This window comes from Platichthys flesus, chromosome 1 (genome assembly GCF_949316205.1).
Source record: "Platichthys flesus chromosome 1, fPlaFle2.1, whole genome shotgun sequence".
Classification (NCBI taxonomy): Eukaryota; Metazoa; Chordata; class Actinopteri; order Pleuronectiformes; family Pleuronectidae; genus Platichthys; species Platichthys flesus.
This window is the reverse complement of record NC_084945.1, coordinates 20,282,837-20,404,732: the sequence shown is the minus strand read 5'-3', so window position 1 is coordinate 20,404,732 and position 121,896 is coordinate 20,282,837. Positions and strand designations below refer to the sequence as shown.

The 121,896-nt window shown below is 41.9% G+C and overlaps 2 protein-coding genes across 5 annotated transcripts; one reads left to right on the top strand and one right to left on the bottom strand.

Moving 5' to 3' along the window:
- Nucleotides 1-1,902: 1,902 nt before the first annotated feature.
- Nucleotides 1,903-6,560, bottom strand: ubl7b (ubiquitin-like 7b (bone marrow stromal cell-derived)). The gene is made up of 11 exons (XM_062388581.1): nt 6,479-6,560; nt 5,944-6,120; nt 5,711-5,830; nt 5,398-5,483; nt 3,859-3,943; nt 3,724-3,781; nt 3,501-3,634; nt 3,203-3,252; nt 2,923-3,099; nt 2,459-2,572; nt 1,903-2,261 (listed from the first exon to the last, which is right to left on the bottom strand). The coding sequence occupies exons 2-11, from the start codon at nt 6,116-6,118 to the stop codon at nt 2,121-2,123; spliced, it is 1,140 nt and encodes a 379-aa protein (XP_062244565.1). The 5' UTR covers nt 6,119-6,120; nt 6,479-6,560; the 3' UTR covers nt 1,903-2,120.
- Nucleotides 6,561-8,020: 1,460 nt separating this feature from the next.
- cd276 (CD276 molecule) lies at nt 8,021-85,114 on the top strand. 4 transcript variants are annotated; one of them, XM_062388526.1, is made up of 8 exons: nt 8,021-8,288; nt 16,212-16,311; nt 27,062-27,409; nt 29,334-29,630; nt 60,987-61,124; nt 65,037-65,106; nt 71,038-71,076; nt 84,242-85,114. In XM_062388526.1, the coding sequence occupies exons 2-7, from the start codon at nt 16,266-16,268 to the stop codon at nt 71,072-71,074; spliced, it is 936 nt and encodes a 311-aa protein (XP_062244510.1). In that variant the 5' UTR covers nt 8,021-8,288; nt 16,212-16,265; the 3' UTR covers nt 71,075-71,076; nt 84,242-85,114. The 4 variants fall into 4 exon arrangements, with proteins under 4 accessions (XP_062244510.1, XP_062244503.1, XP_062244526.1 ...); XM_062388519.1 differs by having other exon boundaries at nt 84,239-85,114; XM_062388542.1 differs by having other exon boundaries at nt 8,022-8,288; nt 65,037-65,078.
- Nucleotides 85,115-121,896: the final 36,782 nt, after the last annotated feature.

The following is a 121,896-nucleotide window of genomic DNA, read 5'->3' as shown; positions in this document are numbered from 1 at the left end:
GCTGGGCTTCATGTGGAAGCAACTTTTCCAGCTGCTGAGGCGTCTTCCTTCTCAGGGTTAGTGTGTGAAGAGGGACCAGTGATCACAACGATAAGGTTAAACAGTATAAGGAAAACATTACTACTGCTGCCAATGAATGACTTATACAAATAACTGTTGAATGACCCAACTGTCCCCTCACGAAACCAGATTTAAATTCACTGGAGTCAGATTTTTGGGGATCTGCACCAAATAACACACACTCGTAAATATCAGTCCTCTAAACACGTCTGATGTATCTTTTCCATCGACATCCATGAATCATTAGAAAAGCACCAGAATGTAATGGGTTCTTTTCTGGGTCACGCCCCACTTCTCCACAAAAGTTCATGGAAATCGGTCGAGTGGTTTTTGAACCTTTTTTATTCCTCTAGTTTTAAAGAGATGAATATACAATTTAAATACGGCTGGAATCACCACCTTAAATATTTAATACATCTTAAGGTGATGAAAGTGTTGACGGCTGTGAACCAAGCTTATCCGTTCACAAACTGTTCTGTCATCTCACTTCTCTCTGGCCACAAAGGATCGATATCAGTCCGGGTCCTGGGAGGTCACACACGGTCCATTCTCCTGTGGAGGTGGCTCAGGGCTCACAACATGAAGGGGCCTAAACGTGATGTGTAATAACGTCTCCTCTATTCTGCCTGTGACGCAGTGTCCTACACTGTCACCATGACAACTTCCCATGGTGATTCTCCACAGTGAATTGTTAAGAGTAGCCTGAAAGCTGCCGTTAAGAAGGATGAGGTCATGTGTGCACGGAAAATATGAAATATTAATTTACTATATAAATATGAAAACTATTTACCATACGGCAACATGTGATTTCAACGAGGGGAAAACAAATTCAGCTACTCTCTCACCACAGTCTCAACAGTCTCCTTCTTGTCAGACGAGCCAGAGAGACGATGAGGCCTCTTATTCACCTTGACTCTTGCTGCAGCCACGATGCAGATAAATCAGCGGGGTGCCAATCCCTTTATAGTTTAAAAACACCCTTGGAGGCCGTTGGGAGGTGGGGACAGGCTGCAGGTGTGTGTGCAAAGAAACCAGGGACGGGGACAGACGGACACAAAGCGCCGTGCTTTGTGAAAGGGCCAATCGTCTGATTGAGCTGTCACAGTCACAGATGCAGTCATAAAACTAAGCAGGGCAATTACTGTAGATGGAGAAGGGAAGCAGGGCAGGAGGAGGGGGGGGGGGAGCAATATGTCCTTCCACCCCCCCCCTCCCCCCAAGAAACACACAGTGAAGGGAGACAATGAGACAAAGCAAGTGTTTCTGTCTGTGATAAGGCTGAGGGGACACAAAGGGGAGGAGGGGGGCTCAGCTAATGGAAGCGATGTCCTGACAAGCCCATCAACGTCTCCGGGGATGATGCTGAAGCCATCACCTTATCTGAGCAACTTCCATTTCTCTGTTACAGCCTGTCTGAGCTCATTGTCCTGTCTGACATATGAAATCACACAGCTACGGATAAAAGAACCATTTATTAGACGCTGATCCACAGAGGGCAGATCAACAGCGGTCATTTACATTCAGGGAACGAGGGAAAAAGGGAAAAAAGCAAATAAGCGGTTGTTAAACACGAACTGCATTGCCATCTAGTGTACAAAGATGGGGACTACATCAGCTGCAGGAAGATGACGTAGCTGCAGTAGATGATTAGTAGAAAGGGTATTTTCTCTAAAGTTTCATTCCTTAGTCACATACTGAGAGAATCTTTGACTAATTTGCTCCTGGTTTTCATACACGTCCTGAAACACAAATCCAAGTGTTGCATTCTTAACTACATTAAGTTTGATGGATAGATAAACTGGTGTAGTGTATTTCCAACCAATAACAGGAAGACTTCTTGAGTTGTTGAGGTAAACATGTTTTATTTTATTATAAGTCAAATCAATACAAACACTGTGTCATGACCTGTGGTATGTGGAGCTGAGCTGAAATGGTTCATGTGTGTTTATTTAAAGGTGTATGTCTCTTTTCTGTCATTTCTGAGCAGCAGCATTATAGGCCTCCTCACGCTCTGTCCTCTGTCCTCTGTCCTCTGTCCTCTGTCCATGGTGTGTGTGAGCTCAGAGTCCTGGGCCTCCAGCGAAGATGAGCTCCAGGGCGGCCTGGATGTCCCCCTCTGTGGCCTGCAGCGCCCTCAGCATCAGCTCCTCGTCCTGGATCCCCATGTCCCTGAGCTGCTGCATCTGGGACTGCCAGCGTCCCTGGTCAAACCCCAAAACATTATGATTAGTCAAAAGATCCTCCTGGGGTAGCAGTTCTGCAGGCTTAGAACATACCTTCAACTGATACCACTAAAATACTTCATTAATACATCATTTTAAATGTTACAACATTTCCTGAGCACATTTCCCCTCCATGAAGTGAATATGGGGATGATTCGGCCGGCTCCCAGTCTCACCTGCAGAGCGGACATGTTGGTGGCTTGCAGAGCTTGTTGTAGAGCCTGGCTGAACAGATCGTTACTGACTGGGGTCCCTGCTGGCATCGGGGCGACGCCACTGGAGGGGTCCGACTACATTAAATACAGAAATACAGTTAAGGAAAGAAAAGCTAAATAGAAGTATTATCTGCAGGAGTGAAGCCAAGGTTTGATTCTGTCCAACCAGATAAATTCTAACTCAAACCAACGCAGAGTTCTATTTAACACCATTAAGCCTGATACAGACCACAGTAACCACCTTATTCATCATTTGATGTCATCAGGTCTAATACGTGTGTGTGAAGTGTGAATCGTTGCTGCACAGTTTTATCCTGGTTGAGGTTGAAATGCTCTGGAAAACCAGTTGATGTCCATCAGTTCAGTGGTTTAAACAGAACACATGCAATGGTTTGTACATATTTTTTAAATGTAATAACTCTCACCTGGCTTGCAGTCGTGGGAGTGACCGCGCTGCTGTCCGGCGTGCTGGCCAGGGCCAAAGCGGTCGCCAGCTCACTCTGCGTGATTGGTCGAGGGCCTGCGGCTCCGCTGTGGCTCAGAGACACTGGGCGTAATCCTGCTGAGCCCCCCGCTCGGCTGGAGGGTCCGGCTGGGCTTCCCTGTCACACACATTTAGAAACATAGGTATGACCTCATGACCTCAGGATTATCACTTCTCCTGAACATGTGTGATGATGACGAGCAGGAACTGAAGGGACTCACCGATTGGAAATCGTCATCGTCGTCAGACATGCCGTCAAACATGAAGCCTCCTGGGAAACACAAATAATGAGCCACATGTGTTTAGTGGAAACAACAAAAAGTGATTGTAGGTGAATCAGAAGAACTGTTTTAATCTCAAACATAAGTGATCTATTTTCAAAGACCAGACACTATACTGCTATCAAAAAGATTTAACCATTACAATGTGAATTCAGTTGTTTTAATATTTGGAGCTTTTCAACAGAAAACGTATCGTTATTAGTATAACTATTATTAGTTTGACTGTTGGTGAACTCACCAGGCATATCCCCGTAGGAACTGGCAGACACGTTGCGAGAGGAGCTGGCGCTGGACTGCGTGGGCATACTGCCCGCCACAGAGTGCAGCACCAAGATGATGGCGTTGACAAGCGCTGGGTGTGAACTGATTAATCTGACGAGAGACAAAGTAGAGATGTGACATTTAATAGGCTTACGAATGTGTGCGTGTGTGCCAGAGACAAAATAACGAGCAGCACTCACATATCCAACATGCTCGGGTCTGTGAACTGCACGAAGAGGTCTTTGTCTTGGAGAACACCTGAACAGATCCACGGGGGAAATGTTACTATTTACATATTTACAAGGTGTAATCAAATACAACCAAGCAGGCCTCACCTAAAGCGATTGGGTCTGATCGGAGTCCCGGAGTGGCCACGATGATCTGATCCAATGACTCTTTATTTGTTAGCATTTTATAAACCTATGTGTGGGAGACAGACAGAAAGTGCCATTTTAGCAATATTTTAAAAGAGATGCATCAGTCACTGTGGTAACTAAAAGAGGAATGTGTAAATGTCTACATACATTTGTAAATCATTTATTTCAGACTTGTATGTAGTTTTAACTGTAGATAATAACGTTTTTTTAAGTAAAGTGGAGGAGATAAACCAGCGAGTCGACAGCATGTCAGACAGAAATGAGCAGCAACAAATGGAACCACTGCCCAAACATTTTAAATCATAATACAGCGCTGAATATATGAATCCTCAACAACACAGTGAATCTCTGCTGTACTCCCACGATTGTTGCTGCTGTCAGAGTTTAGCAACATTACTTGATTTTTCACAAAAAGAAAACCGTGCTGTGAGAGGAATCCTCTCCAGAAGCTGAGTTATGTCGATGGTTGAAACTTTCTTCAGTGCTCTGTTGTTTGTGAGATGACCCCGTCTGATGCTAACCAGAATCTCCATCAACACATCGGTTATCTGTGCCTGAAGCATTATCGATGAGAGAGCTGCCAAATCCAGTGTGGAGAAGAGTTATATGCCCTTTCCTATCTGACCTCTCTCTTTTTCACTCAGACTATTTGTGTCTGGTAGGTTTACGGTGTGTCAGGAAGGTGCCAGACTTCAACAGCCGAACCTGTTTCTGTGACAGATCATATTTGACCAGCTCTGAGGCGTCCGGGTTCTGTTCCCACTAAAATCTAGTCTCAAGTCAAAAAGATTGAAGGTCAAAAACTAGTAAAACATAAACACCCAATTGCATTCCTGCATTTTACAGTGAAGGACGACATCATTAATGTTTTACTATGTGTGAGGCAAGAGAAAGTTCCCAAACTCTGCTGGATGCAGTTTATTGAATGGATCAAATCCCACAGACAGGGTTTGGATTGAGGATGAACTCCATGTCCTCACCAACCACTGTCTAATTGAATGACAAGTGTGCAAAATTTTCAAAAAGATCAGAGAGGTAGAATATGATCATTAGGATTGCATCAGGTCTGTGTGGGTTGTCTCTGGGTTTCCTCTCACACTCCAAAGACATGCAGCCTATTCTAATTGGAGACTCAAACTGTCTGTATAGGTTTGAATGTGAGCATGATTGGTTTTGTGTTTTTTTTTTTTTTCTCCACATGACAAGCCACCAATACACAGGTGACATGTCGAGGGTGGACCATGCCTTTTGTCCAATGTCAGGTGGGATTGGCTCCAGCCACCCTGCAGCAGGCGATAATACATATTCGTATATTAACAGGCCAGTAAATCTAAACAAGATCTAAACCAAAGACTGAGATTTTACCCAAATAATGGGCACATATTTGGGGATAGAGTATCAGTATCATTTACACCCTCTGGAGCTTTGTAGGGAGAATATTTCCCAGGGCAGTTCACTGTGGGCTCTTACTGGCTGGACACTCTGTTTCCTACTCACCGAGTCTCTGTAGGAAGAGTTGAGAGAGTGAAGAGCAGCATGAAACACTCTGAACTCTCTGGCTGCAGTCGCTCTGTTCACAGGCTCTGGATCAGAAACACACACACACACAATTAGATTACGATTTTCTGTTTCACGGACAGTACTCCAACACAAATATCTCACACACACACACACACACACACACACACACACACACACACACACACACACACACACACACACACACACACACACACACACACACACACACACACACACACACACACACACACACACACACACACACACACACACACACACACACACACACCTGGATTGTTCTCTGGCTCTGGCCAAGTCTTTTTGAGGATGTGCAAGGTGGATCCTGGTTGAATCCCACTGGCATCCAGTGTGAGATCATCTTTAAGTTTCCGCCCACAGTGGACCAGCTCTGATCAGCAACATGAACACACAATGAGAAGATCACATGTGTGTTGTGTTGCCAGTGGCTCACACAAACACAAACACAAACACAGCCACATTTCATCCACAGCTGTAACAGACCTATGAGCTCAGGGTCCGGGATGGAGTCTGCGAGCTGAGCTGCCACAAGTTGCTTCAAGGTGGCGACTCTGTATCCTCCAGGGGACACATCTCCGGGCATCATGTCCGGGAAGTGGAAGGTGGATTTGGGCCGATCCGCCAGCTTCAGAGATAACTGCCATTCTGAAGACATCATGTCTGACAGACACAAGAGACACGAGAGACAGTCTTGACATGGGAGCAGCATTCAGTAAGCTAGCTGCTGAAATGACTGCGAGGACATTCACTGTCAATGTGTTCGCTGAAAGTCAAATATCGTCATGCATATTTGTGTTTTGTTAACTCTTAACATTAATAGGTAAGCGTTTCTTTATGGGGAGGAAAAGCTGTGTTAGCAACGACGGTTAGCTACTTAGCCTTTGCTACATAACTGCTTCGGTTTGCTGAGTTAGCCGCGAGCTGTAAGTGTGGTACCGTTGGTTCAAACAACGCGTCGATAGCATTGAAATAAATGTCGAACAGAAACAACAACTCTATAAAAGAACTGCACACTCACCGCTTATTTGTTGACAGTCGATTCACTTCCTGGCTTAAGTCAGGTGGTCCCAGGAACGTTCACGTCCCCTGTGAAAAGTGAGGAGATTTTACCACTCTGTGTTCCCCAACGTATCTATGTCTATTAATCACTGGAAAACTGTAATACATGCACACACGCACGCACACACACACACACACACACACACACACACACACACACACACACACTCACACACACACACACACACACGTGCATACTGGTCCTCTTGCTTCTTTCTTCTCCTCCACCATGCTCCAAATTGATTTTCCTGTTGCATATTCAGTATTTTCCAAAGCCGTGTAATGTTTTGGAAAAAGTGACTCCAGACAGTAAGTTGTGCTGTCTGTGTTTAAACGATCACCAGTCTAACTATAAATGTATTTGTCAGAAGAATCTCTGCTCATAAAGCATAGAGCTTTACATTCACAAATCCATGTTAATGAAAACACAAAGTGGAAAGTGGTCATTTAAATACAACTCTCTTTATGTAATTATTGCAATAGTAGCAAGATAACAAAAGTTCAATGTACTGTATATTTTTGATTCAACGGTTATGCATTGTGTAAGCAAGGTGAGGAAGTATAACACAAAAATGATCTACCTCTGATTTGATAAATGTTTTCCTGTTTATCAAGTGTTTGTCAAAAGTTTAAAACTACAATCTCACTCAATGTTCAAACAAAATTATTGTTTGAACTAATATATTTATTTATGGCTATAATATATTTATTGTGTTATTTATCAATGTTGAATTATGTGAAATATGTTTTCTTCTTTACACTTTATGCCGTATCCCCAAAATATCGTGCCTATAATGATAATAATCTAGACTGATACGAATTGCTTATTTTGATATGCTTCTTCTTCTTCTTCTTCTTCTTCTTCTTCTTCTTCTTCTTCTTCTTCTTCTTCTTCTTCTTATTTTTATTATTATTATTATTAACAACACTATTTCTATATTAATATCATTAACAAACAGCCATTACATAGAGCTTCACAAAGAAGACAAATAAATATAAGAATACAAAACACAAATTGCAAATCAATGCAAACTATTTCAAAATCAAAGATTGAATTCTGTTAAATCTAAAATCAGAGACAGCAGATCAAATCAAACAGCATCATTTAAAGATCGCTGATAAGGCAAAAGCAAAACAAAGTGATATCGCAATCATATCAGCCATATTTTAAGACAGATATGTGGATGAAATAGTTCTAAACATTATACAGCACAAAAACGTGTTTACAAAGTGCTTAGACATAAAAACAGAAAACAAAACATCACCCAGCTGTATCAGCTTTAGTGGTGCGTTCATGGACCGTATGATAAATCAAAGTCACACCATACTGGTATAGATAATAAGTGATGTCGGGTGTCCACATACAGAGTCTCTTCACACACACGCACACACTCACACACTTTGATTATATGATCCACTGCAGCAGAGTGGAGGTGCGTTCACGGCCGGTGCGTTCAAACAGTTAACTCCGGGGGTCTGCGCTGAGCAGCCTGGTTTCCCCCCGGCATGACGTCACTGCTGGACAAAGCAGCAAGGAGTGGTTTCAGTGAAGAGAAGCGTTTCCCAGATCAGTGGAGCAGACCCAGAGAGTGTGAAGATACAAACTGCATCCTGTACTTCTGTTCAGCGACACACACCCCGATAAGAACAGGACTGTTGTTGTTTCCCCCACAGAGGAATGAACCACTGAGGGGAACACGTCGACAGGAGAAGAGTACCCGCCGCCGGACTGCTGGAGCTCTTTCTAAGTTTGGTTTTCTACTCACATGGTAAGACTGGAGAACCCGAGCAGCTTTTTATATGTAGATCAACTTAAAGTGCAAGAGTAAAGTTCAGTTATGTGTGAAGACGAGCAACAGCTGGACAGCCCAGGGCTCATGAGGTCAGAGCAGCTGGTTGTTCAGCTCTCCTCTCTGCCCCATCCTCTATCTGCTCTCATGGCTGTCTATATAAATATATAAACTATAAATACTCACTGCAGATACGTGCTAAGCTGTGTTATATTGTTCCTCAGATGCTGCAAGTAACAGTCATGACTGAAAAGTACTGCGCCTCCTCTCGACAAGAAGGGAACACTGCATCAGTGCATTTCATCAGTGCAACTATCATAATTCAAAATGGGGCCATGAAGGTGCTTTTTCATTTACTGGCACCAGACGTGGCGAGGTTTCCAAAAATAAACCCGCAACCAGGGGATGACCTAGATAATAAACAAGGGCCAATTTATATTTTTGTATGTTCTGTAAATGTATATCAGATATTGTATAATTTATATTATTGTCATTGCAGAGAGAACAAAAACACATAAGACAAAAACAGCTGACAGCAGCTAAAAAGTAAAGTAAGAAATGAAATGATACAAACAAATAGAGCTGGGCGATTGAAAGAGATTACAATAATTATCCCAGTATAATTTTCATATCTAGCAATATAACAAAATCTTCCAGTTGCTATACTTCTTATCTGTTCATGCATGATAAACAGGTATGATACATAAGTGTTTTTATTGTTGAGTTTAAACCCCTAATTTTCACTTACTTTCAATAACATGCTGATAATAATCGATAACGACTGAACGACATTTTGATCTTATTTCTGGCCATATTGCCCTGTAAACAAAGATACATAAAATATATTAAAACACACTAAAATAGTATGTACAAGCATGTACAGGTGTAACATATAAAATCAGTGAGAGGGTTTACTATTAAAGATTACTTATCTGTTTTAAGACCACCGGAAAAAAATGTAAGGTACAGTTGGATGCCCACATGGAGATTCATATACAGTATATCTGTCTTCATACAGGGTGTAGTTGGATTAAGACCTGTGTAGGTTTGATATGTACGTATCAGGATAGACTGAGTTATTCCCAACCTGCTGTGTGACAACTAACAAGTGCTCACAAGACCAAACTGATCAATAAGAGTATATTCAAAATGGGGGAAAATCTGCTACACTAATTTATGCTTATTTTTCAGACTTTAATGTGATCATTGCTATTTTTACTACCAAATAAAGGTTGTGGAACCACTGGGACAGAGATGCTGTGCTATAGGTTGCAGTGAGGATGTATCCTGTCCTCACGCTGCTCTTATCACATGATAGTGCAGCTCTGCTCTGCTGGCAGGTACAGCTTCCCGTGGGATGTAAGAGGATGTAGTGTTTACCACTCTGACAACTTGTATGGGAAACGATCGCTGATACAGCGGAGAGATAATAATATTATCTGACATTGTACAGGATACTCCGCTGGAAGTTTTGCCCGGGATGTGATTTCTGGTTCATACCCTTATTTCTTATGCTTATTATTTCACAGATAGCGCTGGAACAGATTGTCAAGCTGTCATCACATAAAAGTTACACTAAAGTGGCTGCTGGTGCTTCACATGAGTAAGGATGTTGCAGAATGTGTCACATTAGATACAGGTCCTATGCATTTTGCTGCTCTTGAGAAGATGCAGTTGCTTTACAGTTGACGGCGCCTCACCTAATTATCTTTCAGATAAAACTGTGCAGACTGGTGCTGCCTTCTCGCACCTTGTTTTGAATCGCTGTGTGAGGCTGATGCTCGGCCTCGTTTGAACTGTAAATTACAGTTTTCATAGTTTGAATGGAAGTTGGCAAGAAAAAACTTTCATAAAACTTCTTGGCCATAAAGCTTTCTTGAGGTTTATGGAGCTCTTCTCCTCTCAGATTGTCAAACTAATGTACTGTTTGACTAAGTGATATATAAATTGGTATGCAGGTACATTTCCCACACATGAATAAGGGCTTGGTCAATTTTATCCACTGCTGCCATATGGATTTGAAAGGTTTGCTTTCATTCTGTGACGCAGTTTCCCCTTCGGTGGGACTGGTGCCACAAAGGTTGGAAATGTGCCCATCATCAAGGGTTGAATGGTTCCCAATGGTCCAAGAAGGTTGGCAACGATGGCAGCCATATGTTAATGAGACGTCTGAGCCCAGGAGGTCGGTCAGGTCCATTACATTAATGGTGTTTAAGAATGGCCTTGTCGAGCAGGAGAGGAGACGAGTCGAGCTGTTTGAAAACCACTGTCAAAGATTTCTCAAAGAAAAGAAATGTTTCAGTTGCCTAAGTCAATGTTAATTAATGTTCTGTGATATTTGAAGAATCATTTTACCTCAATTAGAAGCTTAATAACACGTAGCACAGCCTCAAAATGAAATATACCGGTTATAATGGCTTGAAGCCTTAAGAAAAGTCACTACACTACACTGCTGCGACAGTGGTGGGTCTAGGATTTAGCTAAATCAGTGCCATATAGGGGCCACAATTTGTAAAGAGGGGCCAATTATATGTCCAACGTCTGTGTACAATTCCTGATTTAATCAGGTGCACATTGAAGTCCTTCCTTTGTGTACTGTTAACTTTTTAGCTTTGAGAAATGCCTCATATATTTTTAAAATTGTTCAGGCACATTCTGTTCTTCAACAGAGCTTTCAATTGTCATCTTTATTGTTTGAATTGTTTGTAAGTGACACCTTTTTTTTAGACTACTGACAGGACAGGGGCACTTCAGGGGCCAATCAGATATCATCTGCATCTTTTGTCTGTCTCTAGTTAGGTTTTTGTTTTAAACTGTCTGCTTCCTAGTTTGTGAATGTAGCTAAATGTAAATGACTTGGTTATTTAAAACAAAACCTGAAAGTGCGTATGTATCACAGAGCGCTGTGTCAAAGTCTTGGGGACTTGGGTCAAAAGGTGGGGTCTAATGGACCTAAAGCTGTTTACTTGGAAGATGTATATTTTCATTTTTGGTCTGTGTTTTCATTGCAAGTTTGATCTTAAAATGTATTTCAAGTCTACTCATACTCATTTACTCATATCTGAAGACACCCTGCAAGACATTCAGCTAGTGCCCATCATCAGTGAGCTCATTAAACTAATCAAACAGCTGAACATACTTGATGTAACATAGTGATGGATATCTTTACTTTTTAAGAGAGCATCATCTTTTAAAGAGAGTTTATGTGTCATTATATTCTTCAGGTTGTGACCTGGTTCGCTTGGTTTGATCTCTGCCACTGAAGTGAATCGTTAAAGCTGAACCGTTAAAGAACAGAAGAGCAGGAGCGTGTACATGCTGGCATGGGGCGTCGCTAAAGTACTTGAGTCATCCAGTAAAAAAGCCTTTGATGGCTTCTTGGTGTCTGGACAACACAGACAGGGTCAGACTGTGGTTTGGTGTGTTGGCATACAGCAGTGAATGCTTTCCTTATGCACATTTGGAGATTTATTTAAAGATGTGAATTTTTGAATAACTGTGCAAATTCTCTGAGGGTAAATATCCAGGAGGATTCAGAAGTTTCCAGCATTGTGAGCTGAGCTGGTCTGTAGCAAACCTCATGCCTCCTCCTGAAAGTCCAGAGATCAACTGGTGCTGCTGTTGTGGACTTTTTGTGATGAAGCTGCACTCCTGCCCACATCCTCTCTGCTGAAGCCATAAATGGAGCCTCATGGAAAAAGTTCTGGTTGAGTCATGAGGTGGAGCTCTGCAGCTTACAGCAATATCAAAATGATTCAGTGGCCATCCACCAAACCACCACAGCTGATGTGCTTCCTCTGCATTTCTTTCGATATGACTGAAACGTATAATAACGCTGAACTTGCAGTTGTGGATTAGAGCAGACACTCATCTGCTCAGTATTGAGGTTTCATGACATGAGTGGTGAGAGTAACCCACTGTTCACCCACACACTGATGTTCAAAGCTGTGAAACATCACAGTGGTTACTATAAACAGTATGCAAACTGAAAATACCCTTTTCTCTAAATTAAAAATAGTTTCAAAATAATCGTACTCACTTCTTTTCAAACACATCATATTCTCTGGATTAGTGTTCCCAGTCCGGTGTTGTTATCGATATTCCTCCTTCTTTATGGAGAAAAAACTGATTTAAAAACGGAGTTGAGTGTTATGATGCATAAACAACCAGATTAACCAGGAGCACCATAACAGTCTAACCTCTCAGCTCCACTCTGTAACTAATGATTAATGACGCATTTTTCCTGTTGGTTAATGGCCAAGCTATGGAAAAATATTAGGGTCAAGAATTTGTAAAAATGTGTGAGGAGGAAGATCTTTAAAAATATTGTGTATTTTGAGAACAAAGTCAAATTAAATCAAATGAAGCTCAACTCTAGTTCATCAAATCCAGAAACAGGAGCAACTGACAGGTATGTGATTTCTGAAAACCCTGTAGTTTGGATAAAAAACAATACGAGTCTGTTTACAGTCTGTTTCCTGTACTTGGTAATTGTCCTTTTCCTTGATTGTGACTCTACTTAGTGTTGGCTCCTGACTTCATTATTTGAAATCGTCTGTCTCTGGTGACTCCCAGTGCTAGTATACACACACACACACACGCACGCACACGCACACACACTAGCATGCATGCACACACACACACACACAACCACACACCCCTAGTCAGACCTAACAACAGCTTGTGTCGAATAATTTGAAATATTCACATAACAATTATGCATAGCAGTTATTTTCAGCCATACTTTACTGTTCCATTGAGACGTTTATGTTGGTCAATAGTAATGCAAACATTACTATTGTTACCATTGTAATGCAAACATCTACAATGGTAACATGTTGTGGTTCATTTACTTAATAGAGACAGTATGTGAGACAGTATGTGAGAGCGTGGTCTAGGGGATAGAGTGGGTGCTCTGCAACAAGAAGGTCGCCGGTTCGAATCCCACTCTATCCCATCTGCATGCCTAAGTGTCCTTGGCAAGATACTGAACCCCTAGATGGCCCCTCATAAAATGATGAGTGTTCTAAAAATGTAAGTCGCTTTGGATAAAAGCGTCAGCTAAATGACATGTAATGTAATATGTCCTCTACATTACTGCAACAATTGAGTCATAAATATGAAACATCGTAAGGAGGATATACACAAGAAATATTGCATATTTCTTGTGTATATCCTCACACAAGAAATATTGCATAAATATTGCATATTTCTTGTGTACTTATAATATTGCACTTATATAAATAATAAAGAAGAGGGAAGACATAAAAGCATAGAGAATCATTAAACCATAAAACCATGAGATGATAAGAAATCCTCAAACTGTGAAAAGTCAAACCTGACAAATCACACAACCATAAGATTATAATGGGATGTAGTCAAGAATTAGTGTGTGGTTTTGTTTTTTAATGGATGTTGGGAGAAAGCGATAGGGGTTATCTTTACACTTGCCAAACTAAAATAATATTAAGAAAATAAAACGTGTATGTGGTCCATCAGGTTTTTGTCTGCATATCATAAGACACTTCTATCGTTGTAATGAAGGGATGGACATTCTTTATTTACTACTAACCTCATTATTAATGCCCCTTTTAACTACGTTATCCATCCTCACTTTTAAATGGACTGATAATGTGCCACACTGATGATGCGCTCTAGTAGAGAAGACACGTTGTGAAGATTTATATCACGATTATAAAACCAAAGTGATCATTGTTATCAGTTTTTATGGCGGTATTGTTCAATTGTGCTAAAAATGTTCAAACAGCACTGACACACACGGTCAAATTATATATTCTCTATCAATTCAAATGATGATAATATTTTTTATATTTGTCATACAGGAGGAGAGAAGTTTGACAACTTATGTTAAAAGCAGATGTTGAGGAAGGACAAAATATCAGTGTCTGATCTGGCAACAGTTGATGCAAGCATGATCTAACTTTGCCCAGAGCACTAGCAGCTCTCTGGTGCCACAGCCATTGTCTGCCTGTGGCTCCTTAAAGGAATTGTTGTTTCCTTTACCCTAGAATGGGCCCTTTATATTTACATCTGGAGCCGGTCCTCTCTATGGAGTTTCATCCCTACATTTTGGTTCAGCTTTTTAAATGTTAACAAGAACTCAGTACCAACACCAAACTGTCTGATTCCCCTTCTCTGAGCAGTCTACATGTATAGTCAACATGTCAACATATAACTAACATACTTTTTATCAATTGCTTCATCACTGGTGACAACAGCTTCACTATTTCTCCCCTCTGTGTGTCCAAATATGATTTCCCTTGTTTTATTAACAGTCAAAAATATGTTATAGCTGTTCTTAAAAGTGTCACTCAGTATACATGTGCTACAGACACCAGACTTAATAGGAAAAGAGGGACAGAGAGTCCACAGGCTGACAGGAGGACGTGGCAACTCACCATTAGGAAATGATGTCATGCTAACTCAGTTACTGAAGTATAAAAGCTGCTAGATTGTTGCTCACATCCTTTTCTGCTAAAGGCTATGTCTCTTAGCAAAACCTACAATATACATTGTTCTAAGACAATGATTATATCCTGCAGAGATATCCAGTGACTTCAATGACTGTAGAATCTTTCTAGATACATTTACACACAGTGGAATATTTACTGTATATTCTTGCTTTATATTATTAATCAGTGTGGTAATACAGTTGGCTACATTGTTGGGGTTTAGAAGAAGCTTTGCTTTGTCATCATAGTGCATTTTAAAATATCTTACATAAAAAGTGATGCTTTTCAGCTGCTATTGGTTCTTATATTGTTGATATAATAAATTATTTACAATCAGTGTTCGTAGAAAAATTGCTTTATATCATTGGAACAAAGCCTTCAGGATTATCTTCAAAACACGTTCTAGTTTTTGTCTCAGCAAATACAGATACAAATAGTGACCTCCACCAATCTCTGTGAGATAAACATCTCATAAATATTTCATGCACGTCGGTGGAGTGGCAGTAGACGAGGAGAGGAAAGTTGTGTCTGTCTCATACTCGCTGTTAAAGTGGTGTTTTCCCCTCTGGTAGGCAGATAGAAGGATTTGGCTCCTGCCTCTTAACTGTGGAAGTCCCCATTTGTCATCATGGGTCCAGTCTGTCTGAAAGAGAAAACGCTTTAGAGGCAGAGAGAAAAGACTGAAGCGACTTTCAGACTTTAAGATTAGTCCCAAGAAATAAATGTAGAACAGTCTTTTGTAACCTTCACAAAGGAGGCAGGCCCGTGCACAGATAGGCCCCTAGTGGTGCTCAAACACTGGCCCGTTTGCCCTGGATGAAAAAAGTGCCCAATTTTTGCTTCATTCTTCAATATTTAAGAAAAAAAATTACTCTCTCTGTCGTCAATTCCCCCCAAATGTGTTTTGATATCTGACGGGGCATTTATTTCAGTTCCTGTGAGAATTTCGCCCCAACTGCACCGATTTCCATGACATTTTATGAAGGGGTGGGGTATCCCAAAAGGAAGAACCCATAACATTTTGGTGCAGATCCAAGAGAAGATTTTTTCATTCTTTTAATCACTGGGAGTTTGGGCATTTTAAAAATGTCCCTTGATTTCAAACATCATACATGTGTAGGGGACTGATATAAATGTATGCAATTTAGTGCAGATCCATATCCAAAATTTGATTATGGTTATGTGGTTTCATAAGGAGACTGTTGGACGAAGGGCGGAGCTCATTATACATGTTGGAGAGCTTCGTTGTCTCCAACTACACCCACCAAAGATTCCAACCAAACTAAAACAAAGACATAAAACACGCCCCCGGCTTTTACTGTCTCATTCTAATCACCCTTCTATCCAAACATCTTATTTTGCTGCACCGTTTTCCTCTGTGTTATTACAATGCTCCTTATACATCTGTGCTTGTTTCCCCCCCATGCAGCGCTGTGTCTGAAGAAGTTGACCTGCGGTTTGAATCCCCCCCCCCGGGTAGACCATGCTGTCCCTCCTGCTGCCTGTAATGCTAGCCGTCCAAGCTACTGGTGAGTGTCGCTGCTGCTCACCGAGCCCCACCATTAGATCAAAGCCACCACAGTGGGAGGTGCCACTGCCTGTCAAACAATACACCCTGCAGGGCCTATTAGTCATCATCCTTGAAAATCTTCGCTGTGCAAAACAGAAGTTTAAGTGAGGCTGGCTGAAAAATAATGTGCTAGTCGTATTGAAGTAACAAACCTCTGAACCTCTCATCAGTCCAGACGAGTTGACAAAGAGCATAGTCTTATTAATGCTCTGTCTTAGATCCTGTCTGAGGGCCTACAAATATTTGTTTCAAAATACTTCCCTTAACTTTTGTTTTTATAGTGTTACAACCGAATGTGGTGAGTGTGTATTTTTTTCCCCTCATAACTGAGCATATAAAACTGAATAGGTTTGACCCTTTCCAGACAGGTGAGGAGTAGAGGGCTCGGGGGCGAGGGTGAGGACCTCGGTGGAAAGTGCTGAAAGTGCAGTTTCCCTGCTCTGACTCAGGGAGTGTGTTGAACAAGTCATCCTATTACATTTATAACACTGGGAAGCAGTGTGGCTGTGGTTGATGTTGCAATCGGTGATTCATTACTCACACGCTCAAAAGTTTACTTCAGTAAAAATGGTGCTCCGAGAAAAAGAAACGTGTGTCATCATAAAAAAGAAAAAAAATTGTCTGGGCCAGCTTGATAACATCTCACGAGGAAGTAAATAACAGAAGGGAATTGGAGCATGTCAAAGAAGGGATCAGCAGTGCGTATATTTTAATACCACCCTTTTCCCAGTCGATTTAGGGCTGACATGGTACGTAAATTAAAATCTCATAGTGGCTGATATATCTTTATATAAATGTATCGCCTGAAGCGGAGGTAGAAAGGCTTTATCTCAGTGCCTGAAGCAAAATAGTTAAACATACTTTGGCAAACCCACAAAGTTCTCAAAAAACTTTCATCATCCAAAAGACCATCATTTAAAAAGAGGGCAATCTTTCGCCTGTTCTGCTCTCTGGTTGAGCTGACACAACTTCTATTGGCCATCAGTGGCACATTTCAGTCTTGTCTCAGTGGACCTGAGTGTCTTCAGTGGTTCATTAGGGACCTATTCTCTCCCAGCACAAATGGGCCCGCAGCCTGCTCATTACTGGCTGTGTGGCATCCACCGCCTAAATCGCCCTTCTCACCGGGAGGGAGGAGGAGGAGGTGTCAGGGGCTGATGGAGCTCTTTAACTCGTGGGTAATGGCCTATTGTAGCTCAGACAGTGGTTCAGATTCTCTCTGCTAACTTGAGCTATATGTGGTTTCGCTGGAGTCTGTATGTCCACATGTAGCAGCATGATACAAAAACACTGCATGACACACATTTTCATATTATTAGGTGCAGCTCTATATGCACTTGATGCCTTTTGTTGGCTGTCAAATTAAAGTTGGTTAGTTGTTTCTGAAACAGTCTCTGTTGCCCCTTTTTCCACTAATAAAAATCCTTAACCGACAGACAATAAGGTGAGAGAGCGCCTCAGATTTCGGTGCATTTGTGATGTCAAACATGGCACACAGGTGTCTGTGGCACTCCCAGGACTTTGAAAATGATTTCATTTGGACCAAATGTATATTGTATATCTTTTTATCATCAGATCATTTGTAATAAGTAATTATTTGGGTAACTAACCAATGAAAGAAAGATCAGGTTGATTGCCTTTCTTGCCATTTTCTTCATTAGCCATACAGAGAGCCTATCGATGTAGTTTCCATGTCAGTATAGACAAAACAAAACACTTTATGGTGTCAGTCTTTGTGGTGTCAGTCAGTCAGACGTCTCCCTGTGAGAACAGTATTTATGTAAAGAAAAACAGGAGGACAGCACATGACAACACTGTCACTCCATCACATTATCATTGTCTCTGCAGCTCCCAGCTGTAAACTGACCCAGGAGTCTGATGATGGATCATTCCCAGTGAAACCTCTTCCTGATGTCACACATGAGCACTGCACAGCTGTGCAGTCGCTCCAGCCATGAAGATGCTTTTCAATGAGGGGTTGTTGTGTGTGGTTAGATTTGCTATTGAGGTGGCGGGAATGTGGAAAGCTACAACCCCAACCAACTGTGGCTTCGACTTTTGACCCATTACTGTTTGATTACAACAGCTTAACTATAACTCATAATAACCTTTGTTGGAATATGCAGTTGTTAAAAGAATAGAAGGCATTTTCCCAGTTTTTATTGACATTTAACCAAGTGGTGAATAACCTTGAATGGTACAAAGGCTAAGTGGTAAACTGACCAACATTGAAAAAAGTCCCCAAAAACTGAAACATCCTATTAATAAAATAGAAAACGATTTTCTCTGCTGTGCTAATGGAAGAAAGTGAAGCATTAAAAGCTTAAACAGAAAGTACAACAGTTTTGCTTGAGCACAATCCCTCTCTCTGTGCAATGCGATTTTGAACAAATTGTGTTACTGAACCTCCAGATGCATTTTTAGGACAACACTGTACAGAAGGAAGTAGAACCAATGAACACATCATTGAGATGTTTTGAATTGAACAGGACAGAGGGCGGAAAGCAAAGCAAACTAAAAGTGCAACACAATGTAGTTCGACCTTCAGTGTTGGCACAAACTTTCTGAACATTATTTGATCTACATTGTCGAAAGAAGAATATTTATCGAAGACGTAACTTAGTTGGATACAATACGTTTTGATGAAAGATAGTTAATTTATCCCTAAAGGTGAAAGCTGACACAGAACCAGGACCAGTTGCCCACGTACACGTGAATGTCACCTAAACACTTAGCAGAGGCAGCAGGCAAGAGATAATCATACATGTCTCACGGCAAAACATGTGGGAAGTGGAAAGTGGAACGCACCGCAGCCCATTTTCCATCAAAGTGACATCAACATATTCATAAATAGTTCAACAATAACTTCCCATGATTGTTCCCATGAGGGTATAAAATCTCCAATTGTTCAGTTTTTATGCTTAAATTTCATTTCAACACCGAGACATTGAATATGTATGCTGAAATAACAGCTGGTCAAATGGAGGTGTTCCAAAAGCATTTGACCGGTAGTGCGTATGTAGAGTCACAACTGAGCCCCAACAGTAGCTGAGCGCAGCAACATCCTTGGCTCGCAGCATACAGCTGTGTCAGCCAGTGGCTAACAGGAGGCCGTCTGGCTAATTGCTTGTTGTTGTCATGCTCTGTGTTCGGCTAGTGCAGCCGCTCGGCAGCCAGAGCGCACCGTGTGCATCTCTTAGCTCCAAAACACTGAAAAAGAAGAGTATTCATGCAAATGCAGGCGTGGAAAACTGACCTGATTTCTCTGTCAATGATGGGAGCTGTTAGGTAATTCAAATTCATTTGCATAATTGCAAAGATTGCATCTAGTGTGGTAGTCGGCAGGCGAACATTCTGGCAGAGCCCTGGAGCGTGAAACTAGCCGGCTCATGGCTGCATCTCTGGTGTACTTTTTAAAGGTCTACTAACTGTGAACGTCCTTCCTGTCCTCCTTTTCTTTTCACAGCAATTGATTCTGCAGTGAGGGGACACTTTAGCCTGTGCAGAAATTCAATTTAGGGTTATTACCGCGTATCAGTGATGTTCTTGCTAATTTGATTGCGTCCAGTGAAGTATCCTTTTAAAAACAATCGAGGACGGGCTCAACAAAGATTGGTTTCGCCACAATGCTTACATAATGACTGGTCTCTGTTGGCTCGCCTCCGTCTCACCGTTTCCCCGCTCATCTTTTCTCACAGGCCGCTCATTGAAACAGAGTGCTTTACCCAACAAGCACCTCATGATTATTTCAACAATCCCTCAAAAGCCTGCCCTGTGGGATTGTTAAAAAATTGATATGGGTAATATGCAGAGATAGCGATTCCTGCAGGGGCAGAGGGTTCTGGAGCCATGTGTTGGTCTGCTGTGTGTCTAGTGGGCTGTGATGAATGGGTTGAGCGGATGCTGATCTGTGCTTGGAAAGCATCGCAGCGACTGTTTGTTGCTGAGGAAGCACCTCGGCAGCTGACACAGGGAGACACCCACCTCCAGGAGGTTGCCTCTGTGAAGTGGCTGCGGGGATGTCAGGCACCATGGCTCTGACATCCAGACGACAAACAGCTGGTGACAAACTGACCCGGGGCGTAACCTCGCATCGTCCTGGGGTCTGAAACTATGAATCAGCAAAAGATATGAACCTGTTTAAGAGCTGAAACTCTGTCTCATCCGCGGGATCTGGAAAATCCCTCCGTGCAACTCCGTCTTCCTCATCGTCTCTTTATGGCTCCTCTGTAATGACGGCCTTACATACATCTCAATGTAGCCTGTCTTTACTGGAAATTAGCTGCACTCACATCAGAGCTAATCCTGTGACCCTCCTGCTACATTGAGCTACCCCCTCCTCCGCCTTCCAAGCTCCTCTCCATCCATCCTCAGCCTCCCGCTCATCACACGCTCTCTGTCTCTCAGGCTCGTAAGCCAGAGGCGCGCCCTTATCTGCTCGCTGTTCTTCAGCCAGCACTATTATCTGAGTGCAGGAGCCCATTAACAGGTTATTGACGGGATATGAGATGGCATACATCTCTGAAGGAAGCAAGACAGAGAGGGGAGACAAAATACAGACAAAATGGGGGGGGGGGGGGGAGTTTCACCTTGGTATATGACACTTCTGGAAATAAGCAAGTCCTTGTCTTGCCTATCTGCCATCACCTGCATCTCTCACCGGGCGAGGGTACACTGCGATGACTTCCTGGAGCAAAGATGGGAAAGGAAGAGATTATGTTTAGAGCTTAATGTTGAAAGTGACCCCTCTACACTGCAGAAGGCTTTAAGTCGCTCTTAATCTCATCCATATTATGCCTCTTTCACCGAGAGGCCATTTGAAAACCACTGCCCAAGAAAAAGACCTTTCAGATGTGTAATTTTCCACCAATTCATGTGCACACACACACACACACACACACACACACACACACACACACACACACACACAGAGCAATCGCTTCTTTCTTATTTTTCAGATGCAGATTTTTTTTCTCTCTGGAATGGCAGCATTATGGACATTTGCATCTGCTCCTGACAGCATGAAATCAGAAGCTAGCTCTCCCTCCATACGCTCTATCATGAGAATAATCGGTATGAAAAGACTCACACTTGCTTTGAGCAGAAGACTTTGATGTTCAGGTGCAAAATAGTCCACGATAAAAAAAATATCTTGTGCTGCAGTCACATTTTGCGACAGAGGGGGGCAGTGTTGTAAAAGTAGATTTCTCCAGCTTGTCTCCTTGCCCGACCGAAACCTGCTGTCATTGCGGTCTGTTGGTATTGCACCTGTTTACCTTGCTGTGTCAATATTGCTCTTGCAATTTGCCCTCCAGTGCAGCTGTTAGATTTTTCTTATGTATGAAATCATATATATTAACGTTTCTTCCCACCTGCCATATGTATATGCAGCAGGTCCTCAGACACACCCATGAAACAGTGAAGTAACTGTGCTGAACGGATGGCTCCGCTGGTGGAGTGGTGTGAATAGCTGGGCTCAGTTATTGAACTGTCGCCATTATCACCTTTATGAAGAAAGACTGTGAGAAAGCCATCTTTGTGTGGCTGGCTGGTATCGTACCAAGTCAAGTATAAGGAAAGTTGTGTTGTTCAATTAGCAGGAAGATACTGGAGTGTGTATGCGTTTGTGCATGTGTTTGGGTATACTATTGGCCTTTGACTGACAGATAGACTTAATCTGAGGTCGGTGAGTCGTGGAAAAAATACACATAGTTACAGAAATTATAACATTTTACCATGAGGTGTGCTTGTCATTTGTGTGTGTATGTGTGTGTGTCTTCACTGGTGATGCTGATGTGAACCTCTCTGCTCCATGGCAGCTTTGTAACAGCGTCTCCATTGTAGTGTCAGCACCTCGTGTCCAGGTCTCCGACAGAGTGTTGCTGTGGAGCTGTCAGCAGTCGCAGGTGTGGAATATCAATGTGTTGTCTGGCCTTTCCCTATGAAATTGCGTGGGTGTTGATTGGTGTGTGTGTGTGCGTGTGTGTGTGTATATGTTTGTGTAAGACTTTGATACCAATTCCATTGAAACTGCTTACTGATGACGACAAGACTTTGATACTTATTTCTACATATCAACCCATCACCTGTTTCTACACAAAGATCTCATGCAAAACCATTCATCTCTTCTTATTAAGTCAATAAATGTTGGGAGCTTGATAAAATAACATTGATGTAATCACACAGAACTGATCATGTCAGGCATTAACATGAATAGTTGTTTTTTTCCTAAGAGTTTTTTTTCCCTCAGAAGGGAAAGGCTGATACAATTTTGCAAGGATCATCTGTTTGATACCTCTGGAGCGGGTCGTGGCTCAGGTTGGGCTTATTTCGACGGATATAAATTAGTGATGATCAAAGAGTGATTCCAGCCTCTGAGAAAGTGCTATTTCTCAATTCTCCCTCAAGTTCCCACCAATAAATTGCTTTAATTCGAGTATCATCCCCCTCACTCTTTTACGATGCAAAATGTGTCTGTAGAAAGTTTGATTTCCCTTCGTAGAAAAATAACAAGCGATAACACAAAACTCTTGCAGCATTATCTACTCTGTCTGCTGCGGATCAGTATTCTCAGTATGTTCCAAAGAGTCTTACTTTTGCCGAAACTCTGCCAAACGCACAATTTTCATTTCAGTTCCGTAAACTGTTGGCCCAAACAATAGTTGGAGTTTGGAAAAGTTAAACTAATTCTTAACAGGAGAATTGTTGGCCACCTCCATAAGTATTTATAAGTTCTCAAAATTATAAGTTATAATAGCGTTTTTACTTTTTACCAGTGAATAGACGGATCAAAATATGTGATGTATGTATAAACACCTGTGACAATAGTATTGTTTAAGTGAACTCTCATCTTTTTGAGTTGTCGTGGACACGCTCGTGATTAACAGCATAATTTATGTTGATAAGTCTATGGCACGAGTGCTGGTAGTTATTCCAAATTTGACTCTGCACTTTCATGTGCTCCTCATATAGACAGATTGAATGAGATTTCTGGAATTAGTAGTTGTATTCTCTCCTTTGTGACCACCAGTGGTTGTAGGAAATATAGAGGCACCTGTGAAAGTATTCTTTTCTCACATTTTAGTTTATGTAGTTGTAAATCTAACACAGACATGATTCATTTCATTTAGTTTCATGTGCACATCACAATCAGATGTGACTGACTGGTGAATGATAATAGCTGCAACCCATTTACCTGATTCCGTTCTGTGAGTACAGGTGGATGTGTGCATGTGCGCTCATTTATTGTATCTGTGTGTGCCAGGGGGGGATGTGAAATATCACTGGATTTTATTTAACAACTTTGTCAGGCATCAACTTGCATGCCCCCTCTCTAATATGGCGGCGATCCTCCTCTTTGCTGTCTGTTTACATTCCACGCTGTCTCTCAGTGTCACACTCACACGCCTCATGTGCCCAGCTAGCCTCAGTTCACCATTCTGAAAAACGCCGGGTCTCCAGCAGCGCCACTGCCTTGCGCACCAGGGGGAGCACAAGGCACGAGGACGAAATAGAGTGGAGAGCGCTACGAACTTCCCTTGCAACCTTTCCTATAGCCCGCACTGTGCCTTGCTGCCGAGCAGGGGCCCGTAGCCAGCGCTCGCAAAGGCTGTAATGAGTTTATTTCATGTCAGCTGTGAAAGTGCCCGTCTCTGTCTCGCAAGCACTCAAACAGAGCTGAGGCCCATAAACACAAAGTGCAGTGTGTAAATCCCCACAGCCTGACGTCTCCCAGCCTGCCCTCTACGGCTCCTGAGCACCTCTTTATCGAGAGAGGGAAGGGAGAGGCGAGATCCCCACTTACCCCCTGAGAGGACACCACAGGGCATGGGCTACGAGGCACGGCCCAGGTCTCCCACCAAAGACCTCTTACTCTATAATCTCTAACCTCCACTACTTAGACACTCGCCTCCTTGGGGAAAATGTTTTTTTTTCCAGGTCGAGAGCAGACCCGGGGGTAGACGGTGCAGCGGGCAGCTATTGTGCAGAACATGCTGTTTGTTGTAAGCAGCATCAGATCAAAAACAGCCAAGTGCGCAGTGATTCACTTTGGCTCGTGGAGTGTCACCTCTGACGAATAGGACATCAGATGTGCCTTTTTCCATGACGTCAGCCAGCCTCCTGTCCAGTGCTCTCCCCTCCATGTGATGCAAAACGCTCCCCTTGTGTTCCCTCTCCAACAGCGGCCGGTGTGTCTCCACATACATGTGTTGAGCTGCGTCCTCACAGGGCCCGGGAGCGGCGCGGGGTCACTGGTTAAAGGGGCAATGAGTTAAAGATGTAGAATGAACGTAGGACAGAAAAGGGAGTTTCTATCGCGATTTCCTCTCTGACACGTGTTGAGGTATTAGTGTGCGATGCTCCACCGCAGCCTCTTCCTTGGTCTGTCTCCAGATATTATCTTTAGGTGTGCGCTCGACGCCGGCCCGTCTTCTTCCCTCCTCCGTTTCCCTCTCTCTCCCATCCCCCATCCTGTATGAACTCACTGGTGTGAGTCATCCTAGGCTGCTCGGGGAGTGATTTAATTGCTCTCTCTCTCCTCCTTCTTCAAAAATGCACATCTCAGAGAGAGGGCTGCCACTGACCCTCCACTCCTGCAAAAAAAAGCAGACCTATTCCTTACCACGAAGGCTGGGCCACCTCAAAAGACAGGCAAAATACACACTCCAGATATTTGCTCTATTATCCCCACTGAGGGCGGCACAATACCGCCTGCCTTTGCCATGCTTTGGCCTGGTATCCTCCTCTGTATTGTTTGCCATGCTGTCACGCTACTTGCTGAATGTTGGCAGAATATGGGGGTGGTAGAAAACCCCAACAGCAGCAGCAGCACAGCTTTTGTAATCACAGTAAAAGAAGAAAAAATAAAACAATCTCTGCCATTTTCACCACGGGGGTCAGAGAATTGTAGTGTTTGGCAGTTTAGAGACTTTGATTTGTTCCAGGTCAGGAAGTGTAATGCCAACCCATGAACCCATGACACATAATATATATATATATATATATATATATATATATATATATATATATATATATAAAAAGTCACTGATATATTGATATGTCTTCATTTCTGAATTTCCCACTGGATTAATAAAGTATCCATCTATCTATCTATCTATTTATTATATTTCTTATTATATTACATTTTATTATTTCAAGTATGTAATTATTTTGATTAAAAAAATTGGGTGAAAAACACATTTGTTTTTAATAACCAATCCAGATCCCAACACCAAGAACCTAAGATCCTCACAGTGAATGGTGCATTCCCCCTGTCCAATTGCCATGCAGTTCTGAGTTTATGCAGTAGGTGGCACTCTTCCTACAGAAGATCTGTGTGTGTGTGTGTGTGTGTGTGTGTTTGTGTGTGTGTGTGTGTGTGTGTGTGTGTGTGTGTGTGTGTGTGTGTGTGTGTGCGTGTGCGTGTGCGTGCGATGGTGGAGGCTACCTTGCTGGTATTGGCTGAATATGATTGGAAATAGGTCTGCCCCGACTTACCAATGCCCATCCATACATGCGCCCTCGCAGATGAAAGACGTGTTTGTTGTTAATGGGGGAAGTCATTTTTGCCCCTCTGCTGCTCAGTCACATCTCCTGCATGGCAAAGTGAATCCACATTGATGCTGGACCGTGTGATAGACAGAGCTCAGAAGGGGTGAGGAGGCTAAAATGCCGCTGTGATTATAACAATTAGAGGGGCTGAGCGTAAAGTGGAGTGTGTTGCTCCAGGGCTCCGAGTGGCTCTTTTTTATTTTCCTTCCCTGTGATGCCGATGAGTGTCTCCGACTTGTATGGCAGCAGACAGGGATCAATGGATAATGCTGACTTTCGAGATGACTATAGATGTACTCTGGACTGCCTGAGATGGCTACTAATCCAGGATGACTATGCCGGGGAATCTTTGTTCTTGGCCTAGTCTAGACAAACAATACACACACATTCACTCACATATTTATATGTCTTACAGGTGCGATGAAAAGTCAGCAGCTTCTGAGTAGAATTGTCACTTTTCATCCCCACAAAAACACACACACACACATACCCTCCGGAGTCTTGCTGCAGTTATTCCCGCCCCACCAGCTTTTTTAATTTTTTTTGTTGATTTAACTAACAATTGAGCCAAAGCTGTACAGATGTTGTTGCTTCCATCTCTGAGTTTAAGCACGCTGAGCCATCGCCGGGAGGCAAAGCCTATAGGAACACAAACTAAGTCCTTGTGCTTACCTCCAGATCCCTCCTCTTCTTCTACCCTCTCGCCTTCATCCCGTCTCACTTCTGCTGCCATGCTGCACAAACAAAGTGGAAGTTTCCGAAGCACTAGCTGCATACATTTGTAAATGCTGCATTGATTTCTCTTTCAATGACATTCGAGTAGGTGTCAGTTACATTACCCACAAATTATCGCTGTTATTCAGTGAATCCTATTTGTTTTCATGAAACCTGGGACATATTTTGTGACTTACCTCTGTGACAAAAAAGGGGATATGTTTGGCAAGGAAGATGGACAAAGCAAGTCCTTTGAGTTTATATGTTTGCAGGGAAGATGTTGCAATTTTTTTCTTTGTTGACAGCTTACCTGACATCCTCCAGCATAAAGGGAAACATCACTCTAAGTAGAGAAAAAACAATAAATCATATTTTTTCCTTTCAGTTCAAGGATTTTGACTATTTTCTGATATCACTCATGTGCAACACTTCCTGTCTTGTAGCTGTGATGGAAGTACAAGTCCCAGAGCAGCCAGTGGTGGCGCTGCACGGCAGGGACGCCGTACTCAACTGCTCCTTCACCCACGCCAGCCCCTACAACCTTTCCGATCTGAGCATCTTCTGGCAGCTGACGGACACCAAACGCAACGTGCACGGCTACACGGGACAGGACCAGCTGGTGGACCAGGCCGAGCGCTTCGCCAACCGCACCAGCCTGTTCCCCTCCCAGCTGGGCCTGGGCAACGCTTCGCTCCTGCTGAGCAGGGTGGTGGTGGCGGATGAAGGCAGCTACACCTGCTTCGTCAGGGTGCAGGACTACGGCAGTGCTTCTCTGCTGCTGCAGGTGGCCGGTGAGTCAAGAGCTGTATCCCATGCAGGCACGTGCACAAACATTTTGGGGGGCAGGTGCTCAAACCCCCAAAAAAGGGCACCCATCGGCAAAATTATTTATGAAAATAAAAATAATAATAATAATAAATAAATAAAAAACACAGTAGGATATTTTTAACTTATATATTTACTTTTGTTAACAAACTATCAAATTATCAATTTGAATAAATATATGAAAAACTGGCAAAAACAAACAAAACAAGGCCATATTGAATAACCAAATAATATGTTAGGGTTAGTGATGGGCTCCTCTGGACCAGGTAGGGTTACTGATTCTCCCTCATCTGTTTCACAAGTTGATGGCCTGATCCAAGATAAAAGAGAGCTGCTACCCTGAGCTGCTTGCTGCAGTTCCCTGTCCTTCTGCTCTGGAGTCTCTCTTTTTTTGTGAGTGCCACGGAGCATGTTGGGGCGAAATTCTCACAAGAACTGAAATAAATGCCCCGTCAGAAATCAAAACACATTTGGGGGGAATTCACGAAAGAGAGAGTCATTTTTATTCTTAAATATTGATGAATGAAGCAAAAATTGGGCTCCAGCAGAAGGGCACTTTTCTCATCCAGGGCAAAAGGGCCAGTGCTTATCTTAATAGTTTCCCTCAACACTTTGAAATTGATCGTGTTATAAGATATTTGACCCCAGTGCTTATCCACACATGTACACTTATAGTACACAGTAAAATATGTTGTACGTTGGCTAATGTAGACTGTGATTTAGGATCATTTCTCCTCACAAGATGTAAGCAGGCGATAAACAGTCTCCTCAGGGCTGCTGAGCAGTGTTGTTGGTCAATAAGCGCTGATTGTGGTCTCTGTCATGGTCAATATGTGCTGACTTTGATTATTAGCTGTTGTTACGGTCAATCTGCTATCGCTAACATCTTCTCTGCTGAGCGACTGCATCCCCACCTTCACAGCTGAGAGCCTTTTATTTATTTATAATGATACTGTGTGCCTTTCTGTCTCACATTTCTATATCTTTTGTGAGATTGTTGCAGTATTCTCCAAGGATGGATGTGCGTTAGGCGGCGTTAATGAATAATATTTGTTTTCTCCGGGCCTGGGGGAGTGAAAACAATGTCTCCAACAGTGACAAATTGGCTCAAATTAAAGGCATTAGATTTATAGTTTTATTTTTAGCAAGCATTTACAGTTCACACTGAAGACTTCCTTGGAAATCTGCCTCACAGTGAAATTGACAATTGGAAGTTAGTGTGTACCGTGCCAAAGCTGTCTTTGTGTTGAGAGCCCACTTTCCCAAAAGCAGCTCAGACAAATTGATCTCATCTGGCTCTCCGCTCCACCCCATTGTTTGCTGTGCCCTGATTGGCTCTGGCTGTGGCAACAAAAAAAGCCTCCTTCCCCGCCACCTATGTACTCGTATTCCTGCTCCGGGGAAATGAGAGGTGTGATGTCGGCCTCGGCTGACGATTTGCCACTCACCCCCGTCCCTCCACGCCTTTCCACATGCCATAGGCTGAGTTGTCCCAAATCTCTGACCATGCCAGTTTTCTCTGAGGCCTGTCCACCTCCGCCCCCTCGACTGGCAGTGTGTTTCCTTTCCGGGAGTGGCTCAGTGCTTCGGGCTGTGTGGCGAGTGCAGGGATGCAGCGGCTTCAGGATGTACCACTGATGCTGTCTGTATCTGTGGGATCATAAACCACTGTGTTATGCTAAGCTCCCTAAGTATAATTAAGAATTTAATGGGAATCATGTCAAACATTTCCCAGGGTGACTCACTGCAGAGAATCTAACTAAATTCAGTCTGTATCTACTGTTCTCCTCTCCTCCTTCTTATACCTTTTTTCCTCCTCCCCCCCTCCCCTCCTGAATCCTCACCCACTCATCTCCTCCTCTCTTTGTGTACAACTCCTCTTTCTCTCAGCCCCCTACTCCAAGCCTGTGGTGACACTGGAGCCGGAATCCAACCTGCGGCCAGGTGACGAGGTGGCCCTGACTTGTGTGGCCTATGGTGGTTTTCCTGAGGCTGGCGTGATATGGCAGGACGGGCGTGGGCGCAACCTGACGGATAATATCACTACTTCAGTAGTGGCCAATGAGGAAGGGCTGTTCACCATGACCAGCATGCTGTCGGTTGTACTGGAGCCCAATAGTACCTACAGCTGCCAACTGATCAATCCATTACTGGGCGAGGAGGGCTTTGCGTTTGTCACCATCACAGGTGGGTGTGGGTCTTCATCTCTCTTTATCAGTGAATTTTAGCTCTTTTAAATAATGTTGTCAACTCCACTCCAGTGCAAAGTAAAGAGGCTGAAATTCACTTGCTTCCTGCAGTGTTTACAGATCAGTCTGATCAGTCTTGCATACGTTTCTCTTTTTGTTGCATTTTTTCAGATCTCACTGTGTGGAGTCTCCATGTTCTCACTGTGTCTTTGTTGTTTTAACCCTAACCCTAACCCTAACCCTAACCCTACCACAGTCCAAAGACATGTAGATTGTGGTTGAGTTGACTGTAAATTGCCCGTAGTAGTGAATGAGTGGGAATTGTCTGTTTGTTGACTTGACTGGCGAAACCTTTCCAGGGTGTACCTGCCAAATGTCAGTTGGGATTGGCTCCAGCTCCCCCTGCCACCCTCAGAGGATAGGCTGTATAGATGATGGATGGATGGATGTTTGTCGTGAATCAATCTTGTCATTTGATTTTCACTTTGTTAACTTTTCTTTGTCGGTCTAAGTCTTACAGTTATTCTGTGGCAGCCTGCCATTTTCTATCTGTTCCAACACAGTTTCATAATGATCAAAAAAAGTTTTCAAACTCATCATTATAACATACAGGATCTCTGCTCGCTCGCTGGCGCACTTCCCCATCCTCTTGCTTCTACAAGGGGATGGGATTTTCCCATTCACGTTGACAGTCAGACCGCATAGTTTCAGCTCAAGTGGTTGCAAGCAATGCAGGTCTTTCTTTCAAGCAAGAACTCATCTTTCTCTCTTCTGTGTCTCTATCTTTCAGTCTGTGAATCTGTCACTCGGTATCTGATGCACATGAGATTAATGTTGGTGCGCCCTCATGTGCCCCCTGTTACCACCATAGTTTGAATGTTTCATTCTTAAAGTCAAAGTTCAGCTCCAAAGATATGAACTAGAAATGGTGAAATGTACAACACAGGTAAAACAGTAAAAAAGGATGTTGAAGTGCTTGGTTTCCCGTGGTTATCTGAAGGAAATGTGCAAACTAAATTAGAATGAGATGTTTGCCTTGCTTTGATTGATGTACCCATGAATGTGTGACAGCCCCTAAGTGATAGATCTAATGGTCCCCTCAGCCCCAGCCACCACCCATGTCCCACTGGCCCTGCTGGTGTACTATATGTGTTAAGTGCAAGGAGAGTGCCATGTAAGGTGGGCCAAGGCAGGGTCTCTAATGGGAGCAGCACTGTGTAAAATGGCTCATAAATAAGTTGAGGTTGCCCCAGCCTGCTCTCTGGGCTGGAGCTGGTGCTGGAGCAGGGGCTGTCTGAGGCGGAGGTCAAGGCAGAGGTCAGGGAGCTGCTCCACTGGGCTGGGAAATGACTGTGCTGTCTGGAAATGGGACGGCCGATTGGCAGGGTTCAGGCTTGCTGGACGGCCGGGGGAGGGTGGCCTTTCAAACGGTTTGGTGAGCCTCCTTCAAAACAGTGTTGAAATCGTCTGTGACTATTTCCTCTCCCGCCTTGCTGGATTGATGCACTATTACAGGTTTGTTCAAAACAGATGTGATTGCTTTATTACGTTTCATGTCGTTTTTTTTTTGGTCTCCCTTATTTCCTGTCTAGTGAGATTTATTTTTAAAAGAAAAATGATAGAAGTGTCTGGATTGGTGATTTAGATTGCCATGTCTTTTTTTTTTATCTTTTTCAAGTGAAGTGATGTGAAACAGCAACAAAAATATTTTCATGTTTTCCTTTTCTTCACTTCAATGACCAGCAGTATAAAGAGAGTTAGTGGACTGGTAGCTTGCATTGTCACCTCCAATCCAACTTTAGAGCATATATTGTATATAGATGGACGGCCTAACTACATTTTCTCCCAATATCTAGATTTGAAGCCAAAATATGACGGATACTAACTCTGCAATCTTGTGTTTTTGAAGCCAGAGTCTTCTCAGCAGTGATCAAATGATGCAGCCGCAGTATTGAGGTTCCACCGATATATGTGTTCAACCAATCATGAGACAGTCTGAGCTGTCAATCATGACATTTCATTCCATTTTTGAGCAACAAATAACTAATTAAAACCAAACAAACAGGAGATTTGAATACTAGAACAAAACATGGACATGTCTTTTTAGTTTGGTCTTTGCCCCATCCATTATCATGGAGAAGGCAGTGTGTTGTTCCTGTACTAATAATAATACATTTTATTTGGAGGCGCCTTTCAAGTCACCCAAGGTCACCTTACAATAAAATAATACAAGATAAAAGATAAAGAGAGATAGAAACAACATCACAGAACATCAACATAAAAACATGTGAAGTGCAAAGGGTCCAGTTATAAAGAGTATGTCAGTTTAAACAAGTGAGTTTTGATTTGAGACTTGAATGATGTGATGGAGTCTGATTGTCTTATGTGTGGGGGGAGAGAGTTCCAGAGCCTGGGTGCTGAGCAGCTGAAGGCTCGGGCACCCATGGTACTGAGGCGTGACGTGGGGATGGTTAGCAGTCCAGAAGAGGATGAGCGGAGGGTGAGGGAGGGAGTGTATTCCTGAAGGAGGTCGTAGACGTAAGTGGGGGCTAGATTGTGGAGAGCTTTATAGGTGAGGAGAAGGTCTTTGTAGTCGATGCGGTATTGTACAGGGAGCCAGTGAAGTTGGATGAGTACAGGAGTGATGTGATCCGATGATTTAGTACAGGTGATGATCCGGGCGGCCGAGTTCTGAATGACTTGCAGTCTGTTGATGAGTTTGGTGGGGAGTCCAGTGAGGAGGGCATTGCAGTAGTCGATGCGGGATGTGACAAATGAGTGGACCAGGATTTCGGTGCTGGACTGGGTCAGTGATGGGCGGAGTCTGGAGATGTTGCGGAGGTGGAAGAATGCAGTCCGGGTGATGTTTTGAATATGGGGTGCAAATGAAAGGGTGCTGTTCAGAATGACGCAGAGGCTCTTGACTTGAGGGGAGAAGGGTACAGGGAATCCGTCGATGAAGATGGGTGGAGCTGGGGTGTTTGGGATTTGGTGATGATGGATTTGGAGCCGATGAGCAGGGCCTCAGTTTTATTGCCGTTTAGCTTTAGGAAGTTCCTGATCATCCAGCTCCGGATGTCATCAAGGCAGGTGATGAGGAAGGTAGGAGCGATGGCAGTGGTCGGTTTAAAGGAGATGTAGACCTGTGTGTAATCGGCGTAGCAATTAAAATGGACCCCATGGTGATGGAGGAGTGTGCCCAGGGGGAGGAGGTAAATGGTGAAAAGAAGGGGACCCAAGACTTACCCCTGGGGCACTCCCAGTGAAACACCCGAACACCCAGACTTCCTTAGTTGCACGAATTGTACTGCAGCCAGCCACTAGGTGGCGTTTGATACACCTGGCTTCACATTTGGGGAGCTGTCCTTTTGTCCATCTTTATGTCCAGTCTATGCTACAGACCTGTTGCCATCCTGACCGCGCACCTTGTGCTGGTGATATTAGTTAAGTATAAGTTAACTAATATATTATTTTAAAGGTTTTGCACTTGCATGAAACTAGGCGACGAATCTGTTCTTATAGATCAGTTTTAATGTACCAGAGTTAAAGGAGTAGTTTGCTGGGAGGATTAAATACAATATTTGTGCCATTTTTTTGGCTTTGATTGCTGTTTTCTAAGGTCATGGTCAGAGTCACAGCTCTGCTGTTTCCAAATCCGAAAAAATAAAGGAATTAGTGTGTACAGACCGAGTCAAAGATAAACACCAAGAGAAAAACAGATTTAAAAAAAAGAGGTCTGGCTTAAGATCAATGATGTTGTTGAAGTGTGAAGTCTTACCGACTGAATAAAAGACGACAAAAGAAGCAAATCCGCAAAAAAATGGAGCAAATCCTTTAATTAAAACATTGGTGATTTCCAGCACAGGGTGAACATGAATAAGAGTCATTTCTCAGTAGGAGCACAGCTTGAGGATAGCCAAAGTTGTTGGTAAACACACAGAAGATTTACAGTATTTTTTTGGGTGCCGCGATACAAGGAGGTTTGTTTTAAATGAAAATGTATTTACGTTTGTTTACAACAGCTGGTGTGTGCTTAACAGCTTCTGTAATTAATTTTGACCTAGCAAAACTCTTCTGCTGGAGTAGCAGAGTGTGGAGTGTGCCGAGCTTGTGTTGATATAGTGAGCATGCTCCGCTGTATACACACACCGCTGCACCACACACACTCGGGCACTGGAGAATCCTATTATGAGAGTGGTGGAAATCTGCTTAAAATTTGAAATGGCCTATGAGAGGGAGTGAAGGCAGCGGAGAGTAAGAACAGAGAGCGAGATGGGGGCGGGGGGGGGGGGGGGGACGGGACAGGCGTGTTAACATTTCACACTCTTCCCAATCTCTGATTGAAAAATTACAATTGTAATACAAGTCTCCCCCAGGCAGAACAGGAGTTTGACAAGGTTAATTTTGACAAAATGAACCCTTTACTCACACTGAGCGGAGCACGAGCAGGAGTCGCACCTCCAGAGTCTGCGTTAAGTCCTCCATGTTAATCTCACCTCTTTTATAGTCACCAGCGATTCAACCACTGTGCCAGATAACATCCTGAGTGTCAACAACGTATGCACACGTTCCATGCACAATAATATCATCATATCAGCCCGACAGATTCGGCTTTTGTGTGGCAGATGTCGTTACCGATGTTAGGGGGCGTACTGATGATACCAAATATATTATGTATGTTATATATATTTCGAAGATTTGGCAACTATTCCAAATCCATTTAAAATGTCATTGTCAAACTCTTATAACAAATAAATGTATTGAGGCTTTATATTTTACAGTTTTACCATCAACTCTATCATGTAAAACTACAAATTAAAAGGAAACACAAATAGAGGTTTTTATGAAAAATAAATGTATTTTTTCTCCATTTTTTATTCTGCAAAATAAAGGTTTTTCATATCAGCAATATCGGCAATCTAAAATGCTGATACCGATGCATGGCTGAAGCGCTCACAGCCTGCAGAGTGCTGGTCAGTTCGGCAGCCAGGCTCTCTGGTAGACATTGTTTTTGTGTTGCTTGGATATTGATGGATGTGGCAGAGTGCAGCATGGCTTCGTTGCAGGGAGACCCATAGAAACAGCTGGTGTTAAAGAACGGTCGAATTTGGAAACGAACAGCCTCAGTCCTCAAATGAACCGTGGCCTGTCTACTCGCCTGATCAGCCTGCTAGTGTACCAACGCCCCCCTCCTCCTCCTCGTCTTCGTCCCTTTCCTGCTCTACCTGTCCTGTTGGCTTGCTCTGTCTCACACTCCCAGCCTAGTGGCCACTTTGTTCTCCTTAGTAAGAAGAATGTTTTTGCAGTTTCGGGGGATCAAGAGTCTACATCCTATAATTTTTTTGTGATCCTTTTCTGAATGTGGAGCTTTAGCTATGTGTCCTATCGACTGGAGCTGTGTGATTGCGGCTTGTTGTCTGATGGCTGTGTTTCAGGGCCTGTCACCAAACAGTCCTACACCCCCCCCTCCCCAGCACCGACCCCCACACCCGTCTACTTACTCTCTCTCAATGAGGATGGCGCCATATCCCCAGCACCACTCTGCTGGCACAGCATTTACAGAGAACAGCGAGCGAATGGAGATAGATAGAGTGGTGGGGAAAAGAAAGGAGATAGAGAGATGAGGCAAGGCGATAGAGAGAGGGAGCTATTGGGAGACCGGGTAAGGAGGGGTGAGAAGTGGATGACAGAGAGCAAGATGGAGATGAAAACGTTTGCTGAGCTCAGAATTGTGGCACTACAGCCTGACAAGCAGCAGATGAACACACTGACGGGGAAGGGAGATCACCTCACATGCTGGAGGAGGCTTTCTGCTGAATCTCACATAAAGCCGGTATTCGCTGGTTTTCACTGGGCAGTGCTGTGGCTCGATTGTTCGCAATGTTGCTTTACTGTAAGGGGATTCCAGATTTGATTCTCAGTCTCAGTCCAGTCTGTGTTGCACTGGCATTCTTTCCCCAGGCTTTTGTGGTTTTCCAGCATATGCCCCTTATTTCCTCAAACTTTCCAAAAACATACAAGTAGACAAACGTTATACAAAGTCCATGTTAATTTAGTTTGTTTGTCCACCAGACCAAATATTAGCTGAAACGCTGAATTATGCTCAATGCTCCCATACTGCCAGGAATGTGTCTTGACTGACGTGCTGCTCGGAGGATCTATTACACAATCTGTGAAGTTGGTTAATGTTTAGGACTAACTTTAAAATGTTATTAATTGGTTTATAATTCATAGTTTCAGCATCTTGGCAACTAGTGTACCAACAATTCTGCTGACCTTCCAAGTTGTTGTTCTGACTTGAGATGACGTTCACACGAATTTCTTAGTCTTGTAATCATGTTTCCGATTATTCCGACCCCACACAGACTCGCAGTTCTGTTTGAGATCTGGATATGTTATGGATGTGGTGACTAACGTTTAGCCTCTAGCCCCAAGCGAAGATGAGCAGCACACTGCAGAGGACTGGTGAGCTCACTTTCTTTCTAACTCCACATTCCAAACTTGTTTATCAGCCCTTACACAGCTCTTCACACTTCAAAAAAATCCTGTAGACAGACTTTTGTGTGTTAAATCAGCAGAGTTATCCTCTAAAACAATACTCTCATAGCTCATGTGGATCAAAGAAATGATGATAGTGGCCAAAACCTACCTCAATTTTATTAACGAACCTGACCGAGCCAGAAAGAAAACCAACTGAGACTAACCTGAACCCTAATGGGATTGTGTTTTTTTGGTGTCAACAACACAAGACTGAAATTTCCAGGATTACATGCAAGTGCAGCATAAAGAAATAAGTAGAGAGCCAAAAAAATTTTTCTGACAGGTTTGGACCTGACGGATGCCGATGGGTCCCAACAGGCTCTAGACTGGTATCCACACTCTAAAAGGATTGGCCAACGCAATCCACTTTAAAGGTCCAGTGTGTACGATTTAGGTGAAAGGGTTCTATTGGCAGAGTGATCATTGAAATTGTACAAATTGTTGTTTTGTTTGCCTTAGAATTGGCCCTTTATATTTAACTACGTTATATGTGCATAGGGAGCGGGTCCTCTCTACAGAGGCTGCCATGTTTTTTACAGTAGTGCAAACTGGACAGACTAAACACATTTTAAGTTTGTATGACAACTGAAGCTACCACAGGTTCTCTTTCATGTTTGTAAGGGGAGGGTGGGGTGAGGGGTGTTCAGCTGCAGCCTGTCCCTTCACCACTAGATGTCACTAAATACTACGCACCAAAAGAATACACACTTATTTCCATTTTCATTCCCTCGTTTGTTAAGAAACATAATTGGTGGAGAGAAATGCTGCACTTTTCACCTGTGTGTTCTCCACCACTCGCATAATTGTTCACTTTAAAGGCAGATAATTCCAGTTTCTTTCAGTGAGTCTTTCTCTGAGTCAACGTATTCCTCAGCAGGTATAGTTCTGTTTTTGTGGGGCACATTTCCCGAGGGAAATGATTATTGTGAAGCAGATGAGCGCTAAACCAACCTTCAGCGGATAAATCAAGGTTAAAATAACATCTTTAATTGCTACATAAACATTGACCTTTATCTTGGAGATGGAGTCTAACACAGGTGCTAACGGTAGGTGGTCTACATGAGAGTCTAAAGCCATTCATTACGCTGTTTTTAGCTCCTTTTGTGCCCCCTTTACTTCACTATATTATTATGTCTTCAAAGCTTGATCCTGACAGCGTGTTGCCATCTAAATAGCTACCTGCCGAGCTGGGGTTTGCCTTAGATGGGGTTAGGGAAACAATATTGTTTCCTCAGTGAATGTTTTCTCTGAATGATGTCTCTTACATTATGTTTTTTTCTTGAACAGAATTAGAAAATATTTTGTGTCAGTTTAAAACATTTAAAATCAGAATAAAATCATTTCTGTGCAAGCGTTGAAAAAGGCTGCTTCAGAGGTTCTCTTCATCGGCGTAAATGTTGTGGTGAAATTGCACTAATTGCGATTATTCTTGAAATCTTTTACAAGCATGTTTGCACCTTCCTCTGTTAGCCTCTGTTTCATCAAAGGCTTGGTCAATCATCTTTGGGGTAATCTGTTGCCGAAAATCATGTTTTTGTATCAAGCTCCTATAGCAAACTACTGTGCCCTTCTTTGTTCTTCACTGAATGAGGACTAATTTAAATGCAATTAGCAGTGCCTTCGGAGAAGCAGAAAAAAGCAGTATAAATGAATTTGTTTTCAGTATAGCAGAAAGCAGGCAATCTTCCCGACGGAGCAGTGTATTAATTAGTGTCCAGTGCACAAACAGGCTTCTTTCTCTTGCTGAATGCACGCTCTGTCTTATCAGGAGCCCAGTCGGGAGAAAACAAAACAAACAGGCAGATAAAGTGGTGTAGGCAATCTAAAATACATACAGGTAGGCAGAAATGGCACCATTGTGAGCACATTTATTCCTATCAGGATTATTAAGTCGGGCCACCCGCCACTGCCGGTGCTTGGAAGAGGTTTGACCCTTCTCCAGTGGGCCATCAGTATAGGACATTTTATCCCTGTATTATGGCCAGGCCAAAGTTATTTGTCATGCTCGCCGTCTTACTGTTTGCAGCTCTGAGGGATTGTTCGGATGGATTCAGTCGTGGGCAGTTTCTGGTGTGTGTGCAGTTCTTTCAGAAAGTTTAAATTAGCTCCTCTTGTTTGGGATGGGATTTAATTCTCCTTTATTCTAGCCTCATGTCCGCCATCTTGACTTTTAAGCTCAAAGGATCAAAATACTTTTGTTTGTCACAATTAAAAGCAACATTGTTATAGTATTTTCCACCTATTTACTCCTGTCCTCTGTACTGTGTTTGTTCCAGAAGAAAATGCCTCTCAGAGTTTATAAAGTTTGAATGAATTTGACGCGCAATTCATTCAAATATATTTAAATAATCCCATATGCACACGCACGCAGTCAGACAAGTTTGTGTTGTGGTACCTCCTCCATCGCTTCACTTGGGTAGAACGCTTATTGGTGAACCTGCAGATTTGTTCATGTTCAAGAGCAATCAAATAGTAGTAGTAATGGTGGCAGTAACAGTAAGGCAGTTGTGAGGTGCAAAGATGACAAACAGCCTTACCTCTGTAGGTTACTTGCAGTCTATGGTGGAGAACATAGGATATTTTGTCAGCTCGCCTCTTAGATGCTTTTGTGTCCTGATGCCAGTTTTGAATGTCTTTGCTTGCAAGAATCCTCCATTTCAATAGAAAACAGATACTGGCTTGCCTTACTGATAGGTCAAGAGGACCTTCAATAGGTCAAAGTGACAGTGAGCGCCCTCAGCTGGATCACAAGATACGCCTCCACAGATGGGCTTCTAGGCTGTATATGTTGAATACCAATAGGTCATTATAGTCTGTGAACTAGCTCATGCATGTTTGAATGAAAGTTTGAAAGTCTGATAAATAGTGACGGCCCTAGTCCATTTATGCCTATTTTTTGTATTTTTCTACTTGCATCAGCCATAAGTTTATTCCTGTCCTCTGGTGTGAGCCGAACCAGTGTCCGTCTTTGCTCCAAAACCATCACATCATCGTGGTGTGATTTTACCCCAGCCTATCACCTTCCCACATACAGCAGTGTGACATCTTTATGTCAGTCCACAGCCTTGTAGAAACCTGACTCTCTCTGTCCTCCCTCACTTTCCTTTTCAGGACATTGTATTTATGATGGCAGTAAATGCACAAAAGCCCTCTTTGTTATCGATCAGGTTCATTTTGATTTGGACTCAGAGCAAGGACTATCACTGGGACCGGTGGGGGCCCTGCAGTGTACATTTCACACGGCTCCCTCTAAATCCTGTAAGAGGGATTGGTTTCGGGAGGTCTGGCATCAGTCTTGGCTTCACAATACAAAATCATATTAGTTTCAGCGTTTCAGAGTCACTGGGAGAATAGCCACCAACAAATGGCTGGGCACGCCTTCAAAGTTTGGGTATTTAATTATTCAGCCCGTTTATTTGATGTTTAAACTCTGCACCTGATAACACCATGAATTATTGTCCTGCAAAGGGTGTTTGCAACCTCAGTAAATTGCTTTGTTCTGTGCATGCAAACAGTCCAAATTAGTGGCTGGCTACACACAAAGAGCATTGTCTAGCACTATAATGTGTTTTCAATTAGGAGGCGTTGAGAGATTTAGCTTATTCTCGGGGTAGGTGGCTCTTTTCTTCTATAGCTCCAGAGACCAGTAATTGATTGCCAAGTGTGAAATGGAAGTTAAGAACGGACTGAGTGTGGCTGTGTCCCAGAGGAGAGAAGTTTGAAGTGGGTGGAGAGCTCAACTCGCTCACCTCCCTACGTGCTGACAGCTTGACTTGTGAATGCATACGCAGCCACTGACTCACTGCACAATAAGAAACGCACCTATCACACAGCCCTTTGTGTCAAGCCCAGTGTCAAATATCACATTAATGCCTGCGATTAAGCCAGGGTGCCGTCATTCTCCTGATTATACCAGTTTGAATGGACAGCAGCCAAGTGACTCACATCCCCTTCTGGTCACATTAGTATCCTGCCGCAGCCTTGGACAGACTGTCCACGAGGAAACCATCTCGCTCCTCTCGCCTTATTAATATTGCCAACTGTGTTTAATTTCATCACTCGCTCTTGTGGTGTGTGATGCCGCTGAAAGTTCAACTCTTCATTGACAGAGGCAGTTCGGTGACCCTCACCACAAGACGCTGTCATATCTATAATGTATCTCTCGGAATGCTATCAGCCACTTATTCCACTGGATGAAGAGTGATGCCCATTAGTAATGTCGGGTGGTTTTCCTGATGTGGTTGTTAGAGGGGCTGAGCAATCCAAACAGGGTTATACTCCCAAGTGTTTCAGAGGACAGAGACTGTGAACCAAATAAATTCACTTCAACTGACAGAGTTTTGATAAAGAAGTGGAAATGGAGCCAATTTAACTAGTTTATTGATAAATTAAACGTTATTAATACAAATAGTGATTTTATTAGACTAGCGTTGTACTAGTATGAGAATAAAGTCTACATTTTATGAGAATAAAGGAAAAAATAAGGAAATAAGCAGCGAGGAGAACCTGTGCAAATGGAGCGCCAATTCTTCTGGTTTTGTCATTGTTTTTTGAGAAACCCCTTTGTATCGCACAGAGATGTACCCAAAAATGTTTTGCTCCACACACATAGTATTGTCCAAGTCTGTGCGGTTCTTTCTTCAGAAAAGTTTCTTGCACAATAAAAGTCCTGAAAGTAAAGATGCTTCACATTCCTTATTTTAACATAGGTGACAGGCCAATCTCCAAATTAAAACTCATCCTTGTAATATTAAGTCTTTATTCAAAAAACTACACCAGCTAGACTTGAAACAACAAAGTGGCTAGTGTGGCTATTTCCATAGCTCACAAACACACAATATTTTACATTTTGTGCTAGGGCTGGGTGATATGGCCCAATCTACCAGCCCAAGTATAGTGTGAGAGGGGGCATGAGAAGACAGAAGCAAAACTCAAAGACAATTTTTATTTTTCATGCTGACGGCTTAAAATATTCACCTCACAATTTTTACTTGATGGGGGCGATATAGTCGCGATACATCAAGTATATTCAATACCCCCCCCCCCCCCCCTTAATTTTGTGCTGGTCGGGACTGGAGCAAACTACATGTAACCAGAAATCCGAACGTAACCAATTGTTTCTCACTAAGAGACCAAATAAGCCTGTTTCCCAAGATGTCAACATTTTCCATAAACATATCATAAACACCGTCTAATGTCCACAACCTAACATTATGTAACATATGTGTTTTATCACACATTTTTGCACTATGTGTTGTATATCTTTAAAGTGATGTCTCCTTCTCGATGATATTTCTCCTTCAGGATCCCACGTATTTATTGCGTCGTTGTAGTTTGTGTCTACACATAATAGCAAACTGGAGAGGTTGAAAACTGATGTCCTTGGATTTCAGTATGTCACGGCATCTCAATAAAGCCACATGACTTAATGTGATGACATTGTCAGCGCGTTGATGTAAGTTGTTATAGGTTTGAAATATGTGCTGCTTCAGCAGAGTGATGACTTACATCCAGAGATGAAAGCAAGTGTGTCCTGTTTTGTATTATGTGCGTACCATTGGAAGAATTAGTGTCGGTACTCCAAAGCAGGAGGAAGAAGCTGTCAAGGTTATAGAGTAAAATAGGATTCAAGCTGTAATCCTGCACATTGTAAATCTGCCACTGATTCTACAAGAACATCTAAAATAATGCTCATCCCAGTATTTACCTCTTATCTATCAAACCCTTTAAAGCTAGGGGCCGACAGCTTTAAAGACAACAGCAACGTGCGTCGTAATGGTGTCAAAATATGATAAAAAGGGATCAAATGAGGACACGCTCAATTTTAAAATGTGCTTCAAGGTCTCCCTGTTATTTTGGAGCTTTTCAGGCCATAGGGGTTCACTGTGTAATAAAAAAAATAACAAAACAGAGTGTCAGGAACTAGTTGCTGAGAGAGGAAATGATCATCCACACTGTAATGTATATGATATAAAGCTACCTGTGTAGAATGCATTGCAAACATTTGGACCGTTTTTCATCACATGAAATAAATTCAACTTAATTTATCGTGTCTCAGTGTTGGAAGTAGTTTGCGCTCTAAAATTGGGGAAACAATGTTAAATTGTGACCCTGTTCAGTCTCACCTAGGAACCACCAGTGAGTCTCATTATGCCAGTAACTTATCACCTCCACAAGACATTCAAGGGTTAATGCCTTGCTCAAGTACAAATAAACATTAATCTGCAGCACAATTGGATGTTCTCTGCCAGGCAAACTTTTAAAAGCAGCTTTTTTTTCGTTGCCTCTCTTTTACCTTATTCTGGATTTATCTATTCAAGGCTTGCAGCCAGACTTGCAAAGGAAGCAGCCAGAAATTACTGTTTTTTATCACTGTAACACTCCCTTAGACTTTATCAAAACCTACATACATGGCTCTAGGCCCTGTGTAGACTTCGTAAATGTGATGATAGATTTCGGTATTTGTATATTCGCTCACCTTACTTTACTCAATGTCTTGTGTGAAAACGGCCAACCTTGTGGGACATTGGTATGGTCACACAGTCCCCGCCATCAGCTGAGCATTTTTCACAGGCTAAATAACTTTACCACCCACAAGTTGTGAGACTGCGATTAGCTGTACTCCACACACACACACACACACACACACACACACACACACACACACACACACACACACACACAGATAGAGAGTAATATTTTTTCACTCTGTCCACAATATCATGAAAAAGTGCTGGAAGGAGACAAAGTATATTTAAGAAATAGGCCACGAGAAGCTGTGATTCTGGAACCGCTCTGAGACAGGGTTAGGGACTCTTCTACAGGAACTGTCAAAGCATAGCCCCAAGTAGCTTTTTGCTTTTGTAAAATGACTGCAATAAAGAAATTGTGTAAATGTGCTGTAAATGTTACATTTTTATGTCATTTCAGTGATAAATAATGACACTCTTAACAGTTTAAAGTGGTGATTTTGGCTTATAGGTATTTTAGAAGACCTCAAGCAATGAAGTGTTCCCCATTAATTATCTAGACTGTGGCAGCCCACAATATTCTAATTTGTCCCACCAGAGTTTCATAATGAAGCAAAAAATGTTTGACACTTCTCATTATAACCTAAGAGATCTGTAACTTGGTGTGCATAACTGTATATGCAGCGCTCTATGCCGTGTGCTAGCTCTTGCTAAGACGAACTGCCACACGCTCGCTCCGTGGTTCATAACATGTTCCACCGTCCTCGCAGACAGTCGGACCTCAGAGTTTCAGCCGCAGTTGCGACATCAATGCAGTTTTTTCTCTTACCTGAGAAATGTTCTTTCATTCTTTAGTCTGTGTACCAGTCGCTCGGAATCTGCTGACGTGAGAGTGACAGAATCCCTGCATGTGCAAATGCACTCCCGTTACCACCACAGATTGGATTAATTCTGTGGGGAAACACTGCAGAATCAATCAGTTAGTGAAGAAACTGTTTTGTTTTAAATTCAGTAATTTAAAACGCTGTAGCTGAGCATGTAATGGACATGGTTAAGGTGTGTAAAGGCCTACAATCTTTGAAACATCGACTTCTCTTACAATTAAAATTCAAGCGAACACACTGCAGTAATTTATTAGCTGTGAGTTAAGTGGTTGTAAAAATGTCAATGTGAAATAACACCAAACTAAATGTTACAAGACTAATGAGCATGTTTAAGTTATAACTAGATATAATAAAAAGGAACCCACAGAAACTCCTCCCACGTACATGTCTTGTCTGCTGCCACTGACAAGCTCATCACACTCTTAGAAAATCTTCGAAAAAGTAAACACACTTTTGTTTCTTTGAGCAGAGCTGATGAGTGTTGAAAAGGTTCAAATTGTTGGTAAGGAGAAATGTCCCTGCTGCCAGCAGGGGTGCTGTTCAGTTCAGCTAATCCTGACTTCTGTAAGCAGCGATTGCGTGATTTCAACAGTGTTTACAAGTAAAATAAACAAATAATCACATGAAGACGTTCGATTTGTTTCTGAGACGAACAGCAAATAGGAACGAGCCGACCTACTCCAAAGTCTGAGCCCATCTCGAGTGTATTAAGAATATTCATCTGTCTCAGTAACCACCAAAGACTGTGCAGCGCAGAGGAAAATGAGAAATGCTGTTTTATAATGAGAGCCTTAGGCAAAGACATACAGAGACATGTCTTAAAAAAAAAAAATCTGTCATCATATATTCTCCTAGTAATACTGCAGTGGGAGAAGCATACTAAGGATGTGTGCTCTTTGAAGAGATCCAGGCAGCTCTCTGATGTTTTAGATGGAACTTGCATTGCTTTGTGATAAAGGCTTAAACTTATATCCTGTTGTTTGGTATTTATAGAGATTGTGTCAATAGTCCCCACAAGGGAGACATTTTAATATTGTCTTTTTTTTTGCTGCCCGGTTTTACAAACACTGGTTTTTAAAGGTCCAGTGTGTACAATTCTGGTGAAAGGATACTACTGGTAGAAATTGAATATAAAATAATCGAGAGTTTTTTTTGTGATGTGTGATCATTTCAAGTGTACGAATTATTGTTGTGTTTACCCTTGAATTGGCCCATTTATATTTAAATAATTTATATTCACTTGGGAGCAGATCCTCTCTGCAGAGTCCACCATGTTGTTTTTATTTCAACTGGTTACCACAGGTTCTCTTTCATGTTTGGAAGAAGATGGTGAGGTGAGGGGTGTTCAGCTTTCAACATGCAACTTCATCACTAGATGTCACTAAATTCTACACACAGAACCTTTACAGTCCATTGTATATATTGATTATATTACTTTCAATATATCTATCAATATAATCCAATGAACCTATGCTTATGAATGTAATAAAATAATCTCCCAAATAACATTAATGAATATCATTACTTGGTTAAACAGTGTCAAACAACTGAGTCGAAGGAAATAGCCTCTTAGCTAATTACGGCTACCCAAAGTGCATATGGTCTGTCTGGAATCCAGGAGGCAGTTTCTGTTCCGGTAAATGGGAGGGGGATGTTTGCAACACATCAGAGATCACAGAGGTTGTCATAGGAAAGCATACACGTCTGGTTGACTCGCACAGCGACACAGATCTATGTGAACAAGGCATATGGAGACAAAAAGAAAATGTGACATACTTACAAAAAAAGTGCAACTTATCCTGACTTAAATGGATGGTTCAATAAATATCATGTTAAAGTTCACATCCTGCATGATATGTCTCACCCACTTGGCACCATAATGATGCAACACAGGAGTTGTTTCAGCAATAGGTGTGTTCACCTCACAGACTGACTGCAGAACGTTTCAAGCTGCTAGTGTTCAGGGATGGAGATGAGCCATGTTTGGTCTGGTCTTCCAGCAGTAAAGGGACTGCATATTAGTGAATTGATGTATTCTATGTTTAATGAGCCCTTTTTAGTCTTTTATCATCTGTCCTTATCATACACATTAGGGCTGAATGATTTGGGAAAATAATCTAATTGAGATTTTTCCCCCCAAATATTGCTATTGCGACTTAAAATGCTTTTTTTTTATTTTATCCTCTTTTCCCCCCAAAAAAACTATAATGAATGATTTAAATATGACCAACACAATATTAGATACATTTACTGTACAATATTCTTTCCCACATTTTAATTTAACGGCTCATTACAGAAACAAGAACAACAAATCAGTGTGCATTTAAGTAATTTAATCAAAGTCATTTTAAGTATAAACACAAGGCATGCACTTTTTATAACCTGTTTGCAAAATTTATCATCTTGAGAAAAATATTTTTTAAATTATAGGTGTCTTACTGTGCCCAAGTCAGTAACATTTCCAGTGTTGGGAAGAATACTTTCAAAACGTATGCCGTTACAGAATACATGCCCAAAAATGTAACGTATTCCATTACATTAACTAATCTGAGTAACGTATTCTGAATACTTGGATTACTTCCACATTCAATTGCATTTATGATTGTTGGAATGCGGCGTTGTTATAGTCAGTAGAGCATCAGCAGTTTAAACTCTGTCCGCCAGCTGGATAAGCTGGAAGGGCAGCTTGTGGATCAGCAGCTCCGTAGATTCCCGTTCATGTCCGGGTTGCCGTGCAGCGGTATGGAGGCACCCGGCCTCAGCAGGAAGAACCCCATGCTGAACACCTCCGTCTCGTAGATGTGCATGTAGGTGACCGGGGGGCTCTGGAGCCCGGGTTGCTTTTCCGGGGAGTGATTTTCAGGTCCGCCGCCCGCACCGCGGTCAGCAGCGGGATGAGCTCGCTCTGTGAGTCCGCCACGTCAGTTGAAGACTTTAAGACCCTATAGGTCAGGGCTATTCAACTTCGCCAGATCAGACAATCACGGTGGGTGTGAGGGCCGCACAGAATATTAATCAATTAATGGCCAAAAATTTAAAACAGTAATTTATATTTCCAGAGGTAAACAGACACGCATCTCTTTTCTTTCACTTTATAGTCAGTAACAGACTGTCATTCCATTCCAAAACACAGGAAGGCTATCAAGCTTTAATACAGAAGTGAGAAAGTTACACAAAGAGTGTTTTTCTGACATGTCCATATCCACAAATGTAGAAAACAATTTGAAAATAGTATAATAGTATTCAGATATCAGATTAACAATAAATGAGCCTGTTGAGGAAACAAAAACAATTCCAAGCAGAAATTAGGTAGTTGCAGCAGGTTCATATCCCAAAATGCATAGTGTGAACTGAACATCTTGAAACAGTATCCATCACAATAATAGTAAATAAGTCTTCAACAACATTTCCTAGCAGAAATAAGGTGCTTTGCAGGTTCATATCCATGAACACAAACAGCCAGATGAATCTGGTAAAATAGGATCCACCATATTAACAAAAAATTGGCCGACTCATAAACAAGCCAAAAATAAGGTGCGTATAGCAGGTTCATGTCCATATTTGTTAAAGGTAAGAACTAAAACTCCAGTCAAACCAAAATTGAGACTCTTAAACCATAACATGTTTGTAGTCTGTGCATTTACAGCTGGATAGCATCACATGCCTCAGAGTATTTAAATAATACACAACTAGCTTAACTTATCAGAACTCTGATGTTTCTAACCTGTTTAACTCAGTGAGAGAAATGACATTGCCTTGATTTGGCAATTTCAACATAGTTTGGCTCATAAGTAGTAAGGGCAACCCTGAGACACTCTTGTAGCTTTTCATTGGTCATGGAGCAACGTGCCCTTGTTTTAATTGCATTCATGTGAGAAAAGCTAGACTCACACGTGTAGGTGGATCCAAACATTGTTAGTATTAGCAGCGCCACTTTCCTGAGTGTGGGGTACTGGTATTGGCTAACATGGTTACACCAAAAGTTCACTGCACCCTTAGACAGCAAGTGCTGCTTTAAAGCAAATGAGGACTGGACATCAACCATTTCCATCTGAAGGATGCTCTCATCAATGCAAGACATTACCTCTTTTGCTTTTACACAGAAGTCTGCCTCAGGTTTGATGGAGAATGGGTCACGCAAACTGCAGTACCTCAATAGGAATACTGAAGCTCTGGAATCTCTCAGTGAAGTTATCAGTCAGTTTTCTCATAAAGTTTGTCATGACTGGAGTTATGTGTGCCTCAGGTGCTGCATTCATGAATGCACGGAGTTGTGAGAAGTGCAGCAATCTTTCTGACATTAGGTCTGTAGTGAAAATCGTTAACTTTGTTTTGACGGCGCACAGCCTCTCAACCAAATTAGCGACAGACTTTTCCGCCCATGAACTTCCAGATTCAGAGTGTTCAAGTGTCCAAAAATGTCACACAGAAAGTGGACTTCTGCCATAAATTGTTAATCCAACATTCAAGAAGTGTGCTGCCCGTTTGTGTTTACACGTGCGAAGGAAAGACAAAATCTCCTGGCGGAGTTCACAGAAACGAGCCAAAACCTTTCCTTTGCTGAGCCACCCGACATCACTATGAACCAGCAAGTCAGTGTGATCTGCAGATGCGTCAGCAAGCAACATACGGAAGAGGCGATGTTGAAGGCTGGAGGTTGAGCGGATGAAATTCACAGTGTCCATGGTGTTTTTCAGATCGCCGCTGAGCTTTGCCCACAGTACCGCTTGATGAATGATGCAGTGTAAAAACTGCATATGCGGGGCCACGGCTGCCAACCTGGCCACCAGCCCTTTCACTTTACCGGTCATAGCCGGAGCTCCATCCGTAACCAACAAGCAGACTTTTTGTAAATCCAGTTCATGCTCGTTAAAAAACGTGAAAATCTTTTGGAAGATCACTTCACCTGTAGTGTGTCCCTCCAGCGGAACGAGCCCCAGTAGTTCCTCCCGAAAGCGCACTCCGTCATAAAACCTCACATACATGCACAGCTGGGCCACGTCGGTACAGTCAGTCGATTCATCCACAGCGATAGACATGAACTCTGCTTTTTCGAGAGTTTTCCATAAGCGTTAGCTAGCGCATGTGTTTCAGTGGGCAGCCAGACCAGAGCCATAGTGAGTAGAGGGTTGCGGCAACCAATTCAGGTACGTAACATTAGACGTAAAACAGTCTATGGACGTTACCATACAGGTTCGGTTGAGGCAAAAGTGGACCTCAATGGCTCTGGGTTAGATGTGTCAAAGTAAGAGGCGTGTCCGTTATTTTTTTTTTTTTTTTTTACCAAGCTACACTGGGTTGCAGGTAGTCTTGCGGGCCATAGTTAAATTCAAACGGGCCGCATCCGGCCCTGGGGCCGCTAGTTGAATAGGCCTGCTGTAGGTGATGCAGGCTTGCTTCGCTAACTTCTTGATCAGAGGACTTTTGTGGTCCCACGGCATTCTTGCAGCCCAGTGCCTTACTCTCTTTCGCACGTTTTAATCGCGCACGTTGAGATTAGAAAATCGCGTTTAATCATATCGAGATTTTATGGCATGTAAATATGCAGTCATACAATAGTGCTACAAGCAGCATCATAATTTAAAGCTGCAAGTATTAATGTTTTTGTTCCGACAGTGGATAAGATGAATTAATGTAATTGGAAAGAAGTTGCCTGTGGAAAAAAACGTGAGAGAGTTGTCGCTTGAATATCAGAATCAGAATCACAGAGTATTTATGCCCAAGTAGGTTTACATCTACAAGGAATTTGCTCTGGTTATTGGTGCATACAATGAACAACACACATAAGAAAAGCAATACAAATAAACAATATATATTTTTACTCACTTTTTCTAATATTTATGCAAAGTAACATTTATTTAGACATAAACATATCTACATAAAATATATATAATAGATAAAAGATATAAAAAGTGAAGTAAAATGTGAAATGCAAGACAGTGAACAGTGTCAGATTGCAATATGCAATGTAATGCAGTATAATATAATATAATATAATATAATGTGTTAATAATATAATATGTTATCTGTGCTATGCATTTCCTATCATTTCTGGGGTTCATTTCAGTTCATTGTTTTGATGCTGGACTGTTTGGTGCAGTCTCTCTGCTCTCCTCATTTCCAGCAGCAGCGGCAAGCAGCTGTTTTCAAAAAAAGGCTCTGATAAACCCACTGTAGGCTACTTGACCGGCGCTAAATGGCAGGCTGACAGCGCTAGCAACTACCTTGTGGGCAGTGAGGCATTTAGCAGCTAAAGAGTAAGATACTTTCCCCAGGGGCCGGATAAAAAGAAAAGAGCCAAAAGGAGAGTGAATATTGAACTCATATTTGTACCGTGGCCAGTAAAACAACTACAAAACCGAATGAATGTGGACCTGCAGGGAACTCTGCCTCTGTAACATTCAAACTCAGCAACAGTGGAATAGGATCATAAATATGCCTAATATGACATATATATGTCTTGTTTACAGCTTGTCAAATGATAAATATTCCTTTAAGAGGAAAAAAATGGTAACAGGAACAAAGTTAGCTCAAGAAAAGAATCAAATTTGTTCGAGTTTGTTCGGCAGGATCGATGCCTATCCTCTGTTTAAATGTCTATTTAGTCAAACTACATCTTCTGTTAAAGATGTACATTATTTAAATATATGCATTAGATATATGTGTATACACACATATCTGTGTAATGCTCACACAGACCAGGGTCTGTCGGGGTTCTCCTCCGCGGGGACTGATGGTCCGTGTGCAGACATGAAGCTGAGCCGTTCAGTTGCTAACAACATCGCTGTGCTGCGTTCAGGGTAACTCAGATATCCCGACCTCCTGCTACATAGAGAACATGCAATAGTTTTCATCAATGAACATACACACAGACACATACAGACACACACACAAACAGACAAAGGGATCGTGGAGGGGCTATTTTCTAACAAAGCTCCACAAACAGCTGTTTTAAGTTATACCTGCTGTTTCAACCGGGCGACACACACAGAAACAACGACTCGGGTTAGCCTCCGAGTTCATCGTTTTCTATTAACAGGTGCTGCGTTTACCGGGCCGAAACACACACACACACAGAAGCAACCGATCTCTCCCCCCACCTCCCAGTCCGATGCTTCCCAGCCGGGGTTCCACATGCAATAGTGCTGGAAATACGTTCACAAGCAGCCATTCCAGAAAGTGCTGCAACTTTAAACACAAACTAACAGCAAGCTAGCGTTAGCCCGCTGCTGCTAACCGTAGCGGGACAAACACAGGGGACACACAGGCTGGAGACTTGTCACTAATCGATAATGATCCATGATGAAAATGAGACATACCCTGCAGACGTGGGGAACCCTGAGCTGGTAAGACGTGGCTGGCTCTCAGGTGTGTGAAGCCAGCGTGAGCATCGCCAGCCTCGCAGTGAGCCGCCCGGGTACAGCCGGGATCCAACCTGCCACCGAGCAGCCGGCTGCCACTGCCGCCGAAGCCTGCCGGCAAGCCGGGCTATGATTGCTATGAGGCTAACGCCACCTAGCTTACATGTCACCGTCATTACTGAAACAAAACAACAGCTTTTCTAGTTGAAGACACTCACTGCGACACAAGAAACGCACTGTCAACGCTCCACTGTCCGTGGGGAGATCAGTTGGGCGGCTGCTGCTAACCGTAAACAAACACTGACAGGTCCACCAGAAGCGAGCTGCTGACATGGAGCCAGCAACTCGACATCACATAGCGAGCCCGAGGACGGGGCTTGGGCATTTGACTTACCCCGACCGCAGGCTCTGCTTCTCGGCCAGATCTCCGCTGCTTCCCGGGTGGGCTGCCACATGCAATACTGCTGTAAAAACGTGCACAAGCAGCCATTCCAGAAAGTGCTGCAACTATAAACACAAACTAACAGCAAGCTAGCGTTAGCTCCCTGCTGCTAACTGTAAACAAACACCGACAGCTCCACCAGAAGCGAGCTGCTGACATGGAGCCAGCAACCCGACATCACATAGCGAGCCCGAGCCGAGGAGGGGGCTTGGGCATGTGACTTACCCCGACGGCAGGCTCTGCTTCTCGGCCAGATCTCTGCCTCTCATCACGCTCACCGGCTTGTTAGCGTCCCCCCTCGGCTAGCTTCCCAGGTAACAGCCGTGCTATGGCTCGTAACGTAACCCGGTCTCCTCCTCCACCAGATCTCCGCCTCCAGGGGGGGAGGCGGAGATGTAGACCGACTATGACGTCAATTCCCATTCGTATATAGTTTCTTACGTAGAGGAACCACAACAAATCGCTGGAGTTGTTTTTCCAGAGTTTTTGGGACGGGTGACATGCCAGATACCCACATTAACGTGTAGAAGCACTACAAAAGTGGATTTTTTATAATATGTCCCCTTTAAAAGATTCCGCAAGTTCCTGTGCTGCTCTGGAACGATCTAACCAACTTCTCTCTGTGAGGCTGCATGTTCTTCCGGTGCTCTCCTGGTGTCATCAAAAACAAAAGTATCTATTTTAGTTGTCCTTGTTGCCCTGCTCTTAGATCCTTCACTTGGCATTATCAAGAAGCCTAGATAGTCTGTTCTGGTACTGATAGCTGTCACTAGTGATTTTCTCCCACACATCCTCAGCATCTGTCCGACAGCTCTTGTTTAAAAGCCAATTAAAAATGGAGACAACACAACGTTGTAAACTGATTATTGGACCCGAGTTCCACCTGCATTACAAAGATGGCCCGCTGAAGAAATTGGAGCGACCAGATGGAGAAAAAAAGAGAAGAAAATCAATAGTCCACTCTGCCTCCAACATCTTAATGCCACTCTCAGTCGAGAGGGATGTGTGGAACTGATGGAGTCTCTGTCAGTTACTAGACATCAGAGGAGTTTTTAATTGAGGCCCCAGTGGGGCTGGGAGGGACATGGGAGATGTTGAGGGAGAGATCGAGCCAGGCCGGTGTTAGATGAGCTGGGCAGACCTGTCGTGTGACAGTATAGTCGTCCACATTCATCTCTCCTCCAGACAACGGCTGGGCAGCATGACAGGACATTTTTTTACAGGATTTTTTTCTGTATTCGGTATATTTGGTATGGCGCGTGGTATATATTTTGTCCTTTCAATAGAATGTGGTTCATCTTCAAGAAAAATGTCTGGTATAGTAAAATGTATTGCCTGATGTTTAAGTTATGATCTAAAACAGGATTTCCCTGTGGTTTTAGAAAGACGTATTTGAACATTTAGGTGGGTCTTATTTGTTTTTGACATTAATTTGGTTCTATTTCCATTGTTTATTAAAAAAGATTGTTAAGAGTTGCCTTTCTGGATTGTAATGGGTGTTGTAGTTATTTATCAATGGTACAGAAATGTGCATGCTTTAAGGAGACTACCAACAAGACCACCATACCTGACACATCTCTATTACACCACATTTAGCTGATTTACGCAGGTTTTAGAATGGCAGTAAATCCGCAAATAGAAAGGCAATAGACTTGTTCCCATATCTCAAAAGAGCATGTTTGCATCTCTGTTTTGTTATTTCTATAACTGAGAAAGTCTCTTACCTCGTCTTGCCAAATTACCTTGGTCACCAGGGTTTCTCATTTCCATCACTGCCGATCGAAGCCAGAGCTGATAAAAACCTGTGTCCACTTCGGAATCATTTCACTTGGGAGTGAATGCCGATTGGATCCATTCCCATTTCAGACAAAAGCCAGATGTTAGTGGGTGTCAGTGGATTGTTTAACCAGTGGAAAGGGGGGGGCTATAATCGACAGGCACCCCAAACAGACACTCGCCTTGGCTTTGGTAAAGACTACAGATACCGACGGTCCCTGCCTGTAGTTTGTGAGATAACGTGGTGTTTCAAAGATTATTCTCCACTTGGCTGCTTCACCTTATCTTCAACCATTGGGAAGTGTAAATAATTCTGGGACTCTCATATTTCCTCATATTTGTCATTCTTGACATAGATCATAAATTCCATTCAATAGGCTCTAAAATAAAACCTGCAGCAACATTAATAATGTAGTTCAGAGCAGTTGTGGAGGAGAGTTTCATACCTGGTGGGATAGCACAGTGCGCGTGTGTGTGTGTGCGTGTGTGTGTGTGTATATGTGTGTGTGTGTGTCCGTTGGCTTCACTGTCTCCCAACTGCTGCACTACGAGTTCATTTTGCTTTTGGTGAAATATTTTATGTACCATGAAACCTGTGTGTTTTCACCGTGCCTCTCCACTACTAACTTGTCTCATCACTGGGACAGGCTCTCTGGCAAAAGTGTCGACACCGTGGCTTTTCTTCTCTCACCAGCGGCAGTGCTGCTCGTGTCAGAGCTGGAGCTCATTCGCAAACATCCCTCATACTTGCTGACATGTTTCCTCACGGTTTGCTCCCGTCTCTGTTGTGCTGTCTGACTCCATTTCCTCAACCGCCCTTTTCCGAGCATGCAAATGTGCGTTTGTTTTAGTGTAAAAAGAGAAGTGCACACGCTCGCTGGTTAACATGCAGTAAGCTGATGCTCGCCCGTGCAGCTTTGACGTGACATTTAAAATCCTTTCTGTACCAGAATAAATGGGGTAGCCAAGTCCACATCAGGGCATGTATCGCCACTGGTGTGAGGTTTACGCCGGTTACACTGCCCACCTCTATCTGTCTTACTAACACGACAGCCATACAGTTCGCTCTGAGCTATGTATTCAGTTAATTAGCCAGTCTACTGGGTATGGGATTACCTTCAGCTTTAAAGATGAGAGAATTCACTGTAACCTTGCTCCTGGCATATCTAAGTAAGACTTGAAATCATCCTTTTGAATGCGGCTGTGTCTTAGCTTCGCCTGTCCTCCCTCCCAGACAAATCAGTGACTGTCGTTGTAAGTTTGCTTTTATGTACTGTGACAATAACCAAAAAGAGTCCCCAACAATCTGTCTTACCCATTTGTTTAAAATATATGGCATTTTTTGGGAACTTTCTGAAATGTCCCTTGCATCTGGAAGACAAATCTCCCTTTGTGTACATGTTGCAACATAATGTAGTATTAGTAGTTTTGAGTCTGCCATGGTTTCTTTGATCGCTCTCATGTTACTGTGACTATTCCAGAGGTGGTACATGCCAGTAAATACTGACCTCCAGGAACGGGTGTATTTATCAGACCAAAAACCCCACGGGAGCCGCTTTGGTGAGTCTAGATAGCTTGGAGCTGATCGCTGGCCCCTGCGGTGGGGACGTCTCATTTGTATGTCGGCCCTGTCAACTTTCGATTGTAATTTGTGTGCCTACCATGGTGACCATGGGAAATACAGAATCAGGGTTTGATAACAGTGAGGGACCCTCCTAAACGGCTACTACATCCAAGGAGGGCAACGGGCATGCAAATAATAGTTATTTCTAAATCTGTATTTATGTGTGAATAAAAATTCCATCAAATAAGCGTTAATAAATATATATAATATGTATTTAAATAAAATATATATATGTATTGAGAGTAGCTCAATGTCTGCGTGTTCATCTTAAGCCTCCAGTGGTGTTTCTGAGAGGAAAACTCAACTGAAAACCTATATTTTAGATGTACTCACCCCGTAGATTGGTAGTTGGCTCAGCTACAATGCTTCCATCGCTATTAAAATTGTATCTCTGCATTCACTTAGTTAGCGGCTCAATGCCTATTTTGTTTTTAAACCAACAAACACTGCTTATTTTCACCTACTTTGGTTGTCCGGTCATTCACCTTCCGTCCATCGTTCCACCCTTCACCGACTCACTCATCATCTCTCCTGCTTACCCTCCACCACGTCTCCCACCAGCAGATGGCTTTTATCGCTCTCCTGCTGAGAAAAAAAAGGGTGTGCAGTTAGAAACTTTATTCCTATAAATGCAGAGCCATTACTCTGTCTTAATGTGCACGTCTGCACGTCATACACTGGTGTTTGCCACGGGCCCGGGGTGTCAAGGGGAGGGTACAGACATCTGACAAATTGTGGAAGTTAATAGGCAGCAGGTCGTCTTGAAGATGAGCCCATTGCCTCTCTGCATCCCAATAAGACAGCGAGGCAGTATCTTTGCGGAAAGCGATTTATTGAATTGCAAAAAGAGGAGAGAAGGCTCGAAGCAAGTATGCTGATAGGACAAAAACCTGTCGCCATCCATCTCGGTTTGCCAAGTTTGCAGTGAGCTTCTCGTCCTCTCCCCGAGAGGAGAGGTGTTCCTGGAAATATTGCGAGAGCAGCTGTGTCTGCGTGGTCATAAGCTTTTTCAAGCTGGGGCTGGATTGGGAGGGTTTCACCGTTTTGATGGACACCTCTGAGGTTGATAATAAAGGCTGGTAATTGAAACAGAAGCTGAAACAAATTCAAAGTCATTGGTTGAATGTGAAGCTAATATTCATGCTCATGTTTTTCATTCTGGCTAATCCGTGTCCTCTGACACCAAGGCCATCTTCTTTCCATTAGCACAGTTGTTATTGTTTCTGCCAATCGCTTCCCTGTGAGAGGACCAGTGCTGCACAGCAACTGAATAAAGAAGTTTAAATCAGCACTGTCGCCCAGCCTGTTTGTACTCGCTGAGGTAGTGTGCATCAATCATCTCACCAGTGTTGGGTGAATGTGATTTAAGTGTGAGCTCCTGTTTTGTCTCACTGAGTTTTATATCTCATTCACTTCACTGTTTCTACGCTGCCTTACTGTACTGTGTGAATGAATGTCTTTATCTCTGCCATGTGACTCATTGTTAGAGAGATATATAAGCCTATTTCCACTCCTCATGGGTCTGGCTGTGCCTCTCTGGTCTCTGGGGCTGTACAGGCCCTACAGCGGGGCCGGGCCCTGATGCTGCTCAACCCCTGGGCTAGCCCTGAGACCAGCTCACTCCTCTGTGATCAACACTCCCCCTCTACCAGTCCCTCTCTTCTCTTCTCCTTTTTTCACAACCAAGCTGGATAAGGCCAGGTTGTTCATCCTGACAATGAAAGAAAAACGTAATTGACTCTTCCTTTCCTCCTCCTCATCCCCACAGCTTGTCTACAATGAGCCTGGAGGCTGTTTTTAGCCCGAAGCCATCTCTCTGTCAAAGGACATTATTCTCCTTTGGTCACATCATAAGAGGCTAGGTTTCTTCTCGGCAGGTAAAACTAGGGTGACAGTCGGAGAGAAAGGAGCTTTGATCTCCACCGCCTTCACGTTGCAGAACCAATATGACAGGCTAGGGATTCTTAGGAGCACTTTATTCTACCAAATGTGCCGGAAAGAAAACATTCAACCTTATAAAAAACGTCTGCAAATCTTGGCTCTCACATTCACTGAAGACCAAAAAATACCTGTGCCGGCCATTTGCGAGTCCCCTATAGTATCTCCCCGAGACTAGGGGAGCCTCATTTCTCACTGGCGAGGCACCCTGTGTTAGAGGCTCCCTATGGAGGTGGTGTTTTATCATTCTCTTGCCTGCCCCCATTAAATATCTATTTTTACTTTAGCAGCCTGCTGTGGCCTCCTATCATATACAAAAAACCTACAGTGAAACACCACCTTGTATAAGAGGGAACAGTAGGGGATAAGCTCAGGGTGTGGTCGATATAACGTCAATTAAAACGTTTCACACATTCATAGATGGTACATCTGTAGCTACCTATTACATTTTTTACATGACCTTTAATAGTGCTCAACATAAAAAAAAGCTGCAAGCAAGGGACACAATAGCACATCACAGTATATGTGCAATATAATGGTACATAATACACCATCCCCATGTAATGGCCTCTAAAACTGCCTTCGTGTTGACTCAATGCCTCCCAGACAATGTTTCCATGAAACAACAATATAAAGAAGATATGATATCCGATGTGCATTATATTAGGTGTTTCTGTAATGGTGTCCACCTACTACCTTTAAACTATCTTTATCTGTTTGAGACAGATATGACCTCTATGTGCCCAGACAGCTGTGGATTCTGGTCCTTATACCGGCCACAGCACAATGACAATCCTATTTTAGAAATGAATTACAAAAAATACCAGGAGCTAATTGAAATTTTTTTAACTGGCTTTTCTTCCACTTTTACTAGAAGAGCACCTGCAGAGCACACACCACTCCTAAGGCTCACATCCCATCTCGCTATGTGAAAGAAAGTGGAAAGAAAATCCTGGATATTTGTATCGTTTTTCTGGATTCACTCCAAATTTGAATGACTTCTTCCTAGAGTTGAAATCGGTTCAGTAGTTTTTGGGTAATCCTTTTCACCAACGCATTTAAACACACAACATCCTTGATGGACGTAAACTAGGATACATTGTACAGAAGAACAGCGCATGTAGAAGGAGGAGATCAGTTCTGATTTACTTGCTTTCATTTGTTATGTTGGCAAAGTAATTATTTTGAGTGTTCTGATGTCACAGTAAAATGACGCAAAAGGACTCATGGAAAATAATGGCTTTGCCTAGCTACAAATGTTACCGAGTTGCTTTTATACATACAATCTAATAAAAACAAATATCATAAAGTGCTGCGTATGTGGTTTTTATTTGCACTGGCTAGCTAACTACCATTGTGTGTTGAAGGATATCAAAGTGAACAGAAACCCCGGTGAGTTTGTGGCATAGTGTCTGTTATTTGTCTCATTTCATTGTCTGTCAAAACAGGACGGATTTCCATTTGTTCAACGCTACGTCAGCTTTAAAGCTACATTCATAAATTGTTCTACTGTTAAACTTTACATATGCATTCTAATGAGGGCCACACATTCACAGTATATATAGACAAAGGCAAATGTGTGAAGGGAAGTTGGCCCTGTTTGGTGCAGCTCTCTGCAGATTCTAGGTAATGTGGCAGTGCAACCCAAAGCACTCCATCCTTGCCCTTGCACAGAGGGAATAGGGAAGGGGGAGAGAGACGATAGGTAAACAGAGCCATTAGAGACAAATCTATTTCTGAGGAAAACAAAATCACATCATCAAACAAGAGAAAAAGAAAAATATGATCCTGCAGCCCTTTGGGCCCTGGTGTAGCAATGATAGCCGACTATGGCATTTGTCTTTATCAGTCTGCCTTGAGGGAGGGAGAGCGTGGTGGGAAGGTGTGAGAATAAAAAGAGAATGAGAAATACAATGGAAACAAAGAACACGGCGTCTCCTTTGCCCGTCAAAAAGAGCAAGACTCATTTGTTACTTTTCTGGCTTTATGAGTCATGAGCAGCTTGTGTATGATTATTCCTTGCTCTTACATTTGTTGTGTGCAGATTCTCTGTTACTACAAAGTGGCTCTCAGATGGTCATTCTTTAAATATAGCAGAGTGAAGGGCTCGGTGGACAGCGAGCCGCAGCATCATCAGTCATGACTAGCCTGGGGAGGCATGCGCAGCTTCATCAAAATGACAGGATTGACTTTCCAGATTTTATCCTTTCTCTGTGACATTTGGTTGTTTATCCTGTTTTGCAGTCGCTGGACCGGAGCGCCTGTATACTGCCTTGTGTATCGAGACTCTCCTGAAATTGATATCTTTACACAGACTGAGGTGACCCTAAAATTTGATTATAATAATTACATAAAGTATATTATTTGTCATTTGTCTACTTCAGCTGTAATTGCCTCGATATAATCATTATTTGTAATATGCTGCTACTCAGTGTAGTTAAGGACGGGTGTTACAACAGAAAGCACAGTGTAGCAATAAGCCATGCTAGCAGCTCTGTGGCTTTGTAGCTAGCACGTGCACACTGATTTACCATCCTCCCAATCTTAGTTTGACCTTTCAGCATGGTAACATTTGCTAATTGGCACTAAATACAAAGCACACTTATGGGACCATCATTAGTTTTGCAGATATTTGGTAATAAACCACAATGAATCTTTGATCTGATGGTGGCATTTCAGATATTTTATAACAATGCATCCTATGGGAAACATTAATGTGTGTCCAAAATCTCATGGCAGCAGAACCAGTAGCTGAGATATTTCAGTCTGGACCAAAGTGATGGACTAACTGATAACAGACAGACATTTCAGTCTCGGGAGGGGTGCTGTTAGATTTTTATTATTTTTAATGACGCTTTTCTAGAATTGGTACACACATGTCCCTCCTCCTCCTCCTCCTGTCTGTGGGCCTCTGTGGCCTTTGTTTGGTCTGTTTTGTGGAACAATCAGGTACATTTGTTTCTCAGCATCAGATGGACTGGATTTCCATCTGAGGATTGATCACCTCCAATAATACACCTCTCTTTGCCCTCCATCTTGGCAGGGCCGTACTGTAGCCTGCCTGCCTGTTGTCATAGCTGATGCCAAGTCCTTACAGATGCTTCATCATTTAGCTCTTTCCAACTCTAGTCATGTTTTTCTATTTTCTTTCTCTTTTTTTTTTTGGACATCGGAGATCTGTTTGTGCTTAAGCCAGGCTCATAGCTATTCAGCGGCTCCGCTCTGCTGTTTCCCTTTTTCTCCCTCTGTTCAGTTTGAATACTCAAGGGAAATTTGGTTGTTTCTCTAATATCTTTTTTTGGTCCTGCTGACCAGTTTCCACTTCTCCTCATTAGTTTACAATTTGCAAATACTGTCATTAACTTTTTTGCATCTTGATATTTATATATATATATATATATATTTTCATATAGATATCAATATCCTTCCAAATGTCTATTCACTATCTATACTGCTTATCCTTTGAGGGTCAAAGGGGGGCTGGAGCCAATCCCAGCTGACATTAGGCGGGCAGTGTGGTGTATCACAGGGCCAACATACAGAGACAAATAGACAATCAAGTTCATACCTATGGTCCAATTCAAGTCTCCAATTAACCTAACCCAAGTTTACATTTGTGTGGACTGACGGGGGAAGCCAGCGTACTAGGAGAAAACCCATTTAGAATTGTGGGTTAAATATATATATGCAGTATATACACATATAATAGCAGTATAATAGCTAGAGTAATATAATCAATATCCAAACAGTTAGATATAATCTAAGTATTATATTTAATTCCCTTTAATGAACTATAATATTGCAGGTATTAAGAATTTGTAGATTTTAGTCATCTGTGCAATGTGTAGCAGAAGGCAGGGGGTGGGATAGTTAGCGCCAACATCCTCTTAAAGCTGTGCCAGTGCTGCTTGACTGAAACGACAACAGAGTCATATGAGCGTGGTAAGCTATTTGCCATCTGGACCCAATTGAAAGGCCCAAGTGTCCTAATTGGATACTAGTAAAGAATATCTGAGTCAGTTTCCATAAAGCAAAAGGTTTGCGAAGGGTAAGCCCAATACGGTCGTGGATGGGGCAAAGCTGATGATGAGCTGAGATGATGATGGCAACGATCATTATCAGTGTCACCATTCTGTGTTTTGTAATTTGGATAATACAAAAAAATGCAAAATTGTCAAATGTTGAAATAACAGTGATAGATACAGTGATGAAAGTTTGGCTCTTATTTTAGCTCTGCCGGCTTGAATAATGAGGCGCGCTGTCTCTCGCTCTCCCTTCGCTCTCCCCCTCACTGTCTCTCCCTCTGCCCTTTGCTTCAGGTCAGAACATCGCATTCCCCCCGGTGGCTCTGTGGGTAACTGTTGGCCTGGCTGTGTGTCTGCTGGTGCTGCTCATCGCCCTGGCTGCTGTCTGCCGCAGGAAGATCAAGGAGAGCTGCGAGGAGGCCAGGAGAGAAGGTAAAGGGAATTGGAGGAGAGAGGGGGGGGGGGGGGGGGGGGGGCAGGAGAGGTGACTCTGCACATTCAACAGTATATTCTCAGAGGGAGTAAAAATCATTGTTGATGATTGGGAAATCTGTGTTTAATACCCATCTTTAGATAAATTAATGTTTTGGGGCTGTCTTGCCTTCATTAGGAGCAATATGAAACTTGCATCTCAGAGCAGCATCTTCATGCGCAAAGATATAAAAGTAATGAAATGTTTACCGGTTTTTCTCAGGCTGTGTACGAGTGCTTGCTGAATAATGGATGCTAAACTAGCTCAGGCCCTTTCAAGCCTCCTCTGAGCCTTTTATTCCCGACTCCTATTCTTGATCTGTGACTCCTTACTCTTGACATAGCGGGGCCGGGCCGGTCGATGATAGGCGATCATGTAGGAGGTGCAACGAGAGCGAGGGAGATGGATCCAGAAGCAGTGAAAAGATGTTAAGCGCTCAAGGAACATAAAAAATCCGGAAGGAGTAGGCACTTAAACGCGGCAGCATCTCAGATGGTGGAACGCGTATCTCTGCCAGAGAGGAACATCATTACTCGGGTGCCAGTAATTAGCAATGCGGGATAGCCGAGGATCGCCGCAAGTGCAGAGAGAAAAAAAGTTTTGAAATGAGATAGATAGTGCAAAGCCACCAGCTCTGCTGTAATGAGATCGGCTCAGAGTGGAGGAGACATTTAAATAAAGGTCAGCCAGTGTCTGCACCACGGCCCAGAGGTTTAAAAATAAATATGGAAGTGACACAGACGCAGAGGAAAGAGTAAATAGCTCCGTGGAACATATGAAATAAAATGTAATGGAAAGCGAGGAATATAATGCAGTTCTTCCCACGGGCAAAGGGCTCGCTCGGTTGCGGGGCCTTTTCTTGACTGGGTCGGATGAGGAGCTGCATTTCTCCCCTGCAGCTCCAACGCAGACGGCAGGATTGATTATGTGGTCAACCACTGTCCGCCTTATCAAATGTTAAGTCTTATTCTGTCCCCTGCTAGCAATGTTTTTGCAAGCCGTTTTTTCCGAGCATAAATCTGAAGAGTGAGAGCGCTGACTTCGTCACATATTATGCAAAAACTCTTATACTCCTGATAGAGTGATACTGTATGAATACAGATGTGGATGGGGCTTAAAATAGGATTGCTATACACATATCCGGAGCTGTGGGGAGGGCAGGAAGCAGGGAAGTGCAACCTAATTGTGGTTGTCTTATCTTTTAATGGTGTTCCTGGGTATGGCCTGATTGAAGTTGACTCTCTCTCCACTGTGTCTGGGTAGCGCGGGTGAAAGGGTCACTAACAGTGGAGGAGTGAGTAAGTCATTTTTCTTTGCTGTCATAATGTATGTGGAGCACCCGGGTGTGTATCGTAACCGAGCAGAGCAGCTTGTGGTGTTGCTGCTGGAAGTGAAGGCTCAGTTCCAGGGGCAGAGTTTTGTCCCAGCACCAGTTTGCACGGATGTGTTTTTTTTTCTTCTTCATCCCTGTCCTCCATCCTTCCTTATGTAATGACTGTGACTATATAGCTAATAAACCCTTTCACTGACCTATTCAGGGCCACTGTTCCATTTCTCCAAAGCTCATTTTACATTTAAATAAGCACATGATTCTATCAGAGCTCCTCTTGAGAGATGATGTGTTTGTCACATGTGACAGATTTCTTAAGGAAAACAGCGTTTCCCCAAGGGTTTTTATTTCCACTGTGGTGCACATGTTTCACAGGGTATAACCCTCAGCTTTACCCATGCTCAAATGCTGGGATTGATTTGCTATATGGGTCACAGAAAACATATGAAATAACTCATGAGTCTTTTTTAGACATTATTTCCATAAAATTGGGGCCGTACATTTTCCCTTGATCTCAGCAGAAGATGGTCCGGGTCAGACGTGTGCACAACACAAGGAAAATGTACTTGTTTTCTTTATATGTATGACAAAAATGAATGTAAAAGTCCCCTGATCTCTCGACATTTGGTGAAAGAAAGCTGCTCATTGTGTTTAATGTTACTTTGCGCAAGATTTCATTTCATACTTGTCACCAACAGTTGGAAGGGATAGAAGATAGATAGAAGATGAAACAGAATATGCAGCAAAGACAACAGATAATAACATTAACATGCACAAAGGTTCCAAATAGAAGAAGAATGCTGTTTTTCGTAGAACCTGACCTATATAGGGTTAGGGTTATATACCTGCGAAATTTGTATATTTTAGAAATTTGTGATTCCAAAGACGTCATTAACAAACCCTTATGACAGAGAACTTATATTTTAGTGTTTAAACATAATCGTTATAATAAATAACTATGAATAAAAAGACAAATATATCGATTTTGAAATGAAAACTTAAAAACAAATTCATTAGGCAAACCTATCAGTGTATTAATAGCATTGTACATATAGGTTCACTATCTGGAGCCATCAGCCTTTGGTTATAGTGGAATCAATCATGTCAGAGAGGCAGAAGGGAGGATGATGAGGTACAGTAACACTCTCCTGGCTTCAGGGAGTAGCTGTTTCTGTCCCCTGAGTCTCTCCCTTGTGTTATATGTGCTTTGTCCACCTTCCACACTTGAGCCATAACCACCCTCCCTCTCACCCCCACACATTTGGGATGCGGCCAAAGGGCATCAAATTGAAACATGCTGGACGTACAAGGGGAGCAGTTCTCACTCCCCTGCCCTGTGCATGCCCTCGTTTTCAGACTTGAAGTTGCCTTTAAATGTTGCTCTCCTATCAAGGCCCCTCCCCCCCGAGGTATTTCCTCTGCAGCCACAGCGCTGGGACCTTTTGTTGATATGAAGGTGTTGAATGGAGTGGTAAAGGTAAATGGGCTCACAGATATATGTGTGGATGTAACACTGCAACTGTGGAAATGTAAGGCAGAGGTATATGTATATATGTATGCTTTTACTCTCAAAATGTGCACTTTGTTAACAGGTTAACCGAAAAACTGCATTTTAAATTATTCAATAACACGATATCCTCTTGGTATGAGTCATAACAAATCCCTCAAATCCAAAATGAATGGCAAATAGCTGAGTATGTTTAGCTGACTAATGATGTGGTGAATTTGCACACAGATACAGTGCATAACACTTTAAAATTAGTTTTTCTTTATACAGCCTAACAAAAAAGAGGACAAACTGAAGAATGTGGTTGGGGTGGATGCATATGCAGGCTGTGTGAATCTGGAAACTCAGCACGTTCTGCTGCCGTAATAATAAGTATTTTTGAGGTTAATTTCCCCGGAGGGTTGTACTCTCTGCTGTCAAATTCAAGGAAAATCAGGCAAATGTGCAGGGATACAGACGAATGAATTGTGTTGCCTTGACATCCAATTTTTGTTCAATTATCAGTTGAATCCCATGTATCTGACGCCCTAATCTCACGTCCAATTGCAGTGAAAATGGTGTCGCAGAATTCATATCAGCCACTTGGACACTCTGTCCCAAATCTATTTTAAGCCCGTATGTGTGTGTGTGTGTACGTACATGCACAAGTGTAGCATCTGTGTATGTAAGTGTGACAGCCATCACTGGGTTGCCTCCCTAACTCTGTTGACAGTGGGTTTTCAGAAAGCCAGCAGCTAAAGCCTAATGTGATTACTGACTTTGTGAAAAGGGCTGGATAGGAGGTTAAGGGGTGGGTATGGCTCTTTGTGTGGTTGTGTGTGTGTGTGTGTGTGTGTATGTGTGTGTGTGTGTGTATGATGTGATGGGGCTGCCATTGTGCGGAGCTTTGCCGTCATATAGGCCCTCTCATCACAGCCTGTGTCCTTTGAGCTGTGAAGGATCAGCTCACCACGGGCCTGTGATGAAATGACTACATTGTGTGTCTGCCTTTGTGCTGTGGCTCCCACTGATAATGGCTTCTCTGTCCTCCCACAGCTGAGGAGGCCAAGGAGCTGGAAGACGAGGAGTCAAAGACAGGTCAGCTCATGTCCACCTGGTCAAGCAGGTGCGTGCATCAGACACCCGCTGTATCTTTTATTCCGCACCGCTGTGCAGGTGTAGACCACCAACGCTGGTCAGGAAGCAGCAGCAGTCGGAAATCCACTGGTTAAAGTTTTAAGTGTTACCCACCAGATAAAACTCACATTGAAAAATGTCAGCAACTTAATCATGAGCATCAGTACATGTTATCCACTCATGACTGCTTAAATTAGAGCTTTATCAATCTCTGAGCCAATGACAGATCCCCTGATGACAAATTGGCCTCTGGGGGAAATTACCAATATGTCGGGGATTCCGGTGTTTGTCATACACTGTTTACGGTCTGACACTGAACATGTCTCCACACAAAACACAAACAGTGATACTTTGGTATAGGTTTTGGTCCAGACTACATTTTTGCAAACCTCTATAAACAGCCATATAGAGACATAACACATAAACACATAACAAATGTGTTCCACCTGTTTTGAAAACTGCATTTTTTTCAAACACATAGGTTATTTTATTTATTGAGCTATAGGTGCATTAATACAAACTAACATAAGAATCACCAACATCTTAGTTTGGCTGCTCTCAAATGGTGTCCAGGTGGCAGGATGGTAACAGGATCCAACAGAACAAGTACCTGAATGACTTGTGAGTGAACGCTGATGGAGCATGAGATGTGAGAAAGGAGACCAGCTCCAGGCCCTGAAATCCGTTCAACACAGCAGCCTAGTGGCATAACTCTAACATTGTGTGTGTGTGTGTGTGAGTGTGTGTGTGTGTGTGTGTGTGTGTGTGTGTGTGTGTGTGTGTGTGTGTGTGTGTGTGTGTGTGTGTGTGTGTGAGAGAGACAGAAAGAGGGAGACAGACGCCCTAATTTAGAGCTGTTTTACATTGTGCCTTTCCCCCAAAGCTACTGCTCAGACTGTAAAATCTATCTTGTCTATAAATCTAATGGGAACAAGTTCCACAAGTTCCAAGTTGCACAAAATGCCAACAATAGTGCTGCCGTGTCCTGCACTCAAATGATCCTGCTCACTAAGCCGATGCTTGGCTCGATGTTTCCCCTGCCTCCAGTCTCGGTGCCTGGCTCTGCTAACTTGCTGCTGACTATATATATCTATATATATTTGCTGTTCAGGTGAGAGAGTGATTCAATATTCTTATCTACCTCTTTTAAAGAAAGAAAATAAGCACGTCCCTCTGAATGTTGAATTTCCTTTCAATACTCATTTTTTTGCAACCTTTCATTTCAAAGAAGTTGCTCAGGACAGATGTTTTGCCCTTAAAGTAACTGAATCAGGACCAAATACTTCTATGTGCTTATTTTGGGGTGATGAGGAGGATGTGGTATTTTGCTCAGTGACCTTATGAGTCCAGAATTCATTTTGCCATTAGCAAGCAGTGCAAGCTCCCTCTTTCTGCTCGGCCTCAGTGAATACCCCTCACAGTCCTGAGCGGTTCTCCCCCATCGTTAATGTCATTACAGTTATTCATTTGACTCCTTCTTTAGTCTGATTGAATTATTTAGCCTTTCTGCGAACAGCAAAGTTAATACCATGTGATTTTAATAAGCTGAGAGGTGAAGAGTCTCTGAGCGAAGTGGGGGGACAATGACTTTTATTCTCTTATGCCTCTCATGAATGTTTCAGGGCGATCTGTGCAGCCAGGCACGGGGTCAGCCAACCCACAACTAGTGAGACTTAACAGTTCAGCTTTAGCTAAAGGGGTACTGAGTAAAACAGAACAGTAACACAAGTGTGAGACCATTGTTCGCCTCGGTTCCAGCGCAGAGATGGCTACTCGCGGGCCTCCCTCTCTCGCGCTCTCCCCGTCTTTGTCCTCGCACCTGGTTGGTCCAGGTGGACGCTGTGGGCAGTGAGCTGGTGAAGTCAAGCTAATGGCTCTGCCTTCGGAGATCACTCAATATGCACTTCAGACAAGCAGCTTTGTTTTGCCATCTGGCTCCAATTGCGCTGACAAAGGCAGAGGTTCCTACACGAGACAAAGGAGCTGAAATGAGCCCCACTTTAATAAACCCAGGATGATGGGGAGCCACGTTTGTGTGTTATCTTAATGAACTGTCCAAAGGAGAGCGCGCCTCCCCTTTAAAAGCCGCCCTGATTTGAACAATAACCAGTGATAACACTTGGGACTTGCGCTCATATATTCGCAATGGAGCAGGATCCCTTGTTACCTTTATAGCAGAGGCAAATAGTGTTTATCAAACGGTGGGGCACAAATTCTGGATTCATTTCCAGGCGCTGACGCCAACAACCCCCTTCACACACACAAAACACACACTTATAGGAAGGCAACTCCATGCAAAAGGTCAAACACCTCACACAGAAAGGAGCAGTGCCATACACTCATCTACATCCACAGTTTGCACGGCTCCTGCTGCCTTCACCCCGCACCTCCCCGCCTCCTCTCTTCAACGTGTTCAGTTATCTGAGCGTGATGTGCTGTTTAGACGGAGCTGCAGTCACGCAACTGCAGCTCCTCCTGTCAGAAGTTGACTTTAGTTTGTGTGCGCCAGCCCCTTCTCTCCCTAAGATTCTGGACTCCTAATGCATCAGGCCTTAACAACCAGGCCCCCGGAAGAGAGAGGGAGTTAGTCAGTGACCCAGTTCTTTCACAGCAAAAGAATTGTCGGATAGAACAATTTGACACGCCCTCTAAAATGGGAGCTGCTTGTGCAAAATGGGTTTATTAACCCTTCTTAACTGAGGCAAGGTCCCATGAAGGTGGATGGTTTGGGAATATCGGGCCTTTTAGAGCAGATAGCAAAGAGAAGCTCATCCACTTCCCTGTCTTCTGACTCCTTCGTATTCAGTCCAAAATGCTAGAAGTCCAGTAGCTCATCATCCTGAATAGCGTGTTGATATTCAAGCTCGCTAACGTTTGTAAGAGAGATTCTTTAGCAGAAAGAGGAAAGTCAAACCGGAGTCAAAGTCACCTTTGTGTTCATTAGTTCTCCCTTCTGTCTGTATTGAGTTATTCACATAACTATGAAAACAGGCCATCCTTAAAGAGTGGGGAACATTATGTCCACCTTATGTCTCTCTTGGGAACCAAAGCATGGCATCGCAAGTTAATGAAGTTTAAAGATTTTATTTGAGAGTACAGCGGCATGATCCTTGGAATTAGATATTTTGATTGCCTCTGGGGATATAATCCATTGTAGATACCGTGTAGTCAATATGACTATAAGAACATAGTTTTTACATAAAACTGCTGTACACGGCCTGGGATGACTGTAGGTAACTCGTAACGACTAAAGAAATTGATTGGTTGATATTTAATCTATTTAGTAAAACCTGACTTGTTCCTGATCTTGACCTTGAAGGAACCCTGGGAAGTTTTTCATCGTGAGTAGTTTTATGAAGCAATGTTTACAGGCGGTGCAGTTTACATCCTGCTGTTTGTTTCATGTTAGTCAAACCAGACCAATCAGAGAGCTTGTGTTTATTTACTATTGCAGATAGGTTTGGGCCCCATCCCATTCAGAGCGATTACTATCCTTGCTGAAACTGGTCAGACAGATCTCAACCGTTTTTCTAAAATGTGGCAGGTTGATTCGATGACTGATAGAGGAGTGCTCACTGAGAGCACTGCTGAAGCATCTTCCGTGATATCCAAGATGGTTGTTGTGAATCAGCTATGAAGAGTTTGATATTTTCTCAAAAGGAAGAACAAACAACAACACAATGTAAAAAATGGACAAGTAGACTTTACTTTAGAAAACGCAATTAGGCTGAACATTTTTTTTACTTCTTTATACCGTATTGTCAATATAACATCAGTTTTAACAAAAATACAAGGATACAAGTCCAGTCAACAAAATGTTATACCTGTTATAAGCAAAACCGGAAAAATGTGTTGTATTTTTCTTGCGATATGTGGCATTTCCTGACCAAGGCTTGTTAACACATTTCAGACCGGATTCTTATAACACAACCCAGACCTACAGGTCACTAATATACTATTCCACATTGCTTCAATAAGAATTTAGAGGGACCCTGGACAACAGCTCCAGGCAGCTCTGCTTGACAGACCCTTCCTTTTCCACTGGCACCACATACTCGGCCATCGGGCTCTCCCAACGGTCACACATTACTGACTAAACATATGTAAATAGAACATTCATGTTGCCTTCATTACTCGATGTGGGTCACCGGATAACTTCAAGAGCGCTAGTTAAAAGAGCTCCCTGCACACCATTGCTTCCTGGTTATTTAAGCAGTGCACTCATGTTCCTTGCTGGTTCAGCAGCATACAGTAAGCTACATGTTTACTATGGTATTATCTCCAAGGGGAACCCAGAGAGATGTTGTATCCTTGTTGAAGGCCAACCGGCGCCGGTTGGGTAATAATGGAAATTATAAAATTCCTACGACATGAGTCATATAGGTCTCACACTGCAACATATTCTGTAATTATGTACAAATAGTTACTTCCTGTGCTTGCTTCCCCTTGTTATTTCTATATAGATCATATCTTCGACATGAGAATGTGTTATTGTATATGTTCCACACATCTCTGTCTGTATGTGGAACACATGCAGTATATCAAGAACCATTACTAGTATTGGCTTCACACTTGGAATGTGTATTGTTAAGAGCCAGGGGAAGTGCAGTGTCACGTGATCTGTTCAATATTATGTGAATAAAAATTGAATAAACAGGCAAACAGCACCTTGCGGTGAGGACGGGGCCTTAAAAGGATAGTTTGCTGAAAAATGAAGATGTACTCCTTATCTACTTACCACTATGCCGATGGAGGGGTGGGTGAATTATTTCAGTCCACGAAACACTGCTGGAGTGTCGGGGGTAAACATTTAAGCAGCCAAATCCAATACTACTGAAGATAGTATGGACATATCTTCAGACGCAAAAAATACAACAGAAAATAATACATGTCTCCATACTGCTACTTGTTTTAGGCCTAAATGTCCACAAGAATTGGTTAAGCTAGCGTACGTTAGCATTTCTGACGGTTCCAGAAAACCTCGGAAATAGCCGATGTGCAACACGTAAAAGTTAAATAAATCATCATAGGTCACTTTGCAGTTTCAGAAAGAAAGCACCAACCATCAAAACCAAAGGCCAAGCAAACAGCTCATTCCAAATAGGCTTGTTCAGAATGGACACTGCACTGGTATTACAACAGGGGATTGCTAGTTGTTTCAGAAAGTTTGGAAAGAAACTCATCAAGATTGTGCTGCACAAGGAGCAACTTCTGCAACCTCTCAAAGGGTATCTGCTGGTCTATGAGGAATAGGCCACTTGATCTATGTCTGATTAGATAGAGGAAAAATGGCAGCTCCTAAATCATTCGGAATAAAGAGCCTTGTCACAGTTTCACATTCACACGACTCAGTTTGCTGTGCATCACAACAATGGGCCAGTTCCGCTGTCCGCTGGCTTTTACGCGTTAATAGCGTAACGAATCCTTTTGCGAGAGGACAGGGGTGCGTCGGAAATCTCTTCACTCGGAGAAATCCCCCTGCACAGGTGCCATTTACATCCTTCTGCCGTCACCCCCGCCTTGTTCCCCTCCACCCAGTTCTGCCATGTAATCTATGCTCCTCTGACAGTACAGCCAAGGTCCAGTGGGAGAGAGCCTATCCATCTCACTACCCCAATCTGCCTCCCCTGTTTGGTTCCACATGAGCACTCAGCTGCTGTGACTAATTAAATAAAACGCTGTGCCCTCTGCTTCCTGTTAGCCACGGCAAGGTTGGTGCACAGAGATGGAGCAGACGAGGAGGAGGAGGAGGAGGAGGAGGAGGAGGGATGCAGAAGGAGGGGGAAATGCGATAACAACCGCAACTCCTGTGATAATGCTTTGCAGACAATGGACATGAAAGTTGATGACAGCATGAGCACTTTTCAGAATTTGCACTGTGTTTGAACTTATTCTTTCTTGTTTGTTCTCCTCTCCTCAGCCATGACGCCACTGAAGAGTTAAGGCCAAGAGAATAAAGGTGAGCATGGTTTTAATTCGTACAAGCATCTGTCTTTAAGAACATCTGAGTTTTTATATATTGCTCAGGTGTCACTTTTTTCAGTTCTCTCCTTTTTCCACCGGTATTCTCTGCAGCATTAATGCTCTAGGAGGACACAGTGTCACTGGGGGCTAAGGAAAAGTGCTGCTGTAATGAGGCTCGGCTGCATTAATTCAGCAGACATGGGGATATGAGAAGTCTTGACATTTCTCTGAGAGAATTCTTGTGATTTTAAGGAATCACTGAGTGATATTAGAAATCTATATTTGAGTATATTTAATCTATAATACAAACATTAATTCCAAGTCCTTCTAATATATGTAATGTATGAGTCATGTAGCCTTTATTTGTTTTTCTTTCTTTCGGGAACATCAGCATCATCATGAGGTTTGGTTTAGTTTCAGCTTGTGAGGACCTGCAGCAGACCACAGACCACTGCAGCACACCACCATGTGTCACTGTTTGTTGTGTCCCATATTGAGCATTATGTGTATTTATAAGTAAAACTAGAGGAGAAAAAACGACATTCTCTTCTTATAGGCGAGTTCCTATTAAGCATGCCTGTTCTAACAAGCTTTCACTGTGAATTTTGAATTTGGATATGCTACCCTCACCATCAGGTTATCTTTCCGTCCGCCTGTCCGCCCCGTTCCAAAGAACGCCGTATCTCTGGAACACCTTGACGGAATTCTTTTACATTTGGTATAAACCTTCACTTGAACTTGGATTTCAGTGGTCTCACGAAGTATGTGCATGTTTCTTTCTTGTGATATCTTAAAAACATCTTGAGGGAATGTCATCGAATGTGGAACAAAGTTTCACTTGAACTAAAAAAATCAACTGTTTAGATTAGAACCTGCATTTTGGCTATTGATCTTAAAGGGTGAAAAGGAAAAGGGACCAATAGTTAAAACAGTCTAGACTGCAACTGCCTTGTGTGCACGTTTGGCTTTACCATACAACGTTTCTTCAAGAAGTTAGGATTAGGTGCAGACCCTCATCCATGTGCATGAATTTGAGATTCACATTGAGGCTGTGTGTTGTTTCTGGCCAAACTGACATGACATATAGGAAACTGTGTAGTTAGTAGCAGTGTTCTGTGGTTTGATCCAAGTCCCAGTTAGCAGCAGAAGCTCAACTGATACTGACACTACCTAACATAGAAGATGGCAGATGTCAGTGAGGATTGTTGCAGGGAGTTTAGTCAGATCCTTTGCTGTCTGGCATAGTGATTATTTTTAGATGCAATACTGGAGACAATGGGGATGAAGTGGAGGCACATATGAGAGTCCTGAGTGTGACAGTATTTAACTGCGAGCAATAGCAAGGACACAGTAGAGCTCCCCCACTAGATATATGTATGTAAAATAAATATTGTAAGACAAATTGTGTTGGATGAAATGTATTGCAGAGCCTCATCTGGGGAGAAAGAGGTGCTGAATAGACTTTCAGCACCATGGACAGTTACACTCCCTACACTGACATGGGAGGGGATGATGTGTGAAAGTGTTAGAACTTGTTGGTTTCAGGAGACTTGTTCTTTGATTGGTCCGTTTGATTTTTAACTAAGGAAGACAGTTCTTCCTTCCATAATACATAAGATTAATTGTTACGAAACATCATCAGTTCAACTGCATCACCCATGAAACCGTACCTCAAGTGGAGAGATGCTGTCCTCGATTTGTTATGGGCACATCATCTGGTATAATTCCGCCAGAGATGCTTCCATGTCTTCCTCTGACTTCTCACAAATCACACTGTCTTCCAGATGGGTCCATAAAAGAGGAAATCCACTAACTAGGATAGTTAGACATTACATTTTGACCAACCATTTATATTTTATAACTTTGTAGGAATCTTGAGGCCCTTAGTTGTGGTACAATTTGAGTATCCTCACCTGGTTTGGAGGATCATTCTTATCTTGATCTTGTCTAAGTTTCTGTGTTGCTGAAGAAGCGTTGTATTTACTATTGAGTGTCTGGAAGGTAGTTGAGTCTCAGAGTGCACAACATTATGGTGTGAGTTTTTTTTTTTAATAACACCCTTATACTTTGTAACTGAGGGTTGACCGTATGGCTGCATGATTTTTTAATGGCTCGACTTGAGCAGAATGGTTACCTGGACCTGCAAACAGCAGCAGTAATTCAGTGGCCGGCCATTCCCACAGTAGTCAGAGTCAAGGTGCTGGCAGTATTGGACCCTGTGTGATGATTGGGAGCAACCCTACACATTATATGATCCCTCAGCCTGTGTCAGGGTAGATCTGCTTCACTGAACTCAGGATATTTCTCACTTCAAATGAAAAAATATCATTTCCGTTTTGTTGTGGCATAGATGTTTTGATATTGATTGGTGATATTTTAGAAGACATTTCAGAGGCACTCCATCAATTTTGATTTGACTCCCACTGATGTGTTTGGGCTGTGGAGAGATAACAGGGAAGTGTAGCTGCTCTGTGTTATGTCAAAAATTAGACACAGCTCACTATATGAAGCCGTTTACTTTTAAATATTTCTTGCTGTTTAAAACCACTCCTACTTCATTCATCCTAAAAAGGGGAACCTGTACTGAAACCCTCATATCCTCAAGATGTAGCAGCACCACAGAAGCAGAAACAGATTTGACACACTGTTTATATTTGGCGTCCATGTCTGTGTATGTAGAGTAAAATAAACTGGATGATGCTGCTTAGTCACACCACTGTCCATGAGTCATACTGCCTTCACTGTTACCTCACATTAGCATACAGTACAGACCCACACACTACCAGTGGTTCGGTGTCTGATGTGTGATTATCTTTCATCACAGTGACGTGTCAGTTACAACTTGCATTTATGAGACACTGATGAATAGAAGAGAAGGTGAATAAAAGGTGATAGAAAATACAAAAAATGTTATTTCCTGTAACTAGCCAAAATAAAGTCTGGCCAGCAGGAGCCAGAGAGAGGACATTAGTCATTTCTGTAGTATCCACTGACCTTCTCTGAGACTGTTACTGCTAGGTAATGTCCCCTCGCCCGTAGACCTTTCCGCTGCTGAATCATCCTGGATCAATTATTCTAATATTTGTGTGGCAGTTTTGCTATCGATTAATGGATTTATGCAGAGTGGAGCCCATCTTATTTAATAAAGCAGGTTCTGCATTTAATTAAGTCGTTTAAGAGTCAGGGGAACTTTGTTTTCATAAACCTTTATGTTATCGATGCACAGGTTCGCTCATGACTTATGTTTATCCACTCAAACTTTGATAATGTCATCACTTGCAGCCAAGCACAGCTAACAGAGTAAAAAGCTGTCTCAATGTCACGCTGCTTTGTGGCTATCATTAGACCTACTGTTTGTAATTTCAAATGTTACACACTTATTGCATGCGTTTTCCTAAGTTGCAGTGCACTGAGCTCTGAGGGCTACCATGAAATAGACACATTTTAAACACAGAGACGTTTCCTTCAGATGGCTGTTTATCACAATTGTTTTTCCCCGTGATCCTCTAACCAGTAATAAACCCCTGTAAGCAAACCGTGGTGGTGTTTGCTGTTATCCATCCTTCTCTTCCCACTGACGCAGCAGAGTTAAGTCAATGTCAAGAGCGCTGTCATAGATATGGGTCATAATCCACATAAGTCCAAGAGCTAACATGATGCTTCAGAAAACAGAGTGAGTCACTGGTTATTTTCAGTTTTCCTTTGTTTTGCCAGTGCATGTAGACTCACCAACTGTTGTGTAACCACACTGTCCGAATAATGCTGGTTCCAGCAACCCTTGAATTTTTTTATATCCCCACCACGGACTCATCCGGCATAAAAAATATTTATCAGAGGTAACATTGGCTTGAGAAACTCTATACATTTCCAGGTGAAATTATTTATTGGATTGACCTGGGTTCACAATTTACAAGGATTTACAAAGTATTTTTTTGTTCTTTATGTATGTAAGAGGGCAATAATGAATGGCATTGTTCACAACTTTGGCCAAGCCAGAGACGGCTGCAAATCAGATGGATAAATATTCAAAGGCAGACATGAATTGAATAAAAGAAAACTCAGTGGAATGAGGAGCAGCATGAACCACCTGGTCATCTACCTGAGGACTTACGATGAATTCCAATGAGAGCGCAGATTACATTTTTTTAAGATAGGCCCTATAGGTGCAATTAGTGCTACATAATAGCACTTTCCCTCTGCTCCTTCAGCAGAGTGTGAAATATTGCTTTTAATTCCCTACTATATATTCACTTAAACTCTGGACTGTCATGCTAAGAATATATCTCATTGTTCCTTTTTTAAGCAGCAATAGCTTAGGGTTTACTCTGTCATGGTTTTATAAGTAGAGAGTCCGTATAGGGAGTCTGTCCTCGAAGGATGCAGAAGAGATGAAAGTGTGTGTGTGTGTGTGTGGGGGGGGGGGGGGGGGGGCAGGAGGAAAATAGCATAAGTGTAATTAAAAGCCTGCTGCAGTCAGGTGTAGGAGATGGGATTTGAGGCCTCTAAAGATCAGATTTTTGTAATTATTTTTAAGTTGGTGGGAAGAGTAGAGGAGGATTGGAAGAGACTGCTACATGTGGCAGATGAGGTCTGGCAGACAGTGATGTCAGACAGGACATTTTTGGTTTCTTCAGTTTCTTCCCGGGCAGGTGCAGGGCTTCTTGAAGCGCGATTGACTCAGTATTCCAGTATCTCTGATCTCTGCATTATTTATGCTTTTGTCTCAGCCATTTATCTTTTATTTTTTATTTTTGCAGCCTCATTCTACTGTACATCACCTGTGATGGAAAAGGTTGCGGAGTTGATAGCCTCTGAGAGAAGCCAATAACAGAATATAGTAGCTCATATTGATATCAGGAAAGTGTGCTGCATAGCAATCTCTGCATACTGTTGAAAACCTTGCCAAACATCCATCCACACTGCAATAGTGCAGTAAAAAATACAATATAACTCAGAGAATGCTGCGCTGGCTCCACTTCCTTACCTTTATACTAATTTCAGGACATGAATCTGGTAAGATGTGAGCTGTTGTAGGAGCCACACAGCGGCCGAATCACTTATCGATGACAACTAATGAACACGGTAGGAGTTCTGCTCTGTTTGCCTCTCGACAGAGCGCTGCCTTCTCCTGAGAGCTCTTTTTCTGCCGTTTTTTTTGTCAGAAAAGCACAGGAGCCCTCATTGAAACCAACTGCCTCAGGGCTCAATTAGCTACCATAGATTCCTCATGATGCAGATGAGAGATTGTGTACAAGTGGAGCGATGTGGCCATGTTGGAAAACACACCCAAAGAGAATGCATGAGAAAAAAGCTGTTACGAGGTCTGAAACAATCCAACTAAAGGGATTATTGGGAAAATCCGAACAGCCTCTGTCTGAACGCACACATATATTGTCTTCTAGGATATTATATAAGGTTCTAACCCTAACCCTAATGCAATAAAGATGCACTGCAACCTGTGACCCTGAAGCAGGTGTAGGTTTTGCAGTTGTTGTGAACAACTAAGAGCTCCATGGTAATTACTTTATGCTTGGTCACTAGGCTGTGACTTTTATCAGAGCATATAAGCATCATATAATATTCCTCACTCATGGCTCTTGCTGTCACTTTCCATTCCTACCCAACGTGTCTGAGGTAGAATAAATGAAGGACGACACTTTCTGACTATTCATCAAAGCCAGGCTCCTTTTGGCATCTGAGTCCCCCTCGTGTGGTCTCTGAACTTTTGCTCTTTTGAACTGTCCCACTTTGAATCAACCAACAATTCCCAGAATAGGTTTTATAATTAGCATTGTCACAAGCAAGAGCGGGCATTTTTTAAATGGATTGCTGCCTATTGTTTACAAAGGACGGCTATCAAAGACAATATGTTCAGCACCAGAGAATTTACAGATGGCACAAACCTAAACACTGAGCCGTCCCCCGGTGCGATGGGAATATGCTAAACATGTTGTTCGCTGAATGGCGAGATGACTTTTATGTGTAGCTTTCTGAAGTGTTCACACATAATCGTGAAGTTCCACATGCTCAGATAGAGTTTAAACGTGCACGTCTCTGCAGGCTACTTAACTTTACTTACTGTAGCAGTAAATTAACTAATGCGTTAAGGAAGGCTGTGGTTATGGGGGAATTGTGGTATATTTCAACCTGGGCCCAATGTTAATACATGTGGGGGAGTAAATGAATGGCACTTCAAAAAAAAAATTGGAAGCAGTCTGGTAGATAGCTCTGATAGATCTGTATCAGTAGCCGCAACGTTATGGCACTGACTACAATGTAAACTTATGGTTCAACTATGCCAAAATGCAGCAAATGTCCACTAAAAGTGCTTTTTCAACAACAAAAAGCTAAAATTGTTATTCTGGGTCTTTGCCGACTCGCCCACAGCCGTGCAGCAGCTAGTTGTTCCCGCTTTGCTTCTCTCTCTGCAACAAACCAAGTCTCTTGAGAGTCTCACTTACCAATCTAAAAAAAGCCCTTTTAAACGACAATTTGTGGAATACTGGTCCGACTGTGAACGACTATTGGACCAGAAGTACCATTCATTTACTCACCCACATTTCTAACCATAGGGACCAGGCTCTGACTTCTGACTTCAGAATGTTTTCAGGAAGAGGTTGTTCTGTTACAGCTAGAATCAGGTACGATCAATATAGTGTAGTCGATTAGTGGTGAACTAGTAAATATTCAACCTTAGTGAGTTTCCTTTCCTCTGGTCAGATATTATCTTAAAACCCCAGTGTATTCAGACTAGTCACTTATAATCTTTGTAAGTCTTTTTCATTGCTGCCTCCAGTCTGCAAATGTTTTCTCAGCAATTACACGACTGTCTGTGTCATTTCCATCCCTCTATTTTAAAGACTGTGACATTGGCAACAACAAGGTGCACAGACACAGTAGGGTATCGGTAATTGTGCATCAGGCAGCAATAGTTTATTGCTATGAAATAGGGAGCAAACTATTTTTACACACTGTCAAGCAGTGTTATTTTACATGATTGAAAGTCATTAAAAGACATACTAATCTAGTCTGTTTATACGTTACCCAAATCGTTGGTTTGGCATTGACCTCTGTACACCGGTGATAATCTAAAGTGTGCAATGGAATGCTCCTGAATAAAAACTCATTGACGTAAACATGTCACAGTCCCTCAGCTTTGTTCAGTTCAGCATATAAGGTGACAGTCACCTTCACGCTGCATCAGCAAACAAATAAATCACAACACAGGTGGAAGATGGTCATGGTATGTCACCCCGTGTGGCTCTAGATATTCATCCAGATTAACATACTCATGGAATAAATGGTATAGGGTAAATGATTGACTCGCCCACGGAGGTGCCCTGTGTGTGAGGGTGAGCACAAAATAAACTGTGACTCTTTCTCTCCCCTCCTCCTACTTTTCTCCTGGTACTGAGTCACCTCGCCTCTGGGGCTTACCGCAGGAGTCTCTTCAAACGATCCTTTAGACTGAAGTGAAGAATCAAGATTAATGCACTTCCACGTCCCACCCAGGCTCTTGGGGGAAAAAGTCTTATAATTAACACCAGGGGGCTGCAGGTTGATTTGGGAGAGAGGTCAAGGGTGATGTACCTCAACCACAGAAAAAGAGCTGATAAAAGATTGTTAGAGTGTGCGGTGTAGGCTGTGGCTTTGGAACAACACTAGTGTGCTAACAGATTTGTTTTTCATTCTTTTTCATTCTTTTTCTTTCAGGTCAATTCCATAGACCTGCTTCTGCAAAGAGTTCTTCACATTTGTGTGTTTCTACATTGCAACTGTCTGCCCCTACCCTGCAGTAGAAAGGACACACGTTACCCTGATTCAATTTATCAGTATACAGAAATCATTTTGAGAAATGCTCATTCATTTTCTTGCAGAGAGATAAATGAGAAGGTTTGGAGCATTCTGGTGTTTAAATAATTGATTAAAAGCTGGAGCTGGCAGCTTGTTAGCCTAGTTTAGCACAGAGACTAGAAACAGCAAGCCTAGCTCTGTCCAACAGTAAAACAATCCATCTATTATAATCTCTAAAGCTCACTAATTTATATTATGTAGTGTTTTACATGAATAACTAGTTGTGATTCTACACTGAGGCTTTGTGTGCCCAGACTGTGCACACAACCAGTTGTATTCTTTTTTTTTTGTAGAGATTGAAATAACATGATATAATATGTTATTCTATTAACTTTAAAAGTGCTAGAAGGTTTTTCAGCCAGTTTTCGAGGTTTTATACTAAGCTCATCTATCCAACTGCTAAAGGCAAATTCACGCTTCTGCATCGAAGTTAAGCCGTAGGCTATGAGTAAACGTGTACCTTACCCAGAGCCCTATGTCGTACCCTGACTTGCACCCCCACAAAAATGTAACTACTCGTTGAGGCAACGCAGACCGCAAGAGCTCTCCGCTGTTTTTTGAATTGGGTCGAAGGAACGAACAAGGAAGACGTCTTTCTTTTCTTCGTTGCAGTCCTTTGAGAAAAAGTTATTGCTCTTGACACACACTTACGGCCATCTATAGATGCTCGGCCCGGTACCTACGGCGAAGCTTCGACGCAGAAGCATGAATTGGACTTAACTCTACACTGGTTTCATAATTACCAAACAGACATGATAGTGGTATCAATCCTCTCTTCTAGCTCAACTGTAAGGAACCTTATCGTTCTAAATGTCAAACTGTTTATTTAATAATACAACTGTGGACATTAGCTGATTAGTAGCAAGAGCAAAATAATTGCATTGGCCTTTTAAAAGCCTTTAAATGTTTCTCAGATGCTACAACAGCAACATTGTGCTTATCAGGTGCCCTAATATAAGACTTCTCTACGACATGGATCTTTATATAAAACAGATTCATGGCTAGACTAATATAAAAATATAAAAAATTACAAGACATTGGAGGGGTAGTCTGGGTCACTAGACTGTCTCAAGGTACATCTTATCCTGATGGCGACTCCTCCCACAAAATATTTAGTAACCTTTTCCCTGACTTCACAACTTTTGCAATATTTAAAGAGCGGGGAAAGAGAGTGAATAAGCAAAACTTAACTACATGTGGTGGCATATTTTAAATTATAAACCATGCAATTTACTTGGAGGCTATGTATATGAACCTCACTATTTGTGTCCTGCAGTACCCAGGGGGATCCTCTTTCTATATGAGGCTTTTAGAGTAATTGTTGAGATGTAAATGTTTCCATGAAAGACAATCTGTATATCATTTTTTGAGCAGTATACGTTGCGCTTCGTAATTATCCATTCTTGCGTCATTAAATTGTCAGTGTGTTTGATGGGGATCTTTAAGTATCACTGAGGTTAGGTGACTTTCTCATTATCCCAGATACTTCTCCAAGGTTGTTTCACTTTCTCTCACAGTCCCACGCCTGGTGTTTGTCTTTGATAGTTACTTGGCTTGTTGTTGTTTCTGTCCGTGTCAGAAAGCAGCAGGCCTGCTGATTTTGTTCTGCTCCAGATGTAAACAAAAAATATGAAAGAACAGGGAAGTTACAAAGTGGAGAGAATGAGATATGGCACTCGCATTTCAATGTATATAAGGGAAGGAACGGGCATATTGTGGATTTACAGTGGTTCATTAGATTGACTCTACTGTGCCGCTGCATCTTTCACATGAACAGGACTATAGCTGTGGCAAATTAGTGTGAAATCTGGTGAACTTTCTGTAAATGAATCTGTCCATCAGCTCGTGTCTCAGGTGTTGGAGTGGACGAGCGGCTGGGCTGCCGCGGCTGCTCTGGATTCACAGACAGAGAGAAGCCGTCGATTAAACACTTGCGTTGCAGTTTGCGTTTTTTTACGAATCCCAGAAAAGTCAGGCTGGTTGTTCCTGTTATTTTCTAAGATGTTAATTATCTCTGCTGAGGATGTTCATCCAAAGTTTGGGGGCGAGTAGGGGTAGACTTAAATCAGGTAAGAAGATTCATGTGTGAAAACTGTGTTTTGTTCTCTTCATTTGGATGATGGATGAGTTGACAAGTTGGATTACTCTCTGTCAGGAGGCAAATAGGAGCCAGACTTCAAATACAGCACTGCTCCGTAAAACAGACATCCTCGCAGTGAGCTTTGCAATTTGCGAGGATTCCTATCATTTAGGACTTGACAGACTTTATAACTCTATCAGTTTTTGCTTTGACATTTTGAAGCTGCTGGCAATGCCCTCAGGGTTTCATCGAGGATTTATCTACATCACACCAGCCTGTCATGAGTGAAATGTAATAAAAGGATGATAATGAGCGTCAATTAGGAGGAGTAGGAAGATGCTCGGTAGCAGAACTATTCTTGTATTTTTTGGGATGAAATATCAGGATAGACACAGTTAGTGCCTCAAACATGAGAATACATCTGCTCAGTGTGTGCACGCTGACTTGTCATGTTATAGTACAGTGGAAACAGCTCCCAGTCGAGACTGAATCGCATAGCTTCTAAATGATTGTCCCAAAATTGGAAGGAAAGGTAACAGCGTTTTTTAAGATAAGGACGATATCAGATTGCGCACTCATACGCATGCATACGCACACTCTGATCCCGCTGCTCACTTTTTTCTCTCTCTCTTTCTCTCTCTCTCTCTCTCTCGCTCTCTCTCTCTCTCTCTCTCTCTCTCTCTCTCTCTCTCTCTCTCTCTCTCTCTCTCTCTCTCTCTCTCTCTCTCTCTCTCTCTCTCTCTCTCTCTCTCTCTCTCTCTCTCTCTCTCTCTCTCTCTCACACACAAAGACACACAACGACACCAACTCAGCTGACAACACTGACCCCGCTACAGTTTAATCATTGATTTGTTTGAAATTATGCCACAATATCTACACTGATCATCACCAAAGAGCACATTCATTAGTTAACACAGCTCATCTCTCTCTGTGATTGGACACACATGTAAACTCAGAATGGGTAAGACTACAGAAGTGTAAACTAGAGCCGGAGGAGATGGCGGAGCGCGCTCTGTTTGACTCGATTCGGTTGGTGGTGTGCAGCGCAAATGATAGAGCTGCAGAGAGGAGCAGTAAATTCCTGACAGAGACGTTAAAAACTGTAGAAAATATATTGTTTACGGTCCAAACATATATGAAATGACCCAAAAGGAACACTGAAAGCAGACTTCTACTACTATCATTTCACCGAATTGCATTTGTTTAGGAACTATTCTGTCCTAAGCGTTTTGATCCCATACAAAGGGTTGATCACTATATCTGTGATTACTATATCCTTTCCATTGTATATCTAAATCAAAATTACAGGGATGAAAGGTCTAGACCAGAGGTCTTCAACAGGGGGTCCGCGGAGGTATTGCAGTGGGGGTCGCAAATTCTTTGGTTGATTAGACAATTTGTTTAATTTGTTATAATTTGTTATTTATTTTCGAGCCAATTTTTTCCCCACAAATTTAAATGTCTTTAAATACATATTAACATGCATCCAACATATTGTGAGGTTGATTTGACCCTCTGCCTGACAACATCCATCCATCAGGGTCCGACATCTCACTAATGTAGGAGTATGTGTGCCATCCACAGATGGCTTGAGGATTCACTTTCTCTTCTACTTGCATGTTTTAAATAAAATCATGAATCTGTGAATTACTTTAATAGCTCAGTGTTGTATGCAAGATGTATATGTTTATAAATGGCAGTAGTAGCTTAGTACTGAATGCACAATAACAGGGTAGCTATGTTTATACATGGCACTAGGCCCAGTTTAATATAAATCACAATTTTATACAATATATATATAGTAGGGTTCCCGCTCCATCTTTCCACCATTTGGGGGTCCTTGGCCTGAAAAACGTTGAAGACCCCTGGTCTAGACAAAAAGCTTGAGTGTCGATCGAGCAGAGAGCATGTGTTTCCACAACCACAAGGCCGAGCTTATTAGCTCCTCACTGGGTATTTACTTTGCATCGCTCACCAGGAAGGAGAAATTAAAAGATCACCGTCCTGATGGGAAAACCCACTGTATTCATTTCGGAGTGCAGTAGCGTCAGATATAGCCGACTGCCTTGAATAATGTATGTAAAAACTGAATCTCAGGGCCTATAGCCAACTGTATTGCTTTTAAAAGCTTCATGCAGGAGGGCGTCATGTGTGACATGATTAAAGTCCACCTAGTTAATTCAATTTGTTAAATGATGCAGGGAGAGCAATTTCTTTCGCTCTGGTGGTGGGGGGGGGGGGGGTGGTCCACAGGGGCCAAGAGTGAGGAGAGGCATCAGAAGTTCAGAACGATGGGTTGTATGTGATACAGCGAGGACGATAACTCGATGGAGAAAGAATTGAAGGTCGTTACATCCTTGGAAACACAGCTTCCCAATGACCTCCAACAAGGAGGTTATTTTCTATGTTTTCATGCATTTTCAGGGGGAAGACAACTTGGACTGTGTGTAATTTGGTGTATATCCAAATAAAAATCCAGATCTAGTGGATTTGAATGTGGTTTGGCTGTACGGTAACAAATAGAGCTAGAAACCTTTATCTACCACCCAAGTGCAGCAGAGATAATGGTAAATGTGCTGCATTTAAATAGCACTTTTCAAGTCTTAACAACCGTTTAAACTGCTTTACAGTACAGGTGAGATTCACCAATTCAGTCATGCATCTCATTTACACGATGCAGGAACAGCCCTCACGAGCAATTTGGGGTTTAGTGTCTTACACGCATAGCTCTTCCTCTCTGATTCATCTTTGGAATATTTTTTCAATTAATCGACTATTAATTTAATAAAAAGATCAACATGACAGTTCATCTTTTTCAGCTGTTTAATCATAAAGCTACTTATTGGTCTTCTGTTACAAATATTTGTAATTCCTACTATGATTCCAGTATCATGCTGTAATAATATATATAATTCTAATCTCAAATTTGCCTTAGTCCAATATCCCTTAAGTTTAACTAGTCAGATCAGAGGCTTTGGTTACTTGTATTGATGCTAAATGTGCTTGTTTTCTCCACTTGCTATCAGAAATAATAGAAATGTATCAGTGATCTTCTTGGGATCCCAGATTGTACCTCCTCTGTTTGCTTTAGATATTGGGTCAGCTGCTGGTTATTGTGACCAGCCGTGCAGTGTTTTATTATTTTTCAAAGCTAATAACCTCTCTCACGGTGAACGTCCTGACATTATATGAATTGTGTTTTTGTGCCTTTTTTTCTTCTCAGGAGCCGGGGCCAGACGGCGAGCAGGAGATGAGCCTGGCGGGTAATCCCAGTCCACCTATCCATCAACCTGGAGACTATTTCCAGCGTCCCCTACAGAATGTCAAAGCCGCGCTGAGCAGAAGATGAGTCCATCATCTTCTTTCTAAGACTTTCCCCCGAGTTTCCATCAAAACACATAAACACATCATGTGCCATTATTTTTTATTGCCCTCCCTTTTTCCTGTCAATGGAGGGCCGCAGCAGTGAGTGAATGCAGCTGAGCGGGTCGTCCTCTGTGCAGTATGCAAAGGAGACGCTCTGTTTGAGAACCACAGGATGTGACAGGATCCTCTCTCGGCCGCTGACATCAGTCTGTATGGGCTTCGATGGGGCATGTGCCAGAGATCTCCTGTCTAATAGGAAGTGAGACACTTAAAGAAATGACCCTGCCTCAGTTGCCATCACTGACTCTCTGCCAGGGAGAGAGCTCGGCTCTCCCATTACTCCTGCACTTGCTAATTAGCGTCTGTCGTTGGAGTAACTTGTACCTGTCAGTGTGTGCCGCTCTCCTATATTCAGCAACTTGAAGGAATTGAAATTGAATGCCAGCTAAGCTCCAACAAACTGCAAATGGTGCATGGGATACATCCTGATTCTCTCTCTGACCTGACAGCCTTTATATGTAAGAAATAGTTTTTAATGAACACAGACTATGTCAGCTAGTTGGTGTGAAATGTTTTATCTCCTCCAGGGCGGGGACAATACAAGTTGTTTTACTGCTTCTTTTTATTTTTTGGTACTTGAGCAAGTCCCTGTGCCAAATGTCCATGTATGAATGCCAAAGCCATTTGTGTCAGAGAGCCCAGTGCCTATTTACATTAAAGAGACTTGTTTAAACTGCCTGGTCATTGTTAATTATTGGTCCCATTGTCAGAGCAACTTTGTGCTTGTTCAAGCAAAACACGGACGAGTTTATTACAGACATTTCTTCTTCCACAGAACGAGCCACGCTGCTCGAATTCATCCTCCCCTTTTTTCTCTCATTAGTTGCAGAATAGACAACTCTACATAATGAGTAAAACATGAATTATGGTCAGAGTAATACAAATATTTAATTTACATGCAGATCAACACTGACAAGTTGAATTGTTCCCAGTTAGACGCGGCCCTATTTCAGGGCTAATCCCTCTCTGTTTGCAGATGCTCAGTCATCCCAAACATTTTACTTGTTTTGAATAATGGATTTTCACTGTGATTGTTTGTTGCTGTCACATGTGAAATAGCTACCTTGCATCAAGTCTGACTTGTATAAGTAGTGCAGAAATATATCCCGAACACACACACGCACACACACACACACATGCACACACATGCACAGGAACACGCTCTCATACCGTGTCCTATGCCTAAGCTGGATGAGACTGTTGATCAAACCCCAGGCTCTGCACAAGTGCGCGGATCTCTCTGTACAGTAGCCCTTGACCTTGCTGCGTGTCCTCATGGCCCAGACACCCGGCTGAAATTAAATTACAGATTAGTGGCTCTAGGCCCAAAGAGGGGTTTATTTGGTTGGCCCTTCTCCAAGAAGCGCTCACTCTCCCATTCAGGGACTGAAAAAAATGTCATGGGATTTAAGGAAGAAAATGTCAGTCTTCAAGACATTTTCTTTCTTCCGACTGCGAGCGCCAGGACCAGTGGTGCCCTGAAACTGAATTGTCTGGAAAGATTCCTAAATCTTGCAGAGTAGGACGAAGGGACAGAGGAGCGGAGGAAATAGGTTTGTGAGTGCATCGAAGCAAAAACAAAGAGTGACTAAATGAATCATAGCAACGAAAAAGAACAAAATTCTGGGGAAGCGGCAGCTCACAGCTGGATATACACCTTGAGAACGAAATGAAATTATGAATTCAATTAAAATAATTCTTATGAGACCGAGGGAGCAAATGCCAGCCCCTCATTAATTTGGAAGTCTGTCAAGCCTTTCGTAGTCCCTAATTACAAATTAGTCACTTTAGAAAAAAATTCATTGGCAAGTGACCATCCATTGGAAATCAAAAAGAGGACGAAGAAAAACATTTTGTCAAGTGAAATGTGCCGTAAAAGAAGAATTACTTTAATAAATGAAGCATCTAACTTACAGGACACAGGTTCTGCAGTCCTACTAAAAATACTTATTAAGAGGGAGCCCGCTTGAGTTGGCCGAGCGAGTTATAGTTCTGCACTTAACTCGCTCCAACTCCGTAATTGATCCCAGTAAATGTCACCTATCACAGACCCAGGTTCAAGAGGATAAATGCTTAAGATGCTAATGTCAAGTATTTATTTATCTATCAACATAAAACCCTTGGCAGGGTTTTGACTTGCCCCTCAGCCAAGCCTCAGACAGCGTTACACACAAACAATCATCTCACAGATTTAATAGTCTTGAACCCAAATATAATCGCAGTACAAGATGAGAATATAATGATGCATTACCCCAAAAAAGCACAGTGTGTCTTCCTTGAGGGTCCCTGGGGTGAAACTGTGAATCACACTGACTATGTTACTTTTTAAAACAAACGCTGAGTTTTGCAGCTCCTGGTCTTATTGGAAACTTGGACCACTTTGATAAATGAAATTACTGATTGAAATGATAAATTCCTGCTCATATAAAAGTTGCTTGTCTTTTGTGATAGTGGGCACAGTCCACCCATCCATCATTTTCACCAGGTCTTTATCTTGTAAGCTCAAATCATGGGGAAACCATTTTCAAAAACAAGTGAAATATTTGTCTTTGAATTTTTTTTTTCCCACCTGTTTTTAGTTGATTCAGCCGCTGAGCACAGAACATGTGAGCGTCAGCCGGTTCCAGTCCTGTTCAGTGTCCTGTGATCACTTCCCCAAGTATACGCTCCATGAATGTACACAAACAGGTGCCAGAGGAGAGACGACTATAGTCCCTGACAAGTTTTGATCAGTCGAAATTGCCACACACACATACACACACACACACACACAAAGAGACACACTTCATCCACGGCCTTGGTACATGTTGTTACTGTACATCTGTTGGCTGTTTGTGACTAAAAACACAGACTGAACAAACACTCCGGCAGTCAGATCCTCACAAATAAAGCCAGACATGAAAAAAGAAAGAAAAATCGCCACCAGCCCAGACGGGGTGTTTCAATATTTAGAAGCGAGAGAGTAAACCGGCGCTCCTGTTTCTCTAAAGCTACTCAAAACTCAGGAAAGACAACAGAGCTGTGCTCCCACTCCACTCAGCTCTCTTACCCGTGGCTCTGACTATGGTTCAAACACCACAATAAATTCATATTAGCACTTCTGTTGCTCTGCATTTGACTCGATTTGAACGGGAGGTCTGAGTAAAGTAGTCCCTCAAATGTGACCAGTTGTGCTCCTTAAATTTTAGCACACATTAAATGCACACTTCGCTCCAGTAAATATTCCACTTTAGGATTTTTGGCATTTTGTTTAACACATATTTTCTCTGCATGTGCGCCTCTTACACAAATTCACTGCTACATGAATAATTTCCATCGCTTCCATGTAGCTTCAGTCAGAGAGCAGGCAGCTGGCAGCTTTTCCTTTTCAAACCTGCTCTTGTCCCACATTGTGCTCAGGATGGGACACCTGAGGTCAGTGGCTCCCGGTCCAAGTCCCGTGAAGCCCACAACTCTGCTCGTTTCATTCAAGCAGTCTAATCAGGGACTGATTCACACCAGGGAAAGCAAGTGAATGCAATTAAGTAGACAGCGGGAAAAAAAAGAAAAGAAAAGCCAGCTCCAGGATTGAAGACCACTGTGTAATTGGTTTATTCATGGAAACAGGGGATACTCTATCACAAGTTATCAAGGTGCATGTAAATAGCTTGGGCTGCGGCCAGTAGCCGGGCGCTCTGGATGTGAGCACAGTGTGTAAACACTTCCGAAGAATTTTGCTCCCCATGAGTGTCCTTGCATCATTTTTACGATCTGCTGTGTTTGTTCACCGCTTGAGGAGAAAACAGTGCCAGCATTTTACGCTGTGTTTTATTTCTCCTGAGGTGGTTCGATAATGTGTTTAGTATGCAGACGCCAGAGCAAAACATAGAACAGGCAAAGCAGCTGCGACGGCGTTCTGCAAATATGGGGACGCTGAGAGTGGGTCAGAGCCGATGGCAGCAGGACACAAACGCATGCAGGCAGGTTCAGTGAAGGGACCTGAAGTGATGAAGTGGAGAAAACCGGGCTTACGGACACAGAGATGGACTAACAGTAGACACACGGGGAGACATTAGAACAAACAGGCGATCTGCTGAGAAGATGAAGACACAAACGTGAGAGTGGGCAGTGAAGCTCAGGTGACATGGACATGGAGTCTGAGCTCATCAGTGGAGTGGACAGTGACAGGAGGCCAAAATAAACAGGACTGAAACAGGAATCAGGGGTTATCATCTAAAATTTGGAAGAAGAGAGCCTAAAGCAAATGATGATACTGCTTATAATCATATATAATCAATCATTTTCCATCCAGAAGGACACTATTCATATAAATACAAACCTCAGTGTTTATCACAGTTTGAAACTAACCTGTAATTAATCCCTATATTAGGTCAAAAGGTAAAACATGTAAAAAAAAAAAAATGTTAATTCAACACTGACTTCAGGAGAAGTCGTTATAGTTGAGGTAAAAATGTTATCTTTAAATCAATATTGCCAATTTATATGATGCAAAAAAACCATCAAGTCCACTCTGTAGAAGGGACATGTTTTCACACTGAAATACCAGCATTGAATCAATATATTCTCTAATTGTGCCAATGTCCAACTCTCCTCCCTAAATAATTAAAACTAAATAAGGATTTGGGAGCAGTTAGTTTGGGAGGGATGTGGGACACACATAGATCAGATGTAGTTTGACTAAAGTCTTTTAGCGAAACAGAAACCTCAATTACTTTTTTTGTTTACTCAGCACCTCCTTTGAAACTGATGGAAGCTTCTATTGGAGCATGATGGATTGTGAGTTTATTGCATTAAATATTCATATTTGACCATATTTGAGCTCAGGCCATGACTTACTGTCCCCCCATACATTTAATTTATTGGGTACACACTGTCTTCCAAAAGCAAAGTATTATATTGTATTGACAATCTGTTATATAACTTTACATATGATCCCGGTAATTTGATTGATATTTGTTCATATGATAGTTCATATCAATGTAGGTTCAGCCGTTCACTGTTAATTAGATGGTATTATATATGCACATTCACACCAGGGTGTCTTTACCAAGTGCCAAAGAGCTGCTTTGAGGTTAGATCCATTTCCTGGAGGGAATCATGATGTGAAGAAGATTGAATTCATAACACTCCTCAGTGAATGGCAATCAGCCTCAGTGGGCATGAGGTGTTGGCACAAGGATTTGAAGTCGGACACTGAAGGTTTCTACGGCACAATAAACTGCAACAAATAATTGATGTTTTTAAGAAGTAAAGGCTCAGTCCAGCTTTTCCGAATACCAGCTGTGAATATACACAGAATTCCTTGGAGGGATTTTTCTATCGCTGCAAGATTGAACTGTCACGTCAGACCTTTTGATATCGCTGCAGTCAAACAACTGCTTAAAGACGACTGATATTTACAGCAGCGAGAGAATAATATTACTGGCATTGAAATGGAGGTGAGCATATTACCAGACTGTGGTGAAGAGGGAGCTCAGGCTGGAGGCAAAGCTCTTGATTTACTAGTTCAAAAGTTCACTGAAGATCATGAACTCTGGGTAAAGGGGAAAAAAGGAGGACTGCAGAGTCTGACAGTCGAGATAGCATTTCTTCACATGGTGTCCTGGCTCACTGTGAGGGACAGCGGGAGGGACTTCAGATGTCTGATGTGACCTCAGACCTGCAGAGTCAGGGGAGGTGTTTGAGCATCTGATCACGATGCGACCTGGATTCTTCCCTGTGGAGGTGTTTGGGGTTTGGGGCGTGGACTGACCAGGAGACCATCAGCCTGGGAAGGATCCATCATTAGTGCCTTTAAGATGTGGCTGATGTAGTGCAGGTGCATGCTAACAACCTGGGACATTATGTATGCTTCTCAGTTTGATCTTACCTTAGTTAATGAGTGAAATGTTAATGGAATATTTCAACATTGATGAAAGCTAAATTATTTGCAGTTTTCTTTTAGTTTTCTTTAAGCCAGTGATGCTGAAAACATGTAATAAGGGTCACAGGCAGCTAAATCTCATCTGTGGTGTTGTGTTGCTGCCGGATGTAAAAAAATACAACATATTTTTCACTATTAGCAAAATGTGATTCTCAAACAACCTGTCTTCTGTATATTTAAAATATTAAGTTCACAAATGTGCACAGATTACCTACTTCACCTGGTGCACAGTGCGCTTGACCTCTGCTGAAGAGGTTATATTTTTCTCTGCCTTGTCTGTTAAATTAGCAGCAATACAGAAACACTACTGGATAGATTACCATCTAACTTAATGGAAAGATATGGTATGGGTTTATTGGTGTGGATCCACATCAGAGGTTGGATTCAGTATTCATTAACATGCAACACCAATTCCCCAGGGACTAATGCATGGATCTAGATGTTAGAAATTACACATATTTAGCGGACTAATATCTATGGTTGTGTAAGATTTGATGCAGCTTGATTGAATTTAAGGGGACAGTTGGGCCTTGGTGGAAGTATGTGCTCTCATTAGTGCTATTCTAGTTTCGCGCATGGTACTTATTCATTTGAAACCTGACGCTGCCATTGATCCAACATTTATAAAATGGCTAAATACCCCTTTCACTTGAAGCCAATACAGCAGTTCACCACAATGAAATGAACAATGAGAGCTGGGTGCTCTCTATAGCAACAGAACGTGCATGTACTCCTTCAGTGTGTCTCACGTTCAACCAGCAGTTTAGTGCCAAACTTCTAGAAACACACTTCGGGTCTCTGAAGAAGCCGGTAAGTAAAGGTTTATGTTTAAATAAACATCAAAGACGGGTGGGTACAGTAGGTCCAACAGATAGTGGAGCTGGACCCGTTGAACCCAGAGGGGTGGGCTCCTGTACTGCTAAACCGTATAATATATATTCCACTGTTGAAATGAGCATCCCTTGATATTACAGCTCTCATCAAAGGAGATACCTTCATATTCAAAGTCTGTGAAGGTCCACCAAAACAGGAGAGGTCATACAGTGCCGACAAAAAATAGAATCATCAAACGCTCAAACACATAAATTAAAGAAAGCAGAATATATTTTGAGAGACTATATAGCACTAAATCTTAAAGACCCAGTTTCGAAGACAGAATGAAGACAGAGTCAGCCATTAAGCTTGAATGAGTTGGGTTCCCTATGTAGTAAATACCTTCTCATGATTCCCAAAGTTGTATAGCTGAACTATTCCGCCACCAAATCTTGATGGATACAAACCCAGCTCAATTCCTGAGTGTGTTCTGACACCTTAGAACCTCTTATTGAAATTTAATACAACAATACATGACTGTGTTGTGTTCAGTTTACACCCTTCATCCTGTTCTGCATGTTTGGTTTTCAATGAAGTAGAAGCATTTTCTTGTCATGTCATTAAACTTTAATCTCCACTTGTCTTTGCTCTCATCATGTCGGCACATGCGGCAACATTAGTTCATGACGATACCTCCCATCCCAGGTTAATTTATGAACTTTGTCAATGTGTATTACAGGGAGCAGATCTGTGGAGGGTGCGCAGAGCCACACAGATGGATACCCCAGAGCAGCAGTGGAAATCAAAGGCGCCGCTGCTTCTCAGCAGTATCACTTCAGCACGTCCCAATGTGTCTGCTACTGTAAAATACTATTTATCATTTGGATCAGTTCTCTTCCACACGGTGGCTGCATAGATTGTTTTTCAGGTCATGAGTTGTTTGTTGTGGCCATGCAAATAATGACTGTGCTCTCTCAGCAGCAAAGGCATGACATTGTTCCACCACTTTGACTCAGGAGACGGGGGTTTGTGTTCCAAGTAAGTAAGAATTAATTAGTTTGAACCATGAAGGTGGTTGCTTTATTACTTTAGTTTCAGTTGCCTAAACTTGAGCAAACCTTAAGAGGTCACAGACCAGAAAGGACACTGTATGGGCCCATTCACAGATCTATGCAGGCTTTCACTAATGTGTCCTCACATATACAATACAATAGAAAGCAGCTTGGGATGCAATGTTGTGATCGAACCCAACAGAGCCTGAGCCAAAATTATCGGAGCCCAACTCGAACCAGACAGGCATTATGTTTTTTGTGTTTGAACCCAATGTGAGCTTCATATTTTCCCAAATTACAGGAGCGTACAGGATAAAAAATCCAGTAGACAGCCCAGACAATGTGACCGAACCAGATCCTTGTTACTACACATATAGATTGTGAATACAAATTTGATTCCTCAACACATTCAAAACTTTCAGCACACATTTACAAATCTGATATCCCACACTTAATAAGATACAGTTACACAATCTTTCTCACACACGCACAAAAAATATTGCCTCAATATCAGACCCATAAGTCTGACATTGAAGGACTTTTGGAGATATGAGGACTTTTTGAATTATAAAGTCGACAACTGAGCATCATCAAAATGTATCTTTCATTTACTGTCAAACATTTTTGGCATCCGGAAACCCCGCAGCAGTCTAGCTCAGCCTCTGTTGACTCTGATTCTACTCATATTAAGGCAAAATGTATGTTATAATATAAAGTGGTGCAGTGTTGTTTTTGTTGTTCTTCACTCCAGCTTCCTCCTACAGTCTAAAGACATCACAGGCTGGGGGGTTAAGTTAGATTGAGATTCTTAATTTGAATGTGAGAGTAATTCACATTGACAGCCCCCCCCCCCCCCCCATCAATCCATTATCTGGTGTAGATAATGAGTTGATATAAGGATGGATATTATAATATATTATAACTTAATTGACATTTTTTCCTGTTTTGGAAGCTGAAGCTGCTGTTCTATTTTAGACTTCATAAACAACATGTGACTGAATATTATTCATCTGCAGATAACATAACAAATATTTACGATTACTGCAATAACATGTTCATTATTATTATAATTATTTGATATTTATATTTGGTGGTTCTCACAATGCCGGCCCCACTCCTCCACTTGATGTGCTGCATAATGAATATAATATCTTTTCTCTCCTTCATGTTCATATAGAGTAATATTGAATAGCCACAAGATATGGAGCTTATTTGTTTCCCTTAGTTTTTACATTTCATAAATAATGATCAATAAGGATAGATAAATAACGTCAGCCCTGTTTGGCTGTTGAAAACTGCAGCTTTTGTTCGATTTGATTTGTATCCCAAATCCCATTTAGAATCTCATTATCTTTAATCAGGATGAAGTGATATCATGTTGGATTCCGTTTGCTTCTCCAAACAACTTCTTCAAAGGTGCTGGAGTAAATCGCTGGCCCAAAGTCGGGAAAACAAAAGTCAGAGGCTTATTTTAGCAACTGGAACGTGTGCTTTGTCAGACTCATTCAGTTGTGCTTGGCTAGGCTGTCCCTAATTAAAGTGTTCTGCTCTACAGAGTCCCAGGCTGGTCCTGAGCATGCAGAAGCTGTCTTATTCTTTCCATCCATCACATCTACTGTAATTACTTTTGTTTACAGTGGAGGAAACAGCAGCTGTCTGATTAGAAGTTATTGAGGAGATAACTCATAGGTAATTTGGAAATGGCGCTCTGCTGCTCTCCTGGATGCAGATGAATCATTTCCTGTGTGAAGTGCGGGGACGATGTTGAGACACTCATGGAGAGCGACCCAGACAAATTACCACGGGGCTGTCAAATCTCCAAACCATCTTCCCTCAAAAGCCGTGCGTTGTTGTTGTCTTCAGACGAAGATGATGGTTTCTCTTTTTCCTCAGGCGGAAATAAAAAATAGTTAGCAAAACAGTGTAATTAGTTGCGCCTGTTCATTTTATTTTACTGTCATAAAGCTCAGACATATTTTAGTTATTATATCATTTTGTGGGGTAATCTAACGTTCTCATTTTATGATTTAAGTGATGGATGATAATAACAAACTATAAATTGCGGACTAAATGCACATCAGCAAACTGGGAACCAACAGAAGAACAGAGTCACATTCGGTCCCCAGTGTTATATTATACAGTATTTAAGCAGCAAAAGACTCACGACACAGGATTATTGCCAGAAAAACATACGTTTGAGTAAAATCTGTTACCGACATTTTGGTGTTTATCGTCTGCAATGAATGAGCAAAAACATCAGCTACCTAATACCTAACATCTTACAAGATAGCAAAATTAGCATTTCCTTGGACCCATTTTGTCTCAAATGTATTGTTCAGTACGAATTTGCAATAACTTTTGGATTGGTAGACTGTTGAATGTTAACTGTCTGTGTTGTGGTGCTGAGGAAGTACATAGAAGAACATAGTTTTGCAATGAAAATGTGCTCCAGGAAACTGAGTAGACGAAAGTGTAAATTACGGCTAAAAGTAGTTCAGGAGCCGTGAGGTTGTTTTGATGTTTTCAATGTTTTAAATATTGATCGAAACAAAACAAAAGATGGCGCTGGATGCAAACGGAGAAAGCCGATCTTTGTGGCTGTCTCCTGCTGTCCTTGAGAACTGAGTGGGTTCAGTCAATTAATGGTTGTAATTGGACTGTTTGGAATATCCGTGCAGCTAACGCTACTTTGACAGTGATTTAGTTTGACATGTTAATCAATCATCAACATAGCCAGAGCACATACTAATATGTTAACAAGGGATATAAATAGCATTTATATTGTGTGCGGACAAAGGTGAGACACACAAGGCATTGTGTGTGATCCAAATATATTTGCACTTTGATTATCGGTTCATTTTGATCCATTATCTTATCTTAGCCTTTGTGTCAGGAGGGTTGTCCTCAGTGACGGAGCCTGAAAATATGTTGAAATGTCAAAAAATAAACACTGCATCTGATAAACTATTGTGTTGTGCACATGCCTTGTGTAGATGACTACCTTCAGCAGTTTGTACTGCCTCACTTGCTTGTGTCATTAATCTGTTATTCAGTGCTCCTTCATGTGTAAATATTACCGCTCAAAATCGGTTTCGATGAACTCATTGTTTATACAGACGATCCCCTCCCTCGCCAAACTGTTAGATTAATTACTCTGCTTTAATGGGCCCTACTACTGGGTACGAGTAATTAAAAGATAATGATTGGTCCCTTTGAATGTTACAAATAAAGATGCAGGAATTAATTTGTGTTATTCAGGTTGTTCAATAAAAGATTATGCCCTGTGTGGGGGCGGGGGTGTTGGGGCCACTTGCTATTTTCTGCCAAATTATTCATGCTTGTGTTTCTGCTCTCAGAAATCCATATCAGTTCAACTTTGGATTATCGCACTGGATAAGAATAATGAATAATGGCACCTGGTCATTGACATTCATCTTCATGACCCCCTCCTCTAGCTGGAGAAAAATAAAACTCAGGTCATTTAACTTTTATTGGATGTTGACAGCTGTATTTGGTGATGTAAACAATCCAGTCCTTCTGCGAGTGGGACTGCTGAAACTATTTATGACCCCCCCTTGTATGCCTTTAACTACAGACCTGCTGCGAAATTGCAGTAAAACTTTCACCAAAAAATAGCAGTGAAGAGAAAGTCATGGTGTGTTTGCTTCTTATTTGATTAATTCCTGATGAATTAATGCTGCTCAGCCACAGGAGCCACTGCAATGCAGGATACAAATATTATAGTTAGGCCATTTTTATGGATAACATGTGTGAAATGAGTTTGTTAAGGTTATAGCCAGAAGGAAACAGAGGTGCTCTTAAAAAGTGGACGAGACAAATAATAGTGAACCATTTGAAACTGTACTTCTGAGTACCTTACAATATATTTTTCTTTAAAGTGGCCCTGATAACTCAATGTACTACAATTCAAGAAAACAAGTGCAAACAAACAAATCACACGCAAAAGGAACATGCAAAAACTTCTTTATCAATTTGGCAATGTACGTGTGGCAAATCAAAAACACCCTGCAAATACTCACAACCAGATACTGACAACACAACCAAATACTTACAAAACAATAAAAGGCTCACTACACAACCAGATACTAACAATATTACCAAACCCCAGAACACAACCAGATACTTGCATGATCAAATACTCACTTAACAACCAAATCCCACACAACGACCAAATACTCACACCACGACTAAATACTCAGAACACAACCGAATAAATATTCACAACACAACCGAACACATACAGCGACAACAAAAAAAGTTCACTACACAACCAGCTCCTCCCATCACAACCAATACTCAGAATAAAAGTGTTTCCACGGAACATGGCCTTGAGTCAGATGACTTAAACTGGCGGTATAATAATGAGCAGTCGACCTATTGACTGTCACGACTCCCGCCGCAACACCAGTTGTTTTCCCAGTCTCTCTCTCTCTCTCTCTCTCTCTCTTTCTCTCTCTCTCTCTCTCTCTCTCTCATTCTCTCTCTCTCTCTCTCTCTCTCTCTCTCTCTCTCTCTCTCTCTCTCTCTCTCTCTCTCTCTCTCTCCCTCTCCCTCTCCTCACCCACTTGTCGTCAGCTTGTTCTGCCAACCCGACTGGAATAGTCACACTCTTGGCCGCTCGTGTATCTTGTGTGCTGGAGTAATTTCCCATGTTTCCTCATGCCTGTTCCCTCCTGTGTTCTTCTGTGTTTCAGATCCCCTTCACCCCCTTCCCTTGTCTCCTCGTGCGCCCATGCCGGTCCAGCCCGCCAGCAGGCTTCCATGCTCATCTGCCTGCCAGCCCTCTGCCTTAGCCCGGCTCGCATCTCCACCACCGTAACCATCCCCCTTTATCTTACATACACCCACTTTACCCTAACACTGTGTTGTCTGTCCCTGAGATCAAGTCCAAAAACAAACAGATCTGAACGTTTACTCCTAATTTGACATGCATGTTTACGATATTAGTTTTTGTGCAACAGGTGGTGCATCCACGAAAGGAAATCACATTTGACTGTCATCATCAATACTGCACATGTGATACTCAATATTTTCAAATGTCATGGGCATTGAGTGTGGGTTTTTTGGACACAAAAATTAATTCATTACTTGCACTTGCTGACGACAGCCAACCACTGACCAGATGGCCAGATATGGCTTTTGTGATCAGGGCAGGATATGTGACCCAGAGAAAAGAGAGGGAAGGATTGGTCACTCTCATCTGACTGGGCTGGATCTACCGTCAGCAGTCCCAGAGAGCAACATGTAACTGAGACTCATGAACATGACATGCATTTAACAACTGGCAATTCAATTCAAATGACAGGCAAAATGCTACATGGAAACGCAGCACTCAGAGACGCTGGCAGTTGCAGCCCAGCAGGAGCCGAGGCATGAGGCAATGGAAAGCCCGACTGCGTTCAATCCTTCCCACTGTTTGTCATCACTGGACACACTGGGTGCCTGACAGAACTGTTGCTCAGCCATATGACAGCCTCCTACTTTGTGATGTGGAAATGTGCTCATGAATCTTTCCTCCGACAGATCCAGCCAAGTAGTATTCATATTTATTTCAACTTCCACAGAAATGTTGTCCTTACAGCTAAATGCTAAGAGGAAGTCAAAGGCAATATTTTAATGAGCCTACTGACATTAAAGAGAACTTCTATCCTTGAATACTTTTTCAGGATTATATCGTCAGTCTGTGGTGACCCTTGCTTTCTATAAGTTCAGTGGAACTTGTGAGTTAGCACTGTGGTTCACAAACTGTTTGACTTTTTTTACACCCCTGTCACTGCTTTTTTTTAATCAATCAGCAACAATGTAAGGGGATACAATAAATACAACAAACATAACAATTTTAAATAAAGATCAGCTTCAGTGCGTGATTAAACTCTTGTTTGTTTATTTTCACTACATCATCTTCATCATCCTCATCTTCATCTTCATTATCACCATCACAGACGTCATCACCGTCATCATCATCATCATCATCAACATCATCATCATCCTCATCCTCATCCTCACATCGTCATCATCATCATCATCATCATCATCATCATCATCATCATCATCATCATCATCATCATCATCCATATACCAAGGCCCAACTGTCCCCTCTAATTCAATCAAGCTGCACCAAATTGCACACACTCATTGATATTAGTTTAATGAATTATTCTCTGAGAAATTTAAAAATATTCCAAAAACATCTCTGAGTTCTCTGAGTTCTTCCCTGACATATAAAACATCTTTCCCCCAAGTTCTGCGGTAAACAATTCAGTTGTTTTGTTTACAAGCTAACTAGGTAACTAGCTAACTAAGTGATAGAGGAGATCATAGACAAACTGATATTTCCTGTGGCCAATCAGAGAACGGAACTGTGGTAACCAATCAGAGGGCAGTGTCAATTGTCCTTCGACCCTTATGCAAATGAGATGTCCCAGAGCCCAGGCAGTGTCAGAGCGTAAACATGCACGTGCGTGGCAGTGAACAGCTGACCGTGTGAAAGGGTCGTGTTGGACTTAGCGGACAGACACGTGCTCGTGAGGGTCTGAATTGGTAACTAGACAGAACTAGTTGTAGTTAACAGCAAGAGAAGCTCGGTTGGCGGCTAACCAGGCCTGGACACATGCTGGAGGTTAGCCTGTATTAGTGGAGGAAACGGCCGAGGATCAAACTTGTTTGTGGATAAGTTCACCTGGAGGAAGACGCGGACTCCTTTCTCTCAGAAGAGGTCCTCAGGTGAGTTCCACTGCGGACTGACACCGTCCGATAATGGAATCCCATGGAAGCTATGGTTGTAACATCAGAAGTTTGGGGGGGGGGGGGGCGTTTCTGCACATAACAGTATATTCCCAGAATCTACAGTTTAAAAGAAAACATCAACCTCACATTTTTTGGGCATATTAAATGTTACTAGCTACATGACTACATACAATATATTTTATATGCATCGTTTATGTTCATTTATTCACTAAATGTTATGATATTAACCCAACAAATACACTGCTGTCATTTTATTACTTTATTCAATTTCTTTATCTCTCAGGACAGGAATACTTCAGGAGTGAGATCAGTTTCAGTCTTATCCAGTGGGTTGTTTTTATCAGATCTTTCTCTGGATGTTGTGCGTCAGAAAGTGACGGATCTACTGACACTGTTGTATAGAGACTCTTTTGATTTGGGAATACAATACTATCATTTTCTAAGGATGCTATTTTTCAGCCTAATGGAAAGTAGATTACTCTAACAAAGAGGGAGCACTTTATTATTCTACTTTTAATTTGAAAATATCGATGTAATGAAAATATTGTAGCAGAAGATTTTGCAGTAGCGGTTTACACAAAGTTCTGAATTACGAACTGGAGGAACAGCTAATTAGATTGTCCATACATTTCAAAACCAGCTTTCAACTTTTTCCAAATCAACATCTTGAGGTAGTTATTAACACGTTTCCGAGAGCAAATGCTCAGATGGTGGCAAGACAGTGTGTTGATAATTGCATAGTGGAAAAATGGACAGAGCACATTGCAGGAGGTGCTGGACCGAGTGGGCCATGATAATTAACCAAAAAATCTTAATAGCACTGGGCAAAATTATCCTCTGGCTCACATATAGATATTTAATGTTTCATGTCAATAATGATGGCAATGCAAAATGCCAAACCACTAACTGTCAAACTTTTGCTGCTGTTGTCTTGTAATTAGAGGAAACTCTAACGCTCTTAACAATTTCCCAGTGCAGCCTGTGCCAGCGCTCAGCCCTTTCATGAGGAAGTGGAGACAAGGAGGGGAGTTGTGTGTGGAACAGAGCAGGGCTGCACATTGAGGACTTTACAATTAAGTCAGCGCTTGGCATCCACTGTGTGTGAATGTTTATCCTTTTGACAATTAAAGAGTAACAAGTCACAGCTGTCATCCGCAAGTGAGCCAAAGTTTATGTTTCGTCCCCCGAAGAAAGAAAACACTTTTATGTAGAATGAATGATCTATTTCCAAAAATCCCCACACAGTCTGGATTTCTCTTCCAGTGGTGGCCAGATGGACCAATGAGTGGGCAGCTTGTAGAAATGACAAAGTGAACCGCAGCGGCCTTACACAAACACATTAGTCAAGTTATTCTGACCACCTCGCCTCTGTGTAAGCTTGCTTTACACAGCTGAGAAATCCCACTTCAATTTCCTTCCTGGCTGCTTTAACCCACAAAGACACCAGAGGGAGCGGTGATCAATACACTGTACTTGGCCATCATTATCAAGACTTATATCCCCTTCAGCTCAGGCCCCATTAAATCAGGGGACCCCATTCTTCCCGCCCAGTGTCTCACCGAGACTCTAGAATCACATTAAGGTCTGATTTACGTGTCTTTAATGACAGGCCACCGTTAATTAGCTGATGGTGCAGAAATGCAGCTTTCTCTGTGGACGACGGCGGCGGCAGTGACCATCTAGGGCTCAGGAGAATGTTTGCTTCCGGCCACTCTGAATCTATCATCCCTATCAAGCCGTGCTCATATTGCAAAGGCAGCTTCCTCTTTCGGCTGCGGCCATACCTCATATGTTGAGAGATGCCAGAGGCAATAATGAATCGTCGCTGAGATACCGGCTTCACTTCCAGGGCATCAGCTTCCAGAGGGTTTTGGTCGGCGGCCCCCCCCCCCCCTCTAACTTCCCTTACCTGAAAGTACTCGCTGTCATACTGTGGACTCCAATGACATCTTCCTCTCTTGTTTTGTTCACAATCCATTGGTTCCAGCCTGAGAGGCTCTCCATATCATTAGCAAAAAAATAATTTGGTTAGTTTAATGGAGTGACTTAGACTAACAAGTTGTTGCAACAAGAGTACCCTGAAGTGACTTGAGATGTATTACCACAGTAGTAGCAGCTGCTCATTAGCTCCTTGCAGTGTTATTGCAGTTTGGCTCATGAGAAACCTGCATAATATCCATGCACGGCTGTAAAAGAGAGACGGCTGATAAATTGCATAATAACCAGATTAGCAATATGTCATGCTAAGCCCCTGGCAAATGGCAGGGGAATTGGGAAGATTCTAGCCTCCCTGTGAGATGAGAGCGATATAAATAGAAAACCTTGAAGCACAATTTGTCAAGTTACATGAGCAGAAATGCGTCCCCCCCTTTGCACCCCACCCCAAATATGTAACGGTCCTTTTTGAAGCATATTTCATCAAGTCATTATGGAGAGGGTGATGTGTTTGTGAAAGCACTGACGGGTGTAAAGGTCACGTTCATTTGAAAAACTCTGCCTTCTGATCTTTATTTCATAGTGTGTGACAGCAAACTTGCAGCAAAGGCATTACAATTTTTAATGTGACAAAACCCTGGCTATCGCAGAGTGTTCTTTTGAATTATGAGGGGATTTTTATGTCGGTATGTTTAAAATTATCATATTTTCAAAGCGAGGAGCGGAGTTGGATTTTTGCACTTGTCTGCTGAACATTTTGGTCCCTGATAAAGTTGCCACAGTCTTAAAATGTGATAAAAACTTAAATTATTTTCTGTTGTAATGAAACCTGCTTGTTTTGGTTTAAATCTAAACAAGAAACTGTACATGAACAGAAGACCATTTATTATTAATAACCTAATTCCTTGTTACACAAAGTGATGTGGCAGTGACTTCAAGAAGAAGCACAGAAAGAGCATTTAGCCTTTGGCAGTTTGCTGAAGGAAAATATAAACAAAAATCAATCTTAATTTATTCACATTACAACATGTTATGGTAAAGGCCGGTAAATCTCCACCGACAAGGCACACACATCTTTCTTCAGTAAGCTCCCCTGAATAAGAGCCATTGTGAAAAAGGACATACTTTTGGATGCTTTTGAAGCCTCTTGAGCATTTTGATCCAAATTGAGACATGTTTTATGAATGGAGCTGACACATTATCCTGGACGCTCACTTTGCTTCTTGTTAATTCTCTTCTACTGATTAACCGTTGCTGATTTGCTCAGGTATATTCAAATGAAGTTGGTGTGTTACTGTGGGGAAGAGAAAATGTAATTAACTTGTATTCTATTGAAATATCCCTGACAGCAAACAAATAATAGTGCCACCATTAAACGAGGTGTGCAGGGGAAGACAACACTATTGTGTCTGACTATCACACCAAGGAAAGGATGGAGAGTAGTGGCTGCTCAGGAAAAATAAATATACAGACTAATTTGATGTTGTTGAGCTTAAGTCTAAGGTGTCAACAACCTTCCTTTTATTTTAAGCTATAGCGGCTTGGCTGTAATTTATACCCTGTCCTCTATCTGTCGGTTGTTGATCCACCACTTTTATCCAAACTGAAATATCTAACAGAACAGATAAAGACAACATTTTATGTAGAAGGTCTTGGTGCCTGGCAGAGGAAAACTTACTGACTCTGATGATCCAAGAACTTTTCCCCTAACACCACCGGCAGTTTGACTTTTGTCGTGTTTTTTGTTACACATCTCGACAACTCTTAGATGGACTGCCTTGAAATTTGGGACACATCCACGGTGCCCTGCAGAAGAATCTAATGACTCTGGTGAAGTGCCAACCTTTCCTGTGGTGCCCCCAGCAGGTCAAATATGTCACATATCAACATGTTGAATGGATTGGCACAACAATTTGTTCCAACATTCATGGTTCGCAGACGGTGACATTTGTGGTTGAAATTTAGAATTCATGTCGCCTTTGCTCCCAGATTGTGGTTATAGTCACACTACCAGCTGCTGACCACACAGATTACACACGCATCTAAACTTAAAATATTTGAATTGACCATGACATCGTTTTGTTATCGATTGATTCACCTCTTTACCTTCTCTACTGGGTAGTGGATGTCGTGTGGTTTGCTGCAGCGTCTCTCTTCTCTACAGGGCAACAAATGAAAACCGTGTGTGTTCCAGTGACGTTGCGAACAAGCCGAGCCATGAATTTAGAACAGGATATTGGCTAGAGGGGAGCTGTTTGGAAAGTAATTACATCAAAGGCTGTTGTGGGAATATTTGCCACACAAAAATTGCCGCTGATGATATGCGGGGCCCCACAAGGCAGTAATTAGGAACTCCTGCCTTATGGCCAGTGTATTGTGGCTCTCTCTCATGCTAAACAATTCTTCTTACATTTATGAACCTGTCAACTTATAGGAGCTGCACTGAGAGCAGAAATCTGTCCGTGTGGACCACATGTCACTTACTGATGCCCTGGAACATAAGTTGTGTGCTGTGTCTTTTAATCATGATATAATTTTGTGTGAACGATTTAATGGACTACCTTCCCCCAACGTTTATGTAGTCAAGTAATGTGGTCAGGTGAAATGAGTAATGTCACTGCATCCTAATCTCCTATGACTGTTTACATCTGCACTGGTATCCCAGTTATTAAGCCGTGTTTACATGGAACATTGAGAAATCGCGTTATTCATGTCCCCTTATTCTTGATAAATACATGTATCCTGGTTTCAGATCAAAGTGCTGTGTGCGGTTGCACCTATGACGTTTAATAGAACCATTGTTGCAACAATATGTCCTAGCGGCATTTTTGATTCCTTTATGGTGGCTATTGAAACTGACGTCGCTTTGGCTTATACGTGCTTAGCTTTATTAAATGCCAACATCGCGTTAAGGCATTGTGTATTTGGCTTATCCACGTTATGGCCAGGACTGTGAGATGAGAGCGACAGTAAATATCAACGTGTCCACCACTTTTGCCGCCACCGCACCGAACCAGCGTGCTGTGGATTAAGAAACGCAGCCGTGACTGGCGGGATCTGGTCGTCATGAGAGAGTCATTGTGGACGCTAATTAAGATAATATTTTCAAATGAACAGGGCATCTTTTACGTATTTAAAAAATTTGTTTTATGGGTTGAATACTTGGTGGGTTGGAAATGAGAATTCAGTGCATAATGTCTAGTTAGAAAGCAGGCATAAATTCTAGCATCACCATTTCCACCACCCTCTGTTTGCCCACACACATCATTCATACTGTGATGTGCCGAGACAGCACACAGTTGGCAGTGAGTCACGTCAAATCAGGGAACTTAGACAAGCGCTCTTTCAGTTAGTGACAAGTTTGATTTGATTCCACAACAGAAAACTCAAATTGAAAACTGCCAAACATTAGCTGTTGCATCACTTTGCAATCCCAGTGCTCCAGTGTGGTCTTCAATAATAATAATCTCCTTTCTCCTTGAAGGAAATTGTTATTTAGTCGGAGGAACAAAGTCCAGAAGCACAAATGATGTGTTTAACACCCAATATATATGAGCGGCACCCTCAATATGCTACATGAGGAGATCATGACCTTGTTTGATTTGTGAAATCAAAAATCTTGTCGCGACAATTGCATCAGCAGTAATGAAGGCAGTGACATCTGTGCATGTGGCTGAGTGTACTAACTTGTACTACATTATTTATGTATGTTTTTATTTAATAGCATAGCTGTATGCTGCATGAAGAGGAATACAGTCTGCTCAGGGCATAGGTTACGACTTCATAAACTGACAGGCCTCCGTAATATTCCCATTTGTACGACATAAAATATGAGTTTCATTATCCAAAGCGAATGGTTTGTAGTTGTGCTTGTTAGGAGGAAAAAGTGTAGTGAGATCTTTCAGGGGCTCAGTGTGCATCGATCCCTGTATAATCTGAGTGTGGATGATTCCACTGTATAAACTTGGAATCTGTGTGTGGCATAGCCAAACAGTTAGCTGAGCGGGAAAACCCCACGAGGTCATGCACTTATTCTGCCAGTACTTGGATGGGTTGGAAAATTAAATTGTCGGCCCTGTCTCCGTGAGTTGTGATTTGTGATTCGGGGGGGAAAAGAGCACATCCCTTAAATTAGAGAGAGCAGATGCAGTGGAGATATTACTTGTGCTCTGACTGGTTGGAAAGGGTGACCTCTTAATACAACTCCCAGGAAGTTGATGATGTGTCTGGCTGACGGCAGCTTTGTTTGAAACTTTCAACGGTCAACGCCCGAATCAGGAGCAATATTCATGGGAATATCCAGTGGGGTGTAACAGATGAGCATCTGAGGAAATGCGTAATTTCTTGTTGTGATCATACAATACTGGTCAGGACAGTGAAAGTGTTGTACTAAGCCAAACTGAATGTTTTCAAACAGAAAACGTAAAATAAATATTCTTTCTGCACATTTTATTTAGTATTAACTATTTAGCACTTTTGTTTGCATCAGCTGTATATTGTAATTTTGGTTGTAATTTGTAATTGTTCTGTTGAATAATTGACTCTGTCGTGTCTTTAGATGTAGAGCTACAGCTTTATTTTTTTAGCACTTTACAACATGAGGGTTCCATTCATCCCAATATTACATCTGTACGCACGTGGTCTCATTATGTCTTTCTATGATCCAGTGGCAGCAGGTTGTAATAAGATGATGGTCTATTGAGTGGGCACACCAGCATATGGGTACATGTAATTTCTAAAGAAGCTGAGGATCCAATTATGCCATATTGTAATTAAAGAAAGCAAGGAAGTGTATTTAACATGCTTAATTCTTAGCTCTTCAAGTGTATCCATACACAGATAAACAGTAGGTGGATAATCTTGTATTGTTGTGGCATCATGGTGTGATCAATTATATTCTGTATTTTGCTCCTTCTGTCTTTTGCATAAAGCTTGATTTAGCATAATTCTACCGCAGATGTGTTTTCCATCATATTTGTCTAAATGAACCAAATTATTCAAAAAAGGTTCAGATGGTAAATGCAATGTCCAAGGAAACACATGCTTGTTGGACCTTTAGTACAGATGATGTGATTGTCACAGACGATAAAAGTTAAAGTTACACAGATTTGCATTCTCTGGTTATCTCCTTTGTTTTCAAACAGAAATAATGAAATATTGAATTAGAAGCTTATAGTTTTGTTCGTTTTGTAAATTATTTTCAATTTCACAGTTGGTGAGCATACGGATAATAACAGAAAATATCTATATTTCCCTTTTTGGTAGGAAATAAGGACATTACAATGTGCCTAATCAAAGGCACATATTTTATTTTCATGTGACTTGTGTGTAGTTGTGTGCACAGGTGTACCAGAATAACACACGTGTATACGTGGAAGTGGAATTTGGATCTGTGTACAGGAGCAGATGTTTTCTCGGGGGGTGTGTGGCGAGCACAGCAGTGTTTGGAAAAGGATGCACACTGTGCTCACTGTAATTGGTGCATATGTTCAAGCAATTCCTTGCTGAGGTCCCTCGTGCAGTTTGTTATCCTGCATCCCCACCTACTTCCCGGTGGATTGAGAGCCAGGTCGCTCCACGGCCGACATTGCAACTTGCCCACGGTGACTGAAGGGAATGCAGGAAGATAGATTACACTCAAATGCATCATATTCCCAAAGCAATGGTTCCTTTTGAGCTCGCCATCAATCGCTCTGTGGTCAATAAGCCTAGAAAAATTGAGATCGATGCCAGACTCTATGTAGAGAGGGCCCGACAATAGTCCAGTCAAACCCGAGACCGTACCAAGTCGACATGAGTCCAAGAACAGAGGCCAAAAGAAGAAAAGACAAAACCTCCACTGAAACTGAAACTCTGTGAAAGTCCAGAGCAATGGAGAGAACCAGACCAACTATTACACCAGCATGTCACTAATACCTGAGATGTTAACTGCAACAAAGGACCCACAGACACAAAGGGAGGGCACTCACCAACAGGACAACAGAAAGAGGAGGCGGGAGATAAAACAGGAGTATGATTTAATGAAAAAAAGAGTAGGATGATGAAATTAGATTGTTTTGTTGATATTTTACAATGATTGTATTTTTTTTCAGTATGTTTAGAGCATGGGGTGGGTGGGTATCACAGATAAGGGAGACCGCTTTTGGGCTATTCAGTTAAATTAGTGGGGACATTGAATTCTACACCTGCAGAATTGTGGACTCAAAGTAAACTGTTGTAATATTTAAAACAAACCTGAAATCAACAAAAAACGTGTAACCACCAATAACAGCTTTGTATTTAGTGGACCTTTATGTATTGTGGTGCCTTATGCAATGGTATGTTCACAATCATGGCCCATATGCATTTTAAAAGCTTTATATTATTATTATTATTATTATCATCATCATTTCCTATACACAAAATCTACAATGAGAAGATATACATTGGATAAAGGCTGAGGAGTGTCTTTACAAAACACGTCGTCGTGTTGGCTTCAGGGCTACAAAACAATTTAACGTGGTTTTGGACAACATGCACGGGGTGAAAGTGGGAGAGGGAGGAAATTGGAAAAATAATGGAGCCATAGTATGAACACAACAGGAACATTAAAAACCATCATATGCAGTAAAGCAATAACACGCCCAAGTTCAGCCTGAGTTTAAATGCACATCGATGGGCTCTCATAACATTTTGCCTTTTTATGTTCATGTCCTAAAACCCCCGATGGCTGGTTCTCACTGTGTGGATGTACCGCACTAAATGGCAAATTAATGTGGGATGATTATGATTATGGAACATTTGGATGAAAAAGATAAAACAATCAACAGCCGAGCTGCAGTCATACATGCTGTATACGCTGAGTGCGACATGAGACAAAGGGGGGCCATCTCCCTCATATTGATTTGCAGATGATAGGCAAGAAATCTTTTAGAACAGCTACTAATATCCCACATGAGATTTATATAATGCCCATATTTCTTATGTTTTTCATTGAAGCTTATAGCAGCTGGCTGGTCATGAAGCTCCCTCTGTGCTTGTCAGATTATAGGCAGCCTAGACCCTGAAACCAGGAGGCTATTTTTAGACCGCTAATAAGAATTCATTTAAGGCGGTGCCTTCAGTTGAAACAATATGTTCAGTGAGCGAGCCAGAAAAATGGGGGAGAAAAGTGAGAAAAAATGATTAACTACCTACAAGTCTTTGTTTGACTTCATAAATAGGCTGACACAAGAATAATAAAAAATGGATCTGGTTGATCTTTTCCTCAATCATTAATGGCGTGCTGTGGTTTTCAATCGTGTCACACTTGAGCTACAACTACTTTCAGCGTCTGTGATATCAACTAAATATTTCAAGCTCCGACAGGATGAGGCCCACTTCCTCTGTGTCGCCTGTGCGAGGAAGATCTCTTATACCAGATTCCTCTTTGCACCGAGACGTCGTGATCTGTCTCTGACCCAAAAGCACCATCTAGGTGCGCTGCCGTTTCACACACCCTGCCCAGCTGTCATATGTAGTCCAGCCAGACACATCTGAGCATGCACTATTTATCACACTATCCACAAAGGCACTTCCATAGACACAACTGTTGCAAACTGGCCTCATGCTTTCACGGTGAATACAGCATTTATAACAGACCTTACAGAACTTGCATGAACAGGTTATTCTTGAGCAAATAGAATCAATATTATTTAACTAAATTTGGAATTTATTATTGGTACAGATTCAGAGAAAATTGTGTATATTCAATATTATAGCACAATGATTAACTTTTATTTATTTTACTTTAATAACACTTTAAAACGTCAATATCCAACCATAACTATTAATCGCTGCAGGGATTATTATCCACAAAAAAACTGTTGTTTATATATTGACACAGATCAAGACAACCACATCAGTAAAGGAGGGAACAGTTTAAAGTGGCTTCACTGCCTTTTAGTGGTTCATTGTAGATTGAAAGGTTTTAATGACAATCCCCGGTGAGGACTGAAGCATTTTCTCTTTGAGGTGGGGACAGTACCAGACGGCGTTGGTGTTCGGTTCCCTCCCAACTGTAATGGAAAGTTATGAGAGCTCTACTGTGCTTTAAAATGACCATAAACACAAGCTAACCATAGTCAACAGGAAAACAGCAGGAAGAATTTTATTATGCAGTATTAAATTGTCCCACATACAGTCATGTTGTGCAATTCGCCCCATTAACGCAGAAAAGGCATTTATTGCTTTCATATGCATCATCTAATGCATCATTCAAGTGTTGCAGCTTTTGAAAAACAATTCTCCGCAATCAGCATCTCTCACAAGGTGGGTTTATTTAAATACTTGTAACCAACTGTTCAGATGATTCGAGGCAAACTACACAAACAAATGAATTGGTTATTATGAGTATTGAGTATCGTATTTGTTTTTTTTCTGATACCATTGTGACATTTTAACATGGTGCCAGAATTGATGCTATATTCTTAAGAATAAGCAAAAAACGACAGCCACTGATAGGAATGGCTTTTTCTTTGTAAAGGCAAGTTGATACTTGAAATTTAAATTAACAGTTAACAGTTAAGTATTCTTGTCATAAATTGACCCAACTACAAATTTGACAGTGGATACAAGAATCAAGTCTCTTTGCACCCAACTGGCCAGGGCCAGGTCCGGACCAAAAATGTTGATATTTGGCTTGCCCTTTCAATCGTTTGTTTGACTTAAGGGATTTTGTCGTGTTGACTTGAATTACGTTGTAGCATGAAGCTAACTTAAGGCTAACGTTAAGTGTTGCCATAGCTGTGTCAAAAGCTTGATGCCACCAGAATTCAGTGAACGGGGGGGGTTGTTATGTTGCCAGTAAGCAGGGCAACTAATTGAGTACATACCTCCGGCACCAAATTCGGCATTGTCCAGGAGTTATCAGCCGTTTGGATTTCGGGACCCAAGAAGACTGACCTTATCATTAGTGGAAAGTACTATTGGTAAGGCCCACTTACCAACTAAATAAATTACCGATACAGTCCAAACCTTGTATTCTTTTGTCTGTTTTCATCATACTAACGTTAACATAGTTGTCATCGTTGGTTACTTTGATATTGGAGGCGACAAGAGCTGAGGTGTCAGCAGCTGTTAAGTTGTAAGTACAAAAGCTTATCATCATGTCAGTCTAATTGTCGTGTGCGGCTTGAACAGTGAATGCCGGATATAGTAACAGTCCGCTGAGACAGCGAAGAGAGGAAAACTAATTGAGGGAGGGAGATACAGACTAGAAGTGGATCAGAGTACGAAACGTAGAAAGGAAAGTGATCAGAATACAGTTTTTGGGGGTCTGGTACCCACCTGAGACAAATTATGCCGAAGTAAAAAAATATTCAAGCTATTTAAAAAGAAAGACACAATTCATTAAGGATTTAAACTAGGTCACTACAGTAAATGGCTGTTAAATGCATCTCTGTTAAATTGAAGTATAGCTGCCTGTATAGGCCTCTTATGAAGTAAAGTAGAACCTGTTTATTGTGCTCCGATATGTCCTGGTCAAATTAATCTCTATAAGCAGATGATTAGTTCTTATGCAGATTACCATCTTATCAACAATTGTGTGTTGTTCTAATAATCTAAATCAATGGAATGGGCACATCTGCCATTAACTAGTTTAAAGATGAAATAAAACCCTTTTCTCTGGCTCCAAATCCAAATGGTCAGAGTGAACGAATTACACTCTACTCACGTAACACAAACCTGCTGCTGTGGGAGAGCTGGGACGATGGGTATGTACTGTAAAAGTCCCTAAACGCGAACAGAGCAGAGAAGGTACAGGAGGGCAAAATAACTTTCTCTGCAATGGCAGTGTGAGAATAGTAAGATATCTCACTCGCGCACACACACATACACAGTGAACTTATGCTAGGGGAGCAGGTGGGGATCATTACTGTGGCAGACAAAAAAACCTTAGCAATAGGTTAAAGCCTCTGCATTAGCAGCCTTCAGTGGCTACAACACTTTAACATTTATTTTTTATATATTAATGAAAAGACCTAAAATGAACACTGTGGACATCTTAATTACTGTTAACTCATTAATGAAACAGCCTTTGTGTAGGAAAGATTCTGCCTCATGCTTGTTGATGCATATGAGGGTTTATCTCTATACTACAGTATATGTGCAGATATAATATATTGTTTCTCCCTCTGAATAAATCACTTGTTTTATACCTCAAGTAGAGAACAGAAGATAGAGTCCTCTTTCTTTGAGAAGATTTCTTTCTGGTCTAAACCTAACGCCGAAAGGATTCTCCCGACATTTTAGGTATTAAGGTAGATTATTTAGGCTTTTTAGGACTTTCATTATAAACTACAAGAATATAATCTGATTAGTTTGTCTTAAAGCCTTTGATTGAATTATGAATGTGGTATCTGAAATTGTGCAGCAGGACAAAACTAAAAGGCTACAGAGCAATAACAGATCACATTCCAGGAGAATAGTTGCAGCGCATTCTATGAATGCATTAATCATCATTGGTGCATTAATCAGTTCTAAAGTGGTGATTACACAGCTGTCTTGAATTATTTTCATTTTACTGCTTTGTCTTTTTTCTCCCCAGAGGGAGGGAAGGAGGGAGGGAGGGGGGGGGGGGATTTAGACATGACACTTTCACAATGTCAACTTGAAGTGCTTTAACACCAATTGGACGGCTAGCTGTCAGCTTGGAACCAGCCTTCAGGAAATTCAGCTCCAGAGGGAAAAAAAAAGGAGTTGTTGTGAACAAGAGAGCGGTTGCCATGGTGATGCCAAGGCAGACGGGCCGGCAGAACCAACGTCGGTTCCTTTGGGCCGCAGAACGCCGGCCTCAGGGTGGGTGGGGGTGGGGAGCAGCCTCGGCCTTAACGAGCGCTGCGAGCTGCGTTGACGAGCCACTGATGGGTCTCGCCGCTACACCCGGGCCTGACAATGTGTGGAACGCGCATTATTTAAATCCCTCGTTTAAACCTGTTCAAAATGCAGGCGAGGATTGCATCCACCGCGCACAGGCTCCTCTTCATATGCAGATTAGTGTGGTTAATTGTTGCAGCGCCTAATTCTCGATGTATGAGAGGAGAGAGGAAACGCATCCGAAAGATGTGTATTCAAATTAAATATTCAAGGCCCCTAATGAAATATTCTGTCAGTTTGGAGTTTCTATTGGCGCCTCTGCCAGTGGTGGTGCTTTAAAACTAGAGTGAGCGAAAGAGAGAGAGAGCGAGAGAGAGAGAAAGAAAGAGAGAGAGCGAGAGAGAGAGACTGCTTTAATGAGCCTCTGGGCAGCCTTCACCAGTCCTCTAATCTCAGCCGGCCCTGTTTGTTTAGTGGCCTTTCTTCTTTGTGTGCCGTGGACTTTTTCCAGCACAATGACGGACCAGACATCACATTAATAGCTTGTTGAAATCCTCCGCGCCCTATTTCTGTCTTGACAATGCGCAGGATGAGCATCTGACATTTGTGAAGTCAGCTTCCCCGTCTTGATGTGTATTTCTGATACGCTCAATCATGAGGATAATCATGTCTTGTAGGCATAGAATATATTTCTTTTTTTTTTTTATCTCTGCAACATTTTCAATTAACAGGGAGATGGAAATTGATATCCCTTCAAATTTGATAAAAAAAAGGGTGAGGATATTCTCATTGTTTATGTATTTTTTTTACATATTACTAATGGGCGTATCCGGATTGCTTAATTAGGGACACATTGGATGTGTTAATTATGCCGGGAGGAAAAGAGCTGGAGTGTTAAATGACTTCACGATGCAGTTGCTCGTCTATTGAAACCAGAGGAATTTCACGATTTGAAATGTAACAGTGGCTTTTATTGTGTCCTGAGGAGAAACTTCAGACAAGAAGAGCAGTTTTAGACTCAAAGAAGGAGCATGTCAGAGCCGGCTTTTAACACATTTCGTCTTAAGCTTCAAGATTTTAAGTGGGTGTATGTAGCAGAGCAGTTCACCTCTTGGTTGTGCAGTGCAATCAAAACCATTTGTCAAACAAATCTAACCAAATTCTGAACAATTACATCACCAGGCTTTAACTACAAATTGTATTATTTTATTTTGTAGGGTCGGTTTGTGCCTCTTCATTTGTCTCTGTGAGTTCTTCACGAAGGTTGATCAGGAGAAAACTCATACCTCAAAATCCTGTGAGAAGCCGTCACAGGCACAGAAGTGACGGATGAAACGCTGTAAAAGTGCTGCATGGTTACAGGTACATTGTCAACAGAGGTAAGACAGTATCAAGTATCTCCAAATGTCACAAACCCAAACCAATAAATAACCGGATTAATCTAAACAGACGGGACATGTTTGCTTCAATGAAAGTGAGAGCCTTGACTTTCTGTTAAAAAATTGAGCCGAGCATTTATTTTTTATTTTTTAAACCGCCCAGTTTTTTTTGAATTAATGAGTCAGACTAAAAAAATCTTCTCTGTTTTTCTGAATCATCAAGATAATTGAGTCGTTAATTCAGAAAAACTGAGCGTTTCTCAAGTGAATGAAATGCGCTGCAGTACAAAGCAGCTAAATTTCACATTAAAGTTTTGAAAAATATTTCTTGTAGTTGACAATTATTTGCAATTTTGAGAGTGAATGACTGTCAGCTTTGATTTTATCTAATCAGCAGGACTCACTGTGTGTTGTCTTTTTAAAATCCTTGCTAAGAGAGAGTTTATTTGTTTTTTTAGATCCTGGCACACAATCAGGAGTCAGGCAAATAAAAATGGATGAAGATTGTATGAAAGATTTGTGTTACTCATCATGTCAAACCAAATCAGGGCTGATTATTCAGATAGGTTCAGGTTTAAAACAGTTTTTTCTTAAATTGTTATATTCTAATATCTGATGTACAACTAGTCAGTTTCAATCTCGGAGCCCATTGGCTCTGAGAGGTAAAGGCCAATATTTTGGAGCTAATCACATGAATTGAACGTTTCTCCACACAAAACACATACGGTGATACTTTTTGTGGGTGTTTGTTGTTCAGATGACATTTTGGCGAATCTCTAATAACAGCTATCTGCATATCAATGCAGATAAATCTGAAAACCAATAGCCGATGCATTTCAGTGGATGTGGTCCACCTCTTTTGCTCTCCACATAGACTGTTTACCTGCAGGCAACCAGAGCCTGCTCAAACGTGATAAGTCAATCTAGAAACATTAACCAGCCCCTCATTTCTCCCTTCCCTACAAATTCTACACATTCAAATGCAAAATGTGTTTGTTGAGCAGCAGTACATTTTGTCACTTGTGTCTTTGTTGTTGTATTGTCCTGCATTAGTTTATATTATCCTGTCTGGCGACTGCAGATGCAAATGGGCTACAGCTAACTCTGGCCAAAAGTTTGTGTTGTCAACAGCCCCTGTTGCTACCAAACTAATTTGGAAGTAGTTCAAGGGACAAACAATTTAAGATTTATAATCCTGCATATTTGGCACTACTGCCGTTTGCATGGTAGCTGTGAACTAGCTATTACACTAGCTGCATTTTAACGACCTAATCAGGTGCAAATTTGCCTGTAATCATGATAGTAATTATTGTAATCATGTTAATTTACACTGTATACATAAAACAATTTTTGTTGTTGCATTTCAACAACTGTCCTTGAAGGTAACTTTTTGCAAAATGAAGCCAGCTGTGAACAATTTGTAGAAGATCCATAGTTACAGTACAGTGACAGACCTGCCTTCAGACTTTATAGCTTTAAACATTGCATAATGCTTTCTCCTCCTGTTTAATTCAAAGAGATCTATTTTTTTTTTTTTTTTTTTTATCAGTATTTTATATACCACCAAGTCTGCACAGCAATCTCAGAGTTTGCCAAGTATGGTTTCCCATAAATATCAAATCATTGCATGGGTTGAATTAAATTATCCCTGAGCCATGTATTGAAAAGACAATTGATGAGGCTGGGGCAGAGAGAAAATGAATGAGTAGAAAAACGTGTTTCAGAGCGCTTTGTATTCTGAGTATTCTGGCCTCATACGCAACACACAGAATTGTGTGTGATAGAATTGTGTTTGTGTCTGAACATGTTTGATATTATCTGTGATACAATATTGTTCCTATGAAGCAACATACAACCTAATTAATCACTGCAGAAAATAACCAAATCCTATTAGTTAAACAATGTTATTAGCCTACCTGCATCCATAGAATGAAACATAGGATCCTAACATGGGACGTTTAGTGATTGAAGATGATTTAAACGGACTATTTAAGAATATAAATTAAAACAATGATGAATACAGTGCTCACCCTGCTTTTAATCCTGAGATTGTTGAACTTGAGGAAAATATGTTCCCAATTTATACATAGCAAAATAAACACTGTGATTTTTATTTGATTTAAACAGAATTCATTATTTTGTCGACAAGAGTGAGATATGAACCGAGCCACTAAACTGAAAGTACACAAATCAAAGCCACATGTCTCCTTTTGTTTTGCACTTCCTGCCAATGTACAACATCAGTGGCAGCTCAGATGCTGCAATAGTTGCCTGAGAGTGACTTATTTATTTGTGGATATAGAGCCTCTCCCTTGTGTTCTCACCCATCTTTCAAGTTAAACTGTTCCTCTCGAATATTCTGGCTTTCCTTCTTTGCCTTAATAGGACCAGTGGCGCAGCAGATGGAGCTTTACAATGAAGCGCGTTTGGAAAATGAATAGTCCTGCGGTGCAGAGCGTTGCATGATGCTTTTATAAGTTAACAAATATTTAATGTGTCCTTCCGAGGAGAGAAAATGCATGAATAATGCATGTAGCTAAACTAGTGTGTTATGCTAGCTGGATGAGTAAAGTGTAAGAAACCTTTTCCTCTTAGACTGACAAATGGAGACATCTGTTTAGATTGTCTGTGAAAGTAGCTGAGTGCTATAACCAGGTTATCAGTTACCAAGATTTCAGTGGAGTACACTGTCAAATGTATTATATTTTCAATCGGATTCATCTTCTACTTTTGCCACTGGTATATACTTTCTCAGAAGTAAATATTCACTCTATGAAATACTTCCAAAATGGTACATGTTAGGTTGTTTGTATTCCTGGTTCGAATCCAGATCCCTTCGGGGGGTTTCTGTGTGGAGCTTGCATGTTCTCCCTGTGTTCACGTGCACTCTGCTGGTACTCCAGCTTCCTTCCACCCTCCACAGACATGCAGATTGGTATGAGGTTAATTGGAGACTCATATTTGACTGTAGGTGTAAATGGGTGTGTAAACGAGTGGGTTGGCCCTGTGATATGCTGGCGACCGATCAAATGCTTTTCGCCCAATGTCAGCTGGGATACGCTCCAGCCTCCTTGTGAAACTGCAAGGTATAGATAATTATATATTATATTATTTGTATATTTTTTAATACCTGTAGTAGAACTTTATATGAAGATTTTTTTCATACATCAATATGTGAATTAAAAGTTATTCATATGTTACATGCCCGTACACTGATAACAGAATTATTACCAACTGCTCAGAGTCACAGTTTTCCACTTAAGATCACTTCATATAATGGCAACAAAGCTTTTCCTGTATTGGAGTACAAGTACTTGCAAAACTTTGCTTATCTTGTTCCAAAGCTTGAACAATGAGAAGCTATTCTTTTTATTAATTGTGACAGTTCTTTAATAACGTGTTATCCGAATGTGTCAATTTCTTTGAATTGTGGGTGACTTTTTCAATTGGTTCTTGCCGAGAGGTCCGACCCCCCCGCTCTCCCGCTTTGGTGGACATTGATTTCAATTTGATTTCGCCCCAATCCGGAGCACAGTCTATGAAATAGAGCCTGGATCCTGATGATAAGGAACTCTAGACACGTGAAAACAGCCTTCCTCTCTGTGATAATTCAACATGATTACAAAAATGTCTGAGCGCTCTATAGCACACATTCCTTTATGATTTCAGAAACAGTTTTACTCCTCACTTGACCCCTTATTCTTTGATTTCACTCAGAGCTCTGTGTATTTCAGGTGCACCTACCTCAGCAGCCAAGCAGATGAGACATACCGTAGATGGAATGAAGACTTCTATTTGACATTGATGCACCTTTGTGGTATTATATGGAAATGGCAGAGATGAAGGCGGAGGCTGTTTGATGTGCAAATGATGATTTTGGGGCACTGGAAATGTGCACACCAATGCTTTTCTGTTAATTGCCTTTCCTGTGGAGTCGAGAAACGTTATTAGAAAAAGAATGAATATGAGCGTTAAAAACCAACTTCCAAGGCTTCAACTCTTCGAGGACGTTGTGTTTTCAACATTGCAACACTGAATCAAATTCATATTCATGATTTAACAATTACAGACTATTAAGATCTCTACATTTTAATGTCTAGCATTTCCTAAGACTTGCAGTGATACAAGAACTGGTCAGTAACAGTAAAGTCACAGTGAATTAAGCTATTTTTAAAAGAAATACAACATGTCTGCAGCAGTCATCTTCACTGCACTGCTCCAAGCTTTAATTCGTTTCTCAGGATCAGACATCGACAACCCTACTTTTATTGATTTTCTTGGACTGAAACAACAATAACTAAAACTTAAATAACTGTGTGTTATTGCACCAATCGTATGGTCTTATCAACTATCACTCTGACCCAGTGTCTACCCTAAACATATCAGTAGGTACATATCAGTGTAACCTGCTCGGTTTTGTGACTGGCTGGTGTTATCACCATTCGTTCATCACCACTACTTCACTAGCCTCCTATCAGTGACTGGATACGGTACACACTAGTGTTGTTTTGGTGTGATGTAGCCAGTTGATAACTTCACAGACAACTTTATGAGACTGTAGGATCGACAACGCATCTGTCCACTTCCTCCCCCGATCCAGAATGGAGCAATCCTGGATATATGCCTTTTTGGTACACTGACAATACGTGTTTCCAGTCGTCTTTTAGGATATCTGCATTCTTATTCTATAAGGAATTACATGGTAAAAACATGTGAGCTGTATATGTACCCAAAGAGCCTAAACCATGTCTCTACTCATACAGTCCGAGTGCTCTAGGTGCACACTGTACAGGGTCACTGTAGGAAACCATGAGTTGTTTTTTACTATGACTCCACCAGCAGGAGATGAGAACATAGGCCACTTGTGAATTTGTAATGGTGTTCTTGCTGTGTTCTTTTTTTCAGTGTTTTGGTCCGGTGTTCCAGCCCCACTGCCTTGCCACTCTGTCGCTGCAGGGATATTATTATTTCCTTGCTTCTTCTGCAGCCTTTGAGACAACAGCTCCCTTTGTGGCACATTGTTGCTTAGTGGTCATAACAAGTGAGAGATGCAGGTATTGTCTCTTAACATCATCAGCAAAAGCTTATTGATGTGTATCATTGTAGTCTATAGGAATTCAGCTGTTGTGAGTAAGCAGTCTGTTGATCTTCCAGACGTGTTTTAAACATATCCATTCACATAATGAGTTTGCCGTCTCCCGAATGCTGAGCAGTCCAAGCTGTGCTGTACTGAGGCGCTGAGTCATTTGCTCTCTTAGCACGCTCACAGCTGCCTGTAGATAGGGCTTTGTCTTGTGTTATAAGCAGATATTTTACACGGAGATGGGTGTTTTCTGTGCCTGGGAGGAGGGAGCCGTAAAAGGAGTGCAGTAAAAATGGCCAAGGTTGACTAAGGACAGATAAGAGCCACAAATTTATTATAATTAAGCGAACTGCCCCTGCCTCTCAAGCTGTTGTACTATCTCCTTCCATTAAAAGCAGACCAGAAGACCAAAGGAGGTAAAGGGATAATAAATAATTGTCGACCAATTAGGCCAATATCAGGTCTAATCTCCGCAATTGTTGTCACATCAGCTACCTTGAAATTGGGATACTTGCATGACAATAGAGACTTGGAGCTGAGTGATACAGTAATATTCAAAGGTGGAAAACTGTCACATACTTTACAGTTAAAGCAATTGCCAAGAGGACTTTACAAGATATTCTAAGGTTCCTTTTTCTAGTTTTCTTGGTTTTCCAGTCAATATCCAATTCATTTTAATCTGCTGTTCACCGGATTGTTGCTAATACACCTACAATTATTTTAATGCATTTAAAGAAGAAAGTGTCAGAGGGGAATAAGGGCAAACTTGGGTCTTTTACTGTTGAAAGAGTTGGTCACTTGTCCCTTTACTGAGCCGTGACCTCCAACTGTCAAGCTTTACATTGCAGCAGAATTTGCAGCAGAATTTGTTCTGTATTGCAGGGTAGCTACTAGCCGGTGTGGAAGCATTGAGTAGGCGAATAACAAGAGAATAACAGGAACAAGGATTAGGGTGGTTAGATATGCATTGATGTTTTTAAGAGAAACTTTACTCTGACAAGGGAAACTTTACTCTGACAAGGGAAAATGATTTGAGGATAATGAGCAACCTCTGACAATACGTGCGGCTGGATTTGCTGTAGTATAAACATTTATCTGGTGTAGCCACCTCTTTTCTTTGTAAAGAACAGTTTTTTTTTTTTCCTCTCTTAATATTGCAGTTTGGTGAAGACAGGTTCCATCTCTAGATAGGGAGCCAGTTATCCGGACATGCTCATTTTTGCAGCTTAGTTTGAGCAGATAAATATAAACTCTCTTAATTTGTAGACAAACAGAGACTTATCTGTATACAAGCTTTATACAAGCTGATATTTTGTTTCATACACTCTATTTTGGGATCCAAAGAAATCGAAAGCTTTATTGGTCTGCCATGCTTGGGTGTGATTGTTGAGGTATGATTCGACAATTGCCGCTTGATGTAGTGGAATTGACATATGCCCAACTGTGATTCTCCGGATTCATTAAGTCAAAGGTAATTTACACAGCATGTGTACAAAAGTCTTTAAATATGAAAATAAAACAATATACCTATCAAGGTCTCAAACTCCTCTTGAATTGAAAGCCAGTGAGGAGATATGGGACATTCGCAATGGTTTCAATGTTTCTAGTATGAAATGTTGCAGAGATTATGTGCCTGCCCATTGAAAATCCTAAATACAACCAGCTAAATATTAAAATCAACATAGCACTTGACAGTAAATTGAGGCACAATAATGGCAGTCCTGGACTTGTGTGTGTGTGTGTGTGTGCGCGTGTTTGTCTGTATATGTGCATGGGTGTGTGCAGGCGAGGACAATTGGGTGTTGTAATGGATGGACATCCAGACAGACAGGTTCCTGAGACCCGGCCTTGCAGTGTGGTGTGTTTGGTGATTAATAGGGGTACAGTTGAGGAGGGGCTGCAGGATCATTAATTGAGCTCAGGACCTCATTTGCAATGTTTTGATGAAAATGAAGAGAGGAAGAAGGGTTGAATGTGTCGGGGCTGGGTGGGACAGCAAGGAACTTTAATGAAGGCAAATAACCATGACAGGTTGGCTGTGTGAGCGGGTTTACAGTGGATGTGTCCTGTGTGGTGTGTTGCTCACTTTCATGTCTTAAATCTCAACATTGACTAAACCACAGACGGATCCAAATATCTTCTTTTCACTGAAAATATTTAACCTTGTCAGACACAAACTCACAGTTAAACGTTGCCTGAGGAAAATTACATTGTCCAACAGTAACTTTATCTTATAGTGCTGTACTGCCACTTTGAGTAATGAATGGTTAATTGATCCAAAATGGAAAATGTCACAAATGCAGAAAATACACAAAGAGGGAGGGTGTGTGAAAACAGCCTTCCTCTGCCGATGAGCTGCAATTATAACTCCACGTGTGGAGGGCTGAATTGTGCTCGAGAGGAAAGTCACTTTGTCGCGTTTGCCTGATTGAGAATCAGTTCTCATAAACACTGCCATCACCTTTATAGTCTTCCAGACAGTTTGATCCCCAGGAGCTGTAATAAAAACCCAGGGGAATACGAGGTGACATGCAGTTGGCATTTTGCGATAAGAAGGGAATGATATCCCGCTTTGTCATGAATGTATTTCCTTCCATTGACATTAAAGATTGAGTGCTGTAATTAGCATGTGAGCTGCATTGTGTAGATCGGTCTATCAAAAACACATTTTTACAAACGGCCGATTTTTCTGCTTCTTCGACCATTAATTGTCCTTTTGAACACTGATGAGTGATTGTTACATAGTTCCATGTAGATAGATTGTGGTAGAATTCAATGTACTATACACTCATTTATTTCAACCTTTTGATAAATTTTCTTATTCATCCACCAAAAAATCTCTCCACCTCCTAAGAGCAGAGGCTCAGCATTAGATCTTCAGGCAGTGCTGAGCTGGGCCTGTTCCTCGTATCCCCCAGAGGCCAAGGAAGACCTTCTCCCATAAACTCTGAAATCCAATTGCATTGTGTTTTACTGACTTTTTATTCTGCTTTTAAAGGCTCATCTTCTACTTTCACCTCAACAGTGGTAAAAGGCTACAAAAAGAAGCTGTGACCCATTGCATGTGCGCAGGAACTCACCAGACACACCTGAAAAATTAATCTATTAACAAATGCAAAATTATGTTCTGAAAACTTAAAATGAATCTGAAAGAGAGCTACTGTAATATTTATAATATTTAATATACATTGGAATCTACTGGAACCACACTTATGGCTTTAGCTTGCCGCACGACAACCAACTGCAAAATCACAGATCAGAATTATGCGACTGCTTCTTTATTGTATTTTCTTCAGGGATATGTTAGTAGCCATTGTTTATAACAGGGGTCTTCAACGTTTTTCAGGCCAAGGACCCCCAAACTGGTGGAGAGATGGAGCAGGGACCCCCTACTATATATATTGTTTACAATTGTGTTTTATATTAAATTGGGCCTAGTGCCATATATAAACATAGCTACCCTGTTATTGTGCATTCAATACTAAGCTATTCAAATATGACACAGCTTCATATATTCATGTTTTTTATTTAAACATGTGCACGGTACAGGGTGGCCATGCCACTGCCATTTATAAATATACATCTTGCATACAACACAGAGCTATTAAAGTAATTCACAGATTCATTTTTTTATTTTAAACATACACGTATAAGAGACAGTGAATC

Excerpts from the sequence above, each read along its gene's own strand:
- ubl7b (XM_062388581.1), bottom strand. The coding sequence starts at position 6,118 with ATGATGTCTTCAGAATGGCAGTTATCTCTGAAGCTGGCGGATCGGCCC. Across the intron at positions 5,484-5,710 it reads AGAGCCAGAGAACAATCCAG|AGCCTGTGAACAGAGCGACT; the intron begins GTGTGTGTGTGT and ends TTTCTGATCCAG. Across the intron at positions 2,573-2,922 it reads CTCCCACGACTGCAAGCCAG|TCGGACCCCTCCAGTGGCGT; the intron begins GTGAGAGTTATT and ends TATTTAATGTAG.
- cd276 (XM_062388526.1), top strand. The coding sequence starts at position 16,266 with ATGCTGTCCCTCCTGCTGCCTGTAATGCTAGCCGTCCAAGCTACTG. Across the intron at positions 27,410-29,333 it reads TCTGCTGCTGCAGGTGGCCG|CCCCCTACTCCAAGCCTGTG; the intron begins GTGAGTCAAGAG and ends TCTTTCTCTCAG. Across the intron at positions 65,107-71,037 it reads ATGTCCACCTGGTCAAGCAG|CCATGACGCCACTGAAGAGT; the intron begins GTGCGTGCATCA and ends TCCTCTCCTCAG.